The 135,223-nt window shown below is 61.1% G+C and overlaps 7 protein-coding genes across 12 annotated transcripts in view; 4 read left to right on the forward strand and 3 right to left on the reverse strand.

Moving 5' to 3' along the window:
- Positions 1-2,513: 2,513 nt before the first annotated feature.
- Positions 2,514-53,310, reverse strand: EIPR1 (EARP complex and GARP complex interacting protein 1). Its single transcript, XM_037151783.2, has 9 exons — positions 53,079-53,310; positions 47,142-47,225; positions 41,535-41,667; positions 22,115-22,271; positions 13,167-13,266; positions 7,995-8,131; positions 6,144-6,311; positions 4,906-5,073; positions 2,514-2,929 (listed from the first exon to the last, which is right to left on the reverse strand). Exons 1-9 carry the CDS (start codon positions 53,118-53,120, stop codon positions 2,755-2,757), a joined length of 1,164 nt encoding a protein of 387 aa, XP_037007678.2. The 5' UTR covers positions 53,121-53,310; the 3' UTR covers positions 2,514-2,754.
- Positions 53,311-60,956: 7,646 nt separating this feature from the next.
- Positions 60,957-82,052, forward strand: TRAPPC12 (trafficking protein particle complex subunit 12). 3 transcript variants are annotated; one of them, XM_053666969.1, is made up of 13 exons: positions 60,957-61,107; positions 61,703-61,934; positions 63,867-65,053; positions 68,552-68,668; positions 70,159-70,272; positions 71,494-71,632; positions 75,549-75,661; positions 76,899-76,971; positions 79,013-79,086; positions 80,289-80,387; positions 80,868-80,968; positions 81,558-81,645; positions 81,796-82,052. In XM_053666969.1, the coding sequence occupies exons 1-13, from the start codon at positions 60,994-60,996 to the stop codon at positions 82,036-82,038; spliced, it is 2,694 nt and encodes an 897-aa protein (XP_053522944.1). In that variant the 5' UTR covers positions 60,957-60,993; the 3' UTR covers positions 82,039-82,052. The 3 variants fall into 3 exon arrangements, with proteins under 3 accessions (XP_053522944.1, XP_037007635.2, XP_053522943.1); XM_037151740.2 differs by lacking the exon at positions 61,703-61,934 and having other exon boundaries at positions 61,020-61,107; XM_053666968.1 differs by lacking the exons at positions 60,957-61,107; positions 61,703-61,934 and adding an exon at positions 61,935-62,034.
- A 2,047-nt stretch (positions 82,053-84,099) lies between these two features.
- Positions 84,100-88,282, reverse strand: ADI1 (acireductone dioxygenase 1). Its single transcript, XM_037151743.2, has 4 exons — positions 88,072-88,282; positions 86,178-86,297; positions 85,378-85,557; positions 84,100-85,225 (listed from the first exon to the last, which is right to left on the reverse strand). Exons 1-4 carry the CDS (start codon positions 88,189-88,191, stop codon positions 85,106-85,108), a joined length of 540 nt encoding a protein of 179 aa, XP_037007638.2. The 5' UTR covers positions 88,192-88,282; the 3' UTR covers positions 84,100-85,105.
- Positions 88,283-92,320: 4,038 nt separating this feature from the next.
- On the reverse strand, positions 92,321-100,443 carry RNASEH1 (ribonuclease H1). Of its 3 annotated transcripts, none has more exons than XM_037151821.2 (8): positions 100,228-100,443; positions 99,820-99,935; positions 97,133-97,297; positions 95,475-95,574; positions 94,632-94,686; positions 94,213-94,322; positions 93,542-93,666; positions 92,321-92,925 (listed from the first exon to the last, which is right to left on the reverse strand). In XM_037151821.2, exons 1-8 carry the CDS (start codon positions 100,347-100,349, stop codon positions 92,888-92,890), a joined length of 831 nt encoding a protein of 276 aa, XP_037007716.2. In that variant the 5' UTR covers positions 100,350-100,443; the 3' UTR covers positions 92,321-92,887. The 3 variants fall into 3 exon arrangements, with proteins under 3 accessions (XP_037007716.2, XP_037007714.2, XP_037007717.2); XM_037151819.2 differs by having other exon boundaries at positions 94,213-94,297; positions 100,228-100,442; XM_037151822.2 differs by lacking the exon at positions 97,133-97,297 and having other exon boundaries at positions 94,213-94,297; positions 100,228-100,442.
- A 2,727-nt stretch (positions 100,444-103,170) lies between these two features.
- Positions 103,171-107,443, forward strand: RPS7 (ribosomal protein S7). The gene is made up of 7 exons (XM_037151831.2): positions 103,171-103,269; positions 103,469-103,552; positions 103,667-103,738; positions 103,886-104,029; positions 104,580-104,644; positions 106,726-106,876; positions 107,332-107,443. The coding sequence occupies exons 2-7, from the start codon at positions 103,478-103,480 to the stop codon at positions 107,407-107,409; spliced, it is 585 nt and encodes a 194-aa protein (XP_037007726.1). The 5' UTR covers positions 103,171-103,269; positions 103,469-103,477; the 3' UTR covers positions 107,410-107,443.
- Positions 107,444-111,991: 4,548 nt separating this feature from the next.
- On the forward strand, positions 111,992-120,160 carry COLEC11 (collectin subfamily member 11). 2 transcript variants are annotated; one of them, XM_037151775.2, is made up of 7 exons: positions 111,992-112,227; positions 113,886-114,029; positions 114,451-114,522; positions 117,419-117,490; positions 118,335-118,388; positions 119,094-119,189; positions 119,364-120,160. In XM_037151775.2, exons 2-7 carry the CDS (start codon positions 113,912-113,914, stop codon positions 119,753-119,755), a joined length of 804 nt encoding a protein of 267 aa, XP_037007670.2. In that variant the 5' UTR covers positions 111,992-112,227; positions 113,886-113,911; the 3' UTR covers positions 119,756-120,160. The 2 variants fall into 2 exon arrangements, with proteins under 2 accessions (XP_037007670.2, XP_037007669.2); XM_037151774.2 differs by having other exon boundaries at positions 111,992-112,226; positions 113,881-114,029.
- A 6,501-nt stretch (positions 120,161-126,661) lies between these two features.
- The window catches only part of ALLC (allantoicase), an 11,849-nt gene continuing 3,287 nt past the window's right edge, over positions 126,662-135,223 (forward strand). The window contains exons 1-6 of the mRNA XM_037151734.2: positions 126,662-126,751; positions 127,997-128,047; positions 128,459-128,546; positions 129,545-129,670; positions 130,712-130,791; positions 131,634-131,766. Of these exons, the coding sequence (XP_037007629.2) occupies positions 126,662-126,751; positions 127,997-128,047; positions 128,459-128,546; positions 129,545-129,670; positions 130,712-130,791; positions 131,634-131,766 (568 nt within the window). The remainder of the gene's footprint in view (positions 126,752-127,996; positions 128,048-128,458; positions 128,547-129,544; positions 129,671-130,711; positions 130,792-131,633; positions 131,767-135,223) is intronic.

Here is a 135,223-nt window from a genome sequence, read left to right on the forward strand (position 1 = left end):
GGCCCCCCGAGGCCCCCGCTGCGGCCCTGCCCCCACAGCCCGTTCCGGGAAGCTAACGATGGCCCCGGGCCAGCCAGAGGCAGGTGCTCGTTACCGTGGACGGAGGCCGGGCCCGCTGGGGGACTCATTAGCGGGCAGAGAGCAGTGATGCTGGACAAACGGGCTCAAAGTCGAGCCGTCTCACACAGAAGCCCCTCCGCGCTCGGCCCAGGCACTAGCCCCTCCAACCCGGCCTCCAGTTCAAACTTGGCAAGCCTGGTCCAAGCAGGGGAGGGGCAGAGGATTCGGAAGAGGCGGCAGGGGGGTCGGGGCCAGGGAGAGGCTGGCTCCCTGGGAGGGGGGTGCAGAGTGACGGCCACCCCGGGTTCCTCCCGAGATGCACACTGAGGTCGGAGACCTGAAGGGGGCTCTGGTCAGGGGCGCAGGCTCTGTCCCTCACGTGTTTTCGGGAGGGGCCTGAGGACCTGGGGTCGGCGATGCCCAGCAGTGAGTGGACGTGGGGTCTGGGGCTCACCGTGGGGGGGCAGCACCCGCCCGCCCCCACAACGAGAGCACACACCTTCACCCGGTTGCCATCGGGTCTGCCGAGTGCTTGGGCAGTGGGGCCAGTGGGAACCAGGCGCCCCCCCCAGAGGAGATGGAAGCCCACGTCTGCGCAGACACCCACACACGGACGGCACCGCAGCTTCGCTCCCCGTCGCCCAAACCCGGGGGCGGCCGAGGACAGAGCTCAGCACCCTGCCCACGCCCAGCCCCAGAGGGTCCACAGAGTCCCCTGGCTGTGGCCGCCCCCCAGGCAGGGGCTACTGTCCTCCAGCACCAGGTGACTGGGACCTGAGCACCCTGCAGTGAGCACGGGTGGGTGGGGGGTGACTGAAGCTTGGCTTGTCCGAGACACCACAGCTCTCAAACCCATCTCTGCAATTCAAACCTGGCTTTTAAAACGGCACTGGCCACGGCTGCAGGCACAGGCCCCGCCCTGCAGGCAGACAGCGGTTCCCCTGCTCGGCTCCTCCGGATGCCGCTGGCCCAGAACTGCCTTGACTCAGCTCCGCGCCTCCACTCAGGCAGGGGACGCCCCCTGTGTGGCCTCTGCTCTCCTGGTACTTGGCCTCGAGGGCTTCCGACAATGGCCGGTCACACCGGGGCGCCCCGTGTTCTCCGAACCAAGCAGCACAGCAGCCCCACGCCGGGCCCCACCCGCAGCACCGCACATTCCCAGGACGGCGGCCCCCGGTTGGGAGGGACAGAGCAGGCCGTTCCGATGGCCAGGGCGCCCCAGCCTGGGGAGAGAGGTGGGCCTCGGGGCAGAGGGCACGGCCCTCACCGGCTGAGTGCTGCACGGAAGAGCCGCCCCAGGTGTGGGCCGAGGAGCCAGGAGCGCCTGGCCAGGCCTGATCCCGCGTCCGTCCCTGCGTGGGGCGGGGGCGCTGCCGGCAACCCGCCCCGTCGGGGAGCTGACAGGTCACTCGGCCTCCCTGCCCAGCTGCCCACAGCCGGTCCCACCCGTCGGCCAAGCGAGCGCCTCCCACTCACTGTGCTGGGAACTGCCCTCCACCACACGCAGCAGCAGCAAAGACTCCCGTCTCCTCTGTCCCCGTCCTGTTCAAGACTCCACGTCCCTGTCCGCCACGTCACGACAGAAATCCTGCCCCTTGGCCACGAGGGCTCGCCGCTGCTAACGGCAAGTCTGCACCGTCCCCCACGTGTCCCGTGGTCCCGACTAACTGCCTCCTGCCCCACTCTGTCCCCCTCCTCACTGGGTCACAGGCAGGACAGCAGACAGAGCTCTGAGCCACCAGGGGCCATGGCTCCCTACAGGCCACCCTCCTCCCCTCCCCCAGAGCCCCCACTGCGCTCCACAATCTGTCACCTCCAAAAGGAGAACAAACCCCAGATGTGCCAGACACTCAGGGGCCCAGCCAGCTTCGGCCACTCAGACTTCGCCAAACCTCAGTTGAAGCCTGTCTTGAGAGAAGAAGCAAACCCGCCAGCCAGCGGGGGGTGACGAGCACCTCCCATGGCCCCTCCGCAGGGGGCAGGACACAGGGGACCCACTGGGGCCTGGAGGCAGTGGCCACAGACACCGCCAACACAGTGCTCGCTGCCCACGGCACACAAAGACGGACGGGCCCACCGGACGCGCGACAGGCAAGAAGCCCCTGACCAGTGTTTCCGGGTCACCGAGGGGGGCACAACAATGAGGGGTCTCAACAGGTGAGAGCACTGGCGCCTGCAGGTGCCCACGGCACCCTGGGAGGGGACAGTACAGAAGGGCACTGGCGGGGGGGGGGGGAGCCAAGGCTGATGGGAGGGAGACACGGGGTCAGCGACACGGGCAGGGCCCGGGTGAGCACGGCCACGGCCCAGGACGCGTGGGCCCCCTGAGCTGTGTCAGAGCCATGTGGAACCGGTGCCCCCAGCTTCGTCTGGGCCGGGACCAAGAAAGAGGACAGAGCCAGGCGCTGACGGTCGGGGCCAGAGTTCCGGAAAGGATGAGCCGGGAGCCCGTGTGGCACGACGGCCTCGCTGTTTTATTTCAGTTCCAACCCCAGGAGACAGATGAGTTAATGTTATGGAAACAAGTTTTTTTCACATGAAACAAACCCCCAGGGCCCCTAACAGAGGAAAGGGAAAGTGAGTGGAGGCGGGGCTCTCGGGTTCACGTGGCGGCCGCGGCCCGCTGCACGGCGGCCGGTGCCAGTGTTCTCCCCACTGCGAGCGCAGGGTCATCTCCCCACTGCCAGCGCAGGGTCAGAGCAGGATGTGGTACTTCAGCGCCCGCGGCACCCGGTTGATCACCAGCCTCCCGTCGTAGCTCAGGGAGGCGAAGAGCCAGGGGTCAGCCGAGGACCAGTCCACGGCGTACACGCTGTCTTCGTGCTCCTCGTAGGTGGCGATGGCGCCGTCCTGCGGGGGCTCCTGACTCCTGCAAGGACCAGAGACGGGCGTGAGCGAGGCGGGGGCCTCGGCCTCTCGACTGCGGGATGGGGATGCGCAGGGGCCTCGGCGGGGCCGTCGGGCGGCTGCTCCGGTCGGGAAGTTTGGGCGGCGGAAGGAGCACCGGGAGCCCCACGCTCCGCCCACACCACCTGCTTCCTGGGCCGGGACAGCGGTGCTGCTGGTGACCTGTGAGAGGCCCCTGGGCTCGGGGCTGACACCGGACGACCACAGGGGACCAAAAGGATGACATGAAGTGACCGGAGGATCCTGCCTGTAACGTCTGAGCAGAAGGGACCCTAGGACCAGTCCCTCACTGAATGGAGGGGCTGGGCGGGAGCGAGCCTGCCGGCCTGGCCCTGGGCTGGGCGCTGCCCCCGTCGCCTGCCTTCCCGGCCGTCCCTCTCTCTGGGCACGAGAGCAGCTGGTCCCGCCACACCCGTAAGTGCGTGTGTGGAGGGCGGGCCTCACCCGCTGCTGCCCCAGACCCAGCCCCTGTGCGGGCACCGCCGTCGGCCTGGCAGGGCTTCTCCGGCACTTTTCTTCTCCTTCCCCCAGAACTGCGCCGAGAGTCCACAAGTGCCCTGGTGCTCGGGGACGCTCCGTGGGAAGCCACACCGCCCTTGTGTCCTACCCTGTACTCAGTACGGCCGGGCCTGGCCTCCCGGAGGTGGGCCTGGTCCCCTGGTGCTGGGTAGCAGACCCAGGGGAAGTCCTGGCAGGGATTCTACCCCATGGATTTCATTAGACGTGGGCAGACCACAGGAACAGGGCTGCAGGACTCCGTGGGGACACCAGGTGCTGTGCCACGGCTCCTGGAAGGACTGCAGGCCACCAGCACCCCTCCTTCCTGATGCTCTTCCCTCGGCTGCCACGTTGGACACAGGGCGCCCCGACCCCCACAGGCGCCCGGGACACAGACGCTGCTTGGCCACGAGCAGAGGGCTGGTGGGAGCACCAGAAGCAGCTGCACAAGAGCGGTCAGTTGGTGGGAACCATGGTGACGCCTCTGTCCCACGTTTCCAAGTGACCAGAAGGCAGCGCAGTCGAGAGGCAGACCACTGGAGCCGCTCCGAGGAGGCGGCTCCCGGCCGAGCTCGGGCAGGTGCGGAGGAGCCCAGACAACAGAGCCCCTCGGGTCCACGGGCTGGGACCTCAGCTCCGCAGTCGTGTCTCCCAGAGCCATCCTGCTCTGGGCCCAGGGGCAAGACCCTCCGTGCTTGCGTCTGAACCCCCCTCGACCAGGTGCGGCTGCCACAGGGAAGGAGCCCGATCCAGAGGCAAGAGGGTCCCCGTTCACCGGCACACGGCCGACGGGGGCACAGCCGATGGGGGGCACGGCCAACGGGGCACAGCCGACGGGGGGCACGGCCGACGGGGCCCAGCCGCGCTTCTCTCTCCCACTCAGAGGCCCGGCTCCCACAGGGCGGGCCACGCCACCTGAACCAGCGGCGCCTGCAGGTGCCTAGACCCCAGGACCCACGGGTCTCGAGACACGGCCCCGCGCGGGCACACTCGGGACCGCGCACCAGGAATCTGGGAGACACAGCGCGGTGCAGCTGTGGAAGTGCCAAGGGCCCGGCCCGGCAGTCCCCACTTCCCCCCACTGCCCCCTACCCCCCGGGAGGCCGCCAGGCCACACCCTGAACCACAGCTGCAGCGAGGAGGGGCGCCCCTGCTGAGCTCTCACAGGAACCATCGGACGACCAACGCACGTCAGCGTCCGTCACCACTGAGGTTACGGTCAGAGAGCAGTGACAGCTTCAAACTCTCACGTAAGAAAAGACAGAATGTGCTAACCAGCCGGCCCAGCCCTGGGCCCGTCGGGGCGCTGATGGCCTGCGGAACCTCGGCCCCCAGGGCCCACAGCGAGGCTCCGTCCCCAGCCCAGATGCTTCTGGCTGGAGCCACGAGGCAGAGATGCCTGTGCGGGGAGGCAGGCCCCGCCCCGCCCAGAGCGCTTACCTGTCCTCCAGACGGCGCTCCTCCTGGTCACTCAGGTCGTCGTCATCCACCAGGTGGCCAAAGGGCTCGGACGAGATGGACACCATGTTGGAGAGGATGACCCGGCTGTCGCTGCTGCCCGTGAGGACGAGCTGGTCGTGTGAGTGGTTATAGCGCACATTCCACACCCTGGGGGCAGGGAGGCGGTGGGCACAGGCTGGGACTCCCCTGCCCAGGGAGCAGGAGTCGCCAGGCAGTCACCCCAAGGGCCTGTGGACGCCAGGCAGTGTCCAGTGAGGAGCAGGCCTGCCGCGCGTTCTGCAACTGCCGCCTAAACCCCAACAACGGACAAGCCGGGGCCGGAGCCTCAGTGGCGGCAGACAGGCTCCCTGCAGGCCCGAAGCCGCGCTGGGGGCACAGCCCGTGAGCCGCAGCCCCGGGCAGGGTGAGCTCCCTGACACTCACCCGGGGGACTCAGAGGGCCGAGCACCCGCCATGCCAAGTGGGTGCCGGTCCACCGAGCGGGGCAGAGTGCCAACAGCCCGCTTGCAGGGGCCACAGCACTCATTACGGCCCCTCAGTGAGTTTGTTAAAACTGTGCATGAGTGTCCCGGGCTTTTTAACTTTCTGGTCATAGAAACAATGCAGCTTCTGGGAAGTAACTGAAAGAACCTGGAGGCAGAGACCAGGGGGTCAGGTCTCCAGGGATCTGCCCCCCACCCAGGTGAGGGCTCCTCATAGCAGCTGGGCCCTCACACCCTGCGAGACACACGCGGGCACGCCCACGCCTCCCCCAGAACGAGAGCCGCTGCTCTGCGTGCCGCCTGCACCCGCGGCTCCCGGCCTCGCCCTGCGGTGCAGGCTCCAGCGGCTCAGCAGGAGGGCGTGAGCGCGCTGTGCACACTGCCGCCCCCCGACCCGGGGCCTCGTCCCCCCACGAGGGCCCCTCCGGATGGGCACGTGGGGGGTTCCAGCGCCCCGGACACCCGTGCTCATTCCTGGCTGCACACTTGAACTGTACCATTTCCAGAGAACGCAAAAGCTAGTGTTTCTCATCCTTTCCTGCGCTCACAAATCACAGACACGCGGACTTGGAATTAGTGCTTCCTTAGAAAACCCGGAACTGGGTCCAGTGACTGAGTCACAGCAGCAAAAACCCAGGCTGGCCCGCGGCTCTCCCAGCGGTGAGGCGGTTGGCGAACACCCACCCCACCTCACCCCACCCCACCCGGGCCCGGCCGGCACGTGGGCGCTGCTACCAGTGGGAGTGCTCCTCCAGGGTCTTCACGGGCTCGGCGACACTGCGCGTGTCCCAGAACTTCACCTTGCAGTCGTCCCCGCAGCTGGCCAGGTAGTACTGCTTGTTGGGGTTGAAGTCCAGGTCCCGCACCAGCTGCCCGTGGGCGTTCTCGATGCAGTAGATCTGGCTGAGGGCGGGGGCACCAGTGTGAGTCGGGTGGGGGCAGCCCTGACTCCCAGGGGCCCCCGGGCACCCAGCCTGGCACTCCCGGGGCCACACCAGAAGCGGCTGCGGGTGCCAGGAGGCCCACACCCACGCCAGTGCCGCCCGCACTGGGGACTTGCGGTTTCTCCGGCCACAAGTGTGGAAGTGACAAGTTTGTGGCTCTTGGAACGTTGCTCCGGGACCAGGGCAGCCGGGCGCCCGCACGGCCCTCCAGGAGCAGAGACAGGCTTGGGTAGGACACTGGACCCGTGCCTGCAAGGGCACCACGAGGAGAGGGGTGGAGAGAACGGGGCGGTGAGGGAGGCAGAACGGCCTGCTGTGGGTGTCGGGGGTCAGGGAGGGACGAGCCAGACAAAAACGCCACAACAGACCCAAAGCTGGCGTTCGCCGAGACTGCGCGTGGCTGTTCCCCACACACCCCCCTTGCTGCCAATGTGGCGGCGCGGCCCGCCCACTCTGCACCCAGAGCTGTAGGCCCACACACGCCCGACACCCCAGCTCCCGCTGCTCCAGGCTGCTCCCCACAAGGTCTGAAACCAGAATGTTCCGTCTGAGCCTCTGATGTCAGGACCCCAAACGGCGGGACAGTGGCCTGGAACACAGGCCCAGTGCCCCAGCAGCATGAGGCGCGGTCCCGGCTGGGCCCCCACACCCGGTGCACCTGCACGGGGTGGTGCTGTGAACCTGCAGCACAGAGTGCGGCGCACACACGGAGGCCCCGGCTCAGTTGGGCCCAGAGCAGCGGAAGTGCCAGTCGGGCGAGGGGCCTCGTGTCCCCTTAGCTGCTCATCACCCCAGACAGCTGACGTGGCAGAGGCGGCAGCTGCAGGATGCCGCCCCCCCGAAGCCATGCCCGTCAGGTCTGTCGGGGTCTGGACGGTCACTCCTTGCACTTCTGCCCCCAGACACAGAGAGTCTGCACCACCTGGGGCGGGGGTGGGGTGGGGGCACGGGGCTCCCAGCTGGGCCACACAGGTGTGCACGGGCTGCAGGTGGGGGCTTACCGCACCCTGGCCAGGTGCAGAGGGGCCTCGGAACTCGGTTTGAAGGGGTGCCCCCAACCCTGGAAGGCTGCACAAGTGGTTTTGGGGCGCGTCTCTGCAGCTCCTGAGGACATGAGCACAGGGGACGAGCTACACCCCACGGAGGCAGCAGGGCTCCATCACCATGACAACAGCTGCCTGTCAAATGGCACCTGGGGCAGAAAACTGCTCCTGTTTGTCCCATGAGAATGGCCAGCCACTGCGCATCACGATGAAATGACCCACTCCAGTCACCTGGCAGGCACAGAAACGGTCGCAGGCCGTGTCACACATGCAACCAGGGGACCATGATGTCAACTGGTGCTCTCTGCTCATGGAGACCCGAGGGGGCAGCGACACTGAGGCCGGATCTCCGATCCCAGCACTCCGATCACGGCCAGTGCTGGCGGGAGGCCCGCGTGGAGCACTGAACAGCTGACGGAGCACCCACGGACCACGCCCATGGCGACGGCAGCTCACGGTGGGGAGGAGAAACCAAACGAGATGGAGACAGAGGAGCCACGTGCCCCAGACGCGCTGGCTCAGAGCGGTCCGGGTGGGTGAAGGGGGCCGGGAAGACGAGGCACCGGGTGCAGCGTCCCTGGCCCGTGCCCGTCACTGACCTCATGCTCCGCAGGTCCCAGCCTCGGACCGCCGTGTCGTTCGCGGTGGCCACCTGGGTGCAGTTGTGGTGTGGGCTCCACCGCCCCGAGGTGAACTTCAGCTGCCCTTTGCCCTCCAGTGAGGCTGAGCTGGCCAGCTGCCAAAGGAAGGGGACAGGAAGGAGCGTGACCTCTCCCAGAAACTGCCGGAGGACTCCCGAGCCACAGGGTGGCAGTCAGGGTCAGCCGGAGACGGGAAGCTCGGGCTTTGTTTCCTAACCTGGAAGGCGGGAGTGTTTGAACCCTTTTTGGGAAAAACTGTGAAACTGGCACAGCAAAAAACAGCAAGCCTCCCAGCAGTGCCTCCATTAAGCGGGACCCGTGAGGGCGCAGTGAGAGGGGACCGCCTCCAACCCGAGGGAACAGCACGAGACCGCAAACACCTGGCCACCCCCAGAGGTGGACCCAACGCCGGTGCAGCCCACGCGGCCAAGCCCCAAGGGCCAGAGGACCGCAGCCGGGGCCCGGTCACGTGTTCCGAGTGCGGGCCCTCCCCTCTGCCTTCAGGGTTCCCAAATCCGTTACACAGACGTGACCTAAACCTCAGAGGCAATGACAATGACCTTGCAAGGCGCCCACTGGGGCTGTCTTTGGACAGAAACCCCCACCTCCCAGGTGCTGGGGGGCCAGGGTGGAGCCTGGGGAAGGGCGCCCCCCCTCATCTCATTCCCCACCCACCTGCCTGGGGTTTTATGCAAATGTGTCACACTGATTACATCATCATTTGGATTTGGGGTTGAAACCCAGTCCCCACAGTGACTTCTGAAGGTAGGGTGAGTGTGTGGGCCCAAGTCTCTGCCACTTGTCCCTGCCGGGCACAGGGCCACTGTCACTGCCTTGTCTGAAGACTGGCCTTGCTCTCAGAAATGCTCAGAGAGGGGACCCAGGGACAGGCCCCCGGAGACCTTGACAGAGGCCCAAGGGAGGCCGGACGATGCCGCGGGGTGGCGTGTGTCCCGTCTGCCACTCCTGGATGCTGCAGGCCCCCCGCAGCCCTCCAGCAACACAGACGCTGCCCCGACCCCCGGAGACGGCAGCTGCACGCCGCTGTGCTTGGTGTCCCGTTCGCCTCAGCCACAGGCCCATCCTGCGCCATCTGGCCCCGGCCAGCCCGGGGAAGGCCAGCTGAAGGCACCGCCTTCCACGACAGACCTGCAGCCGGGACCGGCTCAGCAGCAGGGGGCCCACAGCCCCGGGACGGGCAGCCACCCATCCCAGGTGCACACTGCGCCCCTGCCACCCCACCCGGGCTGGGCACTGCTTCCGCTGCAGACCCTCAGTTTTGAGTGCATTCTCTACCTTCTGCCGCCAAAGAGAAATCTTCCCAGAGCTCGGGAAACACGGCTCACCAACACCTAGTCCCGTTTAAGGACTTAGTTCCCAGCTCTAACCGGAAGGTTAGGAAACGAGCTGTCTTCAACTCACAAGACTTAAGACACGTGCAGCGATGACGTCGATGACCGACCCCATCTTCTCTCTGGGCCGTGGCGGGTTAGGCAAGCCCCCGAGGCACCCGTGGACCTGACGGCTCTCCCAGGGGCTCCAGCGACACAGACGTTGCTCTCCACGTCCCAGGGTCTCCACTCTCTTCGTGAGTCACGCAGGAAAACCGGTTTTCACGGGGCTTTCATAGGTTTCCTGTGAGCCAGTTTCGTGAAGCCTGGGGAACTGCCCTGCCTGCTGGATTTTGCTCCAGGTCCCTCTTGGCTTTGACCAAAACTCAAACTGCCCTCACAGAGAAGGTGTGTCAGCACCGTTTGAGACTTTCAAGCGCCGGCCCAGGTTCTGGGGGCCACGCCTCCGTGGGGGCAGACTGGCACCAGGCCAGCCGTGTCACTCAGACCGCATGGCCGTCAGGAAGTCCCTGGCTTGCCCTCTGTCACGTGAGAGAGTCAGAGTGGACGGCCCCGAGGCCCGTCGTTCTTTACAGGGACAAGTCCAAAGCCGGTGAGGAGGGACAGCATGCGGGCACCGGCTGGCGGCGACTCTCACAGGCCCCGGGCCGCACCACGCGGGCACCGGGTGCGGGAGGCGCTCCTGCCGAGTCAGAGGGACAGCTGCACGGTCTCAGAGGTCTCCAGGTGCCGCACTGCGGGCAGGAGGCCGTGGGCATCCCCGAGAGTTCACGATGACGCCCCCTCTGGTGGGTGGGCACATGGGGGTGGAGGGAGAAGGGAAATCTCTGTACCTTCCCCTCAGTTCCGCTGGGAACCTCAAACTGCTCTGAAAGTTCAAGTCCGTTAAAGAAATTCTTTTTTTAAAGATTTTATTTATTCATAGAGAGGGGAAAGGAGAGAAACATCAGTGTGCGGTTGCCTCTCATGTGCCCCCTACTGGCCACCTGGGCAGCAACCCAGGCATGTGCCTCAACTGAGAATCGAACCGGCAACCCTTTGGTTTACAGGCCGGTGTTCAATCTACTGAGCCACCCCAGCCAGGACTATTTAAACAATTCTTAAGTTTCACTCTGCAGAAGACCCTGTTGAGAGGGTGAAAGGAGAAGGGACAAAAAGATGAGCACGACTGCTTCTTCACCCAGGAACCAAGACGCGGGTGACGGGGACGTCCCCTCAGGGAGGGGCCCTGCCCAGAGCTGAGGACCACTCCCAGCACGCCCACTCGTCCAGCGGCACCAGCTGCAAGGGGGGCTGGTGGTGGGGCCGGCGCCCTGGGTCGTGTCCCGCACGGAGGCGCCAGGCACAGGCCCGAGATGATGACAGTGCGAGAAGCTGGCTCGGGAGCGGCCCCCAGGCGAGTCCCCTCCCCTGCGCCCAGCCAGTGGTGAGCGGCAGGCTGGCGCTGGAGTCCAGCCTGCCGGGCTTTGCACTTGAAGTTGTAGATGGTGAGCCTAGAGAGTGAGTGAGGTGAGCCTCGAACCTCCCTTCCCTGAGCCGCGTCTCAAGCACGGGAAGCTGAGTGGCAGGGGGCAGTGGCCAAAGGTCCTAAAAGCACATGGTGCCCTTGACGCCCACTCTCCTCCTTCAAAGAGGCGCTGCTGCACGCAGGTGACACACTGGTGCAGGGGACATGCTGGCCTCCTCCCTGGAGGTTCCCACACCAAGGCGTGGGCCACGGCCACCAGCGTTCTCCGGCTCTGCGCCTGCCATGCACGGCAGTGGGAGCTGCTTGTCCCCACAGCCAGCGGGAGCTGTCGAAGCCCAGAGATGAACGGCCAAGGACCAGGACGGGGGGAGGGGCGCCCCTCTGCCTTCGCCGGGGTCTGGGACCCCGCAGACCCGCCCCCAGGCCTCCCCTGGGCTCCTGCTAATGATTATAAATGGCAGAGAACCTCTGGTTTAATTGCGAAGGGCAGTGATGCGGCGAGCCCGAGATCAGACTCCCCACACACGCAATATCCTCAGACAATCAGAACCCGAGGCGCGGGGAGTGCAGCCGGCCCGATCGATCCAAAGTCCTCGGCATTAACGCTGCGGCCGGGGGTCACTGAGCCACATCGACCCAGTGCTGTCGGTGGGCAAACTGGGGCCAAGGGGACTGGACAGGTCTATGCAGAGCACGAGTTCCCGGGGACCCACCCACCGTGGAGTCTCGACCGGGACTGCAGGGCTGGGGAGGAGTCTGAAGTGGGGGCGGCAGCGAACTGGCCGGGGGGTGGGGTGCTGCAGGATCCCCTGCCCAGACCAGCAGCCGAGCCCCGAGCCCCACTTGCCCCCCCCCCCGCCTCCGCCAGGAGAGGGCCACCCCTGCGCCCCAGGCTGCCGTCCAGGGAGCACGGGCTGTGCACAGCTGCAGCGGGGACGACAGGCGCTCCCCTGGATGCTGACCCGGGCGCCCCGGCAAGCCCCCCACCCGTGGGCTGCAGGGAACGGTCTCAGGCACTGGGCTTCCTTCGAGTCTCTTTCACCCTGACACTGTGGGTGCGATCTGCACTGTGCTCCAGGTAGAGCGATGTCCTGTGTTCCTTTATTCCAATAAAAGTTGTGACGATCCCCCTTAAATCTTACTTCCGTGAACAAAGACAGGCCTACTCTGAAGCGCCCTCCCAAGGCTGTGAGACGCCCTTCTACCCGTGAGGGCTCTAAGACAGACACTCCGTGTCCGGTGTCACGAATCGGTGGTGACCAGCCACTGCCCACACCGTCTCCTCCACCAGGCCGGGGGTGCAGACTGACCGACGCTGTGCAGCCCGTGAGCGGAAGGGTGACTGACATCGCAGGCCCGAACACCTGCCCTCAATGCCCCGCCCCCTGCAGCAGCCTGGCTCCCTGGGCGTGAGGAGCGAAGGACCTTCACCTTCTCCAAGCTCTTGTTCTCTCTCCCCAAAGTTCTTATTTTTATATAAACATATGCAACGAAACTACGAACGCAGGTAAAAATCAGACTTCAAAGGAGGAAATTTTAAGGGATCCCATGTGAAAACACACACACCCATCAGCAGACGGTTTCTCTCTGATGGACGGAGTATCTACAGCAAGCCCCATCTGAGGGCGACCTGATTCCAAAGCACCAGCACTGAACGCCAAGCAGGTCCGAGGGCGGCTGGTTGAGGGAGATGGCGTCTCCTGGTGTGGACGCGCGAGGACCCAGCTGTCCTTGTCCTTGGAGACAGGACACTGGCCGTGACGGGTGGGTGCCCGACCACGGCGGGGGTCCCTTGGTCCCTCTCCCAAGTTCGTAGGGGCCACCAGGTGTCTGTTGGCAGCACCCTGAGTCCTGCCGTGCACGGGAGGGAGAAGAGGGCGCACTGGCTGATGGTCCGTCACGGCCAAGGCGCCCCCACACTCGCGGGCAGGATTGAGGAAGGCCGGTCAGCGCCCAAGGTCAGTGCCTGCCTGGACGGTGGTCTGCACCGAACAGACATGGAAACCCATGTCTTAGAAGGACAGAATACTTCACACAGAGGAAATGCTCCTGGGTGGCCCCTGCCTCCGGTGGACAGACTGTGAGGAAAGGGGGGGCTCCGCCCACCTTCAGGATTCCATCGTATCTGCTCACAGCCCTGAGGTCGAGTATAGGCGGCTTTCACCCAGTGGACCACTCACTCAGTTCTTTCATCAATAATTCAATCCATTCGCCAATCACTTCACAATTCATGTCAAAATTCCAAACACACACAAATCAAGAAGTGCATTCTGAACGCAGCCCAAGTCCGACGTGAGCCTCGGTACTCACCACGGCCCGGCAGGAGCTCCCCTGCAGGTCCCACAGCAGGACGTGGTTGTCCACCAGCGACAAGACTCTGCTCCCGTCTCCCGTGGGCTCCCACTCGACGCTGGGGCAAGAGAAGGGGCGACGTGAGCAGGGCCTGGAGGTCCCCAAGCGTGGGGCTAAGCGCCTCCCTCCCGCCTGTCAAGACCCAGCGGGGCCCTGGCCCAGCTGACGGTGCGTGGCTGCCCTGGGAAGGACCGGCCCCAGCAGGAGCCCTCGTCCTGCACCTGCCCTGCCCTGTGAGCACACAGTAGGTGGGCACCGCCTGTCACCAGGAGATGCCCACGCCGGCCAGAAACGTGTGACAGAAACACTTCTGCGCTGTGCAAGCACCTGGCCGCAGCGTCCGCTCCATCGGCCTGAGACCCTCACCAACACGCCCTCCCAGCACCGGATGGGACCCAGAGGGGGCCCTTCTGGCCAATGAGACAGGAAAGGGCCTGCGGCTGGGTCTTTGGGAGGCGCAGACAGGTGTCGGTTTGGGACAGGGTGCCACACCTCCTGGCACTCGGCAGGGCCAGCACACCAGGGAGATGGGAGGGCTGCAATCCAGCCAGCGTGAGTCACAGCCCGTCACCCGCAGCCCCAGAGTCCTCGCTGACACAGGGCGCACGAGAATGGCTGAGACCAAAAGCCACCACGCCTCCGGGAGAAAGCAGTGAGCAGGTAACACATGGTCAGGAAACCCGCTCGCGTGGCCACGGCACGTGACCGCCGGCACTCCCCTCTCCATCCCTGGTCCCCCCTTTACTGAGACGCATGGAGCAGCATGTGCGGCCTCTGCAAGCGAAATGAAAACCTGAATGGGGAGAGAAAGCGGCAACGTGGCTCTGAGACCCACGCTCCTGCTCGGCTACGGTGACACCCAGCACCAATCTCAGAGGCACTTGAGGCAGAGAGGGTGGCCCTTCTCTCGGTGGCCGGTTTTCATTGAACTCTGGACAGCTGGCTGTGAAAGCCGGGGAGGAGGCAGGGGAGGGCACCCATGGCCTCAGGCAGCTTGGCCGCTGTGACAGAACCCCACAGGCCCTGGCGCTCCTCCCACAGACGGTCCGCACAGGCTGGAGGCTGCGAGCCAGACGCCAGGCACCAGACCGGGTGGGTCTCGGCCAGCAGCCCTCCCAGGTCACGGAGGGCGCCTTCGCCCTGCAGCAAGGAAGCTGCCCTGCCCGTGTGCCAAGGGCGCCAACCCCACAATGGGGGCCCAGCCCCAACCTCCAATCACCCCTAAGGCCCCACCCCGAACACCGCACACTAGGTCTCCCACAGGCACAACAGCAGACATCAGAGGCAGTGCGTCCGACGGGCGGCGAGCAGTCGGCCCTCTGCAGAGCCCAGGACCCGTGCGCGTGCCCGCCTGCCGCATGCGCCACGGATGGGGGGCCCTCCAGGCCACAGCGGGACCATGGAGACCGGCGGGGCCCAGGAGGTGGGAGTCCTGTCACAAGCCCGCAGTCTGCAGCACCACCACACAGGTATGGGGGCTCACAGACTGAAGGGTCAGACTCAGCCACCTGCACACCCAGGGCTGCGGGACGAGGAGGAGCCGAGCCGACGGCCTGCAGACCACCCGCGTCGCTCCCACGGGCCGTGCTCAGTGGCCCCCCACCTGGTCTGCGACACCTTCTTTGGTGTCCGGAGGCCGGAGTGCAGGCCCCCCCCCCGCCAGGTCAAGGGCCACAGGAGGGTGGGCCCGACCTGCTACAACGCTGCGGCCTCCTCCACAGTGACCGGTAGTGTCCAGGGGGCACAGCACCTAGTGCGTCCTTGCACAGGAGTGGACAAAGAGCGAGGAATCCCGGGGGACGTGCAGGCAGCCAGGAACCGAGACCACCCAGGAGCGCACCCGGTGGGCCGTCACACGTGGGGTTTGGAGACCAGCCCAGAGCCCGGGAACGAGAGCGCCCTCAAGGCCCGCGAACCCCGACCCAGGCGCAAGGCGCAGGCTGGTTTCGGGTTTGCAGCCGCAGCGCCTCCCAAGCGCCCACTCAGAAGGGCCCTTCACCATTAAGTTCGCTCGCAGTTCCAAGTGGTTGGGCTGTGGGTTTCTGAGTCACGGGAGAGCAAAACTGTGGATTTTGAGGGCAGAGAGGCTGTTCTGGGTGGGTAACTGGGCTGTGATGACCGACTGGCCACCTGAGGGCAGGAGGGGGCGGGGGGGGGGGTCATAGGGCCCAGCTAGCTGGTCGGTTGACTCCCAGTCAGGGCACGTGCCTGGGTTTCTGGCCAGGTCCCCAGTAGGGGGCGTGTGAGAGGCAACCACACATTAATATTTCCTTCTCTTCCTCCCTCCCTTCCCCTCTCTAAAAATAAAGAAAAAAATCTTTAAAAAAGAAAACCTTTCCATCCAATTTTTAAAAAGTTTTTAAGTTTAACTTCAACCAAAATCAATAATTAGGAAAACTTAAATTATTCCAAAGGGCAAGTCTTGCCCTGGCTGGTGTAGCTCAGTGGATTGAGCACGGACCTGTGAAGCAAAGGGTCACGGGTTCGATTCCCAGTCAGGGCACATGCCTGGGTTGCAGGCCAGGTCCCCAGCGGAGGCCACGTGAGAGGCAACCACACACTGATGTTTCTCTCCCTGTCTTTCTCCCTCCCTCCCCCTCTTTCTAAAAAATAAATAAGTAACACACTGCACACAGACCATCACTCAGGCCTGGCACCCTGGCCAGGCCGTAAAGTCCCCCGAGCACAGACCGCCCCTGCTCTGCCGGGCGCCCACCCGGAGGAGACCTGCCCAGGAGAGCACTTCACCAGCAGGTGTTGCGGGTGGGGGAGGAACGAACCGCGGGCCCTCTGAGCTCGTGCCCAGGGCACGTGGCAGGGCTCGGAAACGGAAATGGAGAAAGACTGTGACCCGCAGACTCAGCAAGGCTGGCCGCCGCGGAGCCACGTGGGAGGGCTGCTCCCGGCACCCAGAGGCCTCGTGTGCCGCGGTCTGGCCTGGCGGTCACCCCGGGGAGCGCTGCTGGAGATGTGGCCGTGCAGCCTGGGGACGTGCGGCCTCCCTCCGCCACTGTCTTCTCTCCGGCCTCCCGTCTGACACCCACCCTCCCACCTCTGGCCAGCCGTGCCCGTGAAGCCACCACTGAGCCGCCCCGCTTGGCCCCCAGACCCGGGACAGCCCGAAGGGCCTCAGGGCATGTCCACACCAGACGGAACTCTGCTGTCCCCCTTCTCTGCCCCCCTTTCCTCCTGGGAACACGTGGCAGCGGTCTCTCCCCGCCCGGCCTCCTCACACCCACACGAGGCCAGGGAGCCTCCCTGCACTTCACCCCCACCCTCTCGGAGGCATCGCTCTCGCCTCTGTGCAGCCCACAGCCCCGACCCGCCCTGCTCCTACCTGCTGACCCCCCCACATGCATCTCACAGCACTGCCCCCAGGAGTCCCTGCCCAGCCCACCCGTGGGCCTTCGTTTGCCGTGGGAGCAGAGGACTGGCCCTGGCTTCCGTAGCTCTGTGGGCTGGCTGTCATTCCGCAAAGCGGAAGGTCAGGCTGGTGCCTGGATTTGATCCCCAGTCAGGCAGCTGATCGGAGTCTCTCTCCCTTTTTCTGCCCCCTTCTCTCCCCTCTCTAAAACTTAATAGAATCTTTGAAAAAAAAAGAGAAACTTGACAGGCCACAAGTTTCGGGCTGTGGCCAGAAAGCGCTGACACTGACCCTGTGACATCCGGTGTCTTCAGCAAGGAGACGGCCACAGCCCCCTGAGAGCCCATCGCTGTAAATGGCAGAATCACATCTGTCACAGGGTCCCCAAAGGCTGCAAACACATTTCCTTAATGACCCTCACAAGCAACTTCTACTCGACATGAAAGGTGACCTTGAACTTAATCTCTGCAACATTCACCGAGATCATTCCACTGTTCTATCCACTTGACTAAAATGGAGACAAGCGGAAGGAGAGGAGGCCAAAAGCCCTCTCGGGGACAGCCACCTTGAGTGTTGGTGGGGCCCTCACTGTGCCTGCGCGGCTCCGCCCCGGCGCCCCCGCCCCTGCCGGTGCCCCTTCACCCGCCCAGTGGTCCCACAGGCGCACCCTCTGCCCGGCATTCCAGTGCGCACTTGCCTCCGGCTCCACCGAGAGGCATTTTCCCCCGAGGGCTGGCTCAGGACGCAGAGGCCAGCCGGTCAGTGGGTCTGAGTGCCGCGACCATCCCGAATGGCATCGGAGAGGCGCCGGTGCCTCCAATACAGTCGCCAACTTCAGCGTCGCGCTGGTCAGGGCGGTGGGAGTGGGCAGGGGCTTCCGCTGTCTCTCGCATCCCTACCACCCCCACAGAGGTTCTGGTCACTGGTTTCGGGAACTTCCCCTTTCGTCGTCACTCGTGAAATGTGGCAGCTTCTCGGACGCCTCGTGACACGCCGCCCGGGATGTGGGACGCACTAGGAACCCCCCCCAGCGCCTGTCGCGCTGACTGTGCCCTCCCTCCAGCAGGAGGCGGTAACCTGCAGCCGGGGAGCGACCCTCTGACGGCCGGGGGCCTCCTCCTCCTCCTCCGTAGAGCAGGCCGGGGCCCGTTGGGTCACCCCGCTGAAGCTGGCCGGACCCCGAGCTGACAGCGACAGGCTGGGGAGAATGCGGGGCACTCAGGGCATCACGTCCAGCAGGGCGGTGCTGGGAGGCCCCAGGCAGGGCGGCCTGCAGCCCGCGGCTGCACTCAGCAGCCACATTAGCTCTCAGCCCACCTCCTTCCAGGAAGGCGACCCCACACAACACAAGACGGGGGTTCCAGGGCCTCCCTGACCAGCCCCCGGAGTGAAGGGCACTGACCACACAGTCCCACACTCTTCCACCTCCGTTTGTCTAACAGGGTAAGGGGGGACCGTGTAGCTTTACTCCCTCACCCAGAGCTTGTTCCAGAAGAACTGCCGGCAGCACACCGCACGACCGGCAGCACACCGCACGACCGGGAGTGCGATGGGCGGAGACACTGGAAACCGTTAAAACACCACCGTTTGGCGAAAGCATACCAGCCGTTCAGTTCCACTACCGGAACATCCTGCCTGCTGAGCTGGCTTCAGCCCTGGAGTGGCCACACCTGCGGGACATCTTCACAGACGTGTCCCCAGGGAGGTGGCCTCCTGGGCGGAGCAGCAGGGGGCACCCACTTCAGTGTGATGGGCAGGAAAGAGGGCCAGGAGTTGTTGTTCTGTGTGCTGAGAGGACACAGAGCTGCGTGGCCCTGAGGGCGTAGGGGAGAGGCCGCTGCCTCGCGTGGGTCTTGCCCTGGGAAGAGCCCCAGAGACCCCTGCAGCCAGCGTGTCACACACGTGGGAATAAGGACATGCAGACAAGGCCCCCCGAAGGGATGGCAGGCATCAGCTCAGACATGAAGGCTGTACTCAGGCTCCGGGTCCCCGGCCACCGTCCCAGGAGGCGGCGGCGGTGGCTGACCCAGTGGGAGAGGAGGGAGGTGGCTCGTCTCTGCAGAGGGAGGCAGCCAGGTGGGGAACAATCAGAAGATAAGCAGAGTGTGCGCTGCGATCGGAGCCTCTCCTCACTCCCACGCCTCATGCCCACATGCAGGGGGCAGCTGGGTGCCAGGCGCTGTCCTCGGTGCTGAAGACCCAGCCTGGGAGAAAGATGGAGCCCGGGCACGGAGCCAGTGCCAGGTGGGGACCGCCACTATGGTGAAAGGCGATGCCGGGTGAAATGGCAGAAAGGCCTGGAGAGGAGGGACGGTTCAGAAGGACCACTCCACAGAGGTGACACTGGGCAGGGAGCGGGCAGCTCTCCACTCCACACAGGAGCTCGGCACTGGGTTACAAGGGGCCCCGCAGGGCTCGGCTCCAGCCCCATCTCCAGAGCGGGGCTGAGGACGCCCAGCAGAGACGGCCCCGAGGGCACGGCACTCCCACCGCCACCACCCGACTTTCACTGCGTGTCCTCACAAACCTGGGAGCACCACGTGTGCAGCGGGCCTGCCACAGAGCCAACGCCCCAGCTGAAACGAGACCTCCAGATCTAGGAACAAGGGTGACTTCCCGGGGACCCCCGGCCACCTGAGGGCAGGAGGGCAGAAGAGAGCAGGTGGGGGCTCCCAGCCAGTACCCCGCCCGCCTCCACAGGTGGGGGCTCTGGAGCGCACCCGCTCGGTGCTCATGTCAGTGTGTACGCCACAGGCCCTTTACGACCTCCCTCCTGCCCCCGCTGCCCCCTGGGAGCCGCGGTGACGGGGGCCCACCGGCTGTGCAGTACTGACCCTGCTGGCGGAGGCTGAGATGGACCTGGGGGACAGGGACATGCTCCCGGCTGCCCAGATCACACAGGAGCAGAGTGGCCCCGAGCGACAGAAGGAGGGGGAACCACGTGCTTTCCTGGGTGCATCCCACGGCCAAAGCAGCCGCTGCCTGGGATGCGACCGGGAGCTCCTCTCCTGCACCAGCCTCTGCGCCAGGTCCCAAGCCGACAGGGAAAGCAAACACACACACACACACACACACACACACACACACACACGGCCCCTGGTCGCACCCCATCCGACCCTGAACAGCACCCCTTGCAGACTGAGCTTCCCCAACCTCGGACCTTCCTGTCCAGCAACAGAACTGGGACGCCACCAACGACGCTCAGAGGGACTCACGTAACACGGCTGGCTGCATGTGGGAGTGGGGACCCACCCGTGGGGGACGCCCCGGGCAGCCCCTCTAGGGAACTGCCAAGGCCCCCACAGAACTCACATGCTGCCACACACCGAGCAAGAGCAGCCAGAGAAAGGGACACTCACGCGTGAGCCACCCTGGCCCCCGGTTCAGAGCCCCTGGTTCAGTCGGGCCCGCAGCGAGTCCACACGCTCCCCACCCACCAGACAGAGGACAGCTCTGAGCAGAAGGGGTGGAGCCACAGACTGCGAGTAGGATGAGTCTCTGGGTAGTGACGGCAAATGACAAAAGCCACTACCACAGGTTACGCTGAGTGGGATTCCATTTACAGAACATTCTGGAAGTGCCACACTCCCCGGGGGAGCAGGCTCAGGGCTGCCAGGGATGGAGCTGGGCGAGGCGATGGGGGCTGTGGCTGGCAGAGGCCCCACAGGGACCTGGCTCTGAGTCAGGGCCACGGAGGTGGCCACTGGGGCCGACGCAGCGACGCCAGGCAGCGAGCTCCAGGTGCGCGCAAGAGCACGTGAGCAGCGCCGGCCTTGGACCCAGCGCCGGGGTCCCAGCGCTGTCCCGCCACCACTGCATGCGGGTCTGCTGCTACCTTCGGCTGCGGCGCAGAGCACAGTGTCCCGGGTGACAGGCAGGATCTGAGAGACAAGGGACACGGCGGCAGCTGCTCCCGGGGTCTCGGGAGGCTTTCTACACCCGCCCGACTCCCCAGCACATCCGCCCCCCAGGTGGGCGGCCACGGCTGCGGTCTGGACTTGGCGTGCGCCCTGACGCTCCTCCCCCTGCGATGCACACGTGGGCGGGCTTTTCTGCCTGGCGGGCTGGCTGGAGGGGCTGAGCCTCGGTGGGGACCCGGGGCAGCCAGCCTGCGGTCCACCCTTTAGCTTCTGGCCCCCGAGCTCTCCACAGTCACCAAGGTGGCCACCCTGAGGTGACTGTGGACTGTACCATGTCTGACACACCTGCCCCCCAGTGCCAGGGTACGGGGAACAGGTGTGTGCACACACTCACACGTGTGCAGATGGGTGTGCGGGGAAAGGCAGGACTCCTCACGCACTGCGTCCTGCACCGACAGGCACTCCACATCTGCCTGCCCCAGCGGCTCCTCCAGGCACTGCCGCGCCCCTCTGCACCCTCACTGGGCCAGCTCTGGGCCCTCTGGCAGGAGGACACCAGGAGATGCATCTGCTGGGACCGCATGGACCTACCGCTCCACTCCTTTCACAGCTTTAAGACCCACGCTGACGGAAGTCGGCTCCGCCCCAGCTCCAAGTGCCGCCTCCTGAGCAACGCCCTGGGCGACTGCACCGGTGACACGCAGCCACTCCTTCCTGGGGCCGTGGCACCCCAGCCTAGTGACCGCAGTGGGGACTCTGCCCACCCTGCACCCCAGACGCTCACAGCACGGCCCCCGAGAGGTCCCGGCTCCTGAGGCCAGGTCTCCTGGCCTGGCACCTTGGCCCCTAGATCCCGGCAGACGCATGCAGCAGGTGCTTCATAAAAACCCGCTGGGCTCCACTTACTGAACTGGTAGAGCTAGGACAGGGCTGACTGCGCAGAGGAGGCAGAGCTCCCTCGCTCTCACCCCCCCCCACGCACACCCACACGCACACGGGGGTGTTGCCGTACGAGGACCACAGCGGCCCTCGGGACTGCGAACACATGTGACATTATGCCCCCAGAGTCCCTTCTAGAAGCACGGCCCCTTGAATCTCCCAAGGTTTTGAGGGCCTCACAGACAGCCGTGAGTTCTTGGGGGGGGGCCCCTGAGACCACGGTGGGCACAGCAAACCCTCCACCATCCATGGGACAGCAGGGCTTGGAGCCCTAGGCCTGGCGCCTGGCACTGCAGGTGACAGGTGGGGAAATACACTCGGGATGACGAGGCGGAAGGCTCGGGGTGCAGTGCGCATGCACACCGTGTGCATCGCCCCCCCCCCCCCGCCAAGGAGAATGACACACCCTCCACCTGCAGGAACAGGTAACCCGAGCATCGACAGCTGACTTTGAGAGCGCTTCCAAGTCACGTGGTAGTGCACCCAGGTGCCGTGCCACGCCCGCGGTCAGTGCCCTGGCAGGGGCCTGGGCAACGGGTCTGAGCTGGGAGGACCCTGGGCGCAGCTCTGTCAAGAGCGTGGGGCAGGGTTTGCATGAATGTGTCCAATCCAGAAAACCGCTGGGACTAAAATGAAAAAGAAGCGAGCACTTACAAGCATCTCTTCACCAAGAGGAGAGGTGGGCACGCACAACCTGCGGTCTCAACGGAGGCTTCTCGGGAGGACGCATGCGCAGAACCTACCAGGCCGTGCTCCCGTGCACCGCGTGATCAAGGTCACAGAGCAGCTCCAGGGCATGCGCAGTGCTTGCCGCGTCGTCGGGGGACTCGTGGCTGCCAGGCTCCGACTCCTCGGGCATCCTCCACACGGCGGCGCACCGCAGGACTCTGCTGTCTGCAGCTGGACACATAGGCAATGTCAGCAGAGCCTACGCTACGCTCCGCCCACAGCCAGCCACGCCCACACTCCCAGGCCACGCCCACTGCTCCCCAGCAGCAGCGGCAGGGAGGCAGGACCCCCAGAGACCCCAAGCCTGCACACAGAAGGGCCCAACTCCTGCTTCAACGCTTCTTCCTGGTTTAAAAACCATCATTCTGTTTCAGAAAAAATTTAAATTCTTCAAAATTGATTTCCTTCCATTCTTCAACAGTTCCTCAAAAAACAGGGCAGCGTGGCGGGGCACACACACAGTCACCAGGAAGGCGGCTGGGGCTGCCCAAGGCCAGCCTCCAGTGGGTCTCTGCTCACCGCCCCGCGAAGGGCGTCACAGGCACCCGGCGCCCGGGAAGGGCTCCGTCTGTCCAGAGTGTCTTGGTGCTGAGACCTGGCCCACCAGCTGGTGAGCATGGGAGCCAGGAGAGCAGACAGCGGACCCACACTGTGCTGTCGGGTGGGCCCAGCGGTGACGCTGGCCATTGTCCCACTGGCCATGAGGGTACGACATCTACGACCAGGCGTCCTGGCACTCCTGCTGGTGAGGACCCCGCCCCAGGGACGACACTCCGGTCTCTGCAGGAGCCTGTGCCGTGTTCCAGCGCCTTGAGGAGCCGCTTTGTGGACGAAGAGACTGAAGTCAGATAAGAAGGGTGCCTCCTTTTCGGGGGGGGGGGGGTGCCAAACTCTAGGTCTCTGCCCTGCCAGAAATTTTTCAGGACCAAAGAAAACAGATTTAGCACTATATGATAAGAAATGTAATCATAAATTCCTAAACACAAATCCTCTCAAAGTCTGCTTTCCTGTCCCTTCCACGTCACACGGATGCTGGACCAGACGCCTTCCCCTTTCAAGGCCACCGTCAGTGCACAGTGACAGAGCACAGACAGGTTTCGGCTTGAAACCCATGACCGATGCCAAGGGCAGAAAGAACTGGGGGGCGAGGAGCACCTGGTCAGCAGTGCCTCCCCTGCACAAAGAGAGGAAAACAGGACCTTGCGTTACATTCAAAACACCCGCTTCTGATTGGCTACAATGACCCTCCAGTCAAAACACCAGCTGATCCGCCAAGAAACAGAGCAGTGAGCACTTGAGTGACCTGCCTGGCTTCCCAGGAATGGTCATCACCACCCTTGTCACCTGTGAGCAGACAGTGAAGAGAGGATCAGGATCCCAGCCAAAGCCTTCTGACCCTGGCTCGGTGCTCACCCCGCACGCCCCGTGGGGTCTGAAACACACGGGTCTGAAAGGAACAGAACCGCGTGCCTGCACGCTCGCTGGTGACAGTTCCGCTGGAGCTATGGACCTGCACCACGGTCTCTATCCAGGCAAGACACTGATGGGCGTGGGCATTCCCATCCGCAGTCGTCTTGCCGAACCCGCGAGACGGGCAGCGGCTCTCCTGAAAGGGCGCAGTTGGCACCGACAGCGGCAACGCCGAGTCGGAAAGGAGGAGAGAGCACCGGCCACGTGGGCCGGGTGGGGGCGCAGTGTGGATCTTCCCAACGAGGAAAAGGGTCTCGTCCAAACAGCGATGGAGCCAGCAGCCTGAGAACCACGTCGTGGCTGCAGAAGAAATGAAGGGGACGCCCGCACAGAGTGACAAGGGTGTGGGACTGGGAAAACGTCTCTAACGGGAGAAATGACTGAGCCGACTCCCAGTCCAACGACTTCCTTCCTCGGAGAATTTCACGCAGATGTCGGGAAAACGACTCCTTCCTCTGACTCTCTGTTCACCAGACAATTGTGACAGCTGGGGGTGGGACAGCAAACGCTGTCCCCCTGAGGACAGGAACAGCACAGGGATGCTGTGCGTCACCCCCTCGAGTTAACGTTGTACCAGAGGTCCTTCTACTTCGGTGTGGCAACACAAAAAACAGGTGTAAAAACAGGAAAAGAAACGAAAATAGCAGTGCATGCTAACGATTAGATGTGTGGAACACCCAAGAGATTCTACACCATACTATTAGTAATAAAACAGAAAACAAAATTGCTGATCACAAAGCGGGTATATAAAAATTAATTGGCCCTGGCGGGTGTGGCTCAGCAGGTTGGGGCATAGTCCTGTGAACCAGAAGGTCCCGAGTTTGATTCCCAATCAGGTAACATGCCTGAGTTGCAAGTGTGACCCCAGTTCAGGGAGTGTACAAGAGGCAACCGACCGACATTCCTCTCCCACATCAATGTTCCTCTCCCTCCCTTCCCCTCTCTCTAAAATCAATGGGCATGTCCTTGGGTAAGAATGAAAATAAAACAAAGTCAAGTTAAAAGTCAATTGTAGCCCTGGCTGGTGTGGCCCAGTGGACTGAGTGCTGGCCTGCAAACCGAAGGGTCACTGACAGGGTTCACACGCCTGGGCGGCAGGCCAGGGCCCAGTACGGGGCGTGTGAGAGGCAACCACGCACGGATGTTTCTCTCCCTCTCTTTCTCCCGCCCTTCCCCTCTCTCTAAAAATAAGTAAACACTTAAAAAATGTTCTTAAAGTCAACTGTATATCTACAGATTAGCAAAAAATGAGAAAATGAAACTTGAAAACTTATCAGCAACCCCATTAAAAATCAAACATCCAACAAGCCCTGGGACCGACGGTGAGTCGCTGTCACGGCAGACGAGGACTCTGCCGTGAGGAGGTGGAGACCTGGGCACGGAGGGCACGTGTGTGTGTGGACCGGACCAAGTTCACTGCCGTCCACATCTGAGAGCTGCGATCAGAGCTCCGGCTTTCTCTGGAGAAGTCAGCAGCCCGCCTCTGACCGCCTAAAACTTGCGTGGGACTGTGGACTGACTGGACAGCCCGGACGGCCGCGGAGCAGAGCGGACGCGCACAGCGCACTGTCTGCGGTGACACCAGTTCAGTCTCAAACAGGGAAGTGGCCCAGAGGAAGAAGGCGGAGTCCAGACGGACCTTCGAGCCAGATGGCCACCCGATTTACAGTGAAAATGCCACCCGCCCCGGCGTGGGCCCAGGGGGTCCTCTCAGTAAGAGACGCGGGAGAGCTGCAGCTCCATGCAAGACAGGGACCCGCGTCCCGCCGCACGGCACACCGGAAGGACCAGGGGTCAGACCGGGGAAAATGGAAGAGCACGGGTCTCTCTGGACTGCGCGGCAGACGACCTCACCACCTCGGGGCAGCACAGCTGCCTGAGCAGGACGGAGACACAGGCCGCACCGAGGCAGAGGCTGCCACACGGGGAGTGTTAAAGCTAGAACTCCAGTTCACCTCCAGACATGGGACTTCATCAGAACGTAAAACTTCTGCTCCTGGAAAACACCTTAAAAATGAAGCAAAACCGGAGCAAAATGGAGCAAAATGAAGCAAAATACTCCTAACACATGTGTGACGAAGGGCCTGCATCCAGAATGTGTGTATTTAAAACACTCTTCAAGCCGAAGAAGGCGTTTCCGAGCAGGCAGAGGACGGGACCGGACGCCCTGGAGAAGAGCACTCGCGGGAGCGGGCGGAACTGATGCGCACCTGCCGCGCAGCTGCGGTGGGACAGGGCAGGCAGCGCCGGGTCCCCCCCACCGAGTCACTGGGAAGAGTGTGAACAGGACGCACAGGTCCAGCTCCTGCCACAGAGCAAGAGTGGCCTGGTGACGCTGTGCACTGGCCACAAGTCGGGGTAGCAAACGCCCTAAGGACCAGCAGGGCCAGGGTGCCCGCCCAGGAAGGCCACCTGCCCTGGAGCGTGGTCCGCCTAGCGCACGTATGTATGTAGGCAGCCAAACTCGAAGGAAACACAGGGAGCAAAAGGAAGGCTGAGGGAGGCGCCTGCTCAGGAGCCGTGACCTCTGTCCTGCTTCCTGTCTCAACCCCGAGAATGGCAGGGGCTGCGGCCCGACCAGGGCAGCCTCGCACGTGGCTGAGGCTCGGTGCTGCCTGCTGCGGGATCAGAGGCTCTCCCTGCCCACCTGACTCCGCCCCTCGCGCCTCTCCTGGGCACCACCATCCCCAGGCTCCCAGGAGGGGGCGACGGCAGCCGGCCACGGGAAGGAGCCCGCCCGTGGGGAGCGGAGGGGCTGCCCGGCAGCGGCCACCGGCACGGCACCTGGCACAGCCACGCGTGTTTTACTTACGTTTTCTGGTTTGTTACAAGAGAACCTTTTGCTTTCCATAAATGGCCTCTGTCTCAAAACGGAAAGCACAGGCACCTTGGACAGGGGCCCTCCTGTCCCCGCTGTCCTTGCCGGTCCCCGCCTGTGCCCGCCCTTGATGAGTGTCCCCAGCCCCTCTGGCGGGCAGACGCCTTCCTCCTGCTCTCAGCTCGGCTCTAGGCTGAAGTGCGTGCTTTGCCCACAGGGTGTACGTGGACATGGACCTGGCAGAGACCTGACTCGCCCTCACGGCCCGGCGGGGCCCGCAGACGGGTGCCGTTGCCACGGGAGCAGAGGCTGGGGGCCACGGTTCCCGGGAGGACGGCCGGTGGCAGCGGGGACGGCCAGGACAGATGACAGGCTGCTTCTGTGCCCTGGGAGTCAGTGGGAGTCTGTGGGGCAGCTGTAAGCCGACTCTGAGCCACTTACGAGGCTCACCCATGGGTGCACAGGCCTCCGTGCAGGTCGGACACAGACGCCCCCGCAGGCGTGAAACACAACCAAACGGTCTCGCAACACAGGTGCGGGTCAGCACACGCCCCCTCCCCCCGTCCCCGCCATGCAGGCCGAGCGTATGGGGGGAGAAGGACGCAGGAGGGTCGGGGAGACGCGGTCCCCGGAAACACGCAAAGGCCCATTCCCGAGGGCCGCTCCCGGGCCCAGGGGCCTGGCAGGCGGCGGCAGTGTGGCCGGCAGCCCGATTGGGGCGTGACGGAGGGAATCACAGCAACGAGAAAGGCTCAGGTGCCTGGCAGGGAGCAAGGATCCCGTCAACGCAAGAACACCGGGCAGAAGGCCCAGTGTCCTGCTTCAGGAGGGACCACCTGGCGCCATCGCGGGAGGCGGACTGGATCGGAGAAGAGGCTGTAGCAGGGGCCCAAGCTGGGGCAGTTACCACCAGCAACAAGTGACCGTGCCCGTGAACTGTGAGTGGACAGCTGGGGGAGGCACCTCATTTCCACTTCCGAGCTCCCTGGATGCATACACCTGTGGTGCAGTCCCCGTGACACACGTGTGGTCCCATGCCATCTAGGAAAACACGCGGCCCCTCCTGTCTCAGCTCCAAGCCGCCCCACACCCCGCTGGTGACAAACTGGAATTCCTGAGTGTCTCTCTGTGTATTCAGCTGCATCCAGGGCTTGGAGGGCCTCTGTGATGGGCCCCTGGGTGGGCTGGCATGTGGGTGTCTGGAGAGCTCTGGCCCAGTTGGGCCCAGGACACCCGTCCCTCCTTGGCCAGGCTGCCCGGGCCTGGCAGTCACTTCCCACGGCCCTCCTAGCACAGGACTGGCACCCCCAGGCTCCCTGCCCCCCCAACTCTGGGGGGCCTCGTGTCCAGGCTGCATGTGCCCGGCACCTGTCCAGCAAGGGGCCACCCACTCACTCACTGAGTGTCCAGCATCAGCCAGGCTCTCGCTTCCTGAGGGACCCAAGCTCATGACTCTGTGCCTCAGAACCTCCCCCGCCCCGCCCGCCCCATGACTCTGCTCACTCTGGGCTCCTTCCTGCAGACTCCACGGCAGTCTGCACGGTCATGGCCACTCCCCGGCCACCGCCTCTGCACTGAGAATCGTGCCTGTGACCCGGCCTGGACACGTGTCTTTGAGGTTCATGCCGGCAGGCGAGGCTGCCAGCACTGCTGCCCCCCCAGGCTTTCCGACGAGGGCGATGCCTCTTCTCTCCAGACCGGCGCAGGTCTGATGGGATCGGAGAACCTCCGGACCCGCGTCCAGACAGTGAGGAGAGGCGCCGGGGAGCGCGGCAGGCAGGAGAGCGGCCGTGACCTTGACACGCGGCTCCACCTCCTCCCGTCTGCTCACTGGCAGACCAGGGCTGTCACTGTCCGGCCGTGCCGAGTCTCCAGTGCAGATCGCGGTTTCGTCGCGAAACAGATTCAAGCTCTGCCCCCGACCGGTGTTTCAGAAACCTTGCCTAAAATTATCCAAGCCCTCCGAAAGTCGGCCTGGGGGGACGGACCGACGGGCAGCTGGGAAGTGCCCAAGATCGTAACAGAAGAAGGCCTTTGGCCCCTCAGTCGGCTTCTCTGGCCAACAGGGTGGAGCAGCCGTTACGGGTGACAGAGGAACCCACCGCGAAACACGGAACGCACTCCCACGACCAAGCCCGGCCCAGCCTGAGGTCCCTGGAAGAACAGATGCAGACCAGGGCTGGCTGCTTAGCAACAGGGCCCCCAGCCCTGCCCCCAGCTCGGTGACTCGTCAGCCCCTGTGGGGGCTGCAGCCACTTGACCCGAGTCCGAAGTGCAGACCCCGGTGGAGAGACCACCCCGCCCGACTCTGGAAGGCGCCTGCCCTGAGGCCCGGCCAGGCCCCCGGCACCGGGGGGCACGTGCTGTTCACCGGGCGTTCACCGGGCATGCTGACCTCTACACAGAGGTGGATCCTGGTCCAGCCACACGGTGCTGGGCTTGCTCCCTCTGAAGGTCCACAGGGAGGGGCCCCTAACCCGGGATTCCACTCAGCCAGGCACTTTCGCCCGGGACGCGGCCGCTCCCTCGACAGAGCCTGGGCGCCTGGTCCAGCACCCGCCCCAACATCCCTCCTGAGGCCACCTGTCCTTAAGCAGCAGGCTGCCCAGGTTTCCCGCCAGGACACCGGGGCCCATCTGGGGCTGCCGTGTCTGTCGCCTCCTTCAAACCCGTGACCTCACGCAGCTTTCACTCTCCGGAGACCCAGCTGCCCGCTCTGCCTCCTACCCAGGCAGCGGGGCTGCTCTGCTAATGCCTCCACGGGTCTCTGGCGACGCACGGCTGGGAAACTCCATCTCTGTGATAACTGGCAGGTCCCTCTGCGACTCCTGATGGACAGACCTTCCTCTCCTCAGGTCACCTGCCACGGCGCAGTGTCATCTGGGTGGGGCAAGTGAGTGTCCGTCTTCCCCACCCACCGTGAGCTTCAGGAACGTCGGGTTGGCCTCCGGATGCTGGTCTGGCGCCTGGTGCACCGTAGGCTGGTGCACCGTGGGAGGGGCAGTGGGAAGAGCCGCTGCCAGGTCTGAGTCCGCAGGGAGGGCACGCCGGGGCCGTGGCAAGGAGGTGGACTCGCTGTGCCTTGGCTTCTTCCTCTGCGGAGCTGGATTGCACCGAGACTCACACCGGGCTTCTCGGCACACGGTGCCGCACCGGCTCACAGACACGCAGTCAGTGTGGCCTGCTGCCCCCTCACTGCTACCGCACATCAGACGCCTCCCGGGCTTCCGTGCCCACTAGAGCACATGCACACCCACCACGTCTCAGCTGCCACCCACAAAGCCCACCCACCGAGCAAGGGGCGGTTCCAGGACTCGGGCGGGGCAGTCGTGCTGGACCCTGGGACTCGGTGTCTGCAGCACTGTACGGACCACACGGGGTACTGGCCCCTCCCAGCCGCCACCGCTGCACCTGGGCCACTGGGTGCCCAGAACTCGCCCCGGGCGGGGCTGACACGCTCCACCTCCAGGACCACTCTCCCCAACGCTGATGGCCTCGAGGCACTCAGTCCGCCAACAGCGGAGCCCCCACGGCCCCCTCGTGGGGCCGGCTTGGACGGAGAGCCTAGGTCCCGTGGTGGTCCCTAGGGAGTGGAAACTTGATTTCTTATTTCCCTAACGAAAAATGGGACCAATAACCCAGGGATTTTCCCCCAATGCAGGGAGGCCACTGAAAAGATGATAAGCAGCCAGGAAGGTTGCACGGGACGCCCCCGACCCGACTTCCCAGGGTTCCCCAGGCACGGAGAGAAGGTGGGAGACCAGTGATGGGCATGTGGCCTCAGAACCCCGGACGAGCTGCGCCCTCTGCTGGCCGAGTGCACCGCTCATTCTCAAGACGAACCCCAGCTCCAGGACTTCACAGCAGCCTGACAACTCACACGCATGCCTCACCTCATCAGGCCCCTGCACGGCCGGGACCCCACCTGTCCCTCCAGAGTCTCCGTGCAGACACCTGGGCACAGTGGTGAGCAGTTCATACTCACAGGAATACGGCTTCAGGGAGGGTCCTCGGCCCCCGGTCAGCAGGAGCAGCTGCAGCCTGAGGCCCTCGCTGTCCTCGGGGCCTCGAAAGCACAGCCCCGCCCAGGCCCGTGTGGGTGCTGTGTCTGCCCACCCTGCCCCTGACAGGGCTTTACGCCGAGCACAGCATCGGGCCATAACCTGTTCCACGGCTACTGCCGTCCAGTGCCCTCCTACGTGTGTTTTGGTGTTAGAAGTCGGGTTTTCCTTTTGAGACTCTTCAGTCAGAAGGGGACCCCTCTGCTTCCTGCGCTGACATTCGGGATTTGGGTGTGGCTGCCCCTTGCTCATCTCTTGCTAGCAGAAGAGGGACACTCTGAACCAAATTCCAGGCCGAAAAAGCTCTGGGCGACACTCACGGTCCCCAGCAGAGGGCGGCGCACTGGCACCCCCACACCAACCTGACAGTCCCAGGAAGAACGTGCCGCCGCGGTCGGCACCGCGGGCACAGGGCGAGCTCCAGCAGCCGAGTGACAGCAGGGCCCCTGCTGTCGGAGCCCCGGCCCTTGGGGCACACTGCACCTGCTTGCTGCCCCGAGCAGGCGGGGCTCCCCAGGGCCAGGAAAATCGCAATTGGCGTGGGAAAAGGCAGTCCACACTGACGCAGACACCAAGATGAATCCCTGCTGGCACAGCCTGACAGTTTGAAAACCACCGCCATATAAATGCTTCAGCGAGCGAGCAACTTAAAATACATGTGTAACAAATGAAGGAAAAAAAAAAAGAAATATCTCACCAAAGAGATAGGAGACATGAAAGAACCAACTGGAAATCACTTAACTGGAAGCGACAAAAAAACCAAAGGAAAAACTCCACGAATAGGTTCCGACATCAGAATGGATGAGGCCAAAGAGAACCAGCAGATGCCAGGACAGAACGGAAACGCCCAGTCTGCACGCGGGAGAGAGAACCGCCGGAAGATGGGAGGGACGGTCTCAGGAGCCCCGGGGACGGGGACGACAGCCAGTGCCCCCCCACCTACGCTCCCGACACCGCGAGACAGCGGGGTGGGCCAGGGGTGTCTGGGAAAACCCCGCCAAGGCCCCGCGGGTCTGGCGGGAGGCATGGCCTGCAGCTCAAGGAGCTGAGCACATGGCCCGAAGAGACGCACCCGGCTGCAGCCCTGAGGACCGCAGCTGAAGGCGGCAGAGAGGGCCGTGCTTCTCCTGGGGCTGCCGGGGCTGCCGCTCCCCAAGGCCTCCTGCCTGGCAGACAGACACACGGACAGCAGACTGCGAACGCTGGGTCTAGTACGGCGTCCTTCGGGGACGAAGGGAAAACAAATGGCATCTGCCACCGGAAGGCCCACCGGTACAAAGCAGCTTCCCAGACGCACGGAAAATGGCCACAGGGTCAGGCCTGGGCCTGCCGAGAGGGCGAGAGCCCAGGGCAGGCAGCAGCCGGAGCGTAAGGGACTGTCTGTCTCCTCGCGAGTCCCAATCACATTTGATGGCGGGTGAGGCAAGTGTGACCTGCTTACGGAGGGAGGACGGGAGGACACAGGCCGGGAGCGAGGTCTCGGGGGCAGCCCACCTCGCCCCCGGGGCCGTGGCAAGGCCGTGTCTACGGTTTCAGAAACACGCACACATCCCCCTCTGACATCCGATGGTCAGTGCACACAGAAAAACAGCTTATGACGTTACAATTACAAAAGGGAGGACAAAGGCCCCAAACGGAAGTAAGGTTCACACACTTCTGTCAGAGTAGACTTCAGAACTCAGGTATGTGTGCTGTGGTACCTAGAACGAATATTAGGAAAAGTATACAAAGAATGTACTCAAAACCCCTATAAACCAGTGAAAATGGAACTTCAGAACCTGCCCAGTAATCCGCGGAAAGCCAGAAACCGCAACAGGAGCAAAGAGAACGGGCGGAAAGCGAAACCAAAATGACACACTTCAGCCCGTGTAGCAGGAGTTCAAGTCTAAATACGTCAATGAAAAGGCAATGGTTGGCAGAGTGGATTTAAAAGCACGCAGCCCAACTACACAGCGCCTACCAGCAACCCAACCCCCAGAACCCAGAGCACCTGGCTAAAGGGGCCGGTGCGGCTTCCGCAGGACGGGGGCCTGCCCAGCAGACAGACCCTCACGGCCACGCCCCCGACCGCACGGAGGAGGAGGAGGAGGAGGAGGAGGAGGAGGAGGAGGAGGAGGAGGAGGAGGAGGAGGAGGAGGAGGAGACGACAAAGTGTGGGCTCCCTCTGCAGCTGTCGTGTTAACAGGAGGGGGTCCTGATGATGTGGCTGAGGGGGCGTATAAAACCTTCGCTACGTCCATGCCCCTGGGAAAGTCTGACCTGGACCCCAAGAGTGTGGCTGCAGGTCCCTGCGGCAGTGGCACCAGCAGGTCGGGAAGTTCTGTTGTAGCCCAGTGTCCCTGGGGACAAGAGGACCCAGCAGGCACCCTGTCCACGTCACGGAGCTCACCGAGGGCGACGCCAGCGTGCGCAGGAGGCCTCACTTCGACGTCAGAGGCACGTTCCTAGCCCAGAGCCAGTACCTCGGGGTCCCCGAAGACCAACGGCAGCAAACAGGTGTCCGCCCTGTGTGCTCCCAACCTGAAGGACACCTGTGGCTCCCAAAGAATAACTGGGACACTGTTGGAACCTCCCCTTGTTAAGGTTCCGGTGAGAAAGAGGAGAAACAGCACCGTATCCTCAAAGGCTTTTCGAGGTTTTGATAACTCAACAATAACAAGTTAATCGGAACTTCAGAGTAGGCCTGCATTATATCACATAAAACACATAAGAAATCCATAGGGTACACTTCTGTTTGGGTCTGAAATGTCTCACAGGCATACAAATGCCTAAAAAATATTTTTCTCTCTTAAATCTTGGTACACTATTAAATTTTTTATGATTCTTTTCCCCCAAAGCATCTGATTTTTTCAAATACACAAATCAGCCTAGTTTTCCATACATCAGGGGGCGCGGCCGCCAGAGGGAAAAAGCAGGTTTGTGTGGAAACTTGACTCTGACACGCGACCTGCGAGACTGAGCAGACGCACCCTCCGAGCCCGGTCCTCTCGCCTGCACAGAGGGACGCGCCACGAGGACCACGCCCAGAAGGTGCCATAAACACCGCACTGAAGACGCGCAGAGACTCGGACGCAGGGCTCCGAGTCCTCCACAGGCCCCGACAGAGGGCAGAGCACTCGGAACACCCTGGAAAGGGACCCCTCGGACTCCCACCAGACTTCGCCCTCACTCGTGCCCCTCACTCTGATCACCGGTGGGCAGACCTCCTTTATTGACAGTCACCCCTCGAAGGCCAGGCCCACGCCATACCCACCTTCACACCCCCACCGGCCAGGACTGCGCGGGAAGCACAGGGCCCTAGGGGGCTGCTGGTAGATGGGCGGAGGGCCGGGGGGCCAGCTGAGCCACGGGGGCTGAGAGCGTGCAACGGCCCCGAAGTGTGGACGGTGCCCACCGCCTCCCGCCTTCCCCTCCTGTCCCCCTTCTCCCAGCCAAAGGGACTCGCTAGTGGGGATAAGTGGCAGCAGCTCCAGGCAGGCGGGCTCCAGGTGGGCTGGACGAGGGACATGGGGCCCGCTCCTCCGGAGCATCCCAGGGTAACTGCTTGCAAGGATGCGTGACTGAAACCCTAAGCAGCAGGGGCCACGGCATCATCGGAAGGGCGTGGGCTCTGAGGGTCAGTTTCACCTGCGTGCTCTTGACCCAGCCACATGCACCCTCCATGAGTCCCTCCGTGGGTGGGACGAGGTCGGGACCACTCCAGAACCAGGGCACTTCATGCCCCTGGGTCTTCCTCCTGGGGGCACCGAGGCGGGCTCATTTTCAAAACACACAGGTGCTCAGGCGGGCTCTGCGCCCTCTCCGAGCCCCGGGGGGCACGCGGGCACTCCCCCGGGGAGAGCGGCTCTCTCCCTTCGTAGGTCCCAGAGGGACAGGGGACAGTGCTGCCACATGACCACCCTTACAAAAACGTCTCACGTCAAACAAAAATGAAGTGAAATCTAGACATCAGGGCCCTGAGAGCCCTTCCAAGGGGAACGCTGGCGTCGCCCTGCCACAGGGAGGCTGGGGTCCTGGTGTGAACAGGACATGCCCCCTTGGTGCCCACTGTCGGTCACTGGAGACACAGCAGAGATGTGACACAGCCATCAGACCGCCCCAGGACAGGACTGGACAGGGAGACCAGGCAAGCTGACTGCAGAGTCCAAGTCAGAGCGACAGGCAGTCAACAGCGCCAACTACAGGTGCGAGTGAGAGGTGCGGCTGCCCAGCCTGGAGGCGTGGCCTCCCTGCGCAGGTGCCATTGAGGGTTGGGGAGAGGACCCGGGACCCACTGCCCCAAGTTCTGGGAACATGGCAGGGGCAAGGAGCTCCCGCGGGCGTTCAGCTCCTCCCTAGTGCACAGACCGGAGGAAGTGCCTGGTGCTGGCAGCGGCCCCCTGCCTCCATTGCTCAGCTCCTGGACCACGTGAGCAGCCCACCGGACGCAGGGGCACGGAAGCCTTAAGCCGGGGTGTGTCCTGACCCAGGGTAAGGGTTGAAAGGTAAAAATACTTTGCACAGAACAGCCTTACTAAAAGTTATTCCTGTGTATCTGAAATCCAGGTTTCTCAGGTGACCCTGCTTCTGACCCATGTGTCCACCTGAGCCTCACCTTGAACCAGTGAGGAACGCTAGGGTGGTGTCACCCATCCACCTGCCGGGGACCCAGCGAGGCGGGCACCAGCCCTCAGTCACAGAGACAAGTGGTCCACACCCCACACACAGAGCTTGTGCTCGGGAGGGGTCGGTGATGACGAGGTGGGCACTGGGCTGACGTGGAAGGAAGACGCAGGTGGAGACAGGCAGCGGTTTGGAGGGAGAAGGTGCACGGCGGAGAGGTCGGCGGGAAGCAGCGCGAGTGCACGGGGCGCCTGGGGCCCTGACGGCACAGCGTGGCAGGGGCGTGGGCGAAGGGAGGACGCGGTGCTGGCATTCGCATGTCGGGGCAGGAACAGTCACCACAGTCCCCGGGTGACGCCCTCCAAGGCGCAGACTCAGCTGAGGCCTGACGAAGGCTCAGGGCCGCAGAGCTGGGGAACACCAGGCTCTCTGCGCCTCCTTCTGCGCGTCCACAGCCAAGCGCGGCTGGGAGCCTGGTCTCCTTCCGGGGCCACTGCAGGAGCCGAACGGTAATCACTGAGGTGGGAGGCCAGCCGCGCAGGGGCCTGGGCAGAGAAGGAAGGGCAAAATGGGTCCCCTGTCACCTGGGGACTCCCTCAACAAGCCACAGAGCCCTTCCCCCCGCCTCCCACGCCCACCCCGACACAGCCGCAGGGGCGGCACGGCTGCCCCCACACTGCCGGCCTGGGTGGGCCTGGCGACCAGCCCTGCTCTGCTCTCACAGGGGCAGCAGGGCGGTGCGAGCCAGGGGTCAGAGTGCAGGACAGCGTGCGGGCGGCATTTCACGGCCTCCACTCCGCAGCCCCTCGTTGTCCTCACTTCCCGAGTTCCCTGCGCCGGCGTGATCCACAGCCTTCCTGGCACTTCACCCTCCTCCGCTGAGAATTCGCCCGGCCCCAGAGTGGGAGGCCCTCTCCTGACTCCCGCTGCCGGGAACACCAGCTGGCACCCACCTCCCCCCGTGCGGTGGCCGGATGAGCTAAGCAAATCGCCAATTATAAAGACGACTTCTACAATTCCTAACTTAGAAACCATTTTGCCACCTTTTTTTTACCTTTATTCTCCACCCTGCCCTTGCCTTTACTATTTTTTACTTTTAAAGACCCTCTTTCGGGCTTCCTGAAATTTTACTTGGCAGCCTACTGAGAAGGTTTTCCTCATTTTTAGAGCACTTGCGCCTTTTTGAAATCGACTTTCACATGGCTTTGTGCCTGGTGAGCCACAGGGCCTCACCATGCCGTGATGACGTGATGACGGGGCAGGCGGGGAAGCAGCAGCGGGGCATAAGCCGGTGACCCCGCCCCCACCGCACCCCCCGGTGAGCTGAGCCCGTTGTCCCTCCTCTGCCCTCCCTGTTCCTCAGCAACCTCCTGCAAACACAACTCTGGCCCACAGGCCCCTGGGCCTGGGGCTCGGTGCCTCACTTCAACCTGCCCACCCGCATGGAGCAAGTCCTGCTCTCTGTGAGGACCCAGGCACACTGTGGCCAGGGGCCCCGCCCCTGTGCCACACTGGCTCCGTGCCCCATCATCCCCCACCACCACGGGTGTTTTCATCCTGGAGCCCCGGCACCTGGCCAGCACGGGTCGGAGCAGCTGGCGTTGCAGGGCACAGGCCTCAGACCTGCCCTCGGCCCCACCACCCACCCGCGCCGGCTCCCATCTCCTGGCCCCTGCAGGCCACACCCCCAGTCCACCTCCCCAGTCCCACTCCCCCAGGCCTCCCCTGCTGCACCCCACACAGGACCTCGGCAGTAAGCACCTCAAAATACCCCTGCAGGCAGGCCTCAGGTGGCCGGGTCTGACCCTCCAGTCACACCCCACGGGACGGGGTGGGGAGGACCTGACATTTGGTCCCAGAACCTAGCCCACATAGAGCCCTGCCCACCCTCTGGCATAAGTGAGCAAATCAAAGAAGCCTCAGTTCTTAGGGGCTGAGTTGCATCCCCAAAGTCCACAGGTTGGCGTCCCAGCCGAGGCACCCAAGGACACGGCTGTGCTTGGGGATAGCGCCTTTACAGAGGGGGCCAGATTAAGAGGAGGGTGCCGGGGTGGGTGCCTGGGGTCCTCTTTAGAGCAGGAGATGAGGGCCAGATGCAGAAGGAGGGCCCCATGAGGACACCAGAGAAGGTGGCGCCCACAGTCCCCGGAGAGGGGCTCAGGGCCACCGGCCCTGCCCACCCCCACCACACCCCGCTGTCTCCAGGACTGGGAGGCCGGACGTGCCCGTCTGCGTCTGCGCCATCCGTCAGGGACGCGCTGCCGGCCCCGCTCCTCGGGCTGGCAGCACCTCGTGGCGGCCGGGCCTCGCCGGGCCTGGGGGCAGGAGAGGGCCGAGGGCAGAAACGACCACTGGGCCTCGGAGGAGCGCAGCCAACAGCACGTCTGGGGACACAGGAAGGTCTCGGCACACGCATCTACCTCCTCACTGGAAACACTAACGCGGGCCGGGCCCTGCCTTCGCGCCCCCACGTGCCCACGACCCGGAGGAGGGCCGTAAACAAGGCGCCCGGGTTCGTGGCAGAACGTTAAGCTGTGAGGAGGCGTCCAGTGGGGGGCTCTGGGGACCACGTCTTATTTAACACCTCCATTAGTGATCTGGAAGGAACAGTAAACAGCTCAGTTAATTACATTTCCAGATGATACTAAACTTGGAGGTGCCACAGAAAGTCAATGAGGACAGAAGAACGATGCTGGTGGGATCCGAGAGGCTAGTTACGAGTGTATCCAAAAAAAGCTAATTAAAAACTTTCCTACGTTCTGGAAGCCTGGGTAACTTCTGCTGGAGGATGATCAGAGAACAACGCAGGGCCCCTCGTTGTCCGACGGCCCCGTCCCCGCCCTCTACCCCAGGCGGGGCTCCAGGGGCTGTGCGGGGCTCAGGCGGACGCGGCTGGCAGACATGGCCACCCCCGGTCAGAGCACAGACGCTGAACCGCTCCAGTGGCACGGCGCCTCGGCCTCTACCTGGGACGCACTCGGGGGAGGGCCTGTGCGGACGCCCCGTTCAGAAACACAGGAAGTCCCGGTGCCGTATGTCCAGAGACACCATGGAGCCCTGCGCCCACAGGAAAAGTGCCGACGAAATCAGGACACTCAGGACGTACGCGGGCCACAGAACACTTGGGCCTACTATGACACACAGGCGTATTTCTGAACAGATGAGGGAGGCCGGCGTGTAAGGTCTGAGACACCCTCCCGCACACCCGTGTCCGCCACAGCATCACCTCCAGCCGGGACACGGAAACACCCTGCGCCCATTGATGGCCGGACGGTGAAAGACGACACACAAGCACGACCGACACACACCACCCACACAGCTCGCACACGCACCCACGGCACCCACAGAAAGGCCCTGAAACCGCTCTTTTCCGGGAAGCCCCCTGCTCCCCTGGGCTCACTCACACAAAGTGACCGTCGGAACTCAGACTCGCACTTCTCCTCCGACCGGGAGCACTAACCGGAAACGGCTGCTCTGAAGAGCGGCTGCCCCTGGAACCAGGGGTGGGCACCGCACCCCGTGGGGACCCACAAAGTCGAAGACTTTAATGTAAAGGTGGCACTTCGAGCCGGGAGCGCTCAGCACACCCCCAGCAGGTTCCCGGGGACGGCGGCAGGCCCCAAAGGAAGGACACAGCGAACCTGGCCACCCTCGCCACTGACCTCCCCGGTGGGGGCCTCCCCCGGCCCCTCGCGTCGCCTGGGCCGTGTTTTGCAGCTACAACACAAGCCCCAGGGGTCCTGGCTCCTGTCACAACCACGTCCTCACGGGCGGTGATGGGCCAGTCCAAACCTGGGGAGTGGAGGCAGCCCCCACCCTCACAGGGGCGATGTTCACAGACCGGCCAGGCAGCCGTGGCTCACCCACAGCCCGGGGCCCCAGCACATGGGGGCCGGGAGCCCAGCACCCCCCCCCAGAGCCCGGGGCGTGGGGTGGAGGGACTGACGGGAGCACAAGGCAGGCACGCCCATCCCCCGAGTCCCCTCGGCGAAAGGCCAGCAGTGAGCCTTATTCTGCCACATGCTTTTCAGGCAAGGTCTCCATTCCACGTGGTGACACTATTTACAGAAATGCCTGAGAAAGCTTCCCGACAGCCTCAGGCCGGGGGCCAGCAGGGACCAGGAGGGGCGGGGGTGGGGAGGGCCCGGAGTGGGGAGGACCAGAGTGCCGGGCACAGAGAGGACGCTGGCGCCCCCTGCTGCCCGAAGGGGAGCATCCCAGGAATGCACTGGGGCTGGAAGCCATGCCGCTTCCAAGTACAAGTACGGGACAATGCTTCAGCTGGGTCACACGGCCAGGGCCACTGAAACCTACTTTTTTGCATGTTGCAGGTCTTTAAACATTGTTGTTTGTAGCAAATAACAATTCCACGATTCCTTGAGGGCAGGCGCTTGCATGGACTTGGTTTCTGACTCTGCATGGGGCCCTCTTCCCCGTGGATCTTTTCTCTGTCCCCCACAAGATCCACACATTGTTTCCGGACCCTGTGCAGGGACACGGCCAAGGGCTCTGACAGGGACATACTCCACTGGGAGCAGCCACTTCCAGCAGCTCGCAAAGGGGGCCTGCGAGGCTGATCCCCTTCCACCCGTGCGTGGCAGCCCGGCACCGGCACAACACAGGGTGAGGCGTGTGGCTCGGGGGCCCCGGTCCCTCAATGAGGAGGTACTACCACTGTCCAAAGTACCATGCAGACCACAGACCACCAGAAGTGGGGCCGCCGCAGAGCAGGGACCCGGAAAACGTGTGCGGACATGCCCGCAACACAAACACAGCACCCCGCCGTGGCGGCCACGAGCTCACCGCGGTGACGAGGACGGACCTGTGATGGCGCCTGCCCAGGGCCACACACCGGCGAGCGTGAGACAAGCAGCACCCAGTGCACTCTGGTTTCTCAAAGGCCCCCAAGAGCCCGGGGCGTGTGGGTGGCAGCAACGGTGTCTTCACCCGTGAGGGACGGGCTCACCGGGCACAGGTGCAGTGCAGACACCGTCCCCAGTGGGCACACCTTTCTGCAGTGCCCGCCTCCAGCGCAGCAGGAGCGGCAACCTGCCTCCAACCGACAGGATGTGGCACAGGTGACGGCGCCACCCCGTGACTGCTGTGTCACACGGCAGAGGCGAAGGCGCCCGAGATGAGTGAGACCGGCCGACCCTGCGTCAGTCAGAAGGAAGACTGGTCTGTGGAGCTGGGAGGCCCTCTCTGGACGAGGGCCACCTCTATCTATTCCCCTACGTGCAAACTTCTGGTCGCCTCCAAGCACAGCAGGCGGCCTCCCTCCCTTAAAAGGGGGCAGTGTGGACACCAGAGAGGGCCAGCAACGCCAGGCTGGGCCGGCAGGGCCACAAGCGTGCAGGGACAGCAGACCCGACTCAGGGGCAGGGAGGCACTGCTGCCGGGGGACAGACCCGCAGTGCCCTGGGGGGGGCACTTATGTGAGAAACCAGCTAATGCTGGATCCTAGCTGTTGGCAAACTCACTCTTTACACAAGAGTGTAAACGTGCATTTCCACCCCGAACACGCTAAGGGAAGAGGACCAGGGTGTCACAACCCTCAGTGTGGTGAGTGGGGCCCTCCGACACCGGTGACAGAGGAAGAAAAGAACCTCGGGAGTTCCCGGGACCAGCTCCCGACCAGTGCAGCCGTCAGAGGTCAGACGAGGTGCGAGCCCAGGGCAGAGGCCTTCAGGGGACGCCGGCGCTGCCCCACAGAGGGAACGGACTTTCCGGAGAGGGGGGTGACGATGAAGAGGGCACCGCGGGCAGAATTCTGTGCAGGCCTGGGGTCCTGGGAACAGGCGTCCCAGCTCCTCCAGGGGTGACCGCACTGACGTCTGAGGTGAGGACAGGAAAGGAAAGACGGGGCAGGGCGCGTTACAGGAGCCTAAGGGCCGCAGAATGCTACGGAGCCTTCCCGCAGGCTACACGGATGAAGGACACGCGCCAGAGACAGCGGAGCAACCACTGCACAGCCACACGCTGGCCTACGTAACAGGAAAAGAACTCCAACCCTAGTTACTGGCAGGACCATGTCCCGGCGTTTGGACTGCGCACCCTGGCGAGCAAACTCGGAGAAGCAGGCAGGACACGCACACCCACGTGGGTTCGAGGAGCGGTTCGCAGCGTGGGGACCAGCCGCAGTGTCCTCACACAGGCGCGCACACGCAGGCAGGCAACAGGAGAGAGGCCAGCCAGGCTGCCTTCCCGAGCGGCGCAGCTAATTGGCGTGGGAGAACGCCCACACCCATCATACCAGAGCCTCGGGCACATCACCGCTCCCCGCCGCCCTGCGGGGTCAGAGCTGGGGGAAGAGCTCACACCACAGGCCGGGTTGTGCGGGGCTTCCATTACCCGCGGCACCGCACGCCCACAGCGGCGCAGCTTCTCCCGAACGCCGCGCCCCCGTTGCCCACAGCCCCGACAGATCACGCGCCAACCCCTTAGAGGAGCCCCCTGGCGGCACGGATGAAGGGGAGTACTCACTCTTACTGTAGCAGGTGGCCAGCACGCCCTTGTCCGCGGGGCTCGCGCTGATGTGCCAGATCTCGCCCACCTGGTGGAGGAGGACGTTTTTGTTTATGATGTTGTTTTCGTCGTCGAAATCGATGATGTGGATCTGCACACACAACAGAGAGAGTGCGTGAGGGATTCGACGGCGGCACAGCGGAGGCGCGGAGGCCGCGGAGGCACCGGGGACGGCCACGCCCATCACGCCAGCAGCGCGCAGCTCCGCACACCCACCTTCCCGCCGCCTCCCCGCAGAGGAGCGCAGCTGGGTGCTGTGAGCAGGCGCCACGCTGGCGCACCTGACGCCTCCTGTCTCACTCAGCACGTCGGCGCTCTGCGATGGTAATGATAAGAGCCCTGCATGTCAGCCACTACAGTGAAAAGTTAAACGTACTATCTCCCTGCTTTGCCAGATAATTTGGGGGGGGGGGGAATTAGAATAATTTTCACACCCACTCTCTTATCAATACCTAAGTCAATGAGAAAGATAAAACATTAACTTCAAAAATAAACTCACACTAAGAAAATAACCATAGATCTGCACCAAGACTCGGACCAGAGAATGTTCATGGGGCACTGATCGTCATCTTGACAAGTCGGAAGTCACCTCCAGGTCTAGCAGCGGGGACTGCTCCCATGAAGTGCCGTGTGACCACACTGTCACAACGGGCGCACTCAGGGTGCTACAAGAGCCAGGGCAGGGCCGCCGTCTCTCTTGAAGGGAGAGAGGGGGCGGCCCTGAGCTTGCACCCCCCCAGCTCCCACCCCCAAGCTCGCGCCCCCCACATCTGCTGGGGGAACAGCAGCTTCATCCACTCGAGGGCCTGGAAGGGGACTGGTTATCTTCGGGTGGCTGGCGAGAGCTCCTCCCTTCCTTCCACGGGACCGTCTGCATTTTTAGCCTTCCTTTCCTGACCCGCACAAAGCTTTGCCATCAGGGTTAAGTGCTACACCCCATTGTAAACGACGTTGTGACCCCGACAGGAATCGCCCTGGTTAAGGGGGCCTCCATTCTATCCCGAGCACTTCCACCCACAGGGTCTGCACCCGACAGTGACCCAGGCTCTGTAGGGACCCCTTTGGACTCGGAGTCCAACCCGGCCTCTGCCACGGAACCCCGTGTGGCCCTGACCTCAGTATCCCCGCGTACACACTGATGGCTGTCTGCCCTCGGGCACGGCGTCTGCCCCGCGCACACTGGGACTGCAGGGAGCTGTTCTGCTGGGTGGATGCAAGCAGTCACAGAGACCGTAATACCACGGAGCAGGTGCTAGAGGTAAGGCGAGTGTGAAAGGTGAGGGGCACAAAAGAGGGACCGACCGACGTGGGCTCAGAGGGCGGGGAGGGCCAGTGGCCGGCCGGATCATAGCCGTCACGTTAAAGCATTCGTGCGTGTCTGGTTCTTAAGATGTTTTTAACAGCTTCTCGCGAAGACCAAACCATCATGAACTTGAGGCATTGGGTTACCATCATTAAAACTGCTACAGTTGGGCTCACCAGGGCAGGGGGGTCAAAGCGCAGGCATGCGGGTCATACAGTGTGTCGGGGAACCCTAAGGTGGTAGTCAGCACCCTCCCTTGGAGAGTTGGGGCTCAGACACAGGGGTCCGGTGCCCCGGCCCAGCCCCTGCAGCGGCCCAGACCAGACGTGAGCACATGAGTTCAGCCCTGCCCTGCCTTTCCATCCCCCTCCCGATGAACGGAAGGTCAACAAACCCCTGAAAAAAGTGTGTCAGTGCAAAAACTGAAAATGAGAAGTGAACAGCTAAGGCTCACCTCTGAGCAAGCTCCTTCCTGCCACTGGGCACACAGCCCCCCCAGGGGCTGGCAGAACAGCCCTGGCTAGAAGAGGGGCTCCCCTGCCCACGACACAGCCCCCGCCACTCGCCCCCTGCTCCCCAGGGCCTCACCATCTATGTATCCCACCCTGTCACAACCACAACAAAAGTCCCCTCCCACTGGTCCTGCCCTTCCCCTAGAACACCACACAACCAGCCTCGAGACCCCCACGCAGGGCCACACGCCCCAACCTCTTCGCACCAGCTCTCTCTCACCCCACCCCATGGGAGCACCTGAAGGCCCAGCTCCTCCCGTGGAGGCCTGGGCCGTGGGGCGGGGCCCGAGCTCCACCTGGGTGTCTAAGGCCTCTGCATTGCGGCTGAAATGCGGACTGTTCCTGCAGAGAAGGCTTGAATGGCGGGTGAAAGACTGGGCCTGGCCAAACACACCCCCCGTGCACTCGGGGCGGCACTGCCTGCTCGGTGGGGTGAGCGCTCGGCTCCAGCACACAAGCCCCGTCTGTCCCGCCCCCACCCGAGGTCCCAGCGCCGTCCTGCAGCTGGGAGCGGGACCCCACACTCCACACCCTCCCTCTGCCAGCCAGGACGCCCCCTGGACAGAAGGGGCTCCGTCCCTTGGGGCACGTCCCAGACAGCACCTTGGGTGGCACACCTTAGACACTGAACTTGAGGGGTGAAGAGAGTGTATCAGAGCCCCTGAATTCGGCAGGCCACCTGGAACCATACAGAAATGGGAACGGTGAGGTTTCCACCACTGCTGAGCTGCTGGTCCTGCTTCATCCAGGACTGGGCTCCTGGGCCAGTCGGTTCCTGTCTCACTGTAGGGAGGGGCGGTGCAGGAGGGGGGGAGAGTTCCAGGCAGTCTGGCCCGGGGCCCAGAAATCTGATTTCTAACAAGGAGGCCGAGTGCAGGACTTGCCAGCAGAGGGGGGCACTGTGTGACAAAGCTACTCTTTATCAACCTGCAGACACAGGACTCCTGAGCGCACAGATGAAAAGGCAAGAACGCACAGGGATAGCTCTGCAGGGGGGAACAGCACCAGCGCACTGTCACTCTCCAAGGGCTGGGGCCTGACCCTGACCCTGACCCTGACCCCAACCCCAATCTTCAGGGCCAAGCTCCGAGGGGACAAGTCAGGAGCCTCCTTGGAGCACCTGACACTCATCCACCACCTGCATATGAAACAGGGGCTTAGTCACCTGCAGTGAAAACCTTGGGAAAAGCAAAATGGAAGCCAACAAACCCCTCCCACCTGAAACCCCGGCCCCACCACGCCCCTCCCAGCTTCCCCCAGATCCAGCGGCTACCGCCCCTGCTCAGGAGGGAGAAGCCGGGGCACAGACTCCAGGCCCACTCCCTGCCCGGCACGGAGCCCTGTGCACAGGAAGGGCCAGAAAAGCGCACTTCATCCACAAAGGAGGCCGGCCGGCATTTGTGACAGCTCCTGGCCCTTCCAGGGAACAGAGCGACACAGGAACTGAAGGCCTGAGGCACAGCCCGGGGAGTAAACACCGGCAGGCAGCCCCACCCCCCAGGAAAGGCCTGGGAAGGGGGGGGGGGCACAGCGCCACGGAGGAAAAGGGATTCTTCTGTCACAGCTCCCTCTGCGGCACAGCCACTGTGAACTGCACAGTCAGTGCAGGCGGACAGGTGCAGCAGGGCATCTTGGTCCCAATTCTGTCACATTCCAGCTGAGTCGCCTGGGACAAACCATGTGACTGCATAGGGCCAACTTCCTCGTACGTCTAGAAATGGGTTCTGTCCCCTGAGGTGGCAGGTCTGGGAATGGCCCCATCCAGCCCGGACCTTGACTCTGGGGTCGGGGGTCTCCTACAGCCACCCCCGCCTCCCTCCTGGAGCCCGTGTTGACCTTTCCGCCCCACGTGCACTCCACGGTGGGCCCCTGACAGTCGGCTGCGGGACACCTGTGCAGGTGCACAGCCACCTGTGACCATCCCGGAGCCACCGGCGGTCCCACTCGTCCCAGTGCAGAAGGGCAGCTCAGGGCGAGGTTGTGGGGGAAGGAGACTCGGTGACGGTCTTCTCGCCATCCCCGCAGGCTCGGGGGTCGCCCTGCGATGACACTGCTGGGAGACCCAGGGACAGCGGTCCCTCCCACAGACAGCAGTGGGGCCTGTGGCGACCATGCCCACCCCCCCTGGGCCTCCTCTCCGCAGAAGGCAGGTACCACCCAGCCCGGGACGCAGGCTGGTGCCTGGGGCAGCCCCACGGCAGGGTCCCTGCAAACACACGTCACGTGTTAGAAGAAACACATGGGTCGCATGTGACCAAGAAAGTGTTGTGTGTGGAAACTGTGTGCCTCCCATCACATATGAGAACACAGGTCGTGTGCAAGAGGAACGTGCATGCGGCACATGGGAACACATGTGAACACCACGTGGAAAGACGTTCGTGTGTTGCGTGTGCACAGAATGTCACCTGAGGAAACACAGCTGTCTCACTGAGGGAGGCCCCTGTGGTGTGGGAGGGAACATGCGTGTGGAGCCCGAGGGCCGCTGCACCTGCCCTCCCACCCCCAACCCTGGCTTCCCCTGGAGGAAGGAGTCCCAGTGCTAACAAACAGGGCGGAGGGCAAGCGACACACACACACCCCCCGTGGCCTGAAGGCCTCAGGAAAAGCCCCCTCCTCCACGGTGCTGGCACCGGGGCCCGACGGGAAGCTGGGCCCTGCGGCTGTCGCTGCAGCACCTGCACGTCTGTTCCGCCACCTCCCGGAAAGCGCAGCGTGGAGCAGGGAGCCGCCATTCCCACCCAGCAGCAGAGGACCGAGGAGCCCTGCGGATGCACCGACACCCACGCGGGACGGGTGAGGACCGTCCCAGCAAAGCCACACGCCTCCCAGAACTTCTGTCCTGGAAGAGTATCAGAACCACTCTTCCTAACTGGCGGGGAAGGTGGCGAGGACGTCGTGAGGCCCAGCCTCTTGATCCACCCAGAATGGAAACCGGGCTGGGCCGGAGCCGACAGCCTGCTCCTTGGCTCGGAGAGGACGGCTGCAGGGATGAGACCGAAGACGGAGTGCGGCAGCCAAGCCCTGAGGGGCGGTGCACGCTGCGGGGCGTGGGAGAGGTTTTCCGACGGCGCTGTGCTGCTCACGGTAACGCGTGAGCTGAACACAGAAGTCCCCCGAGCCTGCCGTCCGAGTGCCGCCCCTGCAACAAGGGGCAGAGGCCCAGCGCCGACCGGCACAGCCTGTGTGCGCTTCCCCAGGGTAAGGGTCAGGTCAGGGACAGCGCCCTTCCACACAGTCACGCACCTCTATTTAAGGAAAGGAACAAAGTCCAGCAAGGTTAGGCCATTTGCTCAAGGCCACATGGTCAGGGTCAAGCCGTGAACTGAACCCTGGTCTCACGAGTACCCAACATCCTTTCTTCTCATGTGGCCAGAACAGCGAAGTGCCTGCCGGGCCCGCTGGGGCCACTGCCCAGAGCACCGTGTGCAGACAGGGCCTCAGCAGCGAGTGGCCGTCCCGGCAGGGAGAGGGGCTGGTGCCCACCACGGACCCCAGGCCGCCTCTCAGTCACGGACACAGTAAATCCTTGTGACCACAACGGTGCCAACAGTAACGCCACACAGGTAAGGGTCAGTTCCTGAACCCAGCCAGTTCCTACAGCCGGACACCCAAATCCCAGTGAAGCTCCGCTCTGTCTGTGCGGTGTTCGTTCACCGTCGCAAAGGAGGCTTGAACCATCAAGAGCAAAACAGTCACAAGACTAAGGGTGGGTTCGTCATGAACACGCGTGCGCTGGTTGGACGCAGTTACCTGATTGTCGTACTTGAGAGACTGCGTCCCGACCAGGAACCGGATGGCGTCCGTCTCCGCGGTCTGCGGGCTGAGGGCACGTGCCTGCGGAGGAAGGAGAGAGAGCACAGGCGTTGGATGCCGAGTGTCAGGGACGCAAGGGCAGGCGGCCCCGCCCCCACTCGCAGTCAGTGCAGGGGGAGGTGAGGGGGCCCAAAGCTAAGCAGTGAGGAGGTAAACTGTGCCATTCGTGCAACAGCACCGGGCTGGTGGAACACATCAGCCTCGACAGCCCACCACGCAGCGCCCCCCAGACATGGCAGAGCAGGGGGGCTTTTTTAAAAAAGATTTTACTTATTTATTTTTAGAGGAAGGGGAAGGGAGAAGAAAGAGAGGGAGAGAAACACCAATGTGTGACAGAATCATTGACTGAGAGCAACTGGGGACCCGGCCGCGCAACCCAGGGACGTGCCCTGACCAGGATCAAGCCGGCGACCTTCAGTTTGTCCACCTCTCTGTCTCGGTTCACCTCACCACTCAAGGAGGCAGACAGGAAGGCCGCATGCTCAGTTCCCACGCGGAGATGAAGACACGGAGCACCAGAGAGGGCAGCTGACCACGGCCCGGCCACACAGCTTCTAGAGCAGAAGGACAACCGGGGCCCTGGCCAGGGCCCAGCTCTTTCTCTATCACCACGAGGAAGCAGGGAACTGGAAACGCAGGAGGACCTGTACGTGCCTGGGTGACAGGAGATCACGGGGGGCTTCACCAGAACCCCACTCGCCCCGCCCAGGTTCCGAGGGAAAGCTGGGCCCCTTCCGAGCTCTCTCCCAGCCTGCCACGCCCATTTGGAGGACCGCACAGGTAAGAGGCAGCTGGAGAGGCTGAGTGTCCAGACAAGGGCAGGGAAGAGCCGCCAGGTCCAGGTCCGACCAGGTCCACTGAGTCACAGGGGCCTGAAAACGAGCCCCTTGGAGTGGGAACTCGGCGAGCAGACTCCCTGGTAAATTCAAAACTGCACTCGTGTGCTTAGCGGGCTGAGCAAGCAAATGACAGCCCTGGACGACAGGAAGGGACTGTACCCTGGTCCTCGTGCTTATTCAAGGGCCCTCCCCTTCAAAAGCCCCACTCCAGACCCAGGGAAGGCCCGAGGCCACGGGAGACCAGCGGGCACAGAGGGGCTTTCACTCTGTGCAGTCGAGTGGCAGAGTAGGGACAGGTTGGCCCCACCACCCCAGTGAACGACCTCCCTCCGGAAAGGACTCCTCTCCCAGAGCCGCCCCAAGTCCTGAGGCCGGCCCCCCAGACAGCGAGGACCACCTGGGTACCTCCTGGATAGTGCAGACCACGTCCTCAGGGTTCCAACAGATTCCCTGAAAATAACAAGAGAGTCTCCCCGAGACTCTTCATTATTTTCGTCCCCTGAAAATGATGAAGAAAGTCTCCCTTTCCTCATTCATGCTAAATGCCCATCTCTCATCTCCACCGCAGAAAACACAGGCTGCCTGAGCAAAGGAAGGGTTTCAAAGTGATGCACATAAGTAGTCAGAACAGAACAAAGACTTCCAGTCAAGATGGTGGGGTAGGCAGACATGGCTCGCCTCCTCCCACAACCACATCAAAACTACACCTAAAACACTGAGTAACCATCACTCGGAACCTCAGAAATTGAGCTGAATGGAAGCCCGACAACTACGAATAGAAGAAGCCACACCCGTCCGGACGGGCAGGAAGGGCGCAGGTGCAGAACGGGCTGGTCCCACACCCTCGTGTGGTGAATAAAAATCTGGGAGGACATCTCAGGAGCGAAGAGTCCCAGCCCCACACAGGCCCCCAGCCCAGGGTTCCAGTACCAGGAGAATAAGTCCCAACAGTTCTGGGTGCAAAAACCAGTGGGGACTGAGTCAGTGAAAGAATGCTGGAGCCCCGGCCAGTTCCTCTTAAAGAGCCCACTCACAGACTCCCCTATCAGACTCACTCCCTCTGAGCTCCAGCACCTGGGTAGCAGCTGGAAGGGCCCCAGTGGCCCACGGGGAGAGACCGAAGTGTCTGGCATCAAGGCAAGCGGAGGCCATTGTCCCTTTTCTGAGATCTCCATCCACAGAGCCACGGAGCCAGCAGGCTGCTCCCATATCTGAGACTCCACCAACCTGGCTACACTGTTGGCCCCGCCTTGGAGATGCCCAGAGGCTCCGCCCCACCCAGCTAACTGGCACACCCAACCTCTTTTTCCATTTGTAAGGCTGGTCTTGCCTCATACTGCACAACTCCGTAAATCCTCTCAAACCAGCAACAGCTGGTCTCAGTGAGCCCCTGTACCTCTTGCTAAATGGCCTCAGGCCCAGCACTAACAGCCGCCAGCCTAGGTTCACATCTTGGCTTTGCCTGGAAATCTCCAAGCCCAGCATAGGTAGCAGCCTCCTCAGACTGCTTTACAGCTCAGGCAGGGTGGCCCCGGGCAAAACTGGTGGGGGCTGACCTTGGCCTGCACCACCCAGGAAACCCCAGGGCCAGCACACCCAGAGGACAGCTACAGACCATGTCACAGCACCAGCATCCTGCCCCTGCACAGCTGATCCTCCACAGAGGGCAGAGGGTGCTGGTCAGTGGTCACAGCCAGCCCTTACAGCTGACTGGTCTGGGTAAATCCCTCCCATTGACCTGCCAACAGAAGCCAAAGGCATGACTACAACAGGACGGTGAACTCAGCCCACACAAAGGGTGCACCTCAAGTACCCCGGGTTGGGGGATAGGGGAGGCCGTGCCACTGGACCCCGCAGAACACCTACTACATGAGGCCACTCTACCAAGACATGGAGTCTAAGAAGCTCTACCTAAGACATAGGAACAAACACAGGGAGGCTGCCAAAGTGAGGAGACAAAGTAACACGGCCCAAATGAAAAGACAGATCAAAACTCCAGAAAAAGAGCTAAAAGAAATGGGGATAAGCAATCGATCAGACGCAGAGTTCAAGACACTGGTTACAAGGATGCTCAAAGAACTTAGTGAGGACCTCAGCAGCATAAAAAAGATCGAGTCAGAAATGAAGAACAGACTATTTGAAATAAAGAACAATTTCCACGGATACAACAGTAGAGAGGATGCAGCTGAGAATCAAATCAATGATTTGGAACATAAGGAAGCAAAACACAACAGATCAGAGAAACAAGAACCCCCCAAAAATGAGCACAGTGAAAGCAGCCTCTGGGACAGCTTCAGGAGGCCCAACGTTGGCATCAAGAGGTGCCAGCATGAGGAGAGAAGGAGCAAGAAATTGAAAATCTATCTGAAAAACATAATGAAAGAAAACTTCCGTAATTTGGTGAAGGAAATAGACATGCAAGTCCAGGAAGCACAGAGAGTCCCCAACAAGGTGGATGCAAAGAGGCCCTCCCCCAGACACATCACAATGAAAATGCCAAAGGTTAAAGATAGAAAAATATTAATGAGCTCTGTATTTTCTGATTGTAATGACCCCTCAGTGTCACTGTTCTGCCTTTTATTTGCAGTAGAAGTACCTCGCTTGACCCTCCAAGCCTCCTTTCCCGCAGCCAATGGTGAAAAACCGGATCCCCATCTTTTAATGTGAACTGTTGTCCACATGATTTGCACATCACTGATGGCCAAGCCTCTGCAGTAACTTCCGATTCTTTCTATGTTTCTGCAGTAATGGCTCTTCAAGTCAAGGAAGTCATGGCCCACAGAGCCGTGCAAAGTAAACAAGAGCAAAATGCAGCCACTTCTTTTACAACAACAATAAAAAAACTCAGTCCTGGCTGATGTGGCTCAGTGGATTGAGCACCGGCTTGCAAACCAAAGGGTATCCAGTTCGATTCCCAGTCAGGGCACGTGCCTGGGTTGTGGGCCAGGTCCTCAGTGGAGGCAGGCCCATCAGAGGCAGCCGTACATTGATGTTTGTCTCCCTCTCTCCCTCCCTTCCCCTCTCTAAAAATGAATAAGTAAAATCTTTTTTAAAAATTCAGATATAATATTTAACGCCCAAGACAATAACATTTTAGTGACCTCAAAGGCCCAACACCAAAGATCAAAACCTCTGGGTTACTGAGGAGGGCTCTTAAGACCGGGACCTGCTAAGCAGCTCTGGCGGAAGACACCTGCCCACTGGGCAGGACGACCGCGGAGTCGTGGCCTCCGTGCCGCGCCGACATAGGCGCCCCAGTGCTGCCGGGTCCAGGAGGAAGCAGGATGCCTTTGAGGTTAAGACACCCTGGCGCTGGGTTGGGGTTAAAGCCCACCTGCATCACAATCCTGCCCCTATCATTTTCTCGCTAACTGCCCTGGGACCACAAAAAAACGGCATCTACCCCCGTGACTGCGCAGAGAGCTAAGTGAAGGTCTGCACAGTGCTAAGGAGAGTGTCCCCGACAGCTGGCGAGTTCTCCATCACTTGTGGGGCAGGCCAGCCGCCGAGCCCCGAAACAGTCACCGCTGCTCATGGGGCACTTGGACGCTGCCTGGCGTGGGGCTTGCCTGTGAAAACTGTCTTGTTACAATAATTGGAACATTACCAAATACTCATTGTGTGCCAGGCACTGTTCTAGTGCCTGAATTAAACGCAGTGACTCATTTGATTTCCACAGCCGCCACGGGGAGTCACTCACAGTCCCCCTGCAGCAGCGAGGAGACTGAAGCCCAGGGTCACACAGCTACCGAGTGCTGAGCCTGGGGGCCCCCCGGCTCTTCCAGAGGGGGCCCAAACTCCGCCATGCTCCAGGAACACTTAGCTGTCTATGACTTCATTCGGAACAATTTCATTAGGTCGCATTGTCAGAGCTGTCCTATCGGCGAGCATTTTAAAGAAACATCAAAAGTGGTGAATTATTATGCAGTCACTTTAATGTTGAAGATACACAACGTTTTCAGCATATTATGCTTTATTATTTCAAGGAAGGTTCAAAACGCAACTGAAATGCAAAAAAAAAAAAGATTTGTGCAGTATATGAAGAAGGTGTGTGATGGATCGAACATGTCAAAAGTGGTTGGTGAAGTTTCTTGGTGCTATGGACATTTTGACCGAGTAATTCTTTGCTGTGGGGCTGTCTTATGGACGGGAAAGTGTTTGGCAGTGCCCCTGGCCTCTCCCCACTAGAAGCCAATAGCGGGCGAGAGCCAACATACTCAAAATATCCAAATCAGTAAAGCTATTGGTGAAAATGAAAAAGGCGTCTCTTATTTTGTGGGAAAAACCTAAGGACCTTTTGGCCCGCCCACTAGTTACCAGCAGGCTGCCTCTCCCGCGGTGGGCTTCCCGGAAACAGAGACCACTGCGCTTTCAACACACACTGGCTGCCCTCAGTTAAGCGCTGGTTAAACCTATGAGCTGTGTTTTACTTCTTTGTATCTGTCCCCCGTTTTCTGAAGCTACTTCAGTAAGGGAGAACCAGCACAGGGCTCTCACAGGCTGGCCGCGCCCTCCCTCCACCGGCCTTCCTCCTGGCACCCCCACTTCACCGCTTAATCTAGGGGTCTGCTCCTTTCACCGTCTTCTGCGAACCACCTACGGTGCTGGTCCCCAGAACAGGAACTGGACAATGCAGGATGAAGGAAACGAGACATGAGCGGGGCAGCAGGTGACACCCGCTAACCGGGCCGTCCCGGCCCGCCGGTCTAAGCTCTGACCGTGCGTCGGGGTCGGGGAAGATGTCAACAGTAGGGAGCTGGGTGTGGGGTCCGCCAGAACTTCCTGTCGTCTGTCCCTGCAACTGTGTCAAAAGGAACTGGAAAAATCAGCGTTCCTGCCCCCAGGAGCGGCGGGGCGAAAAGGTACACGCGCTATGGCGCGGGCTCTGTGGGGAGAGTCAGGCCACGCGACGCCCTGGACGGTGGAGCGAGGCGGCGGGGGCAGCCAGGCGGGGCCCCGGCCTCGCTCGTGGGGCCAGGTCCTTCGCCGCCACCGCCGCCCAGGGCCTTTGCTGCACGGGGACGCGGGGACCCACCTGGAACTCCAGCCCGTAAATCACGGGCGCGTCGTCCTCCATGCTGTGGCTGCCTGCCCACCTCTGGCCAGTCCCAGAGCCGGCGCGCCCTCAGCTCAGCGCCCATTCATTCCCCACCGCCCTGCCGGCGCTGAAACAAGACTCTTTCTGTCCCAACGCAGCTGCCGTAGGGCCCACTTCCTGTGTTTTTCTGAGGCGTCTTCCACACGCTCCACGCCGGCGGCGCCCGGATCGCGCGCATGCCCAGTGAGCTCTCATCCGGGCTCTGGGCTCTGCGGAACCCCAACGGGCACCGGGAGGCGGAGACGCTGGCGGGGTTACGGCGCGGGGGGCGGGGCTAGGCGGGGACTCCTGGGTTTGCTGTTGGAGGCTGCCGGGAGCCTCCTCCCGGAATCCTGCTGGGCCACCTAGTCCGAAAAGCGCTCACCGGGGCGGACTGCGTGCTTTGTTACTTGAGTACCCTCCCCAGCACGAGGACAAACGCTTTCTAGCCACTGTCCGTTGTGTTTCTGGCACCCCGCATCCTCAGTACTAAAGAAACATACTTCCATTTACAGCTGAGACACTTGGTGCCGGGGCTAGGCTGCTGACTGCTCTCCCTGACTCCATCGGGCTGGGCCCAGGATTAAACCAGGGCCCAGCAGTATAGGTGGCCTGGGGAATGCATCGCATTCCCCATGCCGACTGATAGTGACGCCGGCTTGGCGGGGCTGGCGGAACCTGAGCACCATTTGACAGTGAAAGGGAATCAGCTGGGAAAGACCCTGGGTTCTCCCACCCCCAGGTGCCCAAGAACCATCTTGGTCCTCTTAAGCAGTACTCCCAAAGTGTTAACAGGGAGCAGGCAAGAGGGAGGCCCCAAATAGGTATTTGGAATGGGGTCCAGAATGCAACGTGTCCAGGAAAAATTAGAAAGATATATAGGATGTCCTCACCGCCCCCACCACCACAGGTGAGTTGGGGGGAAGGAACTTGGCGCGGGGATTTAAACCCATTTGCTGCAGCTATTAAGGGGCGAACCACGCGGTTTTGCCAGAGTGCAGACCCTCACAGCTTTGCAGAGGAGAACCACTCGGCTGTGGCAGAGCGGGGACCCCCGCAGCCCGGTGAGGGAGAATCTCCATGAGGCTGTAGCTGAGAACCACCACTCGGCTTTGGCAGAGTGGAGACCCCCCTCGCAGCTTTGCCAAGGAGAACCATGCAGCTTGATCCTAGCCGAACACACAACTGATGGTCTACTACTTTTCCTGAGAAATGGTACCCCAGTTTAGGGCAGAGGGAGAAGGAAGTACTGTGTGTGTGTGCGCGCGCGCATCTGTGGGTCTAAAGGACTTTCATATTTTAATGAAGACATTAGGTCAGTACTTTAAGTCTGTATAGCTTTAAATAAACATTTCCTTTTCACAAATCTCTGGCACTGAGAGACGACTTTCCTCTCTGGCAGCGCACAAACAAACCTGCCACATCCAACGCTAACCATGTCGTCTGACAAAGTCAGGGCATGGGGACTGCGACTTCACAGAAGTGTGTTCCGGCCAGGTGGACGTGGCATAAGTGGATATATGGTGTTGATTCTGTTCTTGCTGTCTCTTGGTATTCTGACATTTACTTTTCTGATAATTTGGAATCTCCTAGAAATGATGGCCATTCTCAGAGCTGATCAACAACTAGGTCAGATTGAGAACTATGCCACCTTGGCCTTTCCCCAAAATAATACCCTCTCTGGGGGCCCAGAGGAGGAAAGGCCCACAGTGTCCAGTGAGTCCAAGGGGAAGAATATTTCCTTCCCTGACCAAGTTAAGCAGATGCAGAACAAGTTAATATTAGGTAGCAGGGAGCCAGAATTACCCAGAGCGCTCCCCCAAGTTAATCCCCTCTAATGAAATAGCCCCTGAATATCTAAAAGTTGTTGGAGTAACAGCCCCTCCTTTACCTTGAATAGGAATATATATTAATTAGAATTTAGTAGGCAAAGAAATAGGAGAAGCTTGTTAGATACTGTAAACTAATCACATACATACAATTACCAAGGAGTTAGAGTCCATAGTACATAGAGAAACATTTTGGACAGAAAGATAGCTAAGTTAGACATTACAAAGGCCTTATAATAAATTTCCTAACCTCTGCTCGGTCTAGCATACCTTTTGCCCCATGCCAAATTCTAGACCTTTAATAAACAATAAGACATTCAAACTCTGTACATAGAGCTATTTCAAATTGTCTGATTAATGGTTCTCCTGGTCAAAACAATTTTTGTTTAATATAACCGAAACTATGGAAATTCTTTTACTTTTCCTGGTTACCTTTGTATTGATTTTTCCTGCTTAACTGATCATGCTATACACCTGCAAATGTTAATCACTACCTAAAATGAAAATATAAAAACCTGCTTGTACTTGCAATAAACGGAACAGAGCTTCACTGTCCTTTGAGGAGTGTTGTTGTCTGTTACGCATCGCCGACGCCTTACCCACCTTCAGGAATCCCTGGACCCTGCTGAGGCTGGACCGCGGAACAAACCTACTGGGGGGTCCTTTTGGTAATAGTATATCGCACCCCCCCTTTGGCCCTGTTCTGTACCAAAAGTGTGTGCCTGGACACCAGGCCATGCCCATGTTACCCAACCGAAGGGGTTTGTAGCTTGGGGTGTCCTGTTCAAAACTGGGGTATGGTTGCCCTTAGATATTTTATTTACTTATAGCAAGTCAAAGAGAAGGGATTCTCCCAAACCTTGTCTTTCAGGAGGGAGGCCTAGCCTTGGCTCTCACACACTGTTACGTTAATTGAGGTCTTTTTGGCAGTTAGCTAACCCTGTTCTGTTGCGTTCCTGTCAGTCTCATCTGGTTATAGCTGCCTCTGCAAAGTACTGTTCTGCATTTTAACATGCAGCAAGGCCTAGCATTGGGCAATGAGTGCCCCAGACTTTGAGACCCCCATCCTATGTAACACCCTTGGCAGACAAATTACATTGAATGTAATCCCAAAGCTATAGCTGCACCGTCTTCCATAACCTGGGTTCCAATATTTTCCAGGACTATGAATTTCTTTGCTGTTCGTGTGGTTAACTTTTCTCTCCACCAGTAATCTTCCAGTAGTTTTCATAAAAAATAACTGAGTCTGAAGCAGGTGTAGGAAAGACGCTCAACATGACTAGTCAGCAGAGAAATGCAACTCCAAACCCCATGAGGTATCACCTCACACATGTTAGAGTTGCTATTACCAAAACGTCAAAAGGTAACAAGTATTGGCAGCACTGGAGAAAAGTAAAACCTCAGGCATTGTTCATGGAAATGGAAATTAGCACAGTCACCATGGAAAACAATAAGAAGATTCCTCAAAGAATCAAAATAAAACTACCATATGATCCAGCAATCCCACTTCCGTGACCCGAAGGCAGGGGCGGGGGCGGTGGAAATCCTGTCTCAGAGGTATGTGCATCCCATGTTCATTCCGGCCTTATTCACAGTAGCCGAAAGATGGAAGCAACCTAAGTGTCCATCAGCAGCTGAATAAAGTCATGGCCGGTGTGGCTCAGTGGATTGAGTGCTGGTCTGTAAATCACAGGGTCACTGGTTTGATGCCCAGTCAGGGCACATGCCTGGGTTGCAGGCCAGGTACCCAGTAGGGAGCATGCGACAGGCAACCACACATCGATGTTTCTTCTCTTTCTTCTTCCCTTCCCCTTTCTCTAAAAATAAATAAATTCTAAAATCTTTTTTAAGAAGAGCTGAATAAGGAAGATGTGAGCTTATATAGCTGAGCCAATCCTTGACCAGTGCAGGGTTTGGGGACGCCGGCCGCCCCTTGCAGTGGAAAATCTACGTGTTACCTTTGACTCCCCCAAGACGACAGTACTCCCTCCATAGCTGTGGTCTTGGTTCCAAGGCCCCCCATAGACACTGAAATCCACAGATGCTCAAGTCCCCTGTATAAAACAGCATAGATCAATGCATATAGTCGGCCTTCCATCTCCGAAAATTCTCAACCACAGATCAAAAATGACACAGAAATTTGCTGGAAAATGCTTGTTTAAGTGGACCCGTACAGTTCAGACTCCTGTTGTTCAGGAGTCACCTGTGTGTGTGCATGTATGTAGAGTGGAATCTTATTCAGCCATAAACATAGAGGAAATCCACCCTGGAGGGGCAGCTCTGTTGCTTGGTTGCGTAGAGCACCATCCCAGAGGCGCTAGGTCGCAGGTTCAATTCCCTGCCGGGGTGGGTGGAGGAGTCAGTGACGGGTGTGTGGGTCGGCGGAACAGCAAATCGATGTTTCTCTCTAAAAAATCAACATACAAATATAGTTTTTAAAAAAGGAAATCCTGCCATTTGCGACAACATGTATGAACCTGGAGGAAATTAAGTGAACTAAGAAAGACACAGAAAGACAAATACTGCATGATCCCATTTACATACGGAATGTAAAAAAGAAATGTGAAGTCACTGTAAGACAGTGGAATACTGATTACCAGAGACAGCGGCAGGGAGACTGATCAAAGGGCACAAACCTTCCATTATAAAATAATGAGGTCTGGACACCTGATGTACAAAAGTACAGTTGCTACTAATAGATCCTGTTTTTGCAATTTGCTGAGTGGATATCAGATGTCATCAAACACACACACACACAAGATAACCGAGGCGATGGATGGGTTCATTCAATTGTGGTCATCATTTCACAATGTATACATTATATACCTTAAATACACACAATTTTTCCTTGTCAAAAACAAATTAAAATTTTGAAGGCTTCCAGTCAAGATGGTGGGGTAGGCAGACATGGCTCGCCTCCTCCCACAACCACATCAAAACTACACCTAAAATACCAAGTAACCATCACTCAGAACCCTCAGAAATCGAGCTAAATGGAAGCCCGACAACTACGAATAGAAGAAACCACACCCGTCCGGACGGGCAGGAAGGGCGCAGGTGCTGAACGAGCTGGTCCCACACCCTCGTGTGGTGAATAAAAACCTGGGAGGACATCTCAGGAGCGAAGAGTCCCAGCCCCACACCAGGCCCCCAGCCCAGGGTTCCAGTACCAGGAGAATAAGTCCCAACAGTTCTGGGTGCAAAAACCAGTGGGGACTGAGTCAGTGAAAGAATGCTGGAGCCCCGGCCAGTTCCTCTTAAAGAGCCCACTCACAGACTCCCCTATCAGACTCACTCCCTCTGAGCTCCAGCGCCTCGGTAGCAGCTGGAAGGGCCCCAGTGGCCCACAGGGAGAGACCGAAGTGTCTGGCATCAAGGCAATCGGGGGCCATTGTCCCTTTTCTGAGATCTCCATCCACAGAGCCACGGAGCCAGCAGGCTGCTCCCATATCTGAGACTCCACCAACCTGGCTACACTGTTGGACCCGCCTTGGAGATGCCCAGAGGCTCCGCCCCACCCAGCTAACTGGCACACCCAACCTCTTTTTCCATTTGTAAGGCTGGTCTTGCCTCATACTGCACAACTCCGTAAATCCTCTCAAACCAGCAACAGCTGGCTGGTCTCAGTGAGTCCCTGTACCTCTTGCTAAATGGCCTCAGGCCCAGCACTAACAGCCGCCAGCCTAGGTTCACATCTTGGCTTTGCCTGGGAATCTCCAAGCCCAGCATAGGTAGCAGCCCCCTCAGACTGCTTTACAGCTCAGGCAGGGTGGCCCCAGACAAAACCGGTGGGGGCTGACCTTGGCCTGCACCACCCAGGAAACCCCAGGGCCAGCACACCCAGTGGACAGCTACAGACCATGTCACAGCACCACCATCCTGCCCCTGCACAGCTGATCCTCCACAGAGGGTGGAGGGTGGTGGTCAGTGGTCACAGCCAGCCCTTACAGCTGACTGGTCTGGGTAAATCCCTCCCACTGACCTGCCAAAAGCAACCAAGGCACAACTACAACAGGAGGGTGAACTCAGCCCACACAAAGGGCGCACCTCAAGTACCCCGGGTTGGGGGATAGGGGAGGCTGTGCCACTGGACCCCGCAGAACACCTACTACATGAGGCCACTCTACCAAGACATGGAGTCTAAGCAGCTCTACCTAAGACATAGGAACAAACACAGGGAGGCTGCCAAAGTAAGGAGACAAAATAACACGGCCCAAATGAAAAGACAGATCAAAACTCCAGAAAAAGAGCTAAAAGAAATGGGGATAAGCAATCGATCAGACACAAAGTTCAAGACACTGGTTACAAGGATGCTCAAAGAACTTAGTGAGGACCTCAGCAGCATAAAAAAGATCGAGTCAGAAATGAAGAATAGACTATTTGAAATAAAGAACAATTTCCACGGATACAACAGTAGAGAGGCTGCAGCTGAGAATCAAATCAATGATTTGGAACCTAAGGAAGCAAAACACAACAGATCAGAGAAACAAGAACCCCCAAAAAATGAGCACAGTGAAAGCAGCCTCTGGCACAATTTCAAGCAGCTCAACGTTGGCATCATGGGGCACAGAAATGAGGAGGGAAAGAGCAAGAAATTGGAAACCTGTATGAAAAAATGATGAAAGAAAACTTCCCTGATTTGGTGAAGGAAGCAGATATGCAGGTCCAGTAAGCACAGAGAGTCCCAGTCAGTTTGGACCCAAAAAGGACCACACCAAGATACATCAAAATTAAAATGCCAAAGGTTAAAGATATATAGAGAATCTTAAAAGCAGCAAGAGAAAAGCAGATAGTTACCCACAAAGGAGTTCCCATAAGACTGTCAGTTGCTTTCTCAAAAGAAAGTTTGCAGGCACAAAGGGGCTGGAAGGAAGTATTCAAAGTGTTGAAATGTAAGAACTTAGAACCAAGATTACACTATCCAGCAAAGCTATCATTTAGAATGGAAGTGCAGATAAAGTGCTCCCCAGATAAGGTAAAGTTAAAGGAGTTCATCATCACCAAGACATTATTACATGAAATGTTAAAGGGACTTATTTAAGAAATAGAAAATCAAAACTATTAAGATGACTATTAAGATGACAACGAACTCACAACTATCAACAACTGAATCTAGAAAACAAAAACAAACTAATCAAACAACCAGAATAGGAACAGAACTGTAGGTGTGGGCATCAATCACCTGGAGGGTTATTGGCAGGGAGGCAGATGGGGGAGAATAGTGGAAAAGGTACCTGGATCAAGAAGCACAACTGGTAGCTACTAAATAGGCAAGGGGAAGTTAAAAATGGTATAGGAAAGGGACAAGCCAAAGAACTGACACCCACAACCCATGGACTTGAACTAAGGGAGGAGAATGCTGGAGGGAAGGGGGGTACCAGGTGGAGGGGGTAATGAGAAAAGAATTGGTACAACTGTAATAGCATGATCAATAAAATATACTTAAAATAAATTAAATTTTTTTATAATTAAAAAGGAAGAAGAAGAAATGGCTGGGTCTGGCCTTGCTCTGTTGTATTCCAGCGCCTAAGGCCTTGTGATGGGCAGAGTTTAGGCTGGATGGCTATTTGCTGGATGACTGAGGGGTCTGGGTCCTATGGGTATTATTATTACTACCATTTTTACTATTAATGTTATTATTCAAATAGTACAAATGCACGGCAGGAAAAGCTGAATATACAGGTAGTAGGCACAGCTCCCTGAAAATACAGTCTTTCTAGGGTGCTTTGGCCCAGAGTGCAGAGCAGCGAAAACCCCTCCTCCCCGGCGCCCCCCCCCCCCCCCGGCGCCCCCCCGCCCCAGCTGCCCTTCGGACCGGAGTTCGCTAGTAGCCTCCGACCCCAGGATAACTTCCTGTTCCACTCCCAGCTCTGGGGCCACCGCGCCCCGCCCATTTCTTGCCCAGCGATCACACCTTGAGGCCTAGGCCCCGCCCCCCGGCGCCCAGAAGAGTCGAATGCTGTGCTTCCAGCCCCGCCAGCAGGCCGTGGAGGCGCCAGCTCCTGCACTGGGCATGCGCGAGCCCCGCCGCTGGGCCTGCGCGCATGCGCTGCGGGAGGTGCTGCGCTCACTCCCCCTTCCGGGCTTCCTTCACTTTCTCCCGGCTTCTGGTTGCTGCCGCAGGTGACCCTGTCCCCTACCCTGTGGGCGTGTGGCAGGTGAGGACCGGGCTGCAGGGCTGGGGTCGGCCGGTCCCTCGGCGCCGCTGCGCCGGCCCGGGTCCGCAGCGGGGTGTGGGGCGCGTCGCTCGCGGGGCAGCCGTGGGTAGCAGAGACAGCTGACGGGTCCGGGACCCAGGCCCGGCTCCGGCCCTTGGTGGCGCGTGGGGACCTGCCCGCCACATCCCCGGAGTAGGGAGGGCAGAGGCAATGGTGTGTGCCAGCGTTTAAGTCCCCAGGCAACGTGGGCTGTCACGGCCCATCCTGTCCCTTCCAAAGCCGCGTCGGGACCCGAGGTACCCACAGCACGCAATGCAGTCGACACCGAGAACTCACCTGTTGAAAAGGAGCCACCGGCCCGAAGGCGGCTCCAACGCGCTTCTGTTTTTCTCACTCCCCCACAAGACTCGCACCCCAAAACCATGTTCTTGGGCCCTGGTTCCTACCTTTTTATGGCTGCTAGGGGATGCTTCCTAGGGGACTCTGACAGTGTCAACAGAGAACACAGAGTCAGGCCCAGTGAATGGGGTGGGAGCGGAGCAGAGATGCAGACAGTGTGCCGCTGTTTCCTTGAGTCCGTTCCCCAATTCTGCAGGGTCCTCGCCGTCCTGACATGGTGTTAGTCCCCTGCTCCGCCGCCAGGATTGCAACCACAGTGCCTATGTATGTGCAGCTCTCACAGTCGTTAACTTTAGAGCCAGACGACCCGGAGAGAAGCCTTCCTGTGGGGGTGCACCCACGTTTTGACGTCCCCAGGTCACCAGTAGTCCGAGCTTGCTGTCAAACATTACAAGAAAAAAGGCTTTTGTTTCTTTTGTCATTTAAAGGTAATAATTACTAGATGAATATGTGTCAACACTGGGGAATTAGTGACTGACTACGCTGGACAAGAGACTTCCCCACGATGTTGCACTTTGGTTTTCTGCTGTAAGGAAAAGTAGTCCTGTTCTTGGCCGTCGGGGTGGTCCAGGCTGTAGAAGGAGGGACAGCTAATCTGGGGCACTGTGAGGAAAGTGTTGGCGGGGAGAAAAATAAGTGGATCAGATAAGTAGTTTCCATAGGTCCAGCAGAACAACCCCACAAAACGGCTGCTATCACTTCCTTCCCTTTGGAGATGAGGACACAGGAGTTTATCGAGGCTATAGAGCCTGCTGCAAAGCACAGGGCTAGTGAGAGAGAAGCCAAGTCCCATCCAGGTTGTTCTGAGGGCCAGGGAAGAAGTTAGGTAACTGCAGTCGGAGCGGTGCCGGCTCAGGAAAGCGCCAGCATGTGTCCTCTCGTGGGGTTGGAGGCAGCCATCAGCACACGCTGGTGAGCAGGCCTGCCCTTTCCCGTCTCACACTCCCAGAATTCAGCACCCAACCGGTCAAGCTCAGAGGAGGATGGGGAGATCGTCACGGTTGAGGGGTCTTAGGAACATTTCCTAGAGGAGGGGACCACACCCCTCTGGGATGGCCGCATGCAAGTAAACAAAATGGACAGGGTGGCCATGTGGAGAAATGGAAGTCCTGTGTGTGGTTGGTGGGGATATAAAATAGTGTAACCACAAAAATAGTTTGCTGGTCCCTCAAAAATTGAAGGTAGAATTGCCACACGATCTGGCAAGTCCACTTCTGGGTGTGTACCCCGAAGATTTGCCAGCAAGTGCTCGAAGAGACCTTCGGTCACCCAGGTCCACGGCAGCCGTGTTCGCAATACTCAAGACATGAGAGTGGCCTCAGTGTCCGTCAGCAGGAAAATGGGCCAGCAAATGTGGTCCATCTGTCCAGTGGCTGGTTCTTCAGCCTTGACAGTGAAGGGAGTTCTGACGCCTCCCACAAGCAGATGTACCTGTGGATCAAAGGCTGAGTGGAACACGCCAGTCCTAGGGGGACACATGCTGTGTGGTTCCACTTATACGAGCCCCCTAGGGTCCTCCAGCTGAGAGACAAAGGAGGGTGGTGGCTGCCAGGGGCCGAGAAAGGGGCAGCAGCGGGCAGTTGTTTGACTCGGGCGGGGTCTGTTTCACAGGTGAGGGGAGCTGTGCAGGTGCGCAGTGGTGGTGGTCGCACAGCGGGACTGCACTTCCTGCTGCTGAGCTGCACACTTAGAAGGGACTGGGCCCCGACCAGCGTGGCTCAGTGGGTCGGGCATCATCCCGCCGAGTGAAGGCCGAGGTTCGGTTCCCCGTGGGCCACGTGACTGGGTTATGGATTTGGTCTCTGGTCGGGGGCACAGGAGAGGCAACTGATCAGTGTCTCTCCTGTGTTTCTCCCTCCTGTCCCCGCTCTCTAAGAATAAATACATAAACCTTTTCAAATAAAAAGAAATTATTAGGAAGGTAAAGTTTATCATGTTATGGGTCTTTTACCGCAACATGGCTGGAGAAATGGTGTCTTTTGCATTTTGATGTGAACATAGAGCAGACGAACAGTCCTTAATGGACTTTGTGTTTCTACAGCAGTTTTCGGTCCGCTGCGGAGTTGAGCAGCAGGTGCGGAGACCCCCGTCCCTCCGCCGGCCCCACTCGCAGCATCCCCACCAGCGGGGCCGTGGGGACCTGCACTGGCACGTCGTCGTCACCCAGAGTCCGCAGTGGACACACCCGGGCTGCTCTTGCTGTGGGACTTCCTGTGGGTTTAGACAAATGTGTAGTGACGTGTGCACCATTATAATGACATTTGCCCTTTTTATGAATTAAGGGCAATCTTAATAAGAGGAGAAAAGTCCAACAGCAACTGAGATGGAAAGCTGCTGAGCTGGGTTTTGTCTTGTTCCAGAGACCATGGAGGAGGTGCAGGGCCCGAGCCTGACCGCGGAGCCCCGGGCGGCCGAGGGGCGCGCCCAGAGCCCCACCCCGCAGGCGCCTCCACAGGACCCGGGGCTGCTGTATCAGGAGGAAACCATCGATCTCGGCGGAGACGAGTTCGGGTCAGAGGAGAACGAGACCGCGTCAGAGGATTCTAACAATTTTGTAGACAAGCTCAGTGAGCACATGATGGAGAGCGTCCTCATTTCCGACTCTCCCAACAACAGCGAGGACGATGCAGGTGACCTGGGCGGTGTGCAGGATGTCACTGAAGGCAGCACCGATCACAGACTGGACAGTGCCGTCGATAAAGGTGCGGCCGACGCTCCGGGGCAGGACAGCGAAAGTGATGGAGATGAAGCGTCTAAGGATGTCTCCCAAGAGACCCCCGAGAGCAGAGCCTCCTTGGAGGAGGACCTGGGGCGAGAAGGGAAAGGCCCGCGCACCTGTGCGGATGAAGGCGCAGGGGACTCGGGCTCCAGGAGCCAGGGCCCGTCCTCCAGGCAGCCCTCTCCCGGGGATGAGCCCGTGCCCGTGTGCACCATCTTCAGCCAGTCACAGCCTGCGGCCGCCCCGTCGCCCCCCTTTCTGCAGGATGGCTTCCAGTCTCAGGTGGTGAAGTCGCCTAGTTTCAGCAGTGCCGGCCAGCCGGCCACCAAGACCCCTCCCCCGGTGGTCCAGCCAAGCCCCAGCCTAAGCACGTTTTTTGGAGAGACGGCCAACACCAACTCCTTGGCCTCCGAGTTCTTTGACTCGTTCACAACGTCCACATTCATTTCTGTCAGTAACCCCAACGCAGGTGCTGCGGTTCCAGAACCGCTGTCCTCACATGCTTCCCCGGTGGGAGGGGCCCCCCTGGGTCCTGCCGAGCCCTGCCCCGCAGGGATGGAGAGGTCAGAGCCGGCCGTCTCCGTGGCCTCTCTGGAAATCCCTCAGTCTCCAAAGCCATTTTCCCAGATCCAGGCTGTGTTTGCGGGTAGCGAGGACCCTTTCGCCACCGCCCTGAGCATGAGCGAGATGGACCGGAGGAGCGACGCCTGGCTGCCCGGGGAGGGGACCAGAGACATCCTGAACTCAGTAGCAGCCCAGCAGTACAGCACGGTGTTCATAGACAAGGAGAACCTCACCATGCCCGGCCTCAAGTTCGACAACATCCAGGTGAGGCCTGGGGTTTCCAACGGGATCGCCTGCTCTCAGTTCTCCTCCCCGAGACGGAGGCTCCCGTGTCCCAGCCTGGTCCTCTCACCTGTCTGTGCCTCGTGCCCGTGCAGTGTGCAGGCCAGAGCCGTTGGAAAGTCCTGTTTCCAAGACGCACCCGAATTCGGTCGTGAGAATCTGTTAGGTGGCTGGGTGATCAGAGCCCCGTCCATCTCCCCAGTCTGGGGGAGCTGGGGTCCTGTCCTGGTGGTAGAGACGGACTGGCAAGGCAGACGGTTCCCACGCGGCTCTGAAGCGGCTCCGGACCGTGTGACCGGTTAGTTGTGACACTGGGCTCCAGGAGGGCAGGTCCCCCGTTCACTTCTTTCAATCTCGAGAAAAACGTTTGTGTTGTATGTTATGTGCTTGATGTAGAGAAAGGTCTCAGAGGTTCAGTAAGAGAAGCAAGAATGCCCCCCAAAGTAGTAAATCGTGAAAGTATGTAAGTGTTGTCTGTAGTAAGTAGTAGTGTCAGTTCCGTCTCACTAGGGTGGTGAAGTTATTTCCATTTTCCAGTGTCTACTTAGAATCACTGTGTCTTGTTAGACTGTGGGAGAGCAGCCGGCCTCCGGCAGCCCTGATGGCGCCTCAGTGTAGTGCAGACCTTTCAAAGTAGAGTTTGGAAGTCTGCACCCAAATCCTGCTTTCAGGAGTTTGTAGAAGGAAGTGACCTTGCTGGCACCCAGGAGCCGGCTTCAGGGGTGTGCGTCAGGGCGGGGCTGCTAGTCGCAAAGCGTGCGAAACAGTCGAAAGCCCATTGGCAGGGGGCTGGTTGGAACTTCTGGACTTATCTTGGCACTGGAATGTTTATGCAGGTCTTGGAAATGATATTACACTGGAATGTGTAATGAGGTTCACGTTTTACTGGTAAAGTAGCAACCAGATGTGAGATAGCACAGGGCGAGCATGTTACCAAGCAACCAGCGGGGCCCCACCACTGCCCGCCGCCCCCCTCATTGCAGAGCTCCAGAGGCAAAGGTTTGGTGATAAAGGAAAGGGGTCTTTATTTAAAAGCTTCCCAATTTGGGGGTAACAGCTTTCCACATGCCTTAGTCACCTAAGACTATCAGTAAGGCTAAACTCTTTAACACCTGAGTTCTCCCATCATTTCCCCGTGTTAGACTTTTTTTTTAAATTTTTTTTATCTTTAGAAGGTAAGGGGAAGGAGAGAAGGAGAGAAATATCAATGTATGGTTGCTTCTGGTTCATCCCCTGCTGGGAACTGGCCCCTGCTGGGAACTGGCCTGCAACCCAGGCATGTGCCCTGACGGGGAATCGAACCTTGAACTTTTGTTTCGCAGGCCTGTGCTCAATCCACTGAGCTACACCAGCCAGGGCTCCCTGTGTTAGTTTTAATTATATATTTCTACAGGGTTAGTTTATGAACTAAAACAACGTCAGGCACAAAAGCTGCACAGTGTCACAGGAATGGCAGGCTTCTGCCTCACAGCCACCCCCTCTGGGACGGGGGCACCCAGAGAATAACCTGCCACCCTGGGCCAGGCCGGCCCGACCCTGGGCGGGGCCCGAGTTCCTTCCGTCCAGAATACCGTCCATTTGGAGACGCAGGCAGCTGCAGCTCCATGGCCCAGGCGTCCTTGAGGAGGGAGAGCCCGAGAGGCAGTGACCTTCAGCACCTCCCAGCCCCCTGAGCGGCGCTGGTCTGGGCACGTGCCTGCTCTGTCGGGTCTCTCGTTATTTTTGCTTGGAGGCTGGATGCTGCGGATTTTGTGTTGGGTATATTTTGTTTTCTCTTTTAAAAAAGACTTGTACTTCCAGTAAGAAGGTAGGTTACATGTGCATTTCTTTTGCTTTCTTTCAGGTTATTTTTAAGGGTAAGTTAGAGCAGGTTTTGCTTTGGGGGCCTTTTGACCTGTCCCCCTGGAAGCCTGGGTGATGAGTGACTGTGCTCGCCACTCTGAGGGCCGTCCCAGTGTCTTCCGAATGGCTGCGGGTCCCGCAGTCCGCAGTGCGGGGTCATTTGCTGTATTGTTGCAGCGTTTCACTCTCCCTGGAGTGAGAGGGCGGGACACCCCGGTGGGCAGCTGGGTGTCTTCACGGGCTGTGGGGGGCAGTGCTGTGGGGCCTGGGTCGGGTGCCTGTGACTGCTCAGGTCCCTTACAGTGAAGTCCTCAGTTTGTGAAGCTGCTCTCGGTTCTGTCTTGGCTATGGCTGTTAAAGTAAAAAAGGGACCGCTAGGGCTGTCCCCCCACGGCCAGAAGGGTGGCAGGCCCCGGCCACCTGCTCCTCCACAAACACCTCTGGCAGGAGCGGGGGTCCTCCCTGCTGCCAACCACGAGGAGTCCTGGCTGGCTCACATGGTGTCCCCCACACCTGTCCTCGCCCGTGTGCTGGGGGCCCTCACCCAGCGGCTGACCGAGTGGGAGGAGGCGGCAGGTTCCAGGTGGATCCCGCCCCAGCTGCAGCAGCAGGGCTCCCCACAGGCCCCGGAGACGCGTGCTCCTGCGCCCCAGTGCCAGGCGGGGGTGCAGTGAAGCCCGGGAGCCTGGGCTGCTGCCTGCGGCCGAGTGACAGCCCAGCAGCCGGTCGAGTTAAGGTGACTTGTCACCTCTTTGGGCTTTCGTAGGGGAGATGCTAGTCACACGTGTGCTCACCTCTCAGGAACTTCTGCTAACGTGTCAGCGCACTTTCAGGGCAAAAGGTATTTGCATTTTGGTCAAAGGAACTGAGAGCTGTGGCCAGGGAGGAGTCGAACTGGCTTGTCCCTGCTTCTGCGTGTGCAGGTGTGACCTGCCCTTCCCTGGTTCTGCTGCTCTAGCTCGCACTGGGCTCTGTAAGACCTGCTTGCGTGCACAGCCGTGAGGGCCACGTGGCTGCACCCCTGTTATTCCACCCACTGACGCATTCTAGAGCAGCCGGCCATGCGCCTAGGCCTGGGGACTGTGTCACCCGCTCTCAGTGACCACCGCCTCTGCGCCTGCCCCACACAGTGGGGGTGCGGCCTCTCTGAGCACAGGGTTTGTGCCTGGGCCCAGGCTGGGACCCGTGACCTGGACCCTGCTGCCCCCGCTGCCCCCGCCCCCTTCCCCGGGCGCCAGGGCAGCTTTTCTGACCTCCCGGGCATGTCGGCTCCGTGGGGCAGTGTTTTACGTGTTGCCCTGTGCACCCGGCCGCCCTGCCAGTGCCCCTCCCAGAGAGCGCCCGCCCCTCATCCCCAGCGGTGTCACCTCACACCCTGGGCCTCTGTTATAGCCGGTGCAGGTGGTGCTGCGGGACACACTGCCCCTTCCGGAGAACGAGAGGTCTCAAGTGCACGGTCGGTGGAGGACGGCCGTGCTCCAGTGCCTGGTCAGGCGCAGCTTCCTGTGCCCTGACTGCTCTGTGACCCACACACACCAGCCGCAGGGGGCGGAAGAGGCGTCGGCCGCTGTCGGGTTCGGTTAGCTGTGTTTAGGTAGCGTTTTATCGTCCCGACATGTTTTCCCGCATTCTTTCCAGGGAGACGCGGTGAAAGACCTGATGCTCCGCTTCCTGGGCGAGAAAGCCGCAGCGAAGAGGCAGGTCCTGAGTGCCAGCTCGGTGGAGCAGTCCTTCGTCGGGCTGAAGCAGCTGATAGTAAGTGAGCGTGCTCGGTCCACACGCTTGTGTCCGCGTGAGCCCCGCCTGCCTCTGCGGTGCGTTCCCCAGAGTCGGCTGCCTGGACACGCCACCAGGGCCCTTGCACGTAAGTGTGGCGCTGCTGGACGCCGGCCCCGTGGGCAGAAAGCACCGCGCCAACACACTTGTGAGTCCCATCAGCTTAAAAGCCGTTATTTTAAGGGATCGGATTACTTGAAGCAGCGTATACTTCGATTAGATATGCTTCATCAAATACAGTAACTAGAGATCAGTGATTTCACGTTGATTCTTTAAAAATACTCTGTAGAGAAAGGTCATTTCTGTGCGGGCGGGCAGGCCGGGAGCACGCAGGGCGGTCTTTGCCCACATGCAGGGGCCGTTGTGGGGCACGGGGGTGCTGGGGCCGGGCTGCTGGCACTGCGTGGGCTGCTGGGCAGGTGCTGCTGCAGGTCCGGGCCCCGCAGTGGCCCCGCAGTGGCTGTTGTAACGAGCTCTCGCCTGTTAAGGAGCAGTTACACTCACGCAGTCCTGAGATTGCATTTGGCCCTTTGCAGGCAGTCGAGAGGCTGGTGTGGCCCCCCAGGGAACACGAGTTTGATGCCCCTGTGGTGGAGAAGCTTTGGGAAGGGAAGACTGGTGCTCCACTCTGCAGAGGGAGGGGTCTGTAGACTTGCCTGTTTGGTGACCGAGCGGCGGGGTTGAAAAGGTCAACCCTCCCACGGCCGCATCAGCTGCCGACATGGCTCTCGTCCGGGGCAGCGAGGGCTCTGCTGGTGCCCCCGTCCCTTGGTCTTGAGAAAACAAAGTGCCGTGATGGGCCCGTGAGCCGCAGGCTGTGTTGGGAGCGTGACTTGGTGACGATGAGCCTGGACGGAAGCGCATGCAGAACCGCACACGGTCGCTGCGCTCACCTGCTCCACAGGCTGGCACCGAGCCCAGCTCTCCCTGGTCTCGTGCACACGCAGTGGTCTGATTGTTTCCATGCTGAGAGTGCCCGTGCAGGCCACAGCTCGGGCTCAGGGACTGTGAGCCCTGCCGATGGCCCAGCCTGCAGCGGGCAGCATCAGCATTGTGGGTTTTTTTACGCTAATGAAATACAACCATATTAAACACATGAAACCTCCTACAGACACAACAGACCTTCAGATACAGGTGAATGTAGCCAACGCACAACCTCCGGTTAAATGACTGCCTTTAAACCGGTAGAAACCGTGTGGCGGAGCTATCCTGCTGGGGAACAACTCATTTTGACTGGTCTGGGGCAGTGGGGAGCTCCCCAGCAGGACCCCCTTCCTGTGTCCCGTCTGCATTGGACTCCAGCGTCCTAGGGGTCTGCCCTGGAGCTGGGCCTGGGCCGGGCACCTTTCCTGCTGCTGGTGTGTGTGGCGCTGACCGTCTGCCCTGCACCATGCCCTCTACCGGGCCGCTGCCTAGTGGCCCCTGTGCATGTGGGGGCTGACAAGGTCATGTCCCGCTGTGTCTTGCAGAGCTGCAGAAACTGGAGGGCAGCGGTGGACCTGTGCGGGCGCCTCCTTACGGCCCACGGCCAAGGCTACGGCAAGAGCGGGCTGCCCACCAGCCACACGGCGGACTCGCTGCAGGTACAGCCCCTTTGGACACCGCGCTGTGCTCTGGTTTGCCGTGTCGGGGCGGGGCCAGCGAGGGGCTGGGACCTTTTGTGACAGTAAGAACAGTCTGAAAACAGTTCCCAAGTTCACGATCTCCACACCCCGAGTTCAGTCCCCACGTGAGACGACCCAAGCCCCCCCCCCCTTTGTGCACACACAGTGTGGGCCGCACTCGTCCCTCTGCCCAGAAACCCAGCCCCCAGTCTCATGGAGCAGGTGCAGGGCTGTGCCGATCACAGGCGCCCTGCGAGATCACAGGGCGCTAGGCTGGACGGGCATGGGGGCAGGGCCTCGGAGAAAACGGGGACCCTCAGGGAGGGACGTGCGCCTCGTCGGGGTGTGCCCTCCCCAGTGTGGTACGAGGTGTTCTCGCGTGAAAGGTGCAGAAACCAGCGTGGTGAACACAGGGAAGCGGGTCTGAGAGTGAGGAGCAGCTGCCGAGGGCTTGGGTTCCCACCCCTCCCTGGGAGTGTTCAGGGAGAGTCCCCGGGCTGGTGGGGGTGCTCAGGCAGCCCGTACCGGGGTCTGCGCCCACAGTGGCTGGTGGGTAGGAGTCAGGCCACCTCCCCACCCCTGCAGCCCTGCCTGCTCACATCTGCGGTGGTCCTTCTCCTGAGTCCCGGAGCGCGTTCCCACTTGTTCAGTGAGCAGTGCTAGGTAGTCTTTGTTGGCGCAGCTGGGTCCTCCCACCACCCTGCCCCCACCCACGGAGGCCCTGCCCTGCAAGGACCACCTGCCTCTGAGCCCTCTGCTGCTGGGGACGGGGTCCGGTCGGTGCGTTTCTGAGAAGCTTCTCACCTCAGTGTTAGCGACTCCGCAGCTCGAGTTTGACTTGGAGTTTTCCTGAAGCCGCGGCTCCCACGTGGCCCTCTTCCCGCTGGGCCAGTCCCCTCTGAGCGGCCTCCTCCTGCCCAGACACCCCGACCCCGAGGCGTCCAGGCCCCGGGGCCGCCTTGCTTCCCACCCCTCGCCCTTCCCCACCCCAGCCTGTGGCCCCCTCTGGGGAGGCGGGGCTGCTTCCGGCTGCCCAGTGCACCCACTCTGCGCACGCGCCCTGCCCCGGTGTCCAGCTGGGACGGGTGGGGTGAGACCACCCTGGGCGTCTTAGACGTATGGTCGTGCAGATGAGTGAGGAGAGGCCGTCCGGCCCTTGTCCGATGGCTCTGACAGCCTCCGGTCCCGTCGTGTTTCTAGCTTTGGTTCGTGCGGCTGGCCCTGCTGGTGAAGCTGGGCCTCTTCCAGAACGCGGAGGTGGAGTTCGAGCCCTTCGGGAGCCTGGACCAGCCAGACCTCTACTACGAGTACTACCCGCACGTGTACCCGGGGCGCAGGGGTAAGCGGCGCCGCCCCCCAGCCTGGCAGCGAGCCTCGAGAGGCAGGGCCCTCGCTGCCTGTTCTCTCCACTGCACATCTGGACACGCGTGTGGCTCCTCCATGCGTGCGCACTGCGGCCGCTTCCCAGGCACCAGCCCTGAGTCAGCAGCCGGGCCTGGCGTGAGGGCTGACTCCATGCCGCCCCCGTCTGCCTGGTTCTGATCTGGGTGCAGCCCCTCCGTGGGCCTGGGCGGCAGTGTGGCGTGGTTGTTGGGGCTGCGGAAGTGAGCACTAGGGGCAGGGGTTACAAAGAGGCTTCTGGCGGCGGTGGCCTTGAGGTTCCGTGAACGTGCCCGGCAGAGCCCGTCTTGCTTTGCTCTCTAGTCAGATGCTGGGGGCCCCTCTCTCAGGTGGTCTCCCGTCCTCCGGCTCCCGGGAGCCCCTGCAGCCGCCAACCCTGTCAGGGCCTAGTTTGCTAAGGCACCCCCCTCTCCTGGTTCTTTGGGGTCACCTCTCCTGCTTGTAAGCTTCTCACCCAGCCTTTCGGCCCATCTGAGGCTCGCCCAGTGGGCAGTGAGCAGGGTTGGCCCCAGGAGGGGGAGCCGCCACCTCTGCTGGCCCTGCAGCTCTGGCTCGGCCTCTGCACTGGGAAGGTGCCCAAGGGGAGAAGGCATGGCCGGCCGAGCTGCGGGATGGGGGTGGGGGAGTGTTTCCGTTCAGTGAGTTACACCGGCAGCTCGTAATGAAGAGGGGCGTTCTCGTGCTTCCTGTACGGCACAGCCTGTCTCCCTTCGGCGAGGGAGAGTTCGCTCCCCACCCTGCTGAGTGCACCACGCATGTCCCCCCCGGCCCTGCCCCTCACCCGGGGGCGCACCGACACAGCTGGCGCAGACCCCGGGAGGGGAGCTGTCACCCCAGTGACCAGTCACACCCCAGCCGGCAGACCGTGGGAACGGCCCCGGAGCAGGGGAAGCCTGCCCCGTGTGGTTTCCCAGCCCACTGCTCTGAAGGTGGCCCATCCCCTGTGGACCCTGATTCACCGTCCTGGGCTGTGGCGCAGCCCACAGCTCAGCCACAAGCTCACACAAGTATGAGGACAGCGGTGGCACCGAGCCTCCTGTAACACACAGCAGGGACCCAGTCGTGGGGCTGGGCTCATGTCCCACCTGCCGCCCCTCCACTTGGAGGATGCTCGCCCTGAGGACGAGCCAACTAGGGCTGGGGCTGCCTGATGCACAGCGGCCCTGGGGTGCGGGCGAGGGAGTGGCTGTGCGCCTCGGAGCAGTCGGTGTACCTTATGGAACAGGCACAAGCCGACATGCATTTCACGGCAGTGTGTTCACACTCGTCCGCAATGATGGGCCACGTGCATGCCGGCTTTCCTTCTCTGCAGTGTGTTGAGCACAAGTGTGGGATTTCGATTCCCTCATTTCATTTCAGCTTGCATTGCACAAGCAAATGACTCATTACATGGGTTTTGAAAAGGAGGCTGTAGTGGTGCAAACAAATAACTTGAACGAATGAGCTTTGATGTACGTCACTGAACACTGGGTGTAGTTGACCCATTCAGAACACTCACAAGATCGGAGTGAATGGTGAGTAAGTCAGGCTCCTCTTGTGTTTGGCATCCGAGGGAACAGCAGCGCTGAGACACTCCCGGCAGCTCCCTGCTGTTGCTCCCGGCCCCAGGAGCACAGGTGTGAGCTGGCTGCGTGGGCTGCGGCAGAGCGGCCAGACCACTGGGACGGAGGGTCCCGGGCGTCTGGCGCCTGTCTCTTCTCCCTTCTGCTCCTCCCAGGCTCCACCTCTGCCCCCCTTTCGGCTCCTCCTCTCGACTCAGCCCACCCCATGCTGCTGGGTGGCGGGGCCAGGCCCTGTCCCTGGAGGTGGGCGTGGCCAGGCCAGCTGCAGTGCCTTGTCTGAGAAAGGCTGTGCTCTTCCAAAGCCAAGTTCAGATCTGTGTGTTCAGTGCCAGTTATGAGAGCTGCACTGATTTCACGGAGGTCTTGTTTCGCGACGTTACCCTTACGGGTAACCAGGGCAGACCGAAACTGACCGGACGGGCACTTTAACGGGACACTTGCTCTCCACTCTCCCTTTGACTCAGCTCCTCTGGGCGAGGAAGGGTGGCCTGTCGCTGGGCCGTGTGTCCTTCGTGCCCTCCCTCCAAAAGCGTGAAGTCACGCCTCCAAATTTGAGAACATGGCATTGACATGCGACCATAGGTGATGGGAGAAGTGACATACAGTGACGTACAGCAGGCGAATTGAAGCTCTTGTTGCAAATTCGTCTTTTCCATGCCAAACTAATGCCCTCTCAGCAGGTGTCCGGCTCAGGCTGGGTTTGCAGCTGACACTTTCCTGTGCCCAGGACTCAATGATGGGTGGTCGCTGGGTGGCTGGTCGCTGGGAGGGCGTTTTCCAGTGACAGCGTTTGGTCTTCTGCTCACTGACACGGAACGTCCCACGCACGCGGACGCTCTTCGGTTTCCGTCATTGGAACTCCAGTTCTCCTTCCTTGGGTCTCGCGTGCAGTTTGCCGGGTTTGTGTCCATCCTGTTTCTCCTGGTGCCGGTGGCGAGGGCGCGCTCTCGGGCTCGGGCTTCAGTTGTTCATTGCTGGGGGGTCGGAGGCCGGCGGACTTCGGTGTGTGGCCCTGTGAGTTCTTTGGGGCTTTCTGCATGGGTAACCCTGTGCCATCGCAAAGAGTTTCACTTACTTCTTCCCAGCCTCTGGGCGTGTCTTCGCTCCTCGCCGCCTCAGTTGGCATCCCCAGTGCGAGGCTCCCCGGCGGGAAAAGAGGGCCCTGCCGCCGTCGGGGCCTCACAGGGAGAGCGTCCGTGTCTCACCGTCCTGTGTGGGGTCTGAGTGGGGTCTGTGTGGGGTCTGTGTGGGGTCGGCTGCAGGTTTGGGCGGATGTTCTTTCGTAAGTGAGGGGAGTTGTCTTCCGTCCCAGTTTGCTGACAGTTTTTACCTTGGGCGGGGGCTGTATTTTGTCGCGTGTTCTGGGCATCTGTTGACGCTCCCTGTGGCTTTGCCTGTTTGACGGGAGGGGCTCCCTTACTGGGTTTTCAGTGTTGGACCAACCCCGCCTCCTGGAAGGAGTCCCCTGCTCATCCTCTGTAATTCATTCTGCCCCCTGGGATTCGACCTGTGCACTTGTGGAGGAGTTCCGCGTCCACGGTTGTGAGCCACACTGGTCTGTAACTTTCTTTCTCGTAGCGTCTCTGTCTGGCTTTGGTAAGAGAGTCGCTCTGGCGTCAGAATGAGTTAGGAAGCACCTTCTGCTTCCACTTCCAGAGAGAGAATTTAGAGAGCTGAGACCACTTCTCCCTTACAGGTTTGGTAAAGTTAGCCAGTGAAACCATTTGGGCCCGATGCTTGCTTGTTTGGAAGGCTTCTTAATTTACTTTTTGAAATGGACATTGGCCTGTTGAGGTCAATTTGCTTCTCGCGTGAGGCTTAGTAGATTGTACCCACCAAGAAATTGAACTTCGGCTCCTAAGTCATACGTGCACACACATGCATGCACGCACAATGCCTCAGAGTTGGTCTACAGCCGTGTCCTTGGGACCTGGGCCCCGGACCGTGCTCCCTGGGCCCCTCAGCTGCTGGCAGACCCGCCCTCAGGGCCTCCTGGGGAACCAGAGCCCAGCAGCCCCCCTGACAAGCTTGTGTCCCGGTTTCCTGCCCTGGAGGCGGGCAGCTGTGCCGCAGCAGGCGGTGTGATTGGTGTGATCGGTGGTGCAGTTGGGGCACTGCTGTGGGAGTGGCCGCCACCCACCTGCCCTCTGGTGCCCACCCAGAATGTGCGCCGTGACAGAATGACTCTGTCGCCCCTCCTGCTTGGAGCCTGCACGGGCTCCTGCCTGCATGTAGGGAGGCCTACAGCCTGCGGCCTCGAGGCCACTCTGACGGCCCTGACCTTGGTTGCAGGCTCCATGGTCCCCTTCTCCATGCGGATCCTGCACGCAGAGCTGCACCAGTACCTGGGCAGCCCCCAGGAGTCGCTGGACCGGCTGCACCGGGTGAAGGCCGTCTGCAGCAAGGTAAGGCTGCCTCTGGGCCGTGTGTCGGTCAGGGACGCAGACCAGCAGCTGGCCCACTGCCTGGCGTCGGAGTGTTTGACGCTCATGAGGGGCCTGGCACAGCTCCGGGAGACTGCTTCGCCCTGTGGAAAGCCTCCTTTTCTGAGGTCCCCTCGGCCCCTGCTGGGGTCAAGGAGGTCCCAGGACTTCGCAGAGAAGTCCGCCGAGCTGTCCCAGGCGGACCTGCTGTCACCCTTGTTTGGACTCCAGTGGGATGCGAGTGAGCGGTCATGTCTTCGGGTTGGTGCCGGCCCCCACGCTTGCTCCAGGATGCTGAATCCACCCACCCCACCCCATGACAACCTGTGACAGCTGCCAAAGGGACGGGCACACGGTTCCCTCCTCCCGACCATGGTCCCAGGCCATCGTCAGCACTGGTGTGGCCTGGAGCTGGTTAGGAGTGCAGGGCAGGGGGCGGAAGCTGCCGTTCAAAACCACAGCTTCCAGATCGTGTGTGCACCCATGTCCACCGGCTCCTGGTGTCCAGGGCAGGTGTGGCTGTCCCCATGGGCTGAGGAGGTTTGCTGGGAAGCTGGCGTGTGTGTGGCTGACCCGAGGGCCCCCATGGTGGGCGGGGCTGGGTGTAGTCTCTCAGCTCAGTCACAGCCTCTTGTCCACACGGAGCAGCCCCGTCTAGAGCCTCGTCCAGCCCCACAGCCCTGTTTGGGGCCCCCTGACTCCTGCCCATCTGTCCCCAGGCAGGGTCTGGGCACTTTGGAAACCGCTGCCGTATCAGTGCTGCCGCTGCTTTCAGGGATGGGCTCAGGCTGAGAGTCACGCCGCCCCCCTACCCCTCCCTTCTCCTCCTCTCTGCCCTCCCTGCTGGTCAGCCTGGTGGCTCAGCGGGCAGGCTGGAGCTGACTCGGGTATGGTCTGTCTGCAGGGTGGTCACCGACTTGGCTGCGCCGTGTCTGTGCTCACACTGTGGTTCCCGCTCACCCGAGCTGTTTGGTTGTGGCTGGTTTTGCTCCCAGGTCCCCCTGCCTCCCTGTGTCCTGTCCCCCAAGCCTAGTGCGTCCTGGCTGGGGTGGACCGCCAGCCACAGTGCGGCAGTCGGTGAGGCTGGCAGTGGGCCTGAGGGGCTTGTTCCTCACAAACCCGTCCTCGCACAGAGCGGGTGCTTCCTCTGGACTCTGTGGTGACAGCGCCCAGAAGCAAGACCATTCCTGGTGACCCACTCCCGTGTGACACCCCACAGGTCCTGGCGCACCTGGAGCAGGGCCTGGCCGAGGACGGCAGCGTGGGCACCCTCACGCCGGAAAACAGGCAGGGTGAGTGGGGCCCCACGGGGTCCGCCTGGCCCCTGGGGAGCTCCGGCCCTTTCTAGGCTCCTCCCTGTTGGGGGGGCCCCCCCCGCCAGTGCTTCCCCGTGACGGGTCCTGAAGAGTAGGACTGAGTGCGGCCTCACTCAGGGCACCCTGGGTGCAGGGGACCCGCCGGCACCACCGAGTCCCAGGACGGGTGACAGCAGGAGGGAGGTCCCCGCGGGCAGAGCCTCGGCGAGGCCAGTGGTGACCAGGGCTCTGTCCTGAGTGCCGGGCAGGGGGGCGGCCTGTAGGCTGAGACCCCCCACTCCCACCCTGGCTGCGGGGTCTGGAGAGCGAGAGGGGAACAAGCTTCCGATCAGCTTCCGAGCCCAGCGCAGGTGGCACCCCCGTGACAGGCCCTCACCTCCCACCCCAGCAGGGCGGCGCCTCTGCACAGGATCCCTTGTTCCCACAGCGTCTGTCCTGCTCTGTGTCCCCTCCGTGGTCTGGGCGCCGGGCTGGGAGTGGGCTCTGGTGGCCGCTGCCCGTCCCAGATTGCACTGGCAAGTGCCAGCCCTCCTGCGAAGCTTCACCCCAAGGAGAGAAATGTGGGGGGTGGGTGAGGTGGCCTGCAGAGGGGTGAGCAGCGGGGAGCGCTGCAGCAGGACGCGTTGGTCCTCGGGGGGCCGCCGACACCAGCTGGGGTTCGCTCCTTCGCTGGAGAAGTCCCGTGACCACCAGGAATGTGGGTGCGTTCTTCCCAGTAATGTGTCCCTGGTGTGTCCACAAGGGCCACCCCCAGCTCCGGTCCCTCCCCGGGCGCCGCGCTCTCACCACAGTGCCAGCCTGGTGGGAACGAGCAGAGCGTCACCACCGCTCAGTGGCATCACAGCGAAGAGCAGATCTGTCAGGCGAAGGGGCAGGGCCAGCGAGGAGGGGTCGGAAGGTCGCCGTCTGCAGTTCCTTCGTTAACAGTCCACAGCCACCTTCACTAGCAGAGGGCGTCCCCTCACCAGTCACGTCGTAAGGGGAACACGAGCAGCTAGTGTATTTGTAGTTGTGGACGGCTGGGGTCAGGCAAGTCCTGAACTCTGGCAGGAGGCGCCCCTGGTCTCGAGTATGAGCACTGCGAGAGTCAGCAGGGTCACCAGGCGGTCGTCCTCCTGACACCGACCGTGCGTCCCAACGTCAGGAGGAGGGTCCTGTAGGGAGCAGGCAGGTCCGGCAAAGGCAGCTGGCCCCGTCGTGGGCCTTCAGATACATCCAGGACATGCCCGACAGTCAGATGGTGCCCTGCTTCCTGCTGCTCAGGATTCTGAGTCAACGCCCCCCAACCCCCGCCGTGGGGCCCAGGGCCTGCTGCCCCGGGCAAGGGTACATAACTCTCCCCCACCCTGGCCAGTCCAGGCCTCAGCTCCATCATCACCAGCACGGAGGCTTGGCCTCCGCTTCACCGCCAGAGCTGACCTCCCCCTGACCACTAGCAGGCACATAGATGAGGCCGGCCGGGGCTGGGCTCGTGCCCCCACCCCAGAGCAGCTGCTGGGGGACTGTCCAGCTGGGATCAGTGGCAAGATGCTGATGACAGAGCGGGGACCGGAGAATGGGGCAGCCTGAGGCCAGGATGCAGCGGTGGGTGGCTTGGGCAGTCCGGGGAGAAAGCGGGTGGGGACAACCAGCACAGCCGAGGTGCGGGCGCGCTGTGGGGCGTCACCCTCCCGGTGCTGCCTCAGGTGTGCGGTTTGCAGGCGCCGTGACCATCCAGGCAGCACCTCCATGCTCTCTTGTCTCCAGAACCCAGGCAGAGCTCTGAGCTGGAGGGCCAGGAGACTGTCTCCACTTGAAAGGCTGGGACACAGGCCCTGCTCACGGTCCGTCAAAGGGGTAGGGGTTCTCAGGGCGCCGACGCTGGCCCTGAGGCTGGCCACTGACTGCCCTCCCGCTGCTCCTTTCCTGGCCAAGCCCTGTACAGCGCCCAGAGTGTGGCTGGCCCATGTCAGCATCTGGGCGGTGCTGGCCGGCCTGGGCACAGACTGTGTGCACTCACCGCCGCCCTCTCTTGCAGCCTCCGTGCAGCTGTGGCGGTCCCGCCTGGGCCGGGCGACCTGCTCCATGGCCAACTGCCTGCTGCTGATGAAGGTGCGTGCGCCCTGGGAAGGACGGGGCGGGGTGTGTGGGGCTCAGAGCCTTGGGGCCTGCTGCCCCGGGAAGGGCAGCGGTGTGGAGGGTTTCCGTTGCCAGATTCAACCTCGCAGACCAGGGTTGCGGCAATTAGAGCAGAGCTTTGCTCCGACTCCCCACCCTCCTCGCTCTGTCTGGGGTTTCTCTGGATTACACCCCTGGAGGGTGGCCCTTGCCCTCCCTGTGTTGGGGGGCATCAGTCCTCGTCTGGGTGGACCTGACGCAGGAAGCCTGCGCTAGCAGCCCCCGAAGGGCAGTGCTGGTCAGGTGGCAGAGGCTGAGCTCGGCGGCCAGCCCTTCGTCTCCTTGTCTCTTCTGTCCATCTCCCTCCGGCAGGCCCTCTGCAGCCCGTGCAGCCCTGCCCAGTGGGCCCCCCTTGTGGGGCACTGGCAGCAGGCAGTCTGTCACCCCTGAGAGGAAGCTGCTGGGGAATTAGGAGCACAGGTGGGGGGTGCCCCCCGTGTTGCCCCAAGGTCTGCCCCAAGCTGGGTTTTCCCCCAGCAGAGCAGGCAGGCAGGCTTCCGGGTGCAGTGGGTGGCGCACCTGCAGGGCTCTGCTTGACCCTGACACAGTAGCCCTGCTGTCCATACGTGGTCCCCTCCTGACCTGATGGGGACCGCACTGGGCACAGGGAGGGGTTGGGCACAGGGCCACACACAGAGCCTCAGGGCTCAGCCTGTTTGGTCACAGAGAGGTGTGGCCGGGACCCGCTGCCTGGGGCCAGCACTGGGCCGTCCCCACACGGCTGGTGTGCGCGGCACTGGGGTGCCCCTCGGTCTTTGGGGTGCCCCAGCTCGCATCCTCAGCAGCCCCTCAGCACAGTGGGCGGGGTGGGGGCGAGGCTCTGCGTCCTCAGAGCGCCACCCACCCTCTCCTCACCTGAGAGGCTGCAGTGCCAGGCCCTTAACTGCGGCCTGGAGCCGTGTCTTTCCTGCTTGGTTCCAGGGCAGGCCAGCCTCTGTCCCCCTGAGAGCTGGGGCTCAGGTCTCTGGCTGTGCGGGTGGGCAGACAAGGCAGGCGCTCACTGGGGACACCAGTGGCTGTCACTGGGTCCAGGGCTCACCGCCAGCTCCCGCGTCAGGGGTCCTCTCGTCCCAGGAAGCCTGCGGGTGCCTGGGCAGAGTGACCTTGTTGCTGACGTCTCCGGCTGCTCTCCCCAGGACTACGTGCTGGCAGTGGACGCGTACCGCTCGGTCATCCAGTTCCACCCCGAGCAGGAGCCACAGCTGCTCAGCGGCATCGGCCGCATCTTCCTGCAGGTGGGTGCTGCACCGTGCAGGCACCACGGGCAGGCGGTGAGCGGCCAGGACGCTGCAGCAGCAGTTGGTGGAACTGAGGAGTGGGTCTCTCGAGACGGGGAGCTCAGTCCGGACCAGGTGGACCGGGCGGGAGGGTCAAGGTCCCGGTGCGCGGAGCTGCTGGGGCAGGGGCCTGCCCAGACCTTCTGGGGAGGAGGGCGGTGCGTGTCTGCCACAACCACGCTCACGGCACTGTCCACGGAGGGCGGGCTCGCCGGTCGGAGCCTCGGGGCCGTGTCTGAGGTCCCAGCACTCTGCATGGAGCTGGGTCCCCCCATGTCCGAAGTGGCTCTGCAGTTTTTACGAGAAGTCGCAGTAACTAGAGGGTCACGACGCCTGCCCTGCCTGATGCGTGAACGTCTCCATGATGCGATGTTGGGGAGCTGTGTGTGAGGGTGTGGGTGCGTCACCTGAGCTGACCAAACACCCCTGTCAAAGCAGATCGGGGACATAAAAACGGCGGAGAAGTGCTTCCGGGAGGTGGAGAAGGTGGTGCAGAAGCGAGACGGACCTCAGGGGGAGACGGTGGTGCTGATGAACAGGTGCGCCTTCTCAGCGGGAGGTCTGCTCCCGTGTCCACGTCCCGGCACCGGGGCGCCGGGGCCCAGACCCGAGCTGGCGGGCTGTTTCCTGAATCTCAGGGACGTCCCTTTGGCCACACACGTGTGCTCAGAGACCTTCCCTGGTCGTCCAGAGGACTCAGTTGGCCGTTCCCAGCACCCGCTTGCCTCAGAGTGGCTCTCTGAGTGTCCTCACTCCCTCTGCTCCGTTCTGGGCGTGGCCTGTGTGGGACTGCTCGTGGTGGCGAGGCGCAGGGCGCATCCACCGAGACATAGCCGCACCCGGGGACACCCGCTCAGGAGCAGACAGGGAGGCTGGGCAGGGGCCATGGTCGGGCAGGAAGGAGTTGTTCATGCCATCCTGCCGCCTGAGTTGTTAAAGGCAAAACAGCTTCAATTTCTACCCAAAGTGCCCACCGGGGTCCAGGCGACAGCCCCCTCGCCGTCCATGTGGCAGGCACAAGCCCCGCCTGCTTGGGGTGATACAGGAAAGCGGCCTGCCTGACTCTGGGGTGCACACCAGCGTCCTGGCCTCAGCTGATGGACACTGCACTTGTCGCTTATGTTCCAGAGCTTTCTTGCACCTCGGTCAGAATAACTTTGCAGAAGCCCACAGATTCTTCACAGAAATTTTGAGGATTGACCCCACAAATGCCGTGGTAAGGCGCTCTGAGTGGTAGGTCTCCCACCGGCAGCCTTGTCGGCCCCTGGCCCTGGGTGGTGGCCGGGGTCGGGGGAGGCCCCTCCTCGAATGCCCCCCAGGCACACGGAGCGGCGCTCGGGGCCTGACGGGCGTCCCCCGCCCCCAGGCCACCAACAACGCGGCCGTGTGCCTGCTCTACCTGGGCCGACTCAAGGACTCGCTGCGGCGGCTGGAGGCCATGGTGCAGCGCGACCCCGGGCGCTGCCTGCACGAGAGCGTGCTCTTCAACTTGAGCACCATGTACGAGCTGGAGTCCTCCCGCAGCTCGCAGAAGAAGCAGGCCCTGCTCGAGGCCGTCGCCGGCAGAGAGGGCGACAGCTTCAACACGCAGTGCCTCAAGCTGGCCTAGGCTGGGCGTGTTTGGGGAGCTGGTCTCCCAGTGGGGGAGCTGGTCCCAGCGGGGACCTTGCACTGGGAGCCAGGGGCGTGTGTCCTTAGTCCAGAGTCGCGCCCACTGGGCAGAGTGTCGACACAGCCAGCTTGACCCGCGGCTCTGTGCCGCCGTGAACGTGGGCCCGATGTGCCGTCTGGACGGCGGCCACAGACGGGTCCCTGCGGTTTGTCCCCGGGAGCCGGCCTGCGTTCTCCGTCGTTTCTGAGTACCCCGGAGAGAAGCGGCAAACGCAGCCCACACATCCTCGCCCAGTGCCTGCGCGTCCAGGGCACCTGGAGGGGGCAGACACCAGTGCAGCGAGACTCACTTCTCTTCCTCTCCTTGCCCTTCCCCTCCCCCAGGCCAAACACATCTGTGTTGCTTCTGACACCCATTCAGCTCGTGCTGAACCCCTTGGGTGAACCTCGTGACAGGGACAGACTTTGTTACGTGACAGGGAGGTGTGGTGTGCGGGGCGAATCCATTGGACGGGAATCCAGGTCTGCACATCACTGCTCTAGGCAGGCGGCCGGAAGGGCTTCTGCTTCCCACCCAGATGCCGTTCCTGCTCTCTGAGCCTTCAGGGGCGCCACTCATTCCACAGACCGACGCAGGCGTGCGTACCACTGAGCGCGGCCGTGTTCTGTCCCCATTTGTGAGAGAGCAGACCTCAGCGCGTGGCTGGGGAGGAAAGGAAGAGACGGCGAGAGGGCTGCTGGAGTTCTAGTCTTTCTCTCTGAGGAGAGGGGACAGTCCCGGCTGATGGGTGTCGTCCCCAGAGCGGCAGGTCCCAGGTCCCTGGTCAGGGCACGGGTGTGGGCTTGGTCCCCGGGCGGGGTGAGCACGGACGGCAGCCAGTGGTGGTTTCCTCTCACACTGATGTTTCTCTCCCTCTGTCCCTTCCTTCCCTCTCTAAAATAAAAAGTAAAGTTAGAGAGAAATATAAAAATCCTTTGTTTCAAAAGCCCCCAAATCTGACGTCATTTGATTCCCTCCACTGAGAGGGTTGCCTCCAGAGCTGGCTTCGGCAGGCCAGAGGAGACTCGGCCTGCGGCTGGAACCTGGCCACGGGCCACGGAGCTGTCCCATGGCCAGGGACCCATGTTCCGGTTGAGGATGGCCCCGGGTCGGTTGTACAGAACAGCAGGTGACGCCGGACCGGCTGCCACTGGAGCAGAGCCTGGCGCCCCGGGATGGGGACCTGCCTCCGGTGCCCCTGCCACCTGAGCTTCCTGGCAGCAGCTCCTCCACATCGGGGCTCTGTCACTTGCAGTGAACGGCCCCAGCGGAGATGAGAGAAGAAACCACGTCCTGAGCTTTGGGACGCAGGGACTCCAGACTCGGGGGCAGGACGCCATGAAAACCAAGAGGCAGGAGCCCACCGCCATGCACCTGCCCGAGCACACCTGGGGTGGCAAGGACCTTCCCGCCCACTCGAGGGCTGCCCTGTGGGGCCTGTGGGAGAGCTTGAGTCTTAGGGAGCCTGCGGCCTGGGGACAGAACACCCCCCAGGCTCCGCCCACTGGGTGCTGCTCCCACACACACGGCCCGCAGCCCTGTCCTCAGCCTGTTTCCGTGCAGGCAGGCCCGGTTCCACTCACTCCACTTCTCGCCTCGGGCCCTGGCAGCACCTCTGGGTGCACAGGCCACCACTGTGAAGGGTTTCCCTCGAGCTGCCTGCTGTGGGCGCTGTGCAACAGGACCGCTCCGAAAATGCGCGACCCAGACCAACGATTTACGGTGACTTACGTCAGTGGTGTGCTGTGGCCTGTGGTTTCCGAGGCAGGAGCCTGGGCGTGGTCGGCGGGGTGCTGCTGGACCCTCGGGAGGGGGTCCCGGGGCCCAAGGAGCTGCTCCCCTCACGAGGCAGCTGGCCTCCCTGAAAGGGACCCCAGGAAGCAGCAGGGGACCAGCACCTTCTGACCTGGTGGGAGCCGCCACATCTCACCTGGGAGAAACAAGTCACCAAGTCCCGCCCACACCCAAGTCCTGCCGAGGGAGAACTGGGCTCCATCTTTTGGGAATATTGTCCAAGAATTTATAGACATATTTTAAAATCAATTTTTAAAAATCTTCCTTCACATTTCGTTGGAACTGGGGCAATGGAGCAGACCAAGTATTCTGACACCCACACGTGCACACCCTAAAATTCAGAGTTCCCCCGAGATTTCTGAGGCGTGAGCTTCTGCACAACAGGCAAGGGTTCCCAAGACCAGTGTTGGCGCTTGGAAGATAAATTTAGCATGAAGATTTTTTATTTCAGTTTTAAAAGTACATAAAACAATCTGCCCTTAAAAATGTGATGTTGATTTTAGTTTTTTAAATGATTATAACAAATTAGGCATAATTGTATCATAACTATTGAATAAAAAATTAATGTACCATTTTCTTGTTAAAATTCAAAAGCCTGATTGTAACAGAATATACATCTGGGAGTTTACCCTAGAAATCTCACACTAAACAAAGTAGCACATATGAATTATGGCAGATTTGATCACACAAAGAACCTGCCTGGGGTGATCTGAATGAGCCACGTGTACCTGAATTTAAGGTGGCTTCAAGGCACAAGCACAGAATTAAGGCAGCTACTTAAAGTGATGTGAGCAACTGCAACACCCCTTCGTGTGAGAGCTCGCCCTGCCCCCACCCACCGCTCCGGGAGGGGAGTGCCTGTTACGGCAGGTCCTGGCATCTGCTCACGCTGCTCACAGGCAGGCGTGGCCTTGACTGCCATCTGCTGAAAGACACGGAGTTGGGTCCCACGGGGCGGCTAGGCGGTGGTGTGTGGGGACAGGAGACTCATGGGGGTTCACGTGGAACCGTGTGCAGTGCCGGGTGACAGTTACAGAAAAGGGGGCTGTCCATGTTCCCAGTGGCTTTGACGTAAGTCTGTTTTGTGGCTCTTTGCACTAAAACATATTTTGATCAAATAATTTCTCCAAGGGAAGCTCTCCCAGCCTCTGACCCACGCCACAGACGCGAGGATGACACTGGACCATCTGCCATCGTCCTGTGCAGGGCCCGGCGCCGGGGGCATGCGCCACTACGCCATCCGCGCCAGCAGCGCCATGTACTGCTCCCGGGCCGCAAAGTGGTCAGCCGGTCGGTTGTACGCCGTCCACACCGGGTCGCCCACAAAGAGCCGCATGGCCTTCACGTAGTTCTGGAAAACAAGCGCAGCCAGCACCACGTTAGTTACCCCGGCGTCGAGATAACGGTCCTCACTGCATCGGGGTCTCCCATCTCAGCACACCGGTCACACTGTCCTCCGAGCGTCCGTGCGCGGAGGGACCTCAGGCCACGCACGGTCCCCACCTGCTCGTCCAGCGTGAAGCGGTGATAGATGCCCGCAGGGAGGGTGATCATGTCTCCTTTCTGCATGGCGATCCGGATCCAGCGGTCCTCCCGATCCCTCACATCGAAGTACCCGCTGCCGTCCAAGATGTAGCGGATCTCGTCGTCCAGGTGCAGGTGCTCCTCGTAGAACATTTTGATCTAGAGCAGGGAGTGGGCACTGAGTCGAGTGCAGGCCCAGCAGGGGGCGCACACGTCAACCTTACACCCCGGACGGAGGTGGGCCGAGACTCCCCCATAAAAATCATGCAGCGGAACAGGGAGAAGGGGGCGGGGGCCAGAACAGTTTATGAAACCAATCAACCACCCACAGCAAGAGAATTAATGGCAACATGGCCCTTAGCAGGTGACAGGCCAAGTTCTACACATGCACAAGGCCTCCCTGGGGTGCTGGCTGTGGTCCCCACTGGACGGTGAGGAAATGGGGCACGGCCGGGGCAACACACAGCCACACGGCTCACAGGTGCAGAGCTCGACTCCCAGACACACCCTGGCTCCTGCTCACCACCCAGCACAGAGCACATGCACAGTCACGTGACCACACTGGGCGGTCAGACGCCCATGAAAGTCTGAGGCAGGCAGTCACATCTTAAGAAACAGAATTTCCATCTGTTCGACTCTACTACATTTGTGTTTTTCCCCTGACATAACAAAATCACGCAAGCGTGCACTCCTCTGCGACGGAACCCAACGGGCACATTAAAGAAACCCACGTATCAGGAGGGGCTGCAACGACTCCCCTTTGGCCCAGTGAGTGTCACCTTTTCTTCGTAATCCGGCAGCTTCTCTTTGCAGATGGTTATGATGTCCATCCACGAGTAGTTTCTCTCTCTCCGGATCTTTTCTAGTTCCGGATCGTCCTCATATCTGTCCGCATCCAGCTGGAAGAGTGCAAACAGCAGAAAGGAGAGCACGTGAATGCGAGGAGACGCATGGCCCTTCTCTCCCCAGACGTCCCGCTCGCTCGCTCGCTGTCACTCCTAACCCACCTCCCTTCCCAGCCTCCCCGGGTCTTTGAAGGCTTTCCCATTCTCCCTACCAGCTAAAAGTAACGCAGCTGTGTTCAGGTCCCACTTCCTGGCTCCTCCTCACACTCCTGCCGCCCCACCCCGCCCCCACCCGCTCCTGGCCTCCAGCCTGTGCACAGCCAGGCCTCCCTTGGCCCCTCCCCCAGCTTCCACCCCGAAGTCCCGCTGAGCTCCTGTGGCCTTTGCTGCCCCTCGGTTTTCCTGGGATCAACATGTCTGCATCCTGAGAGCCTGCAGGTGAAGCCCAAGTTCATCAGGCTGGGTGGGGGCCTGCTGTCATCTGGTCCCACAGGTGTCCTTTCTTCCGAACTCTGCCCCTATTCCCTACTATTCTTTTTTAATCTACACTGTAAACCAAACAGGAGAATTTGCTACTCTTCAAACATTCTTGATGGGTCGCCTCCCCCACACCCTTGCTCCTGATAGCTTCCAACACCTAAGACTTTTGCTACACCGGGCTTTTGCCACAGCCAGTGGCTCTTAAGGTCCTGTATCAATGTCACCTGTATAAAGTCCCTCCCCCAGGCAGCAGCTGGCCAGAACCGGTCTGAACACCTGATGAAAACTACTGGCAGTGAATTTAGCACGTTTTGCTGTGAACTGCTATAAAATGTACACGGTATCACGAGTACTAAACAACAGACTCCAGAATATCTCAAACTACTAGTCGTGAACACTTTAACCTCTGCAAAGATCACTCCAAAAGTGAGCAGATCCGCCACAGCGATGCACACTACCTACCGCTCGGCTCTACAGCGGTCTAACGTGAAACTGCGTGTGAGAGACACAGACCGCTTTCTCCTGCGCCCCGGGCCACTCGGAGCGGGTGAGCACTGTGCTCCGCTGCTCCCCCGACCAAGACCTCAGACCATGTCAGTCGCCCAGGCGGCCTCTGCCCTGGTCACGGGAAGGAGAAGGCAGAGCCTGGGTTTGGCCCTTGGGTAACTGGAGGGCCCTCCAGGCGCGTCTCCGGCCCTTCGCGGTTAGCTGGAGGGAGACAGTACCTCCCAGGCACCAGGGCACAGCCGAGGGCAGCCGGGGTCCTTCTGAACGCTCGCACTGTGGGTGTCTTCACTTTATTCTCAAACAAAACTTGTTTTCCTGCCGTAACAGACACTGCAAGCCCTTTCATTACTCAGAAGTGTTCTATCTCATCCCAGAGAGAGACACACCAGGGAAAGATAAATTAACACACACAGCAGACACACAGACTGAATCCCATGCTGGGCCCCCCAGGATCTGTGCTGGGAACTACGCTGAGAGCGCAGACTTCGCAGCAGCGGGGCCGCCCCGGCCCGCACCCTTTGCCGCCGGCCCTCAACTCGGCCTGCCCGGTGTCACCCCGGTTCATCATATCGCGCGACGAGTCCCACTGGGAACCAGCCTGGACCTGGGAGAGCCAAGGCGAGGCCCAGAGCGGGGCGCCAGCTGCTACTGAGCTTGTGCAGTGCTCCCAGGCCGCCCACCACCCATCCCCGCTGTTAAACGTGCGCAGCGCGGCCCCGCCCCTTCCCGACCCGACTGCCGTTCCGCACGCAGGGGAGCAGTTGGTGGGAGGGGAGTCAGTGCGCCGGCTCAGGGAGACCTGAAGGGCCACCTCGCCCGTCCGCCCCGCGTGCTCGCATACCTTCCAGTAGAGGACCCCGAGCTGGCGCAGTTGCTCCAGGCCGACCGGGCGGGCGGGCTCGGCGCGGTGGGGCAGGCGGGGGTCATCGCTGGAGTCGTCCATGTACCAGGCTTGCACCATGGTAACAGTGGCAGCGGGCGGGCGACACAGCTTCACTTTGGCCTGAGCTCCGGCGGGTGGGTCCTGCGTCCTAGGGACGCTTGCGGCGGGGCGGGGCCGGCGGAGGCTGAGCCGCCAGTCGGGGGATAGGCGCCTGACACACGGTAGAGGTCGCCCCACTCCAGGCGGCGCGCGCACCTCATGGCGGCTGCAGTCCCCGGACTGAGATGGAACAACTGATCGTTGACCGCAGGGACTGCAGAGACTAAAATAGGTGGTTTTGCTAAATCCGTGCGGCCAAGTGGTCACCGGGGCACCCGGGTATTCCTCCATGGCCACTCCAACGGTTTCTGCAATACTACCCTGTAGTTTTAAGTACAACGCATCCTAGGGAAAAAAAAAAACACACAAAACACACCCTGGCGGGTGGCTCAGTGAGTGAAACATCCTCCCCATACACCAAGGATCCCCTCCCTGGTCAGGGTGCACACAGGAACCCACCAATGGTTCCTCATTGCATCACTGAAAATGCGTCGGGAATGAATGCGTCAGTCAGTACAGCAACAAATTGGCAAGAAAGCGGGCCACTTAACTAAACCCGGCAAGTTCAGGGGAGGCCTGCACCGGCCTTACACGCTCAGAGACCTAAGTAACCACACAGCGTGGTCTAAAGGCTGGTCACGGTGGGTCCTGTGGTGCTCGGGCGCCGTTTTCCCCTGACAAAAGTCACTTAACTGAGCCTGTCCTCTCTGCCTCCGAGGTAACATACCTGTGGGATACCAAAATAATTTCCTTTTCCAACCCCCCAAAGCACAACCACCACACCAGAGCCGGGACCACAAGTGCCCCGTCACTGTCATCGTGCTAATTGTTGACTGTCACCTGCCCTGCATTCACCTGTGTAAAAGGTGTGTGTCTGTCGTTTTACTTTTTATCCCATCCCACAGGTTTCCCCGTTTGGCCTTCTGCCCCCCCAGTCAGTCCGTCACCAGTAGGCGTCATGGGACCCCTCACGTGTTCCCCGTTGAGTCTGTTGTTTAGAACGGGTGGTAAATTGCCGTTTTCTCAGCCCCTTAAGAGTTTGCTTCCCAGCAGTTGTCAGTTCAGCTCAAGTAAACTGACAGAATTCTCACCGGTTTAGACATTTCTCACGTTGACAAATCAGTGGGGTTCTCTCTCTCCCCCCTGCCCACTCTAAAACCAATGATAAAAACAAAAATTCCCCTCCCCAATCTTCATATTTCTTGCCAACTTAGCTGATGAGAAAAGGAAATCCAGCTGCTGGATCTGCATAGCTTTAGCTTTTCAAAGCAATCAGCCAAACAAGATCCGGCTGTCCCAGCCACTCGCCCCAGGGGGTCAAGTCACGGAGCACCCACGGGGGTTCAAGCCAGGCCGCTCTAAGGCAGCCCATTTCCAAAGTGCTCCCTCCGTGGGAGCCTGATCTGCAGACCCGCGTCAGGGCGACCCCAGCCTGGGACACCTCTGGAAAACGCTGAAGGGAGAAAGGGTCTGACCAATGGGAGGCCTCGGCAGGAGCAAGTGACTGCCCCGGAGGGCCTGGTGGAGAAGCGCCATTCCCGGGGCACATCACAAAAAAGAGCCACCCAGAGAGCTGGCCGTGAGACTCAGGGTCCAGCTGCAAACAAACACGGCGGGACCCGGGGTGAACCCACAGGGCTGCCCCACACCCCGAGTCCGGGACACCCGGCACGTTCACAAAAGGCACAGATGACTAGAGACCACCAGCACAGTGACGCTCGGTGCAGAGATACACAGTCCTGAAACTGTTCTTCTTCCGTATATTTGAGAAATTCCAACAATTCTTACAAAAAGTGATGGTATTTTGAGTTAAGAAATAAGCCGTCTGTGCATGTGAATATTCTGAACTGGAGAAAGGGGGCGCCACCCCGAAACAGCTTCCCCGGGGGCCACAGTGGCAGCATTTTGCTGGAGCTACTTAGGAGGAGAAGGCTTCCCTGGTCTGACGTGTCTGAGACGAGGCCGCGGACCTCCGTGGGACTCCGGGCTTTTCTGGGCAGACGCCGGCTCGCGTGCAGCCTTTTCCGTGAGTTACCCCAAACCCTCGTGCGTCCCAGATGGAGATAAAACCTAACGTTCGCTGCGGCGTGAGGTCCCTCACTGTTGCTTTGTTGTCATCCTGCCTCAAGACACTGGTTCCGAGAAATCATCTCCCCGGATGCGCTCCTGGTCACATAGGTTGAGAGAGAGCATTTGAGAGCATTTGCGAGTTTGAGGTCAAAAACTTTTCTCTCCTCTGACAAATGGTGAGGCCTGCAACGAGGAAGTTGTTTAATGGGGACAGATGAGACACTTTGAGGCAGACATGAGTTCCAAATGTACCCACAGAACCTCCTTTCAAAAACACTGGGACAAGTTCAGGAATCAGAGGTGAGACCAAGGGGCTGAAGTGGTGACCAGACCAGTGAGCTGCTGTGGCCACAGCAGGGAACGCCCACCAGTGCTAGCCCACCGCCCAGGTGCCGGCGGGGCGCAGCCTGCCCCTCGAGCCCACCGCTGCCATTGGAACTGTCCTGCGTGGCAGGACAGTGGTCACGGCTGAGACCTCATACCAAACTTTGGGAAACAGTGTAAGATTTGCTCAAGATTTCCCGGGGCGTAAACAGGAAGCTCGTCTTCAAAGTAAAGTAAGTGCGGCTTTCTCTGTGTGTCCAAACTGGTTTTGTGGGCTGCTCGGGGCTTTGGGAGGCAGGTCCTGGGGGGAGAAGCAGGAACACGAGCGCCAAGCTACTGGAAACCTGAAGCAGGCCCCGGGACCGAGTCTTCCCAGTGGCAGCACCCACAGGAGTGTGTACATACAGGCATTGAAATCTGAACCCCAAAAGTTTTCCAGAAAGCAGACCTCAGGGAGGCAGAGCACACTCGTACCAACAGGACACAGGCCACTGGTGCAGCCCCCGCAGGGAAGGCCCAGGACTCCAGCTGTCCAGAGTCCGCCTTCAGGGGCCGGGCAGGGGGAGGGGGTCTCATCTCCATCCCTTCCCCGCCGCCGAGGGCCAGCACCTGGCTTCTGCTCCCTCAGACCTTCCTAGGGTGCCTGCTCTGGGCACCCAGTGGTGAGCAAGTGGGGGGGACAGTCTCCACCTTCAGAGGCTGAATCCCCCCGGGGAGGCAGACAAAACCGTGGAGGTCTGAAGGCAGAGAGTGCTGGGTTGGTTTGCTGGAGCAGTGCAGGTGAAGGAGTAAGGAGGGACAGGAGGGGACAGAGGTGGGGGGGGCGGGAGCCAGAATCATGCGTGCAGGTGCAGCCAGCAAGGCTGGATGCTGATGTTTGGGGGGATGTGGGAAGGAGGGGAGGGAGGGAACACCCCTACGGGCAGGGGGGCCAGGCAGCGCGAACAGCAAGAACAGGGCCTGAGGTGGGGGTCCAGGAGCTGGGGGCCCATGGGCACGTGCCAGAGGCTGTGAGCTAGGACCTTGTGTAGCTGTGGTGGGACGATCAGGTCCCAGGTCCTCTGTGCACGGTGGTCACCACTCACACACGTTACAGAAATACACAGGTTGGCATCCAAGGACGGCAGGAGCCGACCGTCACCTCAGCACCAACTGGCCTTTCCTCTGTGAACAGACGCTGGGAGCCCACAGCGGCACAGGCACCTCTGTGACCACTCCAGCAGGGCAGGCAGGCAGGCTGGCCAAGTGTCACCACTCTGACACCCCAACTCACGAATGGACTGAAGCAGCAGGCACCGGCGGCTGCCAGCATCCCACCGAAGGCACGGAACCTGGCTCAGGACAGGCCTCGGTGCAGCCGCCACCCTGCAGGGAACGTGGAACGGGGGCAGTGCTGTGAGCACACGGACAGTGAGACCTGGGCCGCAGGACCTGGAGGACAGACAGCTCTGGGGCCACACCAAACTGCACAAGTTCACCCCGGGGGAACACAAGAACGAGACTCGTGTGGGGAGCCTCGGGGCTCTGGCAAAGCTGCCTCTGGACCTGGGGGCGGTCACAAGGGCGTCCACCTTGTAGTGACAACTCAATAAGCCATCCGTTTACTGTCATTTTCCATATGTTTCTGATGTAAAGGGTAATAAAGACACAAATCAATGATCACGTCTGACATTTTTCAAGCTCGCGTGGAGCTTCTAACAAAAACAGCCAAGGACAAGTTTGAAGGATTTATTGGTACATACTGGTAAGTGGGACTGACCCTACAGGCCAGTCAGGCACCGGGGCCGCGTGCGAGCATGTCCGCCCAGCGCCCAGCCCGGTGAGGCCCAGCCCCTCCTTCCAGGCCAAGCCCCAAGTCCTGGGACTTGGTCCTGCCAAGTGGCGGGGAGATGAACCTTCCAGACACACCCAGGGTTGTCTGCACGGCTTAACCAGCCTTTTATCAGCACATCCTTAGTGCACGAAGCCGAAAGTTCCCGTGCCGACTACGACGAAACAAATGAGAACCGCAGCAAGCCCGGAACAGCACAATGCTGAAATGCTGAACACGTCTTAGGTCTCCGAGGACACTGAGTCCACAGCACGCTGAAGCAGCTTTTCCACATGGAGTCCTGGGACCCAGTTGCCTTTCCGAGTCCACGCGGCAGGGGCCCCATCGCCCACACTCCACTTCTCACAGGGGCCACGGCACAGCCACCGGCTCCAGGTCTCCGGGCGCAGCCAGGACTCCGCTCAGACTTCAGGCTGCCTGGCTCCTTCCTTCGCTAGTCTGTCCGCTTCTTCATTGCCCACCAATCCCGAGTGACCGGGAACATGCATCTGTCAAAGAGAGCTTTCCTTTCACTTTTGCTCCTTCCTGGTGAGGAATTCGACCTCGGGGGCGGGTGGAGCAGAAGGCAGCTCCCCAGCCCTGACCGGGCCCCAAAACCCTGAAGGGCACGGGACCGCCCCCGAGGCACCGTGTCCAGGCCACGTGCTGGCCAGCTCCGCTCCGATTCCGCACAGCCTGGCTCTTACTGCTTTCCAGGCAGAGCACCTGCACGGCACACACACCCACTCCCTGCACATGCCGCGTGCAGGGGCTGCGCCTGGGGCTGGGAGCAGGCTGTCGGGGGGCCTGGCCGGCAGGGCAGGGTGGGGAGGGAAACTTCCATTAGGGAAAAAGTCACGTGACTAGGGTGCTGCTCACACAACCTCACCTTCAGGAAACCACTTTCCACATCAGCTTCATCTAACGCGGTGGCTGCCTGTTCCCCGCGCTTCACCGTGAAGCGGCACCACTCACGAGACGGAAGGACACACAGGGCAGCACGTGTTCAGGGAACCTGTCCCTTAAACTTGCATCACCGAGCCACTCACAGAAGCATCGCCTCTCAGGGTGGCTGAGACTTCGGTCCTAAGGGCCACAAGACAGGGCCCCTGAGGGGATACTCACCCACCGAATGTCCATGTCCTGGACGAGCCTGTCCAGCTCCACGAAGTCCTCCCTGTTGATCACCTCCTTCCCGGCGCTCGTCCTCCACCCGTTTTCCTTCCAGCCCTGCAGCCAGTGAGTGATGCCTGGAAGCCACGCCCCCTGGCTGTGAGTCTCAGGTGTGCGGCAGTTTTCCTCCCCAGACCTCCCCTCTCACCCCCACCTGTGTTCCGAGCAGCACTCTGGACTTTTCACTTCCTTCCCTGGGCCGTGCGCGGGCCTCTGGCAGACCCGAAACCCTTCCCTTCTCCTTCCTTCACCCTAATTGTACTCGACCTGCAGCTCTCAACCCAGGACGACCCCTCTGCCAGGAAGCCTTCCCCCGCCTTCAGCAGCACCTCCCTGTGATCCTACACACGGCACTTCCCACAGAGGCCACCGGCACACCACCCCCAGTCACCCACACAGGCTAAGACTCCAAGTGCCACGTGTTGGATGCCTGGCAAAGCAACCCCTACCTGTGTGGCAGACGCTGGCCCGGGGGACCTGGGTCCAGATCGGCACGTCCGCCTTCCTCCTGGCAGGCGGGATGCGGGTCCCGCCCTGACATGTAGCCACTACGGGAAGGGGGTCCCTGTTTCCCGGCAGGTTTACTGGGGAAGCACTGGAGGAGGCAGGAGGGGAGCACTCACCGTTGATGGTGAACATGCTGTCCGTGTACAGGGCCAGCTTGTGGATGTTCTGAGCCTTCGCCTGCTCGATGGCTCTGCAGGCCGCCTGGGAGAGAAGGTCGGGCGTCAGGCTGCAGAGCGCCCAGCGCCCACACGGCTGGTGTTCAGTTACGTCAAGACGGAAGCCGTCCCTCTTTTCCTGTGCTGACTGTAATGTCCGTATTCTCCACGTGAAATAATGCTACGTGTAACACTAAGTTCTGTTGAGACACCCCTTCGAAGTGTCCCACAAGTTTTCTAGCAAGCTCCGACCCTTCCCGCTTGCTGCTGGCCCCACACCTGGTCTCTGCTGGACTCTGAGTATCTCACACACAGACGGTAAAAGGCCGTCGGCGTGTTCAGGTCGAGGCTAAAAACGAGAACCGCGACTGGTAACTTACATGAATTTCCGCTCGTTGGTTGGTTTGTCGTCCAGGAAGTCTAATGCTTACATTTCTGGTTTCAAAACAGAAGAGAATAAAATTGTAACTGGTTAATACATATGATTGTTTGAAATATAAAAGCACCACAGAGACTGCCCTCAGAATCAAACAAGCGACATTAACATTTGACTGAAAACGCTGTGTGTGCTGGTGGGGAAGGAGAACTGAACCAAGGTCAAAGACAAATGTCATTCTGGGCTAAGCCTGTGAGCCTGGGGCCTGGGCTGGCACCAAACCTGCCACGCTCAGTGCACACAAGTTCACCAGCATGCACAGGGCTCAGAGCTGAAACATGACCAAAGTAAAGGCACTGTGCAGACAGCACAGCTCGAAAGAAGCACCGAGTGGAACTGCTAAGGGGCAGCTCCCATTGAACGTGCCCCACATGGCTGCCGGCCAGACACCGGGACACTGCCCGAGCAGCGTGAGGCTGCCTCCCAGGGGCCGGGCCCCGTCCCCCTCCTCCCCTGCACTGGAGGCTGCGCGTCCCGGGCCACACACCCTGACCGGGCCTCTTCAGGAGAGTCATGGTGATAGGGTGGGTTCCAAGTCCTGTGACCTGTCCCTCTGCACCCTGCCAAAGCCACTTCCCTGGGACACCGGGCCTCTCATACGGTGGCACTGAGGTCATTTTGGTGTGAAATCTCACCAGCAAGACTCAGAAGTTGCCCACTGAGAGCAACACTGCCCGCCCCCGCACAGAGCTGTTCATCAAACAGCAAGCAGGGCCTGCCCGGTTTGTCCGGAGTTCAGAACGCGGCCTGGTGACAGGGAACACCCTCCGCAGCCCTGTTCACTCACAGCGGGTGGCCGGGCCCCCAGTAAACGCCGATCCCTGCGCGCGCCCTCCTCCGCCCGTTCCTGGAGCAGCAGCCATCCGTGTAGACGATGACATGTTCTCCTGTAGGACGGATGAACAGACGAACGAATGGACGCTCAGTGAGTGCCGCTGGCCCAACGCCACCGAACCTGAAGTTCACCTAGCATCTACTGTAATGGAGTGAGCACGTCAGACTCAGAGGGTCTCCAGGGATCTCCTGTCTAAAAAACATGACCACTTCCCGACACGGGGGCACCCGACACCTGCCTGGACTGCACTCATGTTTGGGGCCCACCCACCAGGCACACTGAGACGTCACTTGGAAAACCCAGGGCCCGCTGCTGTGGCAGGTGCTGCTCACGCCCCGCTGCAGGATCACAGAGCCACATCACTGTCCCTCTCCTTGGGGGCAGGGGTCTCCTTCACTCGAAGGAGCTCTCCTCCCAGACAAGCAGTGCCTCCGCCTGACGGGACCTGCCTGCCACAAGGCCCTCTGACAACCGCTGCTGTTTGTTTTTCTCAGTGTACTCGCTGCCAGGAAGCTGGGCTCCGCCTGGCTTTCTTCCGCGACAGAGGGTATGACCGACACACCAGCGCTGCAAAGGGCGAGGTGGACAGGACTCACAGGAGGCCACCCTCTGCCCCCGCCGACAGCAGGACCTTCGGCAGGGTGGCTGGAGAGGTCAGGAGCGGGGGCTTGGGGGCAAAATGCGTGCTCACGAGGCTTCCTCTGTCCCAGGAGGTTGGGGGGGCAGGACTGGGTGCCGCCGACCGGCCAGCCTCCTCCCTGACCGCTGCCACGTTGGCTGCCAGCACCTGCACCGCGCCAGGCCTATGGAGGTGCCACTGCGCCTCCAGCCACTGCCAGGACGCTGCCAGTGGCTCGTCCCCAACCACCCATGGCACGTGCTCCCATCCCTTTTGGTGATGCCCCATCAAGACCCCCTGGGGTGAGGACATGTAAAAACCGTAACTGCAAAACTGATCTACCCAGTTTCAACACCGCCTGACCAAACATTTCCTAACCTAACTGGAAAATGGCTTCTTCTTGGGGGAAAACATGGGGAGCTTCTTCTTGGGGGGACCAAGGAATACGCTGAGTTGTTTTCAGAAAACGTTGCTCACTCCCATTCTGTTCACACACGTGAAGAGCAAAAAGGAGACTGTGAGTAGAAGAACAAGAGCCGGCGGCGGCTGGAGTGGGGGCGGGGCCAGGCCCGGGCGGCACCCCCTGGGGGAGGCGGGCTGCCTGTGTTGAGCAGAGATGGGCAGTGAAAGGGTCAGACGCTGGCAGGGGCTCCCTCAAGGCGCCCCTCAGTGGAAGATGCCAAGGTTACCACGCTTTCTCTTGGGGACCTGGAGTGCTGTGCACCCAGGGGACACGGGTGTTTCGGAAGATCAGCGTCTGCCACTAGGAACCCTCAGAATGGCTCTCCTGTGAGTATCCGAACTTGTAATAATTCTGTACCACCTGGTCAATTACAAAACAGTAACCGCAGAGACGTTTGAATAAAATGCCCTTCAGGTAAGAATGAGGATGTTAAAACATCAGCTCAGATTTCCCCCATTAAAAAACCGAGAAGTTTTTACACATATAGTCTCACCTACACTGAAAACTAAAAACCCAAGAGAGCTGTACCCATGTAAGAGAAGGAATCCTTGCCGACAGGTGCCGTGGGCCCCGGGGCCGGCTTCCCGAGCTTTGCATGCGGCTCCGAGTCCTCCCCTTCACCGGCGGCCAGAGGCTCCCGGGGGCGCTTGCTGGCTTTCGCTTTCGGTTCCTGTGCGCATCCATCTTTCTGCCCTGAAAGACAGCGTCTGCTCAGAAACCAGAGACAACCAACCCAACGCGAAGTGACCAAGAATCCAGAAACTCAGTGAGTCAGTTCACGTCACCAAATCAGACTTAACACGCCCTTTGTGGGCGGCCCTGTGAAAGCGGACGACCTAACACAGTCCACACCCTCAGACTTCCACGACCTGTTACTTTACGCTCCACTCTGCAAGGGCAGGCTTGATAAGGGCAATGTGAAGAGAAGAGCAAAGCCTCTGTTAAAAAATAAATCTGGTTTAGATGCTGACGGTGGACATGCCATTCCAGAAAAAACAAAGACCCGAGTCTTGTACGGAAACTAGAGAACGAGTTAGAAGTGGCGCCTGGCCACTAGGTGGCGCCGTGACGGAGCCGCTCAGTCGCACAGGGGAGGAGAAGCAGGGCCCCTGTGGGCTAGCAGAGCTCAGTTCCTGGACTCTGAGGCGGCTCCTGCTGGCCGTGCTGCAAAGACGGTTAAAATGACAGCAAAGGACTTAGGATACGACACCAACTCAGAGGGCGAAGCAGCAGCAGGGACTGAGAGGGCTGATTCCAATTCTGTAAGAATTCTGTGGGCAAACTGCTCTCCAGCAGCTTCGTGTGCTGCAGAGAAATGGCCCGAAGAAGGGAGGGCCTATCCGCGCGGCAAACTTCAGTATCATTTTACACAATAACAAATGGCCACGGCCTCCGCGACCGCCCCCGTCGTAAAGCAGCCTTCACTTCAGGGCGAAGGCCCTTCGCCAGCAAAACCGATCCGGCTCGCTGAAGGCTCAGGTGGCGTGGCAGTGAGCAGAAGAGCATTTTTAATGAAGGCATGTGCACTGTTTTCTCAACACTCTACAAGGCAGTGGGAGCGCAACTTCTAGATGCACCGCGAGACCAAATCCACGTCACTGGCTTCCCTGAAGTGCTGGGACTGAACCGGCAATTGGGGCACGCCTATGTGTGTGTGTGTGTGTGTGTGTGTGTGTGTGTGCGCGCGCAGGAAGGTCACTGAGCGGGAGGTGTGGTGAACTTCTCAGGAGGGCGGACCCACAGACACAAAGAACTAGCCCGCCTGAATACTTACAGTCCGCAGTAAACAGACACATACTTGTACTAGAAAACTTCAGATACAAATAAATTACTAGTTGGTTAAAACAAAAAAACCTGTGAATGGGAAATGGTAAGAAACCAACCAGGAGAGGAGCCCTACTTCCGAACTTGCTGTGTCCCGAACTGATTTTTCCACCCGAGGAGACAGTGGGACTGTCTCATGAGAGCCTCTTTAAACAGGTGGAGAGGTGGAGGGAGGGGCAGTAGCGCAGGCAGTGCCGTTCTCGCCGCCCGGGAAATGGGCCTTTCAGGGCAGCTTCCCAGCATCACCAGCCGCTGCCCGAATTCTGTCCGTCCCAAGCTCCAGGGCACCTGACAGGGGCAGCTGCTCAGTGCTGAGCAGCTAGGGGGCTCTGGAGATGGTGCAACACAGGCTGATCAAACTCCCCTCTACTCAGCCTCAATCCACTGCAGCAAAAATCCCCGTGAGTAAAGTTAATGAAAAAACCCCACCTCTTCAACATAGGTTAAGATCCATCTTTTAAAATGTTGCGTTCTAAAGCAGTCACTGTATATCCTGCAAGCCTGCAGTCCCTGCGGTCAGCCTTCTACCTCAACTATCCTCCCTGTGACAAGGGGAACTGCCCCGGCTCCGACTGGGTAGCACTGTCTTAATAACAAAGGGACCCCCTCCAGGTGCATGCTGGGAAAGGAACGCCACTCCTCCAGAACTGCAGCCCATCCCTTCCAGTAACAAGGGCAGGTGTTTTTTCAGATAAACTGCTGTGAGGACACTGAGCGGAAACAAGAGAGCCGAGTCCTGGCTCGTCCCTAACACTGTCACTGACAGGCCCTGTCAGGCAGGACAGAGAGCACAGAGGAGGGGGGAGGGAGACACAGACACATCTCACTCATTGCACTCAGCGGTCCAGAGCCTAGTCAGGTACGATCGCCAGGTGTTCAATGATAGCACAGGAGGAGGGAGCACTTGAAGTTCTGTGTGGATCATTCCCACCATCTGGGAGAGCCTTTGAAACTGTATATTCACCCCCAGGTCTGGAGAGGGGAGGGGGACCTAGAAGCTGGCTGCAAGCACACAAGCCCTAAAACCCCAGCCGTCGTTGCACTCAGACCAGCTGGATGCCAGCCTGCACCTTCCTGCTCAAGTGCATTTCGCAAACGAATCTGGGAGCTCATTTCCACTACACGAGCGTGTAGTGTCATCTCTCGTCAGAGCTCACCTCTTTCCAGCAAGACAACCGAGGGAGGAGGAGACCCCTAACTCGGGTCTCCCCAGGAACAGCACCACTAAGCTCACCTGCTCTCACCCTGTCCCCCAGTCTGTAAAAGGGAGAAACGTCACCAATCACATTTTCTCTATCTGCTTATTAGCTAGCTATACAGACCAAGTGACACCTGGGACAGGAAGGGCTCTGAAGAGGCTACAATGGCACAGGGACGTGAGCCGCGACTACCTCGAGAATCTTGGGGGCTCCCAGAGTTCCTGACGAAGGCCCAGGCTTCCTTTTCCGTGGCAAACTTCTTGAACCTGGCAGCGGGAAACCGGTCCACCTGCTCTCTGCATTCGTCCCTGGAACAGAGGGCACTGTCACTCCCTCCCCCTCCCTCGGTCCCGCTCCCCCTTTCTAGGTGATTCTCTCCCCGGATTGGGACTTGAGAGAGATCAGGCTGGGCTGCCCGCTCTTGGGGGCAGAGCCACGCCTCACGGTGTGTGGTTTCATCTCGCACGCCCAGCCCTTCCGCATACTAGACGGCCCACCAGCACCGCAAGGCGTTCCTCGGACTCAAAGGAAACTCCAGTCTTGGGGTCCTCGGAAAAAGCAATGCTAGCGATCGCTTCCGCGGCGGCGCGGCTCGCTCACCAGGTCAGGAAGACCCCGGCCTTGCGGCCCCTCCTCACGGCGTAGAACATGCCCGGCTTGCCGCTGCTGCAGCGCACGGCTGCCAAAGCGACTCTCTGCACGGCGACCAGGAGTCGGGTCATCGCTCACTGCCAGGGACCGGCCAGCATCTTCCCTCTGGGCTTCGCGCCGCCATTACGTGTGGACCAAACTCCCGGCGGCGGCGCGGAGAGATGACGCTAGACCCCGAGTGGCACTGTAGGTGGGCGGGGCCTAGAGCCAATCGCCCATCAGGTTCTAGAATTTCGAGGAAGTGCGGTTTGGACAGGGCGGAGCGGAGCGGGGCGGGGCCTGAAGCGGAGAAGGACTCTGGGGCGGGGCAAGGGGCGCTAGGGGCTGAGAGGGGCGGGGTCTAGGTTGCCGCGACAGGGCCGTAGACAGTCGGCAAGCGTGGCGAGAAGGAAGGCTCTGGGTGGCATGGGTGTGGCCCGGGGAAGGGCGGAGCCTGTAGCGGGGCGTGGCCTAGAGCGGTTGAGTGGAGTCGTTGTGGAAGAGTGCTTGTGTGGGCGGGGTCTGGGGGTTGTGGGCGTGACCAGGCTTTCCCCTAGGCCTGAAAGGAGGTGGGGCTAGTAAATAAGAGGACTGACTCAAGGTCCAGGGAAAAGTGCTTCCTGACAGCTGTCCCCTCCTGGGCCCCAGCGAGATCTAGGGGTTAGACCTACTTAGGACTTGTTTTTTTGCAAGTCAGTTGGTTGGCTGTGGTCGTCCTTTGTCACAGTGGTCGCCTGTGTTTAAAATTTCAATCAGTGAACAGGGCGGTGAAAAGTACAGGTGAAATATTTTTGTCAAAGTGTTTTTAGTTCACGCATTGTTTTATTAAATTTGAGTGGCGTCTTTAAAATTGGAACTTACACTTTGAAGTGATTATTGGTGTTAAAAGAACGAATTAAGAAAACGATTACGACTGATTATTACGTGGTCGTAACTGACTTGTTGATGGGACAAGGGTGTTAACAAAATAATCCATTTAGGGTGTCAAAGAAGCTTGGATGTCCCTGCCCTATTCCTTCCATGTGCACTTGTGGGTGTCTTACCAGTCTGTTCCCTCAGCATGGATGGCAGTAGAAAATGCCCCGATAGCCCAAGGAATGTAGGTAAATTACTGAGCTATGGGCTTTTTAAGTGCGATCTTCTAGAGACAATGTACTTTTGTTATTTATTTAAACGACCACCCTACATGTGGTCATCCTGGTTCACCTAAAGTGACCTGTTAACAAGAAGAAATCAAGAAAAATTCTGATACCTTGGGGGAAATGTCAGCAAGGCTTTGTCACATAATTTCCAGTTTCCTCATTGACAAATGGGGATGAACTCACTAGTGTGAAAACATCCAAATTGCGAAGGCCTAAGAACTTGATTTGAACACACTTGAGAACTAAGTGGTAGACGTATATTAGTGCGTGTGTGTAAAATCATTCATTTCCCCCAGTGCTCCCTTCTCCTGTCCTTGAGCTGTGCCGTTCCCATACACCGAGTCTAGGCTCCAACTATAACTTACTTACCAGCTGTGTAAATTTGGTGATTTGCTTAGTCTGTTCTCTCCTTTGGAAAATGGAGCTCATGATGCTGTTCTGATGTCTCTCACTTGGGTTGATACATGTGTGCTCTCACTGTCACACTAACCCTTTTCATCCTGTACATGTTTCACGAGTATGGGTGGAAGAATGGTGTTGCTTTTAATAATATATATTAAAGATGAACAAATGATCAGTTTATGACAAAAATCGTGTTACTTGTTCTACATTTTAAATTGTCAGCCCAAGAAACATTCAATCCTGGCTGGTGTGGTTGAGTGGATTGAATGCAGGACTGCAAACCAAAGGGTCACAGGTTCGATTCCCAGTCAGGGCACATGCTTGGGGTGTGGGCCAGGCCTCCAGTGGCAGCTGCACGAGAGGCAACCAGACATCCAGGTTTCTCTCCCTCTCTTTCTCCCTCCCTTCCCCTCTCTCTAAAAATAAATAAAAGCTTAAAAAAATTCAAAGCCGTAGACAATTTTTGTGAGTTCATATGAGCCAAACTGGCAATTGCTGGGAAGCAAAAATCTCAACGGATTGAGCAAGTGCCCCAGAGAATGGCGGTTTTGCAGCTAATTTTATACATTACAATCAGAGGAGGCATAAGAAAGTTTACATGACATTTACTGGTGACAGGAAGTGGGAGAAAGGAAAGGTAATGGGGAATCTCTTGAGATTGGGTAAAAAGTAAAATGGCAATAAAAACACTTCTACATTGGTGGGTAACACGGTAACCGTAACCATGAGGGTCTGCGAGGGGTGGGGGGTGTCTCTGAGACTGCATGGCAGAACGCCAGGCACTTTCCCAAAGCAGTTCGCCGCCCCCAAACCTCCCATCACAGCCTCCCCCCCTGGCTTTTCGATCACGCCCCACTTACGTCAACTATCCCGACCGCTCGGGTCGCCTGCCCAGCATCCTGCCCTCCGCCTCTGGGGTCCCGACCCCAGCCCCCCTGGACAGGTAGTTCAGAACTGTCGCCGCACCATGGAGTCCATGAGCCGAGAAGCACATTCATCCCCAAGGCACTACGTTTCCAAAGAGCTCCGAGAAACCCCATCTCGTTTGGTTCTCCATAGGCTGAACTGGAATGTGGGTCAAATTCCGTTTCCCTGATTCAGTGGGAAGTTAGTGTCGTCTTCGGGTGGCTGGCCTTTCTTAAACGTCCTGTCGTCGGGGGTAGTCAAAGCTGCTTTCTTCTGGCCAGGTCTCCCACCCAGACCGCGGCCCGGGGAGCCCGGCTGCCGCTTCAAACCCCGGGAGCCGGCAGGGGAACTGTCGCGAACGGCTCCGAAATAGAGGCTCCCCAGCAGGAAAAGTGTTACCAGCGCACTGGTCCCCCGGAGCCGCTTTCCGGGACTCTCTAGGCTTCTGCCATTTCTCAGTGGTTTTTCCGATTCCCCTAGTTCCCGCCTCTTCCTTTCCGCTGCCGGGATTTGACGAACTCTCGCGAGACCTAGGCCTCTTCCCAGGCCGGCGCTCACTCAGGTAAGCGTGGGGCCTCTTCTCTGCCGGGACTTTTCTGCCAATTTTGAGGGCGACACACGTTGGAGTCAGCCTTGGAGTGCCGGGCCCCCCTCACCGGGTGGGGATACGGCGGATAAGGCGGCGTGTACCCCCAGATGGTGCCCCCGGAGTGGGTCGGGGCGCGGAGACCCGCTGAGCCTAGAGCTCTCTGTGGTTCTAGGAGACGGCCATGTTCAGTTCGAGCGCCAAGATCGTGAAGCCCAATGGCGAAAAGCCTGACGAGTTCGAGTCGGGCATCTCCCAGGTGAGGGGCGGGGCTGCCCGACCGCGGGTCTCCCTGTCGCGCGTGCCCTTGTCGCGTGTCCCGGGCGAGCGGCCGCACAAGGTTCGCTGAGGTCGCCTCCGCCCTCTTGCGCAGGCTCTGCTGGAGCTGGAGATGAACTCGGACCTCAAGGCCCAGCTGCGGGAGCTGAACATCACCGCGGCCAAGGTACGGCCTGTGCGCGACGGTGCGCGGGGTGCAGTGGGACAAGGGCGGGAAGTGGCTCCAGAAGGGTCTGGATGTCGCTCCGGGCCCCGCACCTGAGCGTGGGCGCGGAGGCTTGGACCTTCCGCAGCGCGGGTGTGTTTTCTTTAGGAAATCGAAGTCGGTGGCGGCCGGAAAGCTATCATCATCTTTGTCCCGGTCCCTCAACTGAAGTCCTTCCAGAAGATCCAGGTGCGGCTGGTTCGCGAGCTGGAAAAGAAGTTCAGCGGGAAGCACGTCGTCTTCATCGCGCAGGTAGCGGGCGCTGTCGGGTGTTCGGGCCGGGGGTCCGCGAGGCCACGTGCGCGGACTTGGGCTCCTGCGGGTCTCAGGCTGATTGGAACAAGCTGTCGTGACTCCAGAGAGCGTCTCGGGTGGCAGAGAGCAGGGAAAGGTGCACTTGGGCAGGTTGCAAAGGCGGAGTGGTCTTCTGCTATTAATGCTGAAAATGCGGCTTTCCGTTTTTACCTCGGGGCAGATGTAGTTGCTAAAAGCGGTGGTCCGGTGAAGGGGCAGAGGTCTGTCTGGGCTGGGTTTCCTTCAGGAGGTTCACCTGTGGCCCCTGCTGTTGGCCGAGGCCGGTGGGGCGGTTGGACGGGGGAGGGGTGCTCCGAACGTCCATAGGGGCAGGGCGAGCAGGGCCCAGACTGGAGGGGGGCTTGTCCCTGACTTGCTCTTCGTCGTTTGACCTGCTCAGAGTTTGAGTCCACCCTGTGAATGTTTTTGCTTTTAAAGCAGTTTGACAGCTCTTCCTGCCAACCTCAGGTCTTTTTGTTGTTGCTGCATGATCGGTTTTATCTTGCAGAGGAGAATCCTGCCTAAGCCGACTCGGAAAAGCCGCACAAAGAACAAGCAGAAGCGCCCCAGGAGGTGAGTCTTCCCTTGGTGTCAGCAAGGCATGCTCTGCTCCTGCGGGCGGGGTTGACTTGCGGGGGGCTGTGAGCACTGCGATTGGCTCCCGGGTCACAGGAGGGGTTCAGGAGAGCTGTGCAGGCGTGTTGTTCATGGAGGGGCTGCTTGCCCAAGGTCACAGGAAACCCCGTTGTGAGGTTCCATAGGTGAGAATGGGGTCATTCCTCTAGCACCCCTGCAAAGTGTAGGGATGGGGAAGGGGGGGTCCTAGTTCAGGGCACACCAGGTGGGGGGCTGGGGTGCACCATCTTTGCCTTTTGTTTTGTTGTGAATTAAGACTAAATTACGTGTTTCTGGTGCCTACACCAGGGGTTGAACGTGTCACTGCCTTTGTGCACATTCGTGGGCAGTGTGCATGAACTTGATTGATTTGGGTTCTCTGCACAAATGCAGGTGCTGGGAGCCAACTCCTCAGTTCCGGCTCCTGTGCCACGGGCTTGGGTGCCGGGTCCCTGCAGACCTTCCAAGGAGACACGGTCTGCTGTCCCACTGAGTTCCAGATGGGCTGCTTTAAGGGGTGTGCAGTTTGTATTCTTATTCTTGCTTAAAAGTTGGGGGAATCGGGTTTTTATTTAAAAGTAAATATGGCACAGGGTAGGGAACTGACCTGGGCTTGGAGAGCTGGCTCATCGTAGTAATGCTGGTGTGGGAAACTCAGCCTCTTCTCCGAAACCCTGGAGAGTGGAGGGGGTGGGACTGCAGGGCTGTGGGCTGGCGTTACTGCACCGCGCCAGGGGGCAGTGGCTGGGAAGTCAGGTGCAGGGCTTCTGGGGGCTGAATTTGAGGGCTCTGTGCTCTGAGCTTGTCTTGTCAGCATTTGGAGCAGCCTGAGAGTTCAAGGTAGTTTGCGAGAGAGTAAGTTCAGGAGATAATGGAGCTTTCAGCTTGCTAATCAGGGTACCTAAGAAAGCAGTTTTGTAACCTCACTCCTGAGTATCCCATTGATGTCTGAGGGTGAAGACAGACTCTCGGCCTCGCATGTGCTCAGGGACTGGCTCCCTGATCGGCAGTCTCGTCCTCTGGCTCCCAGACCTGCCTCTCCTGGTTTCTTGGGCACCGCTCACTGCACCCCAAGCGACAGGTGCGCGGCCTGCCTTCAGACCGGTGTCTGCGCCCAGTGGGCGTCTTTCCCTTGCACACAGCAGGTGCTGGGAGGACGTTTTCTCTGGCCCTGCAGCAGAGTCGAGGATTTCTCTCGTTACCCCTTGGTCTCTGGTCCTGGTGGTTAAGTGGACATTGCCCCTGCACCCCGCCCCCATAACAGTCTGGAGCGACTCTGTCTCGGAGGGAGTCCTGCACAGATCCCCATGCCTGCCTCACGTGCACCTGCCTCACGCCGGCCAGTGAGAACGTGCTGGATCCAGGGCAGCGGTGCTGGGTCGGGCTGTCTGGTTTGCTCTCGGACGGGCGAGGGGGGCCGCAGAGCATGCTGTCTGTGGCCTGTCCCAGTAAGGCCTTGGCTGTCCCTCAGAGCCACCAGGAAACGGTTGCCATGTGTGCGGGGCCTGGCAGGCAGGCAGGGGGGATTGGTGCCGTGCGGTGTCCGGCCCAGTAGCAGGTCCCTGGAGAAACTCCCCAACCCTGGGCTGCTTCGCAGAAGTTGAAAGGAGGGTTGGCCTCCTTCACGCAGCCCCCTGGTCCCTGCCACCCCTCTGGGGCCTCCTGGGGCAGGTGCTGTCAGCAGCAGGGCTGTGAGGGCAGGTCCCATCAGCAGTTTGTGTGGCAGGGTGCTGGGCAGGGGACCCTCAGGGGCTGGTGTCCTGGAGCTGCTGAATGGCCCGTCTCGGGGCTGAACGCTGCCCCGTGCGAGCAAGGGGTGTGTTTGGCATTCAGAGGCCGGCGGAGCTGTCGTGGGTGAGCGGTGTGGTCACACCAGCACTGCAGGTGACAGGGGCGACGTGGAAGGGGCTGCTGAGTTCCATGTTTGAAAACTGGTCTTAGTGTGGTTTCTAGGACCTGGAGGTTGCCACCCACTCCGACCTGCAGGGGGCACAGGCGCCTGGAGCCTGGGCCTTGCTGACTGTGTCCTGCTCTTTCAGCCGCACCCTGACAGCCGTGCACGACGCCATCCTGGAGGACTTGGTGTTCCCCAGTGAGATCGTGGGCAAGAGGATCCGCGTGAAGCTGGACGGCAGCCGGCTCATAAAGGTGCATCTGGATAAGGCCCAGCAGAACAACGTGGAGCACAAGGTGGGGGCTGCTGGGCGAAGCTGGGACGCGGCAGAAGGGGCTCCCTGAAGAACTGGGCGGGAGGGAGGGGTATGGTTTACGTTATCAGGAAATAGGAGGTAAAGTGACTGCCTGGTTTGACTTTCAGTGAGCCTGTGGGGGGGTCAGGGTCTGGGGAGAGCGGTCATTCTTCTCTTTTGCTGGGGAAGTGTCCCCAGTGTGGGCCAACTGTGAGGTCCCCAGGGGCTTCATCTTCATGGCCCGGAGGGGCACAGGTGCGGGGGTGAGGTGTGGCATCTTGTCCCACAGCCTCTGGGGACTGTGGAGGGTATGCCCTGCAGGGCCCTCGTCCCCTCGGTGCCGTTGGCTGAGGGGAGAAACGCCACATGGGCATGTCGTCACGGAACCGGGAGGCCGCGGGACGGGCACCTGTGTGAGTTTTGTGATCTATGACGGGGTCTTTGTTTTCCTCGTAGGTTGAAACTTTTTCTGGTGTCTATAAGAAGCTCACGGGCAAGGACGTTAATTTCGAGTTCCCAGAGTTTCAGTTGTAAGCAAAAATGACTAAATAAAAGACCATTTTCAGTATCCTGTTCAGGCATGTCTTTCGAAATTCTGGAGACCTGGGTTCCGGCTGTTCTCAGTATCGCTAGTTTCCTGCAGGGCCGGGCCCTTGGGCAGAGCTCCTGCGGCTCGTCTGCGAGCCCCGGGGCACGTGGGCGCGTGCGGGCCTTGGGTGTGGTGGCCGTGGCGGGTGACGTGGCTGAACTGCAGCACCTGCACAGAGGCACCAGAGAGACGGAGTCGGCTCCGCACGGCGGTGCGACTGGAAGGAGCCCTGCGTCTCCGGGGTCCAGGCTTCAGACAGTTCTGCCCCAGAGAGGACGGAGACTGGGCCTCGAGTGACAGACACTGGGCGGGGAGAAGCAGTGGCTGGAGACCTGCAGGTGGAGACAGGTGTTTCCCACGGGCGGAGGTGACGGGAAAGTGTTGGAATCAGTGTGTGTGTGTGTGTGCGTACATGCGCTGGAACACACCCGCCATCGGGGGCCGTTCCGAGGCATGCAGTTCGGTGGCCTCGGGTGTGCTTACAGAGTTGGGAAACCGAACTTCGTACTGTGGGCCTGGACCCAGACCCATTTTCTCAGGTGAATTCGTGGTTGGTCTTAAATGGTCTTTGAAACGGCCGATGAGAGGTGTGATTAGGCTTTAATCTAAGTGGTGTCACTTGAGACAGGGCTTCACGCAGTTTCCCCCCAGAACTGAAGGCAGTGGGGAGGGACAGCGGCAGTGAGGCCCTGGGGCACAGCAGGTGGCGGCTGCCTTACCGGGGCCCGTGGGGAGTGGAGCGGACAGCTGCGGTTCTTCGTGTGCCAAGTGCTTGCAAAACCCGTGACCCCGGAGAGAGATGCTGATGCGCTCGTTGGCTGCTGCCTGACCAGGGAGCGGACCTGCAACCCAGGTGTAGGGATGAGGTCTAACCAGCTGAACCACCGGCCAGGACATCACGATCCTACACAAACTTGGTCCTCTGCAGCGACGTCTGGAAGAGGCTGCCACCTCACTCGGCGGTCTGTCTGGGCCTGAGACGGTCCAACCAGCCCCCTGGAAATGGGGTGGCTCACTCAGTAGTTCTTGACCCCCTGGACAGAGCCCTCGGGCCGGAGAACCGTCCCTGTTGGTGCCTCCCCAGCTCCGGCATTCAGCTCTGGGCAGGCCTGGAGCTCGTGCTGACCAGCGGGCACGAGGTTGCGCGCTGTGGGCCGGGTCTGCCCAGGCCCTGCTGGCAGCACCCTGCCCGGAGCTGCGGCTGCAAGTGGGCCTTCGTGTCTCCCTGAAATGAGGGCTTGCCCGGACTAGGCAAGACCAGCGGACCCCCAGTTCTGAGTGGTTGCCCCGAGGTGATGAGTCAGTTGGTTGATCGGGGGAGGGGGTGGGTCTGGCAGAGCACCGGGCGCTGTGTAACCACCAGGGATCTGCTGAACACGTGGACGAACGTCTTTGTCCTTGTAAACCAGATCCCACATGCGCTTCGTTTGAAGGGAGGAGTGAGAACCCATGAGACCCCGTGAACAATGGGGGTGCCTGAGACTTGACCCAGAGAGACGGGCCATGAGCACCGAGTACGCCCGCCACGGTGAAGGGAGCGCAGGCGGGGTTCTGGCCTTTACTGGTGCTCTGGTCGCTTTTCCATCTCACACTGAGGCTTCCCTGGAGCCTGTCAGCTCCCGGGGCTCAGCCCTCCAGGGAGGTGGTCCCATGAAAGGGAGCCATTCCTGCAGCCGGGGGCTTGGCCCAGTACCTCAGGGTTGTGGTGCGGTGGGGTGGCTTCCGCAGGCACAGGCCACTGATGGGCCTTTCGCTGAAACATTTCTCTCTCGGCTCCAGGTTTTACCGGCACAGTCAGAGGTCAGCACGTATGTGGCTGTGACTTGGGCTCGTAGGGTCATTGGTGTCCCCACTGACTACACGCTCTTGCTGACGCACTCGGTGTGCAACCAGAGCGCCCCACACTGGGCGCCGTCCCGATTCTCAGTGCCACCTGGGCTGTGGCCACAAGTGCCCAGGCCGAGAGCATGTGCCCTGGGGAGGAAGGGACCCAGCCCACGTGCTGGAGCAGGAGGCCGAGTGGGCGGCGTCCCAGCCTCAGGGCTGCTGGGCTCTGACTGCCAGGGAAGCCCCACCCAGTGACCGAGGGGCCCACCCGGCTGGGGCCCAGACTTCTCCGCTATCTCTGAGAAATGTAAACAGTGACCAGGAGGCAGCCAGATCCCTTCCTCCCACTGGAAGCAGCCAGGCAGGGGGGTCAGAGTTCACGAGGGGAAAGGCTGTTCCCAGGGGCCAAGACGACAGTGTTGGGGGGGGGAGAGGAAGGGGCAGGTGGACCCAGCGACTTCCGATGACGGGTGCTTCACTGGCCCCGCGTAGGCAGAGGTGACTTCCGGTGAGAATGGTTCCCACGGACAGCCCACTTGAAGTAGGCCAGTCAGTAAAATACTGTCACCTAGCTTTGTGTCTGAGAGGAGTTCTCAGGTTATTGGCACTTTTTAAAAACAAAAGGTGCCCTGGCTGGTGTGGCTCAGTGGATTGAGCTACCAGCTAAAGGGTCACTGGTTCAATTCCCAGTCAGGGCACATGCCTGGGTTGTGGGCCAGGCTCCCAGTAGGGTCATGTGAGGGGCAACCACACATTAATATTTCTTCTCTTCCTCCCTACCTTCCCCTCTGTCTAAAAATAAATCAGTAAATACAATCTTAAAAAAATACAAATATGAAAGGTAAGTACCCACTTTGGCTGAGAGACAGAAGGCAGGGTGGGAGGAGGCTTGGGCACCACCTGCAGCCCCGCCCCCGGGAGAGCCCCGTGGAGCCGAGGGCAGGGTCCGCCCCCCACGTCCCAGCAGCCAAGTGGCCCAGCTCTGCGCCCCTGGAGGGCCGGATGCCGAGAACATGACGGGTGTGCCCAGGGGTTCTCAGCCTCTCAAGGGAGGGGACCTCTGACCCAGCCTGCCAGGTGGACGGACCCAGAGGACGTTCTGTTCAGTGAAATAATCAGGCGCAGAAAGAGTAACACCGTGATGTGTGTTGCACACACACGCACGCACACACACACACACCCCTTAAACCAGCTGGGGATAGTGCGCAGCTCCTCTCTGTGGCCCGGGTAGACTGACTCCTTCCACTTTAGTTTCCACAGCAGCTCTAGTCCTTCTGGTTTCGTCTTTCAACAGAAACTCAGCACAACCTTGTCCGCACCGACAGACCCTGCTGGGGTGACGGCAGGGCCCGAGCTACTGTTGCAGGGCAGTCTGGGGGAGCCGACGCCCCCCTGGCTGGCAGGGCGTCCAGCGCCATGTTCAGGGCTCAGAGGGTGCCCCGGCCTGGTGCTGACCCTCGGGGCAGACATCCAGCCTCCGCCAGAGCCTGATGTGGCTGGAGGGCTCCTCCCAGCTGTGCCGAGAAGCTCACGACACGCTGTCCCGGGTGAAGGTGTACAAGGTGTGCGCGTGCTCTGGCGGGCCTGCCCTGCAGCCTCTGATCCATGGAGGAGCAATGAAAGGAAACGGGGGCCCGGCTGGTGTGGCTCAGTGGACTGAGCGCCAGCCTGGGAACCGAAGGGTCATGGGTTTGATTCCCAGTCAGGCACATGGCTGGGTTGGGGGCCAGGTCCCGGGTTGGGGGTGTGAGAGGCAGCCACACGTCGATGTCTCCCTCCCTCAGTTCCCGCCCCCCCCCAAAGGGAACAGAAAGGAAGACAGAACCCACAGGGGCTGCTCTCCCAGCTCCTACTGCCCAGCGCACGCTCGCTCCCGCCATCACGCCCCGGTACCTACTGCACCTGGGAGTCGCACCTTGTTTTAAAAGAGGCTTCATTTGGTTTAGAGGGGAAGGGAGGGAGAGAGGCACGGATGTGTGAGAGAGACCTGGCTGCGTCCCCTGTCACACGCCCAGGCAGGGGACCGAACCCACAACCCAGGCACATGTGCCAACCAGGAGTTGAATCGGGGACCTTTCTGCTCTGTGGGACGACACTCGGCCAACTGCACCAGCCTGGATGTGTCTTTCTTGTATTTTAAAAGGGTTTCTCATTTTAGAGAGAGAGAAGGGAGGGAGAAGGGGAAGGAGAGAAATGTCAATCAGTTGCCTCTCCAGTGCCCCCTACTGGGGACCTGGCCTGCAACCCAGGCTTGTGCCCTGACTGGGAATCGAACCAGTGACCTTTCAGTTCCCAGGCCGGCAGTCAACCCACTGAGCCACAGCAGCCAGGGCAGGTATCTTTCTTAAAGACGCCCCACCCCACTGTATAGGCCGGGTCCACCCAGCCCACCACCAAGACGTGTCTGGGGCATGCGTTGCCTTCAAATGAAAGTTCGGCTAGTGGAGTGGGTTTGGGGACCCCTTGGGGCCTCGCCTGGACAAGCAGTAGCTGCACAAAGTGCTTCATGTGAAACCTGGGCGCGTGTCGGCCGGACTCCTCCTGTCTGATGGGTTTCCTCCCGGGCAATCGTTGTCGCCCTCTTTACGCTTCACTGATTTCCAGAACACTCGTGCTTGTTGCTCCAAAAACAAAACGAGAAGAACAGCAGAGATAGCGGGGGTGTGGGTGGGGAGTCAGGCCTCTCTGCAGGAGCCCAAGCCCCCCAGTCCCGATCCCCCATCTGCCTGTTCCCACACTCAGAGCACCGCCCTCCCCCAGCAGGACAGCGATGGTCTCCAACAGGAAGCTGTTTGCAGATAACGCCGGGGCGCCGGCCTGATTTGCTGGGCAGTGGGACGGCCCGGGCGCCCGGCCTCTGTGTGGGGGCTGCCAGACTCAGTGTCCTCGCGGGCCCCTGACAGTCAGGACACCCCTTCGCCTCCCGTGCGCCTCAGGTAGGAAACAACCCTGCCGGTGGCTCTGCCCCTGGAGACCAGCGCAGGGGGAGACACAGAGCCAGGAAGGCGGATTCCAGACGATCTGAGGGCGGCCTGGGCGGGAGGGGACAGGGCCTGTGCTGGGACCCAGGCCAGAGGCCCGAGTCCTTCAGGACCAGGAGTGCCAGGCTCCCTCAGCTTACCAGCCCAGGGGCAGTCGCCTCGACAGGGACCCAGATCCGGTGACGGGTTGTGTCCTGTCCTGTGCTGTCTCGCAGAGACGAAGCCATTTCTTCCCTCCCTCCCAGCCCAGGGTGCGCGGCAGTGTGGGGGCTGCCCCGGAGCAGCCAGCCTGGAGGGGCTGGGGTGGGGCTGGGCCAGTGATCTGTGCTTAGCAAGCCGCTGGTCTTCCTGGGAGCTGCACTGCGGCCGACCCCAGGTGAGGGCTGCACCTGCCCGCCAGGCTGTGCTCCTGGAGAGGAGAGCGCACGTCAGCTCCCAACACCTGAGACGCTTCCCAGTTCACGTCCCAGGGACCAAGTCCGGCCGGTGTGCCGGCCTGAGCGCAGCGGTCAGCGCTGCCCGAGGCGCCACCACCTCCTGACGTGCTGCCATCGTTCCTGGGAGGGCAGCTGAGCGGGGCTGAGTGTGTGGTGGTCAGGGGCCCAGGGCGGCCTCACCCTTGTCCCCAGCCCTTTGTGCTTGGTTCCCGGACCTTGCCCGCTGCCCCGAGACGTGGGTACTGTTCTCCGTGTCTGCTGTGTGCCCAGCAGGCTCACTGCACACGAATGCTGGCTTCCCGAGCTTTCATTCCTCCGGAGGCCCTCGCTGGCTGCGGGGCCGGGTTGCCATGTGGTGGCGGGCACACAAAGCCGCCACCGAGGGAGCACCGGCCGCAAGCCAGGCCCCAGGCAGAGCCCCGGGTGCCTCAGTCATGGCAGGGGTCCTGCCTCCACCTCAAGGTGACCAGGTGGACCGAGGAGATGCCGTTTGGCCAGGGCGCTGGTCCAGCAGGCACCCCACTGTCCCCAGCTGTGGTGCCAAAGTGCCACATCATGAGGGGCAGGTGTCAGACACTCCCCTAGTGACCCAGGGACAGCTTTCGACCTGCCCCTTCCAACTCCACCCCGTCCCACCCTGAGAGTCAGGGAGCTCCAGCTGCCCGGGGCGCTGTGGCTGAGCCTGGGCACCCTGCAGCGGGAAAGGGGTGACCCGAAGAGTCCGCATGCTGTGACACACTGTCCTGTGGGACTCCAGCCTGCTGTTCGGGGACGTGCGTCTGTGTGGGGACTCTGCTGCGGAGTCAGCAAGAGACGGGATCTCCCGTCCAGGGGCACAGTGCCCTGTGCGCTGGGTGGGACGGGCCAGGGGCATCGGCACGTGACAGGACCCAGCTCCCCAGGCCAGCCAGGCAGACCGCACGGCTCCCTGGCCTGTAAACACTCCTTCATGTGAGCGAAGGCCCAGTCGTGACGGACTGGGAGAGAGACTGTGTGCCAGCTCCCAGGACGGGGACGAGGGAGGCCCACACGGCCCGAGCCCCCAGGGCAGCAGCGCTGCCGTGGCCCCGCGGGAGGAGGGAGGCCGTGGCCCTGAGCCCAGCGGTGGCCTGCACACTGTCACCGGCTGCCTGCTGGTGGGAATTTCCGTCACTGTTTATCCCTTCCTTCCCTCAGGGGTCAGTGCCCTGCCCGCGCTCATCATGAAGAGGGCTCTGGCCCTCGTCAGCCTGGCCTTCCTGTCGCTGGCCCTGCCTGCACACGCGCAGCAGACCGTGGACGATGCCTGCTCCCTGCAGATCCTGGTCCCGGGCCTCAAAGGTAACCCCGCCCCACCCCCACGCTGGGCCGTGTGCCACCTGTGGTGAGACGGTCGGGCTCCTGGGGAGCAGATGGGGTGAGGCCCCTGGGGCCAGACTGGGAGCTGGCCAGGGGTGACCGGAGAGAAGGAAGCGCGTCCTGGTCGGCCCCCCCACCAACCCCGTGCGCTGATGTTCATACTCCTCTTTGCTCACACAAGGTGGGGGGGACGCAGTCCGGAGAGCAGCTGGGGAGGAGAGCTGAGCCCCCCATGGGGAGGTCAGTGTGGGAGAGGGTCAGGAGGAGAGGGGCCAGGTCTGGGGAGAGGGAGGCCCAGGGACTCGTGGGGGCACAGAGCGAGCTTTTTCTTGCTGCCCCCCCCCCCATCACACTGGGTCCTGCGCCCAGAGAGAGTCCTAAACGCGTGTGACTTCTTCCGCAGGGGACGCTGGCGAGAAGGGGGACAAAGGCGCACCTGGCCGGCCTGGAAGAGTGGGCCCCACAGGAGAGAAAGGTACCTTCTCAGCTGCCCGGAGCTCTGCACGCCAGGGCGCGAGAGAGGCCGGGTGGGGGGCGTGAGGGGACCTGACACCCGTGTAGGTTTCGGGAGGTCAGCAGCCTGGCGGTGGGGTAGGGCACAGAGGCCTCTGAGCCGTGCTCCTGGGCACCGGCCTGTGGGCTGCAGTGGGCCCTGGGCGGTGTGCACGGGCGGCGGTAAGCACGGGAGCCCACGCTGCACAACCCTCACCGGCCTCACCTGCAGGATGGGCTCCTGTGAGTGTTACACGCTCAAGTGCAATTGTGAGAGTGTGCAAACCACCAAGCAACCCTGAGGGCAGCCAAGGGACACACAGATGTGGGTGGGTGCGCAGTCCTGCTGACGTAGGTGTGGGGTCCTCATGGCCACGGTTGGGCGGCCCCCGGGCTGCCCCGAGCTCCGGCACCAGGCTGGACAGGCAGGGCTGCAGGCGGCCCAGCAATCGGGAGGCGCCGGGTGAATGGGGCTGCTGACTCGGGACGGGGTGGACCGCTCTGCTTTCAGGTTTGATCAGGTCGTCAGAACTCACCGCGGGAGTGCACTCCCCGCATCTTCACTCAGCATGAGGACAGTGCTGAGCTCACCTGGCCGGCCCCCAGCCGGCCCCGCAGCACCGCAGTCAGGCTGTGCCCAGCCTCCCGAACTATTGCAACAGCCCCAGGAAGGGTCCTGGGACCTGTGCTGTTAAGCCCACGTGCGGTGGTCTGACTCTTCTGAGGGGGCTGCATGCTCCTTTCGAAGCGTGCGGTGTGGCCAGTGACAGCCGTGCATGCGTGTGGGCGCTCCTCACGGTCACGGCTGGCCCCCACCACCCCCCAGTGCTAACGTTCCCGTCTCACTTTTCTCCCTGCTCATAAAAGTTAACTTAAAAGATAAAAAGTAAGCCAGTTCTATAGCTCACAGTTTAAAACATAGAACTGGTGCATGGAGCTCAGTGTCCTTCCCGACACCTCACGCATGGCCACAGTGGGTCTGTCAGTCCTCGCGTGGTCTCGTGGCGCGGCTGCCTCTCAGCGCCCTGTCCCTCTGCCTGTGAGAGTGCAGTGCCCATGCGTCGTCCGCACGCCAACCTGGGCACCGAGCGTGCCCCTCGGAGATCCGTCCACGGGGACTGGGCCTCCTCGTCTCGTCTCCCACGCTGGGGAGTTGCCACACGCGGTCTGCCTGGCCCACTGTTCCCGGGGACTCGCGATGCCCTGGGGCTGCGATGCCGCACACAACCTCAAACTGGCCCCTTTTTAGAGTGTGGGCGCAGCTGGAAGACACGCCCGGCCACGCCACCGCGTGGGCGCAGCTCCCGTGACGCCTCCCCGGGGGCCGAGTCGGCGCCTGGCCCCACAGGTGGTGTGCGTGCAGGCCACCCCTGCGCGCTGACCACGCCACCTCTGGGGGGTCCCTTCGGCCTCCGTCTACGGAGGAAGCAGAGTCATCGGTTCAGGGGTCTGAGGGGAATTTGTAGCTTTCCCGTCTTTTTGTCCGTCGTCGGGTTGTGTTTTTCTGTCTCTTTAAAGGCCCGTCTTGGGTTCTCTTCCTTCTGGGCTCATCAGGCGCTTCTGTTTCTGCTCGTGTCTCTGATTCTTTCCTTGGAGCCACCGGCCGCGGGGCTGTGGCCCGAGAGGGTGTCGGTGCAGATGCCGTGGTGCTGGCCCGCACGACCCCGCCCCCTGTCCGCCTGCGGGAGGGGATGACTTAGCTGCTGCAGAGAGTTCCAGGTCGCGGTGGCTGGAAGTCCAGCAGCCCGTGCGGTGGCTGCGCCGGGTTTCACGCGCAGACGCTTCTCTGCTCACTCGTCTGTGTCACCAGGCACTTGGCCACCTGTCACCGTCAGTCTCCTTTCCCGCTGGAAAGGCAGCGCAGGCCTGCGGCAGCTGCGGACATTGTCCTCGCACCTCCTAGAGCTGAGGATGGACTCTCTCGGCACGGAGGTGGCCTGCCTCGCGGCCGTTCTCCGTCGTCGAACCCCCAAGTTGAGTGCAGTTAGGGGCCGAGTGCCGGGGGACACAGCCTGGAGCCCTCGGAGCCCAGAGGGGAGGCGGCTGCGTGGACGCTGAGGGCGCACCGAGGCAGAGAGCCGCGCGCGGGGCTGCCGTGGCCAGGCGGGGTGGAGGCCGCTGGGCTCCCCAATGCACTCCGGGGTGGATGCCATGCTTCCCGCCCGAAGACGAGCTCTGGCCCCGCGGACTCACGGCGTCCAGGTCGCTGGGTTGAGAGCGGCTCTGTGCAGAGGCCCCCTGGACTGGCAGCCACAGGCCCACCCACACCCACGGCCCGGAGCCTTGCTCCATGGTGACAGGTGGCCGGCCTCACAGCCCCTGTGGTCCTGGGCCGCCCCTGCCTGCCGGTCCTCCCTCCTCCTCACCCTCGGGGGCCTCCCCAGGTCTGGGAAGCGGGGGTGGGGTGTGGGTAGACGGCTCTGTAGTTGCAAGAACCGCCTCGCAGAGTGGAGCAGACGGTGTCGGCGCTGGCAGTCACAGGGCTGGACGTCCCCACCTTTGCAACGTGCCCCCACACAGACTGTCCCCTCAGAGACAGCAGCTGGCACTGTGACAGGGCTCAGCGTGGGCAGCTCGTGCAGGGGGGGGGGGGGAGCCTCCCGGCCTCTGGGCGCTCTGGCCACGGTCCAGCTCGTGTCGACAGGACTCACACACAGCCTGTGCGGGGTGAGCGGGAAGGTGTGCATGTGCACACGTGTCATGTGTGCATGTATGTGTTTTGTGTGTGCATAGCATGGATGTGCATACACATCGTGTTGCAGCATGTGTGCGCGTGAACGAGTGTGTGTGTGAACGAGTGCGTGCACACGTGTGATGTCAGTGGGAGGGACGCGGCACCGCCTGTGCGTCAACCACCTGTGCCGATCCGTCTTCCTCAGGAGACGCGGGCGACAAGGGACAGAAAGGCACTGTGGGTCGCCACGGGAAGATCGGTCCCATCGGCTCTAAAGGTACGTCCACGCGTCCTGCCTCCCCTTCCCGCCCGGGAGGTCCCCATCGCGGGTCCTTGTCATGCTGCCCGTCGTCTCCAAGCCCCGGGGCTGGTGAAGGAGACAGAGGAGCCCGCTGGACGGAGACGGTCCGGCTCAGTGCCCCCCCCCACCCCCGGCAAATGCCCCTGAATCCACGGAAGGAGGGGTCGCTGGCCCTCGCTGGCCCCCGGCGGGGACTCAGGGCCTCCCCGGGAGGAGGAAGGTGGTGCCTGCGGAAGGTCCTGCAGCTTTACAGCGAATGCCCACCGTCTAGTTGTAGAGAAGCCAGAAGGCCGTGTGGCCGGGTTTTGTTCCAGAGACAGGAGGGGCAGGTGGCTGTGCGGAGGGTCCCACGCAGCAGGTGGCGGGAGCCCGGGTCTGGGGTGGCTGTGGGTGACCCGGCCACTCGGCTGCCTCTCTGGGCAGGGCCTGGAGGACCGGTTTCGCAGAATGGGGAGGCCCCTCGGCTCCAGGATCACGTGCTCTGGCTCACCCTGCTGTGAGGAGGGACCCAGACAGAACTGGCATCGGGTTTAGTGGCCGCTTGCTTGTGGCGTCAGGACGCGTGACGTCCGACACGTGTTCCTAGATGCCGTGGGGTGTCCCAGAGCTGGCGCAGAGGATGGCCACGGGGTGCTCTGAGACCCCGCGGGAGGGGCCCACCCCACTGCATACCTGGAGTGCGAGGATCGGGGTCCACCGACCATCACTCCCTGTGGTCCTGGGGCGTCCCCACCTGGGGGACGTGACCTGTTGTCGTTGAGAACTTGTGACACGTGGCCGATCTCTACTTGGTGACTTTGACTTTGCTTTTCTTTTTCAGGTGAAAAAGGGGATTCTGGCGATGCAGGGCCCCCTGGCCCCAACGGAGACCCAGGTATTGCTGAGAGGGTCCCAGGAACCCAGAACGCGTGTTAAAACCACAATTCTGAAAACGCGTGACTCCTGCCTAAAGCTGCCCCGGGCTGGGAGGCGGGGCCGTGGCTGCCCTGGGCTCCCCTCGTCCGCCACACCCTCGAGCCTGTTCGGTCCCGGGTCCTTCCACCTGCACACAGCCCGTCCTTCTGGGGCCTGCGGTCGCCTGTCGCCGAGTTCCACCCAGCCATGCCGCCCTGCAGCGCGGCATTCGCCCTCCGTGACCCCTGGGCTTCCCCTCATCCTGGACGTCCTTGCAGCCACAACCCCTCTGTCCTTCCACACAGGCCAGTGCCGCCAAGTCTGCACCCGCCCGGGGGCAGCCCTGAGTCCCCACATGGGCGCCCCAGTGGCTCCTTGGCCCACGGGCTGCTCTGCTCCATCCAGCTCTTAGGGGGGCGTCGCCTCCGCTGAGTCACGGAGACAGGAACCCCGTGTCCCCAACACTGACTCACTGCACCCCAGTCCCACCGCCGCCCTCGTCCCCAGGGCTTTGTCTGCGCTCCACTTCCATGGTGGCCACCCCGAGCCAAGCCCCACAGTCCCCTGGGTCTGGGCCCCGAGGGCCCCTGGGGTCTGCTGAGCTGCACGTCTGTTTTGGGGGGCAGCCCCTTCTTCCCTGAGCCCCGCCCTCGAGTCCTCTCCTGACACAGTGCCCGCCCCGCAGGCCTCCCCTGTGAGTGCAGCCAGCTGCGGAAGGCCATCGGGGAGATGGACAACCAGGTCACCCAGCTGACGACCGAGCTGAAGTTCATCAAGAACGGTGGGTTCTTCTCGGTGCCTTCTCTGTCCGTGCCACCCCCCACCCCGACCCCCCACCCCCAACCCCGGACCCCAAGGAGAACGAGGGCTGCCACCACAGTGCGTGTGTGGGCCGCGCCCACGCGCACTGAGTCTGTCGCAGAAACTCACTTTCCAGCACTGCCCTCCCCCGCAGCTGTCGCCGGCGTGCGTGAGACCGAGAGCAGGATCTACCTGCTGGTCAAGGAGGAGAGGGCCTACGTGGACGCGCAGCTGTCCTGCCAGGGCCGAGGCGGCACGCTGGCCATGCCCAAGGACGAGGCCGCCAACGGCCTCCTGGCCGCCTACGTCACGCAGGCGGGTCTGTCCCGAGTGTTCATCGGCATCAATGACCTGGAGCGTGAGGGCAGCTTCCTGTACGCCGACCGCACCCCCGTGCAGACCTTCCACAAGTGGCGCAGCGGGGAGCCCAACAACGCCTACGACGAGGAGGACTGCGTGGAGCTGGTGGCCGCGGGGGGCTGGAACGACGTGGCCTGCCGCACCACCCTGCCCTTCCTGTGCGAGTTCGACAAGGAGCGCGTGTGAGCTCGGCCGGCCCTCCGCACCCTGTGTCCTGTGGTTGGACAGGGGCCACGCGGGGCCGTCGTGGCTGAACCGGACCAGGGCGCCTGCCTAGGAGGGAGGGCTCCCGCTGTCTCCGGGGAAGAGGCGAAGCCTCCTCTCCTGCTGTAGTCCGGATGCTCCTTGCGGCCGCGCCGCTCGGGAGGGTCCCTGCCCCTGCCCAGCTCGAAATAGCCCTCAGGTGCCACCCCAGCCCCGCCGGCGGCGGCGGGCCTCCCATGGTTTCTGCGTGGAGAGGAGCCGCTTCACCGAGACCCACGTTTCTGTGCATTAGAGTCCAGGGCACGTCCCGCTCACTGTTAGCCAGTAGGTAGGGGCAGCTTTGCTTCGCTGCAAACCCAGGTGCAGGGGGAAGGGAAGTAAACGCTCCCGCACCAACCGTGGGTGTGCGTGCTGACTGTCTGCCGTCTCTGAGAGTTGCGTTTGGTCTCTGTCGTATCACAAATCACCCCAAACGTAGCGGCTTTTGACAAAAACACAAGTGTCCCTGCATTCCCATATCCAAGGCCTGCCTCAGGCCTGGTGGGGCCCCCGTGGGCGTGGGCAGGACCCCATCCCCACATTCCGCCTCCCCACCTCTGAGCCTCCAAGGGGGGCCAGAGCCAGCCTGTGGGCAAGCCACCACCGCCGTCCAAAATCTCGCCATTGGGACAGTCCGCAGGCCCAGCCTGCGAGCTGGGGGCAGGGACGCCACTGAGACATGCACACGGGAGGAGGGGGGGCCCTGGGAGCCATTCTGGAAGCTGCCGCCGTCACCATATTTGGGGCACAGGACACAGTCCCTAGTAAAAAGCATAAACACCTCATATTTCAAAGATGACACACAGACATGCATGTGTGAGGGAAACCAGCAGGGGCTGGGGGGCCCGGAGGGGGCTGCTGGACACCCCCAGGCCTGGTTGGGTCGGCAGATCTGTATGAGGCCCTGACACCGCCTGCCCGTGGCTGCCTGCAGTGTGGAGGTCTGTCTGGGCCCCAGGCTGTGCCGGAGGCAAGGGCCCCTTCTTTGTGCTGCCCGCGGAACACAGCCGTTACCGCTGGGCCTCTTTGCCCACCTGGCAGGGCCCAGGAGGAGCAGGGCAGGGTGGGGACTCTGGGTGCTGCTCTTACTGCAGGAGCCAGGGATGGGGGCCACAGTGGCAGCTGTGGGGTCAGCTGTGGGGCCCTCTGGGCCCCAGACTCTTGCTACATCCCCACCAGCGCCCCTGGGCCAGGTCCCATCTGTGGGGGCCCAGAGGCTTAGGTCAGGGTGGGGGACGTCTAGGACAGCTAGCCCAGCGTGGTGGGGGCCCAGGAGGAGCAGGGCAGGGTGGGGCCCAGCCTTGGCGCCCACAGCCTCCCCGTCTGCTGGGCAGGCACCCTCAGTCCCAGAGTGGCCCCTGGCCTTGGACTGGGTGGCTCTCAGGGTGAGTCCCTCCGAGGGCCGGCTTCTCTCCTGCTGGCCGCCACCCCCGCTGCCAGTGAAATCGGAGGCCTGCCTCCTGCCCCTCTTCCGCCAGGCTTTCCTGCAGAGCTGAGTCCATAGCAACCGCCAGGAGCCACCCCTGCCCTCAGTTGCCCCCGGTCCCACTCCGGTATGGGGCAGGATCAGTTCATGGAGCAAAGTGACGGACGAGGGGTGGATGGCCCGCAGTCAGAATGAACCCCCAGCTCTTCGGGAGGGCGGAGTCCCAGGTGCAGGGTGGGAGGGGACTGGCAGAGGACAGCGGCATTTGTCCGTGCTGGGCTGACTGACACACCCCAGGCTTGGGAGGCGACTGCACATTTGTGCAGCCACACTGCCATCGAGTGGTGGGAGGTGGGTGGTGCCACCAGCTGCACAGATGCTGGGGTCAGGGTGGTGTGTTGTGTGTGTGTGTGTGAGGGAGGGAGGGAGAAGGAGGGAGGGAGGGAGAAGGAGGGAGGGAGGGAGAAGGAGGGAGGGAGGGAGAAGGAGGGAGGAGGGAAGGGGAGGGAGGGGGGAGCTCAGAGGGGTCTGTCACAGACGGGGGAGATGGGGGGAGATGCGGAAGGAACAAAGGGGAGGTGGGGCCGCGCCCTTCAGAACGTCCTTGGGCAGTGTCCCCAAGGTTTCTCATCCTCAGTCCAGCGTCCCCAAGTGGCAGCATCCACGCAGACAAAGAGACTCGTCAGGGAGAGAACGGGTGGTTCTGACCGCTGCCAGCAGAGACGAGGTCGAGGGAGGGGCGTGGCTGCTCCTCGAGGTCCACAGCTCTGTCTAGGAGGTGGGGGGGGTGGCTGATGGACTGGGGTCCGGGGAGAGGCCGAGGGGTCCCCTCTGTGCCTGTCCCTGCAGCCATGGTCGTCCCGGTGGTCTGGAAGCCCAGACTCGGCACTGGCTGTCACTGCGGCCCCATGCTGGGTGGCCACTGCTGGTCACTGGCTGGGACAGTGCACCCACCCTGTGTCCTGTGGTGGGGGAGGGGACAGGTGAAGACTGAGGGGTGGCCTGTGGGCTCAGGTGACCTCGTCTATGGCTTGCCTGGGGCCAGCACTGTGCCCTGCAGGGACACGGCTCCACCCCTGACCTGCCTGGAGCCCTGGAGGGCGGAGCTCAGCCTGCCAGACGGAGGCTCTAGACTTCAGATCGGATTTACCTGTGTCTTTCCATGTGGGTTTGACCGTGGGCAGTGTGGCATGGGGTCCTGCTCCCCCAGTGCTCTAGGGACCGGCACGCTGGCCTCCCTTGGGGCCTGGGGGGACGTGGACGTGGAGGGCCAGCCCTCCGATCTCGGTCCCGGCTGCCACACCCCCGGGCACCGCAGGCTCAGGGGCCGGCTGCAGTGTGCGAGTGAGGGCCGGGGCAGCCCCCCGCCCCCAGGCAGCCGGGCGCTGTAAGGACGGGGGGGGGGGGTAGAAACCGGCCCCTGCGGCTGCAGTTTCGAGACTTTACTGGAGGAAGCGAGCAAAGAGCAAGCCAGTTGCCAACCAGGGAAGGGTCACCGGTGACAGGAATCGCGGGGGCAGAGACACATGTTGATTCAGTGGGACACAGTCCAGGGCAGCACAGGATGGGGTCTGTGTTCTTTCGAATCTGATCCAGAAGGAAAGGCCTGTGTCCGAGGGGACCCAGGGGCCCGGGGCCTCTGGGGGGGGTGCAGGGGGTGTGGGGGGAGCAGCCTCTCCGGGCCCATCGGGCAGAGGAGGGCGGGCCAGCCCCGGGCGCAGGGCCCTGGAAGGACGTGGGGGGAGCAGGGACGTCCTCGGTCCCGGAGTGTGCTCGCTGGGGCCCCTTGGAGCCACAAGTCGAGGCCTTGGTGGCTTCCCGACCTGCTGAGCCTGTGTTCCTCAGCTGTGAGCTGGGCCGACACGGTGCCGCCAGCTGGGCGCTCAGCTCGCGTCTCCGCGGGGCCCAGGGCTCCAAGGGTGGGTCACGCCATTTTTGTCTCCGGCCACCAGACACAGCCCCCACTGGGCGAGGTGTGCTTCCTTCCCCAGGTCAGTAAACATGCAACACCCCGCCTGACCGTTTGGTCGGGGCACTGGCTTCTTGTCCCTTAGACTGTCAAGGAAAAACGTGACAGCCGCCAACACAACAGCAGCAGCCAGGTGTGATGCCCCTGGCGAACCACAAATAATGGAGTCACATCTCATTGGTCAGGTCGCACACGGCAGACACAACGTTGTGTCTGATTGGTTAATTCTCGGTACCAGACGTCCTACTATGCGAGTGTAGGCACCTGAGTTTTTTTAAAAGTCACTTTGGAGCAGAAAGGGTAGGTAATGAATATTATTACTATGTTTTTGTAAATAGATCAAAATTGTACTATTTTACTTGTTGCTAGATCAGCAAAAAATATATTGATTGGAGGGCTGCCGGGTCTCAGCACTCAGTTCACGTGTGCCCTGAGATGGGACCGGCCAGAAACCCCTGCTCTGCGGGGTCCCAGGGCCCGCCTCCCGGAGCAGGTGCGAGCCGGCCTGGGGAGCCCTCGGGAGAGGAGACCGGCTCGGAGTCACAGCCCGACGGGGAAGGGGGTTCAGCAGGGTGCACACTGGCGAGGGGACAGGCCAGTTCCCTGCGCACGGGGGTCTTGCAGAGTCTGCTGGGCTTCTCCAGGGAGGGGCGGCCCCGCCCCGGCCCCGCCCCCAGCCCTTGTGACATCACACTGGCCGGGCCACTCTGGCCACTCCCCTCTTGGGCGGTCAGCCCCTGCACCTTCTCTCCACCCGGCCCGAGCGCCATGAGACCCTGGCTGGCTTCTGAGGAGGAGGAAACCCAGTCCTAGACCCTGGGCTCCGGACTCCTGGGTGAGCCGTTTGTGAAGACCTTACTGTATTACTGCTGTCACCGTCCTGAGGACAGGGTGACCGCGGAGAGGACTTGAATGGCAATGAGTGTGGGACCCCTTTGAAGGGTGGGTGTGGGGGCAGGTCACAGGAGACGTGACTGGCTGCTGTCACTGTCCCCGGGGAGGGCCCAGCCCTGGGAACAGCCCCGGCGTCAGACGAGAGGCTCTGGGCTCCGGGTCCCACTCTGCTTGGGTCGAAGTCCTTAATAGATGAAAATTAAATTTTGGGTCGACGTTGGGCCTTAAACCCCCCCCATAAAACTAAGCTCACAGGTGAAACAAACCTGTATTGGAACGAAGAGCCACACGTTCGAGCAAAACCCGAGCACGTGCCACGCTGCAGACCACACGGAGCGTGCGGCCGACCCCGGGCTCCTCCAGGTCACGGAGTGCGTGCCCTCTGTTTCGTCCCAAGTCAAGTCGGCTTCTTTATTTCACTGCACATCTCACACGTTTGGCCAAAGGCTTTCTTAGGACTTACCCACCGTGATGACGCAAGTCGCTGCCGCCCTTGAATGGGGTCGTTCCTGCCAGCGGAGCCCCTGGTCGGGGGGAGGCGCTCCGTCCCACCCCGTCTCCTGGACTCAGGCTGCTGCGCCCCTGCTTCCAAGGCAACTCCCGGGGAGAACAACCACGACAGCCGCAACCACAACGACCGCAGTAACAAGAGCAGCAGAGCGGGCAGCGCCGCCGGGAAACTGCGGGGAGACACCGTTTCCTCCTCGGAAGGACCCGCCGCCGCCTCGTTTCCGATGGATCAGTGGATCCGCGGGGGCAAGTGCGTTGAGCCCTCGGCAGGATCCATGAACAACACTACGGCCCGGCTCCCTGTGCCTGGGCTCGGAGTTACTTAGACGCCGGTTGGAGCAGGTGCTGTGTTTTCTGTGACGGACTTGGAAGCAGAGGCCCCAGGGGGTCTGAGCAAGGGGGTGGTGATTTGGGGGGACAGGAGTCTGGCTGCCGGGCCCCCGGCCTTAACTGGGAGACCTTGGCATCTCTCTCTGAGACGTGGATGCGGCGGAAAGGGACCCACTGTGGGGACGGGAGCAGGGAGGTTGCCGTGTGAGTGTCCCAGGGGTCTGGGGGCGGTGAGTCACCCCCCGGGGCTCAGGACCGGCTCCCTTCTGTGCGGCCGTGAGCACCGGGTGGGCCGAGAAGCCGGAGCGGTCAGCACCTGCCCTTCACAGAGCAAGGGGGACGGCCGTGGAATGGGAAGAGGAGGGCGAGGAATTGCGGTGACGTCCCCATCTGGGACCGAGTGGTACTGGACGAGGGTGACGTTCCCTCCCTGAGCTTCCGTCTCCGTGGACGATGTGAGGACAGTCACGGGCACCTCGTAAGGAGGTTGCCTGGGTCAGGTGCTCGGTCGGTGCCTGGCACGCAGTAGGTGTCCCACAGTAGGTCTCCCACAGCAGGAAGCCACGTGGACAGCTTTCCAGGCCGCCACTGAGATCCGCTGCCGCACCCAACGCCAGCAACACAGAGGCGCCTCCTGGGGGGGGCGCTCTAGAGCCCTGGGGAGATGCGTCGCCCACCGAGCACCTGAGCGCGCGGCTGGAGCTTCCTGCCAGGACGGCGGCGACTCCCAGAAGCCGAATTCAGTTCCGTCAGAAGTACCCGTGGACACCGCGTGTGGCAGAGGCCCGTCTCCGCACGACCGCAGAGCAGTCGCCCGAGGCCAGCACCCCCCGCACCGGCTCGGCCCCTGCGTCTCCCCTGCTCAGTCTGATCTCTCTGACCGACGCCGAGGGGAGAAGCGGGTGTGTGAGGAGGCCGCAGAGAGACGGTGGCAGGATTTCCTGCCTCGCCTCCCCCACCCGCCACCAGCATTGCTGGGACATTGCCGAGGGGCTGAGTCCCCCGCGGAGAGCTGTCCCCGAGCTGGTCCTCTGTCGCGTCCTGCAAAGGCCCGACCGTTTGCTCCTCTTCCGCGTCACTCGCTCAGCACAGCGGGCGGCAGAGTCCTCACCGCCCAGGGAGCCTCGCGGAGAGACTGATAAGGTTTCCAGTGACTGCGTCTTGGAAGAGGCCGTGCCGGCCCCCTGTCCAGCCTGTCCTGTCCCCAGTGAAGCGGGCAGACGGCGGCTGCTGGGACGTGGGCTTTCCCACCCCAAAGTGGACTCACTTCTGCCAGTGGAAGCCAGGCCTCGTCTGGAGGAGCAAACAGGAGACTGGAGAGCGTCCGCCTGTGTTGGAGGCGGGCTCCGGGGAGCGCAGGCGGACGAGGCGGAGCGAGCTTGGGACAGCGGGTCCCCCGAGTTCGCCCTACGGTCGCCCATCGATCGATCACCCAGCGACTGCCCCGTTCGCCCAGGCGGACGAGGGCCCCCTGACGTGGGCCCTGGGTGCCTCTGTGGCGTGGGCCATAGCGGGAGCTGCTCCGCGTCCCTCCACTTCCAGTGTTTGGGCAAAGTCGCCTTCCAGTCCCACCGGGAGGGGTTGCGCCCGGCCACAGCATCCAGCGCCGTCTGGGCGGTTTGCCCATCTCAGCTGGGGCGTGGGGGTCTGGAGGAGAGCCCTGCCCCCCACCCCACACGGCCCACAGGTGACCACGCCTGCCTTTCTCCCTGCAGGCAGCATGGCTGACTCGCCCAGGGAGGGAAAACTGTCCCGGTCCCCCGACTTCGTCCAGCTGATCGACATGGCGTCTGAGTCTGTGGGAGGAAAGGTGAGCAGCGGCCTTGTGGCAGGAACGAGCAGCAGTGAAGCCACCTTGGGGGCCCAGGTCCCCACCACGGAGACACCAGCCAGGGCAGCAGGGGCCAGGCAGGAGGGCCTGCCTCGCACAGGGAGCCCCTGACCACCAAAGGCTTCCAAATCATTTTTCTTCAGTTGGTGCCGTAAGTTCTTTTTGAAAAAGGACATTTTGCGCCTGTGGAGAGAACTCGCTGTCCCCCCGTGGGCCCTCTTACAGAAGAGAGTGGTGGTCCTCAGACTCTGGCAGGAGGAGACGCCCTGGGAGTCTGTGCGCCGAGGAGGGCCCGGCGTGGTAGCGCCTGCAGGGGGCAAAGGGACCGAGGTGTGGCCACGTGCAGAGGCAGGGAGGCGCCAGCAGCACGCCAGGCGCCAAGACGCCAGGATTGCACACGGGTTCTCGGCCCCACCGTGGGCAATTGGGAGGGGAAGACCCGGCCGGAGTGATGCCCTGAGTGGGGGAGGCGGCTGGAAAGGCGGACGAAGGGGCGGGGGGAGCTTCAGACAGAGGGGGCCGCCAAGGGGCAGACGTGGTCCAGTTGGGCTGGTGTTTCTGAAACTTTCCAGTGTTTGTGTGGCAGGGGGGCGGGGGGCTGCGGAAGGTGAGCTTGGGGAGGCAGGAAGGGCCCCCCTCCCGAGGGTTTCCACTGAGGGGCGGCGGATGGGTGTGGAGACGGCGGCCCCCCTGCGGGTCGCCTCCACTCGCTCCCCGAGCAGGCCCACCCAACACAGCAGACCAGGGCACCTTCCTGGGGCCGGGTGGGCCAGACCAGAGCACCAGGTCCCCTCCAGGCTGCAGCCCTTGCTGCTGGGCCTGGGTTAGGCAGGGTGGCCCCAGCCTGGTTTGCTTCTGAGAGCAGTTTGGAGAGCACCCCCTCTCAGAGACGGCCTCTCCCAGCCAGCCCTCCGAGACGCTCGGCCGCAGGCTCTGCGTGCACGGGGTGCACAGCCCGGTCCCGATCCTCGCAGAGAAGAAAGCCGGCTTGTGTTCTTCCCCAGGGTCGGGCCCCGGGTGGTGGAGGGGAGTCAGAGAAGCGGGGACTCGGGGGAGGCAGGTGGCGGAAGGGGACCCCCTCACAGCTTCGGGCTCAGTGGCCCATTGTCCACGTCCCCCCCTCAGGAGAGTTCACTGCGTCTCCTTACTGCGCCTCCTAATGGCTGGCCAGGGAATGAAACAAAGTGGGTTTAATTTATGGTTATTTCATCTCTCTTTGCCTAGATTTTGTTTGCAACAGATGACTTTTTTGCTCCTGCAGAAAACCTCCTAAAGGTACAGTGGTGCCGGTTCTGGGGGCGCGGTGCTGGTGGGAGGGAGCCGTGCCCCCACCGAGGGAATTCCCGTCGGCCAGGCAGGCGGGTGGGGGTCACGGACTGTGGGCCGGGAGCCGCACTGTCTGTGGGGCCTGGACACTGGTGGTGACCCGGTGTGGCCACCACTCAGCTGTCCCTTCTGCTCGCAGAGGCCACAGGGCGGGACTTCCCTCTCTGAGGGCCGCACAGAGACCGGGCTGGCGGGGATGGGTTACCTGCGCAGGGTGGAGGGCGGGCGCTGCCACGCCCACTGAGCACGCCCCTAGCGTCTGGTCAGCAGGCCCACCTGGGCCTCAGGGCAGAAGCCCACTGGCCGGGAGCCCAGGCTGAGCGCAGGCCAGTCACCGCCTTGCTGCACCTCTGTGTTCAGAGCGACGGCCCGCGCTTCAAAGAACACGAGTACACGGAGTTCGGCCAGTGGATGGACGGCTGGGAGACCAGAAGGCGGAGGGCTCCAGGTACCCGGTGCTGCCCCGCCCCTTCCTGCTGGGCGAGTGAAAAGGGGACCCCTGGGGGCAGCGCTGGCTCCGGCCCTGGGACACTTAGTGACCTTGGCTGTCCCTGGTGGACGTGGGCTGGGAGCGTTCGGGAAGGGGTGGGGGGGACCCGGGCACCTGGGAGCCCCAGGAGTAAAGGAGCCAGACACTTGTTGGGAAGATGACAGTGTGCGGGGGGGGGGTATGGGGGGGCAGGGAGGGCTTCCTGCGTTCCGGCTCTGGGGGCACACGCGTGCTCAGCCCTGTCCGGTCGTCGGGGCCACCGCACACAGAGTCTTCTAGTCACTGTAAGGCGCCGCTTTGACTCGTCACTACTCCTCAGAGTCCATCAAAACGCGTCTTTTAAAGCTGCAGAAAGGCCTGTAAAAGCCCACTTGTCTGCTCTCTCGAGTGCTGCGATGCACCAGGCGGTTGTGACCTTGTGCGTTTCCCGGCCCTGCGGGCACGACTGGACCCCAGCACGTCTGCACGCTTGGCGGCGGGCAGGGGTCTACCCTGGGGGGGGGCGCAGCGACCTGCTGACCTGGAGAGCTCCCAGACCTCAGCGCCCGAACCGGAGGGGCCTGGGCAGGGGCGGGAGCGGACACCCCAAAACCTGCCTCGACAATGAGGTGCCTGCTGAGCTGGGCGGGGCTGCCCCCGACCCACAGGGAGGAAAGGACGCTCGGAGAGGCCGGGCGGTCTGCCTCGGGGGGACACACAGCTCTGCCGATGGCCCTCGGCGTCCGGGGCCGTCCCAGCTCTGCTCTGAGAGCGGCCACTCCTGCAGGAAATGGGGAGCAGTGGTCCACGGGGCCCCGGGATGGGGGACCCCGAAGTCGTAGCTGAGAGCTGACCCGTCCCGTTTCCTCTGATGGACAGAGGGGTCAGTGCGGGACACTAACATGCGCATTCCGCTCTGTCACCGGCTGCCCCGCCGACCTCGGGGTGATGGGTGCTCTGTCATCTGGGTCCCGCAGGTCACGACTGGTGCATCGTCAAGCTGGGCATCCAGGGCATGATCCGGGGCTTCGACGTGGACGCTTCGTACTTCACGGGCAGCTACGCCCCTCGGATCTCAATTCAAGCAGCAAACTTGGAAGAAGGTACTTTGGGGACACCAGGCCCTAGGATGGCCCTGCGGGGCCCTGAGGCCTCTCAGCCCCCCGGCCGTGTGTCGCCAGACGCACAGACTCAGCTGCTCGTCTTGGCCACTGGCCGCCACGGGCTTCCCAGCTTGTATTCTCGGCGGCACGCTCTGTGATGTTGGGTTTCTAGCTTAGCAATGCCCTTTGACCTGATTCAGATGGCATCATCCCCACGCTCTCCCAGACTGTCACCGTGAGGTGTGGCAGGCAGGGTGCTGGGGGTGGAGACGCCACCTGGACGCCGAGACGGAGCCGTGGCAGCAGCCCCGGTCAGTGACGCAGGGGCCCTGGGCGTTGGGTGGGGCCCTGCCTGCCAGCGCAGTGATTGGACGCTTTAAGTCGGACCCGCCCCTTCGGTCCTTCCATGGGCATCAGCTGATGTTGGCTCCAGAGTTAACTTCTCAGAAATAAGGGCTGTCGCCTGTGTGGACAGACACGTCCTGGGGAAGAGAAGTGACGTGAGCTGGGAAGTTTGTGCGGAAGGCACCGTAGTGTCGGAGGCTCTGCCCCGGAGAGAAGCGGGGCACCAGGGACTTAGGTGGTGCTGGGTGACAGGTTCCTCTGGGGGCAGGAAGTGACACGGGGCAGACGAGTGAGCCCGCCTGCCACCAGCTGTCAGCCGGGTCCTGGGTCACCCAGTGGGACCTGCTCCTGGATGACCCCCCGGGGGGAGGTGCATTTGGGGAAGGGATCCTACCGGGCCCCCGAGTCTGAAAACCCTCGTCAGGGGAGAGACCGGCTCCGGTTTGACTTGGAAACATTTGCTATCCTGACGGCAATGTGCCGCCCAACGCCACACTGCTCTTTGCACGGTCGTTGGTCCCCACGTGGTGAGGAGCGCCAGCAAGCGTGGGGCTACTCTGCTCATTGGACACTCTCACTGAAGGCACGGCGTCGCTGGTGTGGCCGGCGGAATGGGATGACCACACGGCCCACTCAGAGCGTCGTCCTTTTGGGTTCTGAGCCCTGACCCTGCCCCCTTGCTCCCTCTGACACCAGGCAAAGAGCCGGAGATGCCGGAGCGAGGAGTCCGGGCGGGGGTGGAGGCCACGCCTGAGGAGTGGGAAGCCGTCGCCCAGGTACGTCTCCAGGAAAGGGTGGGGGCTTGTCGGGGGGCCAGGGCGGCGGGGGGGGGACGCTCTTCATACTGGGCCACGCCAGGGGCAGGGACATGGCCCCCCCTGCACAGTGCGACCCAGCCAATGTTTGTGAGCGGCTCGGGCAGCCAGTGCTCGAGGGAGGCCGTGGCCGAGGGTCCAGGGGAGCGACTCGCCCAGGTGCCCTGCGGCCCCTCCGCCTGCGGATGCTCAGCTCTGAGACCCCGACAGAAACGGCTGGAGTCCAAATACGTCTTATGGGAATTGGACAAAGTGAGTTCATGGCCCACGAACATAATGAAACGGACGATCTGGGATTGTGCTTTGGTGCCTTCTTGTTTTCTGAGGTTCGTTTGTCCTGTAATTAATTCAGACTATGTCTTACAAAAGCACTGGTCCGTGCCAGGCTCAGAAACCAGTGACAGCCGAGCAGACCAGGCCTTCTGTCGGGGAAGCGCAGATCCAGAGAAAATCCCTGCGGGGCTCCCTCCCGCCAAGCGCCCAGGAACAGCCCTGGGCTTCCCGGCTTGTTCACATCCTGTTCTGACGGCCCCACCCTGAGGCTCCTCCAGGGGAGGGCAGCTCAGGTCTGGTCCTTCCTCCCCGGCCTCCCCCACCCCTGCCGTGGGCGTTGTGATCCGAGTGGAAACAGCCAGCGCCCTGCTCTGCACATGAAACCTGGACCCTCGTTATGACTTTTATTGAAGTGCTCCCCGCACTGTCTGTCACTGGGGCACCTGCGCCCTGCCAGCCCCACGCAGGCGCAAGGCCTTGGAGGCCTGCTCCTCCTGGGAGCCACGCGAACGTTTTTCTGTCCCTCGCAGCTGAAGTCGGACAGCTGGGACTGCCTGGTGCCCATGACGCAGCTGACGCCGGGAAAGCCTGCTTTCAGCCACAACTACTTTTTGGTAAATTCCCTGCAGAGATGGACTCACGTAAGACTCAACCTGTTCCCAGGTGAATATGGCGTGTCCCCGTCACCACAGGTCCTTTCTCTGTTGTCTTTATGGAGCGGCGGCAGGTGCACAGACAGAAAATGCCGCCGCCCCTTCCGACCCGGTCGCCGATGTCTGCTCTCTGGCAGAGTCCGGGGTTCAGGCATCCGTCCACGGCAGTGTCGGGACCCGCAGGGCGAGGCGCGCAGCCGGGACTAAGCTGCGTGGGGCTGGCCAGCCCCTGGGGTTTGCGTTTCTCGGGTGCGCTAGCGGCCGAGGCCCACACACGGCCGCTCGCTCCGCTCTATAGCAGCTTCCTGGGGCTCACACCCGGTGCCGTCCCCCCCCAGGTGAGCGATCAGTTCAGTGGTTTTCGGGATGCGAGTGACAGTCGGTGTGACAGCAGTGGCCGTCCCCACCATCACCTGGGGGGCAGTTTCACTGTCTCAGGAAGAAACTGGTTCCTGTTTGCCACCCACCCTGCTTTCCGCCGATCCGGCCGCCTGAGTCTGCGTCCCATCCTGGACATTTCTGTCTCCCGTGACTGGTCCCATCACTGAGCACGCGGTTTTCCAGTCTCAGCTCGCCGAGCACGGGGCGGGGCTCTGCTCCTTTCTACAGCTGAATCACGTCACACTGGGGGGGGGCGGTGGGGAGGGGCGCCTCCTTGTCTCATCCATCAGCCGACAGACGCTGAGACGGTCTCCCTCTGTGGCTACATCAGAGCGATGCTGCCGTAGGCACTTTGTGCAAGGGCTTTCACGGACTCGTGTCTGTGTGCAGGTGTCCGCCTGGGACCAGAGTCACTGGGTCACGCAAGGACTGGTCAGGCTGTTTTCCAAAGTGGCTGCACTGATGACTTGCCACCAGCCGAGTGGCAAGTCACTCGGTGGGCTCCCGTCTTTTCCTGGAAGTTGCAGTCGCCCCGGAGAAGGTGGGGCAGTAGCCCACGGTGGCTTTGGTCTGTGTCTCCCTGGTGGCCAGTGGTGCTGAACGGCATTTTTCAGGCGCTGCACTGGCCGCTGGTACGCCTTCTTTGGGAATATGCCTACCTGGGGCTTTTGCCCAGTCTCACATTGGGTTTCTGTCGTTTATCATCGTCACAACAGTTACCACTGTGCTAAACGCTGACCAGATGTGCGCAAATGTTTCAATGTTTCCTCCTAGTCGGTCGGGTGTGTTCCCACTTTTTGCTACAGTCTTTTGATGCACGAGAGTTTTGAATTTTGACAAAGTTCTGCATTTTGATGTGTGTTTTGGGGAGTGTTCATATTTTTGAGTTAGATCGAGGAGGAAATCATCGTCAAGTCCGAGGTCACAAAGAAAAGCCCCGTTTTCATCTAAGAGCGCATCATTGTAGCCCTTCTCTTTAGGTCTTTGACCAGTTTCGAGCTGGTTACTTTGTAGACGCCGTGAGGTGAGGGTTCAGCCTCATCCGATTGCATGTGGACAGAGTCTCTCCAAGAACCGTTTGTGGAAGAAACTTCCCTTCCCCAAGTGAGTGCCTTTGGCCGCTTGTCGGAAAGTAGCAGTGCTCACAGGCACCTGGGTTTATTTCTGCAATTTAGTGATTATTTCACTACTTTATTTTTATTTCTTTTTAGAGATGCGTGGCTCTACTTCCTTCCCCCCTTTCCGGTGGCATAATTGTAATGAGAAGCACATACGAACGTTGCAAACCCAACGATACATTGTAACTGTGTGTTTCCTGAAGAAGTCGAGAGAAGGAAGGAGAGCCGGTCTGCACTCACGGTCTCTCAGGGTCCGTGGCGTGAACCTCCCTGTTCGCTGCCTGTGGTTTTCTCCATCTGTCCCACTGAGCTGAGCTTTCGGGGGTCATTTCCTAGGCCCTGCCCTGCTGTGCTGGCCTGCTGGGTGGCACGTGTCACCGGCCGATGTTGCAGAGACTGCGTTGTACCCTTGAACACTGGGGTGTTTTCACGCACTGGAGAGAAGGGAGGGGACTCGTGCCTCCACACCACCTGTTCGGATAATGGCCTCATCGCCTGTCCAGGTGCGGTGGTGTCTGGCTGTGGCTGTGTCCACTGGCGGAGCCCAGCTCACCGTCCCAGTGGGAGTCTCTGGAGGACACTCCTCAGGGCGTGCAGCCTCGGTGACACCGGGACCCGTCAGGGTGACAGCCGTGGCCGAGTGCTCTCATGGTCTCTGTTCCTCACCACGCTGACCACAGTCAGCGCCGCTCATTGCCATCTGGTCGCTCTCCTCACTCGGCAATGCCCGGGGTATGGGTCACGGCGCTAAAGATCCAGTTAGATTGGGCTCCTTCGAAGGGACAGTTTTGAGGTGGGTGTTGAGATTTGCTCGGATCTCAGAAGGGCTTTGCGGAGCTCTGTCCCTGGTCTTTCCCGCCATCCGTCTGGCTTGCAGCAGAACCAGTTTTACAGTTTACAAAGGTCTCCCGTGAAGCCCCCAGCCCCTGGTCTTTCCGAGAGAGCTCGGGGCCTGAGCTGCTCCACATTCTGTTGCCCACGGACTCAGCTTGCTGGGAAGAGACCTGGAGCTCTCTGTTCTAGGACCAGCTTCTTCCAGGGGCCCAGTCTCTGAGCCTTGGCTCTGGGCTGGTGCTGGGGACCACGGTGCACTCCTCCCTTGGGGACATGCTGCCTGAGGACCTGGGTGCCCGGAGGAGGGGCAGTGGAGGCTGGGACTCACCTGGGACTTAACCTCCGATGGGACAGAATGACAAACGCCAGGGCCCTGCCCCTCCCAGGAAGAAAGCCCCCCGGCTGCCAGATGGGGCACAGGCTTGCAGGGTTTTTTCACTTTCTAAGAAAGATTTTATTATTTTTCTTATTTTTAGAGAAAGGGGAAGAGAGGGAGAAAGAGAGGTAGAGAAACATCAATGTGTGGTTGCCTCACGAGCGCCCTCTCCTGGGGACCTGGCCTGCAACCCAGGCCTGCGCTCTGAGTGGGACTCGAACCGCTGACATTTCAGTCCATAGGCCAGCACTCAGCCACAGCAGCCAGGACAAGGCTTGTGGTGTGGACTCAGCCGCCCGGAGCCACCATCTCGCTGAAGTGGGATGAGGGAGCGGAGCTCCTGGCCTGGTTCCAAAACTGGAAGCTCACGGTTCTTACTGAGTTTCCGCAAATTTTCCCGACTAAATGTTGCCTCCTTCACCGTGTGCCCTCAGGACACTTTCCAGAGATTTTACTCGGCTGTTTTCGTCTGTTCTGACCTTCACCAGCCCCCCGGGGTCCCTTGGCCCACACTTGGGTGCGGCGTGTTTCCGCTCCTCATGCTTTTACCCGAGAGGCTGCCGTTTGAAGACTGAGCGTGACCGAGCGTGACTGAGCATGACCCGCGCTGCAGCGCCTGCTCCCGCATCCGCTGGGTCTGGTCTCGGGCGTCGCGCCCATGGGGTCCGGGCTGATTGACTGTGAATCGGGATTTCCGCTGACACAGCTTCCGCCCACCCAGGTCTGCGGCGTCTTCCCCGTACAAACAGGCAGGGCGG

The sequence above is a fragment of the Artibeus jamaicensis genome, unplaced genomic scaffold (assembly GCF_021234435.1).
Source record: "Artibeus jamaicensis isolate MK-2021 breed Jamaican fruit bat unplaced genomic scaffold, CSHL_Jam_final contig_465, whole genome shotgun sequence".
In the NCBI taxonomy this organism is placed as follows: domain Eukaryota; kingdom Metazoa; phylum Chordata; class Mammalia; order Chiroptera; family Phyllostomidae; genus Artibeus; species Artibeus jamaicensis.

Excerpts from the sequence above, each read along its gene's own strand:
- EIPR1 (XM_037151783.2), bottom strand. The coding sequence starts at position 53,120 with ATGGAGGACGACGCGCCCGTGATTTACGGGCTGGAGTTCCAG. Across the intron at positions 47,226-53,078 it reads TTTACGGGCTGGAGTTCCAG|GCACGTGCCCTCAGCCCGCA; the intron begins GTGGGTCCCCGC and ends CTTCCTCCGCAG. Across the intron at positions 5,074-6,143 it reads CTGGAGGAGCACTCCCACTG|GGTGTGGAATGTGCGCTATA; the intron begins GTAGCAGCGCCC and ends CCCTGCCCCCAG.
- TRAPPC12 (XM_053666969.1), top strand. The coding sequence starts at position 60,994 with ATGCGCTGCGGGAGGTGCTGCGCTCACTCCCCCTTCCGGGCTTCCTTC. Across the intron at positions 80,388-80,867 it reads TCGGCCGCATCTTCCTGCAG|ATCGGGGACATAAAAACGGC; the intron begins GTGGGTGCTGCA and ends CTGTCAAAGCAG. Across the intron at positions 81,646-81,795 it reads TTGACCCCACAAATGCCGTG|GCCACCAACAACGCGGCCGT; the intron begins GTAAGGCGCTCT and ends CCCCGCCCCCAG.
- ADI1 (XM_037151743.2), bottom strand. The coding sequence starts at position 88,191 with ATGGTGCAAGCCTGGTACATGGACGACTCCAGCGATGACCCCCGCCTG. Across the intron at positions 85,558-86,177 it reads TGCCGGATTACGAAGAAAAG|ATCAAAATGTTCTACGAGGA; the intron begins GTGACACTCACT and ends TCCCTGCTCTAG. Across the intron at positions 85,226-85,377 it reads GCTTCACGCTGGACGAGCAG|AACTACGTGAAGGCCATGCG; the intron begins GTGGGGACCGTG and ends CTTGTTTTCCAG.
- RNASEH1 (XM_037151819.2), bottom strand. The coding sequence starts at position 100,349 with ATGACCCGACTCCTGGTCGCCGTGCAGAGAGTCGCTTTGGCAGCCGTG. Across the intron at positions 97,298-99,819 it reads GAGCCCCCAAGATTCTCGAG|GGCAGAAAGATGGATGCGCA; the intron begins GTAGTCGCGGCT and ends GCTGTCTTTCAG. Across the intron at positions 94,687-95,474 it reads TGGGGGCCCGGCCACCCGCT|AAATGTAAGCATTAGACTTC; the intron begins GTGAGTGAACAG and ends TTTTGAAACCAG.
- RPS7 (XM_037151831.2), top strand. The coding sequence starts at position 103,478 with ATGTTCAGTTCGAGCGCCAAGATCGTGAAGCCCAATGGCGAAAAGCCT. Across the intron at positions 104,030-104,579 it reads ACGTCGTCTTCATCGCGCAG|AGGAGAATCCTGCCTAAGCC; the intron begins GTAGCGGGCGCT and ends TTTATCTTGCAG. Across the intron at positions 106,877-107,331 it reads AGAACAACGTGGAGCACAAG|GTTGAAACTTTTTCTGGTGT; the intron begins GTGGGGGCTGCT and ends TTTTCCTCGTAG.
- COLEC11 (XM_037151775.2), top strand. The coding sequence starts at position 113,912 with ATGAAGAGGGCTCTGGCCCTCGTCAGCCTGGCCTTCCTGTCGCTGGCC. Across the intron at positions 114,523-117,418 it reads GGGCCCCACAGGAGAGAAAG|GAGACGCGGGCGACAAGGGA; the intron begins GTACCTTCTCAG and ends CGTCTTCCTCAG. Across the intron at positions 119,190-119,363 it reads GCTGAAGTTCATCAAGAACG|CTGTCGCCGGCGTGCGTGAG; the intron begins GTGGGTTCTTCT and ends CCTCCCCCGCAG.